At 49.4% G+C, this 121,896-nt stretch overlaps 2 protein-coding genes and 2 long non-coding RNA genes across 14 annotated transcripts; 2 read left to right on the plus strand and 2 right to left on the minus strand.

Moving 5' to 3' along the window:
- Positions 1 to 44,035: 44,035 nt before the first annotated feature.
- Positions 44,036 to 51,989, plus strand: Opn4 (opsin 4). The gene is given in 9 exon segments (XM_028878303.2): positions 44,036 to 45,085; positions 45,944 to 46,089; positions 47,423 to 47,556; positions 47,842 to 48,045; positions 48,563 to 48,734; positions 49,026 to 49,181; positions 50,032 to 50,139; positions 50,829 to 51,009; positions 51,750 to 51,989. Coding segments are annotated over 9 exon segments (1,482 nt in total). The 5' UTR covers positions 44,036 to 44,944.
- On the minus strand, positions 48,266 to 57,319 carry LOC119088549. 2 transcript variants are annotated; one of them, XR_005092217.1, is made up of 5 exons: positions 57,235 to 57,311; positions 55,293 to 55,441; positions 52,334 to 52,411; positions 51,723 to 51,827; positions 48,266 to 50,330 (listed from the first exon to the last, which is right to left on the minus strand). It is a non-coding gene; the product is annotated as an uncharacterized LOC119088549 (long non-coding RNA). The 2 variants fall into 2 exon arrangements; XR_005092218.1 differs by lacking the exon at positions 55,293 to 55,441 and having other exon boundaries at positions 57,235 to 57,319.
- Positions 55,260 to 121,681, plus strand: Ldb3 (LIM domain binding 3). Of its 10 annotated transcripts, XM_028878322.2 has the most exons (16): positions 57,042 to 57,143; positions 57,262 to 57,380; positions 66,645 to 66,796; positions 67,269 to 67,344; positions 73,921 to 73,943; positions 75,029 to 75,232; positions 77,140 to 77,154; positions 79,240 to 79,409; positions 80,144 to 80,180; positions 91,716 to 91,901; positions 94,841 to 94,986; positions 103,552 to 104,044; positions 105,755 to 105,935; positions 106,453 to 106,573; positions 110,852 to 110,967; positions 118,620 to 121,681. In XM_028878322.2, the coding sequence occupies exons 2-16, from the start codon at positions 57,288 to 57,290 to the stop codon at positions 118,707 to 118,709; spliced, it is 2,103 nt and encodes a 700-aa protein (XP_028734155.1). In that variant the 5' UTR covers positions 57,042 to 57,143; positions 57,262 to 57,287; the 3' UTR covers positions 118,710 to 121,681. The 10 variants fall into 10 exon arrangements, with proteins under 10 accessions (XP_037064594.1, XP_028734155.1, XP_028734158.1 ...); XM_028878325.2 differs by lacking the exon at positions 91,716 to 91,901; XM_037208700.1 differs by lacking the exon at positions 77,140 to 77,154.
- Positions 57,387 to 60,883, minus strand: LOC119088550. Its single transcript, XR_005092219.1, has 3 exons — positions 59,940 to 60,883; positions 59,584 to 59,771; positions 57,387 to 59,479 (listed from the first exon to the last, which is right to left on the minus strand). It is a non-coding gene; the product is annotated as an uncharacterized LOC119088550 (long non-coding RNA).
- Positions 121,682 to 121,896: the final 215 nt, after the last annotated feature.

Raw genomic sequence — 121,896 nt, forward strand, 5'->3', positions numbered from 1 at the left:
TTTGTTTTGTTTGTTTGTTTTCGACACAGGGTTTCTCTGTGTAGCTTTGGAGTCTATCCTGGAACTTTGGAGTCTATCCTGGAGCTCACTCTGTAGCCCAGGCTGGCCTGGAACTCACAGAGATGCACCTGGCTCTGCCTCCGGAGTGCTGGGATTAAAGGCGTGTGCCACCACCGCCCGGCTATTTTGTTTCTTTATTGTTGGTTTGTTGTCTTGGTTTTTTGAGACAGGCCTTCCTCTGCAGCATAGGCTGGCCTCAAACTCCCATTCTCCTGCCTCAGTTTCTCAAGTGCTGCACTACCTCTCCCAGCTCTTCATGGTTCTGATTTTCATTTCCTTAATGTTGCAAATTTTTCATTTGCTTATTGGCGATTTGCATGTCTTTGGAGAAATGTCTGTTTGAGCCTTCTGCCTATTTGTAACTTTTAGTCGCCTTATTGTTAGGCTGTAGGAATGCTTGGTAGATTCTAGGAATTCACAGTGTTTAACATGTGATTTGTCACTGTCTTCTCCCATCTGTGGGCTCCCTTCACCATCTTGATGCTGCTGCCTTTGGGTCCTTTGGGGGAAACTGACAAGGGCTAGTGTACTCTTTTGCTTCTTTTTCTTGTTCTTTCGTTGTCTTTACGTCACCCTGGCCTACCCCAAAGTGAGGAAGGTTTCAGTTCATGGTTTCTTCTAGGACTTTTGTAGTTGTAGCTCTTTTTGTTTGTTTGTTTTATTGTTGTTGTTTTTGGATTTTTAGACAAAGTTTTTCCGAGTATCCCTGGCTGTCCTGGAACTTGCTCTGTAGACCAGACTGGCCTTGAACTCAGAGATTACCTGCCTCTGCCTCCAGAGTGCTGAGATCAAAAGCATGGGCCATCACCATCCAGCCTAGTTGCAGCTCTTATGCTTTGAAAAATAATCCAGCTGGAGCTCATTTTTCTGTAGGGCATAAGATAAACATCCTACTGCATTCTCCCATGTGGGTATCCAATTCTCCCCAATACCTGTTGTTTGAAAGATCATCCTATTCCATTGAAGTGTCCTAACATTTAAAAACGGTTGACTTTATCTTATGTGTATGAGTGTTTTGCCTGCATTTATATATGAGCACCACAAACACACCTGGTGTTTATAGTTGCCATGTGGTTGCTGAGATCTGAACTCAGATCCTCTAAAGAGAACAGCAAGTACTCTCAACTGCTAAGATACCTTTCCAGCCACTGTCTTGACATGGTGCCAATATCAACTGACCATAAGTACGAGAGCTTATTCTTGGGCTCTCAAGTCCACTCTTGATCTATGTTTATTCTTTTCCAAAATTAATTATTAATTGTAGCTGGAGGGCTTCTCTCCAGGTTCCCCAAGCCCCGTAGTCCCACAATCCACTTATAAAATAATCACTCAGACGCTTATATCACTTATAAACTGTATGGCCATGGCAGGCTTCCTGCTAACTGTTCTTTTATCTTAAATTAACCCATTTCTATAAATCTATACCTTGCCACGTGGCTGGTGGCTTCCCGGCGTCTTCACATGCTGTTTCTCCTGGCGGTGGCTGCAGTGTCTCTCCCCCAGCCTTCTGCTTCCCAGAATTCTCCTCTCTCCTTGTCCCACCTACCTCCTGCCTGGTCATTGGCCATCAGTGTTTTATTTATATAGAGTGATATCCACAGCAATTAATTAATCGTAGTTTTGGAAAAATACATTTATTTATTTGGTGTGTGTGTGTGACATATAGTTTGTCAGAGGACAATGTATGAGAGTCAGTCTTCTCCTCCCATCATGTGTCAGACCATCTGCCTTGAAGAAAAGAGCCATCATGGAACCATCTATCCAGCTCTTGCTCCCTAACTCTCTTTTCAAATATTTAGTTCTTCATTTTTGTTTTAAGAGATCATCTGCATTTTATTTCTATTGTTTGTTTATTTATTGTCCTGGTCTTGTCAAGTTTAATGGGAAAATTAAAGTCAAAGCAATACCCATGCAAGCTGGAAGTAGCTGTTTGGTGAACAGGGAGCTGACACCAGAGTAGGAAGTCTATAAAATCCCTACATCAAATAAATATGTCATCTTTTCAACCTGTAGTCGTTCCACGCACCCAAGACACGAAGCCCACCCCCATTCCCCTCCGTGTGGTCTGCGGTCTTGCTGTCCTCCCTGCATGCTTTAGCTCACAGGTCTGCCGCAGTTCCTGCTTCTGCTACAATGGCCTTTCATGAGATCTGGTCTTGAGTGACTTCCACCCCCAGATGACGTACTTTGAATCTGTGTCCATCCTAGAGGTTTTCAGAAGAATTTTGTCCTTCTCTCCCTTTATCAGAATGTTCTTTGTCACCGTGTTCCTCGGACTGAGACTCTTGGGAGATTTATCTTTGGACTTTGGTCTTCTTGCCTGTTTGAAGCTGCTGCTTATCATGAAGCTGGCTTTTATTTTGCTATCTGAGTATGCGGTGTCTCCAGTGTGTTCTCTTCCTGGACCAGCACTGGCTTTGCTTCAGCTCCAGCTCCTTGGTTTTCTTTCTCTTGACCTTGACATTGATCTTGAATAATGATGTCTTGAGACTGTAGGAGAAACAGATATATCTTATGTTCTTTTTCCTTTTCTCTATCTAGCAATATCTTCTCTGAGATTAGTTTATCAGTGGCCACTGTGGTCTAGAGTCCCTGCCACTAAGTCAGGGCCTCTAATTGCCACACCCAAAATTCTTCTTTTTTTTTTTTTTTTTAATATCTGTGTATATGTTTGTCTGAGTGTGGGTGAAAGCACCTGAGTACAGGTGTTTGAGAGCTGGCTGAAGAGGGCATTGGGTCCTCTAGAGTTGTATGGGTCACTGTGAGCTGTCTTATTTGGGTGCTGGAAACTGAAGTGGAGTCCTCTGCAGAGCAGTGAGCATTCTTTTGTTGTTTGTTTGTGTGTTGTTGTTGTTGTTTTGAGACAGGGTTTCTCTGTGTGTAGCCCTGGCTATTCTGGAACCTGTTCTGTAGACATAGAGCAAGACATAGAGATCTGCCTGCCTCTAACCCCGACTGATGAGATTAAAGGCGTGTGCTACCACTGCCTGGCTCTGTGAACATTCTTAACCCATGAGCCATCTCTCCAGCCCCAGCATTTTCTTTTGTAATAAACTTAGATGTCTACCTATTAGATCAAAATATTATTTAGCAATTCACTCTCAGACCTTAATAATACTATATTCATTGCATTTGGGATTGTTTAGGCTTCACATAAAGAAAAGAAACCCAGGTTGATCTAGTCCAAGATAAAGTGTAATTAGCCTCTGGACCTGCAACATTCCAACCTTCTCCTTATCACTGCAGCTCTAATGGGTCTATCAGTCTTTGCAGACCCAGCTTCCTTCCAGGAAGTCTCATTCCCATCATCTTACAATCCACTTGGAGTTTTTTGTTTGTTTGTTATTGTTGTTTAGATTTCTTCTCTTATGTGTATGAGTGTTTTGCTTGCACACATGTATATGCATCATGTGTATGTCTCATGCTTGAGGAGGCCCAGAAGAGGGCATCAGATCCAGCAGGTCTCTCCCTGGGGCTGAGCAGGATCAGGTGAGTGTTAATGGCCCAGACCTCCCCTGTCCACCTGAGAGAAGCACACTGAGCTGGGAGTCTTGTCAAAGCAGGAACTTGTTTTATTGCATCAGGAGTGGACTTATATAGGTTGGGGGTGGCGAGGGATGCGGTGAGGATAGCGGGCCAATGAGGTGATGCTATCTCAGCAGTTACTAGGCAGAGGCGATTCTGGGTTGAGCTGGGTCACTCATATGCGGAAGTCATGCCCGAAGACAGGTCTCCAAACTCGAGCTAGGCTCAGGAAGTTATGCTGGGCCTCATGCCCCGGCCTTACGGGGGCCAATACTGCAAAAGCAGCAAGTGCTCTTAATCTCTGAGATTTCTTTCTAGCCTCACTACTTTTAATACCCGTTGAATGTGCAGATATGTCCCTCTCTCCTCTGTTGTTTTGTTGTTTTTGTTGTTATTTTGGTTTGTTTGTTTGGCTTTTTAGAGACAGGGTTTCTCTGTGTAGTCTTGGCTGTCCTAGAACTCACGCTGTAGACCAGACTGGCCTCGAACTAGAGATCCACCTGTCTCTGCCTCCTGAGTGCTAGGATTAAAGGCGTGCATCACTATTGCCTGGCTAATTCTTAATATTGGTAATTAAAAATTTCTCTTTTAAATCTTGATCTGTCCAATGACAATTTTGTCAATTTGATTAATATTTTTTCATGAACTAGGCTTTTAAATTTATTTTTCTTGATATTTGTTTTCTATTTATCGCATTTCCTTTATTCTATTATTTGGGATTCAGTTTTTCTATCTTCTCCAAGTACCTGATTAAATTATCAGTGTTATACCTTTTTATTTTTTAGTATAAAAACTCAGCTCTAATTTTCTGTGTTGGCAAGAATTTACCCTCGTCCCATACGTTTTGATATACTGTAATTTATTTTCAATCTGTTCAGTATATTTTATTATTTTCCGTGTTGTTTATTTCTCATGTCCTCGATTGTTTAGATATGTTGGACAATTAGCAAATATTGAGGTATTTTCTACTTGCATTTCTTTTCTCCCCTTGCATTCATTTATTTCATGTGTCTGTATACACATGCCATGGCCTGTGTGCAGGTCTGAGGATAACTTACAGGAGGTGGGTCTTCCACCATGTGGGTTCCGGGCACAGAACACAGGTTGTCAAGCTTGGTGGCAAATGGCAAATGCCTTTACCTTGTGAGGCATCTCGCCAGTCTCTAGTATATTTCTGATATTAATTTATCATTTAAAGCTGTTTACCTACTAATTCTTAATTGAATTCCAATAACGGACATGGTAGCCTCACTGCTGGATCACTGAGTTCTAGTCACTTTTTACAGACATTTCTCTTGGCTTCATTTTGTATTTACATAATTGTAGTACTTTTAAGATTTATTTATTTATTTTATGTCTGAGTGCTCTATCTGCTTGTACGCCTGCATGCCAGAAGAGAGCATCTGATCGTACTATAGATAATTTTGAGCCACCACGTGGGTGCTGGGACTTGAACTCAGGACCTCTGGAAGAGCAGCCAGTGCTCTTAACCACTGAGCCATCTCTCCAACCCCTTTAGTACTTTTAATATTGTGAAAATTTGTTTATGGCGATATGGCATAAGGCAGCATATTTTTATATTAGCAAAAATTTGTTCCTAATTCAGTGTTATACTTTTTAATTATAAGAACCTCATTATAATAATTTTTAGTAATAAAAGACATTAATATTAGAGGATCTTGGGCTTAGTTATAGTTTTAAATCAGATTTAACGCCTTAATTACTTCTATTGTTATATTCTTCATCGTTTCCCCCTCTTTCTTTTCAATAGTGTGTACATTGTATGTGGTCCTGGGTTACATGAGGCCATTTTCATACAAATATATAATGTGCTTTGAGTGCTTTCCCCCAGATCCCTTACTCTCTCTCCCTTTCCTTCTACCCCATGAGTCCCCTTGGTTCCCCTAGGGTCCTGGGCCTAGGCAGTTTCGTTTCTACTTTCATGTCATATGTATACATACATGATTCTATGTATCTATATAAAATCTGAAAGCCACAAGTAGGAGAAAACGTACTATATTTATTGTTCTCAGGTTGGTTTGATTCACTTAACATGATTATCTCTATTTTACAGTGGCCTATGAATTTCAATTAAATTAAGTTGGCAGTGTTTTCAAGGTTTCTCTGTTCTTACTAATTTTATTTCCACTTGTGTTGGTTACTGAACAAGGCATGTTTATTTCCAGCTACAATGAGGATTTATCTGTTTTCTTAGCTTTTTCATTTTGATAATATTTTGGGAGCTCTGCTCTTTAGGATTTTCATGTTTCTCTGTATGGGTTGACACCTTTGTATGACATTTCATCTAGTCGTACAGTATTTTTTGTTTTATGTTGTCTAATACTATTATAGCTGTTCTAGCTTCCTAATAATTATTGTTTGCATAGTATATATTTTACATTGTTTTTCTTGAAACCTATCTATATTTTTATGTTTAAATAAAATTTTCTGACTTGAGTGGTGAATAATTTGACTAACATGGACCAGACCTTGGTTTTACTCCAACAATCATAAATTAGTGTTTCTTACATATAACATATGGCTTGATATTGCTTTTCTAATCAATCTGGTATCCTCTGCCTCCAATTGCAATGTTTAGACCATTTACATTCATTGTAATAATTGTTATGATTAGATTTAAATCTACTATCTTCTATTTGGTTTCTGTTTCTGTCATCTGTTCTTTCTTCTTTTATTTCTGAGTTTCAGTTACTTTTTGTTTTCTGGGTTTTTTTTTGTTTGTTTGTTTCTTATTAGTTTTTCAAGTCAGGGCTTCTCTGTGTAGCTCTGGCTGTCCTGGAACTCACTCTATAGACCAGGACTGGCCTCAAACTCAGAGATCCACCTACCTCTGTCTCCCCAGTGCTGGAATTAAAGGTGTGCCCTACTACTACCCAGCTGAATTACTTTTTATACTTGATTCTATTTCTTCTGTTGGCTTATTAGTGCTACCTCTCCATCTCATCAGTATTTATGTCTGCTCTAGGGTACTCAGTACATACCTTCAACTTCTCGGTCTACCTTCAAATGATCTCATACCACCTAATGCAAACTATAAGAAATTTTAAATGGCATACACAAATTTTCCTTCTTCTGCACACTTCGCTAGCATTTTCACACATTTTACCTATTATTTCATTATCTCCATCTTTTTTTTTTCAGTTGTAATCCTCATTTCTGCAACTGGTCACATGGCCTTAGATGGTATTTAGAATTACATTTCTCTACTATACATTCTGTATTTCTTTTACCCTCTAAAAGCACATGAGATGGTCATGGTTCTCTTCCTGGAAAAGTGACCCATACCTTCATTGCTGATTGGTCTGTGCCCTTTGCCATCCTTCTTGGATTAGATTGGTGTAGTTTCCTAATGACTTTAATCACAGGGCATGGTAGCACCAAGTATCTCCATCTTTTTTATGTGCCATTCTTTTCTTTCTTTAGATCAAAGTTTCCATGTTCATTTTTTTTCTGTTTGAATCATTCCTTTTGTTAGTTCTTGTTGAATCAGCCAACTCAAGACAAATTTATTTAGTGCCCCTCTATGCAGTGCCTGAAAAATTGTTCTTACTTTAATTTATAAGTGATATTAGAGATATGAGATCCCAGGCAGACAAAATTTTTAGTCTTTTAAAGATGTTTTTTAAATGGCCAAGACTGGTGGTGAATGTCTGTAATCCTACAGCTTTGGAGGTTGAAGCAGGAAGATCATGAGTTTGAGACCATTCAGGACTACAGAATGTGATTCCCTCTCACAAAATGATAAAAAAGAATGGACAGAGGGAGGGAGAGGAACGAGCTCTCTGGTGGACTCTTGCATAGTTTCTGTAAGGAAGAAGTCTTGGTTCTTCTTATCTTGTTCCTTCTTCTCATCTCCAGATGATTGTTAATCCTTTCTTCTAATCACATGTTGGCTTTCAGCAATTTTGTTACTAATGTGTCTTGGTGGTGGTGTGTGGTTCACCTGCTTCATCTTTCTTGAGGCTCCCAGGTCTACAGTCATGCCGTTTTCATGACTTACGAGGCTTTCTTTTCCTCGAGACAAGATCTTCTATAGAAGCATGGAAGCTGAGCCTGAGTTCCAAGTCTAGATTCTCCTGCTTCTGCCTCTTGAGTGCTAGGATTACAGGCAAGTGCCTCCACATCTGGTTTGAAAATACTTTTTTAAAAAAATAACTTATTTATTTTTATTACATGTGCATTCATGTTTTGCCTGAATGCATGTCTGCGTGAAGATGTCAGATCCCCCGAAACAGGAGTTATAGACAGTTGTGAGCTGCCATGTGGGTGCTGGGAATTGAACCCGGGTCCTCTGAAAGAGCAGCCAGTACTCCTAAGTGCTAAGCCATCTCTCCAGCCCCCTGAAAATACTTTTTGAGCCATTATCTCTTCAACTATTTACTATTTATTTATTTATTTATTTATTTACTTACTTATTTGAGGCAGGGTTTCTCTGTGTAGCTTTGGAGCCTGTCCTGGAATTCAACTCACTCTGTAGCTCAGGCTGGCCTTGAACTCACAGAGATCCGCCTGCCTCTGCCTCCTGAGTGCTGGGATTAAAGGTGTGCGCCACCACCAACAGGCTTCTTCAACTACTTTTATGTTGTATGTTTCTCATAGGTTTAGATTTACAGTGATGAACAAGCTAGGTTATTGGCTAGTGTCTCAGAGGTCATTGGAAACTGCTCACCATTTCCAGTCTTTTAAAATTGTGTTTATTTTATTCATATTTCATTTAAAATACTTGAATGTATCTATAAGACTGCTTTAATATTCTTGCCTGTTGATGACCCATCATCTGGCTGGTCCTTTTGCTTTACCCACAGAGAGATCATGTGAGGGCAGCCAGGCCTGGTGGAGCAGGTCGATGAGCCCAGCTACTTTGGAAGCTGAGGCTGGAGGATTTGTGGGGTCAAGGCCTGTTTGAGCTATAAAATGAGTTCAAGGCCAGCCTGGGTGTCTAAATAAAACACAAAAAATGCTGGGGATGAGAGTGCTTGCCTAGTATGTGTGAGACCTTAGTTTGATCCTCAGAACCACAAAGAAAGAAAGGAAAGAAACAAAGAAAAGCAAGCTTGTGAAGACAAGAAACTCTGCGCTCGTCTTTGACAGATTTTAGAGGCAGCAGACAGTTGGGAGCAGAGGCCAGTAGTGCCCTCTAGTGGTTCTGGAATGCTTAGTCCTACTTTAACAAATGTTACAGCTTCTGTGTGGTCTGGACTGTTGGGTTTCCTCAGCCCTAGATAGAGTTCTCTCCCCTTTGTCTACATCAGCGGTTCCCAACCTCCATAATGCTGCGACCCTTTGATACAGTTCCTCGTGTCGTGGTGACCCCCAACCATTAAATTATTTCATTGCTACTTCATAACTGTAAAATTGCTACTGTTACGAATCATAATGTAAATATGTGAGATGTGACCCCTGTGGGGGGACACAGCCCACATGTTGAGAACCACTGGTCGGCATGGAAACGGTTGCAGGTTGTAGGGAAAGCATTGCAGCTTTGGCCAGGTATCAGTGTTTTCCAGTCCCTGGCAGTGGCCAGTGTTTGCAGCTGGGAGCCTGAGGTACCGAAGGCCTTGAGGCCACAGCTGCTGCTTCTACTACAGATGTTGCTGATGCTGTGGCCTCTGCCACCACCGTTACCACTGCTCCCCCAGTGATGCTTCACTCAAGGCTCTGCTTCTGCCACTGTCAAGGTTGCTGGTAATTCTCCGGCTCTGGGATGCTGTGCTTCAGCCTGCCAGCTGCTCGGCCCCCAGTGTCCACTGCCCACTGCCACTTTTTCTTCATGTCAGTAGCTCTGCTCACTCTACTGAAAGCAGGCAAGAAAAGGCCTCTTGAGAGGAGCTTCTCTTTTTTTAAAGTTTATTTTTATTTTATGTGCATTGGTGTTTTCCCAAAGGTGTCCAGTCCCCTGGAACCAGAGCTACAGACAGCTGTGAGCTGTCATGTGGGTGCTGGGAATTGAACCCGGGTCCTCTGGAAGGGCAGTCAGTGACTCTTAACTGTTGAGGCATCTCTCCAGCCTCTGAGAGAAGTTTCTTACTGGACTTAATGTTGCAGCACCAGGGGCTGCAGCACAGCAGAGCGGCTCCTGGTCAGCTCACAAACAGAGCCGGAGCAGCTTGCCTGTGTGGACAGAAGAGATGAGCTTGTGCCAATCACAGGGGCCTTTCATGCAAACGGAGGGCTGGTCCTGTTCAGACCAATCACCGCATTTCCCCTTGTGCACCAGACCCAAGGGCTCCTCTAGTTGGCTCTCAGTGGAAGTGCTCCCCCTCTGGTCCTGATGAAAATGGCTACAGGGAAAGACCATCATTAGCTGCTTAAAATAGTTGTGGCGGGGCCACACCCTTGGGAGAAGAAGCACTCAGCTGTGGTTATCATCTAGCATCCCCAAGATGTCCACCAGTGTTCAACACAGCCAGTGCTGGTATAATGGTGTTTACCTGGCTGTTGGACTAACAGTCCTTTACCCAGGGACAGAAAGGGCGAGGCCACAGCTGCCCCATGCCCAACATCTTTGCTTTTTCACAAGAAAATAAACGCCAGAAGTTCTTAGAATAAGAACTTACCATTGGCAGTGATACTGATTTTAAAAGCTGTTTACATTTTAGTTTGTTTTGTAGATGTGAGTGAGTGTGTGATCCATGGTGTATGTATAGAAATCAGAGGACAACTTGTCTGAGTCAGTTCTCTCCCTCTACTGTGTGGATCTGGGGAATCAAACTTTCCTCCTCGGGCTTGGCAGTACCTGGGAAGCCATCTTGTCAGTCCCTTAAAAGATTTTTAATAAAATGACTCTTTTAACAATGTTCAGCTCTTGCCATGCCCTGCACCCCAGCAAAAGTTGGGTCTCTTCATCTGCCTCGTTTCCATTGTCTGTTTTTATTACTATAAGATGTAGTGTGTGTGTGTGTGTGTGTGTGTGTGTGTGTGTGTGTCTTTCCTTGTCTAGCAATGTTGAGTAAATGCTAGACGTCATCTACTTTTTCATTGTTGAGTAGATACATTTTTGTTTTGTTTTTTGAGACAGGGTTTCTCTGTGTAGCTTTGCTCCTTTCCTAGAACTCACTCTGTAGCCCAGGCTGGCCTCGAACTCACAGAGATCCACCTGGCTCTGCCTCCCGAGTGCTGGGATTAAAGGTGTGTGCCACCACTGCCTGGCAAGTATATACATTTTCAAATCTTTCTTTTTAGAGTCAATTGCCTGCAACTCACTTAGGCCCTTTTAAAGCAGTAACAAAGTGGGTTAAGAAAGGCCTATACAGGACCTCATAAAACTAAAGGCTTCTGCACACTAAAGAAACAATCAACCAGGTGAGGAGGAGTTTCATAGAGTAGGGGAGAGTCTTTGCCAGCTTTACAGCTGACAGAGGGTTAATATCCAAAATATATAAGGAACTCAAAACACAAAGTGTCAAAGTGACCCATTTGAAAAATGGGCCTGGGACCTGAACAGAAAGTTCTCAAAAGAAGAAATAAAAATGGCTTTAAAAAAATATCAAAAAATGTCCATCACCTCTAGGAATTAGGAAAATACAAATCCAAACAATTTCTTACCCCAGTCAGAACAGCCAAAATCAACGAAACAACTGACAATAAGTGCTGGAGAGAGTGTGGGATAAAGAGAACCCCAGTCACAGTTGGGGGGATTACTAACTGGTCCAGCCATCCTGGAGACCAGTGTGGACAACCTTCAAAAGGCTAAAAATAAAACCTACCACGCACCCCAGCTCTACCATTCCTTGGTATATACCCAAAGGACTCAACATCGCACTCTATACAGACTTGCTCAGCATATTCATTGCTTCTTTATATCCAATAGCCAGGAAATGGAAACAACCTAAATGTCCTTCAGCTGAAGAATGGGTAATGAAAATGTGGTACATATACACTACGGAATACTATTAAGCTGTTAAAAATGAAATCATGAAACTTTCAGGTAAGTGGATAGAGTTAGAGAAGATTATGTTGAATGAGGTAGCCTAGTCCCTGAAGGGCAAAGGTCAAATGTCCTATCTCATCTGCGGCTACAAACTCCAAGTCTTCAGATAAAAATCTAGCTCTCACCCATCAATAAAGACAATTCTCTTTGCAACAGATGGAGACCATTGCAGAAGACCACACCAAGAGAGCAAGTGTTCACGTGGTGCCCAGTTCCAACTGATCTGTCTATAACACATGGAAGAGGCAGGTAGGAAGATTGAAAGAGTCATAGAAACAAAATGTCTGCTATGGATTATGGCTCCTCCTAGAAATGTCTGAACAAGGACAACACCAATAGTCATGCTATCATGTTATCATGATGTCATGCTACCATGGAAGGAAGAAATCTATCTCATGGGGCCCTGCCCTGAGATAAAGAACTACAGGCAACTCTGGAATGCTGAGAGCAAGAGAAATAGTATTTCCCAGGAAAGAGCATCCCAACTGGTTATCTAGTACCAAGTGGTCAACTCTGAAATTATATACATACAAGTAACATTATAAGGACTGGGCAGTTTGTATCCACCTATTTAAGAATGTATACACGGTACAGAGTGTGTTCCAGGACAGACTCCAAAGGCTACACAGAGAAACCCTGTCTCAAAAAACAAAAACAAAAACAAAAAATGTATACACCGTGAGACCAAAATGGGCCATCTTAGAAATAAGACCAAAATGCTTTCACCCTAAAATTAAGGCCTAAGATTTCTCCTTTTGGGAATAGGCCATTAGTTACTGAAGCCAGTCAGTTCAGATTCCAGAAACCAGGAAGTATAAAAGTACAGAGTCACAAGGTAATGCCTGCCAGACTATGGAATGTCCTCTCCCTGGTTTCCAGGGTAACTGACCACAGAAATGCCCCCACCTGAGGGCAACCAATGAGAAATGGTGCTGGGCAACCACTCCCTTAGAAGTAATTTCTAGAAGTCCCTAGAAGCGAGCCAATAGAATTGTACCCGTACTAGCACCCCTAAATGATGTAACCTTGTGATTTTTCCCTTTAAAAGCTGAGCTTGCAGATAGGTGGGCACTTCCTCCAGCCTCCACTGCGTTGGATGTATTGGACGAAGTCCCTGCCTAGGCTTGTATATCCAGAATTAAACCTTGCTTTTGCATTCCGGCATGCTTGTCTTTGGTGGTCTCTCTGGGGGTCACGATCTGGGCACAACATACACAAGGAGGGTTGAAAGGAGGAAAGGGAAAAGGGAAAATGATTTAAGTATATTTTAATTTCAATTTTTATTTTAAAGAAAAGCCTATAATCTGGGCATAGTGTAGCCATTTTATTAAGTCAAAGTTATCCAGGGCTTCTAATGAAAGCATCAAGTGATTAATTAGAGCTCCCTATTCTGTTAGAATGCAAACGCATCCAGCTCCGAGGTTGCTCTTTTTTTTTTAAATTTTTATTTATTTATTTATTTTTTTAAATTACACTCATGATATTCATTAATTACACTCATGATATTAATCACATTTGTGGTATTCATAGATTACATTCGCAGTATTCATTCAATTATATATATATATATACATATATATATATACATATATATTTAATTTTAAATGTCGAATGTCATTTATTGAAGGAGGTAGGAGGTCTTAATTACAGGCTTATAGCACAATGGGAGGACCCTGGAGGGCAGAAGTTCGCTACTGATGTTTTACAATCTTGCATCTAAGCTGTTAATGCCCATTATTCAGGATACACAGACAAGGAACTTCCCTTAAGCATTCAGGAGGGTGGAACCTGGCAGGGAATTAGCATAGGGACCGAGATTGCTCTTTACTGATCCTTGTGAATCTTACACTGTAGGTGTGTGCCACCACCGCCCAGCATACATGCACATCTTAATAGTCAGCCAAGACTCTTAGAAATACCTAGGATGACCTCAGGAATTCTTCTTCCAAGCTCTTCTAGTTTGACTTCTGTTGCTGTGATTAAAAAAGATGAAACACCAAACCCACAAACTTGACCAAAAGCAACTTAGGGAGGGAGGGAGGGAAGGGTTGCTTTGGTTTACACTTCCACCTCACAGTCTGTCTTTGAGGGACGTTTTCACAGGAACTTAAACAGGAACTCAAAGCAGAAACTGTGGAAGAATGCTGCTTGCTAGCTCATTCTCCAGATCTCTCAGGCTTCTGTTCAGCTAGCTTCCTCATAGAACCTAGGACCACCTGCCCAGGGAATGGTTCCGCCCACAGTGGAAATTTGAAGTGATGATTGATTGGAGTTGGCTCATATGCTAGTTACCAGAATATACCAGAACATTATCCTTTTCTAGCTTAGACTCAGGTCATCTAATGCGGTCATCTTTCCAACATCTTTACCCATCTTTGGATAGGTTCCTTCTTCATGAATTTGGTGCCATAAGGAAAGACTTTCTCATCATCTCTTTTCATTTAAGGGTCTAGCAGTGTAGCCCAGGTTAGCCTCAAACTCACAGTCTTCCTACATCTGCCTCTAAAGTGGTGGGATTGCAGATGTGAGCTACAGGTTTCTCACCATGTTCTATCAATATCATAGTTTTGGTTTGCTGCAGAAAAGGTCATCTAATACTCAGCAAGTTATTTGCAATCAATTTGTGTGTTTGTGTTTGTATGTGTGTGTGAGTGTAGGTGTGTGTGTGTGTGCTAATGCACAACAACTCTTGGGGAATCAGTTCTCTCCTTCTGCCTTGTTTTTGAAGCAGTCTCTCTTACTTCAACTGCTGCACTGTCTATATGAAACTGTTGGTCAAGTTTCCTGTTTCCACTTTTCATCTATCTGTAGGAGTGCTGGGATTATAGGTGGGATACACATTATTATTATTATTGGTGGTGGTTTGAAAAAAATGGCCCCCAAAGGGAGTAGCACTATTAGGAGTTGTCACCATGGGGGTGGGCTTTGAAGTCTCTTTTGCTCAAGCTTCCCTTAGTGTGACAGTCAGTGGACTTCCTGTTGCCTCCAGGATGTAGCACTCTAGCTCTAGTACCACATCTGCCTGCTTAGCATCATGATCATAATGGACTGAGCCTCCGAAACTGTAAATGAGCCACCTCAATTAAATGTTTTCCTTATAAGAGTTGCTGTGGTCATGGTGTCTCCTCACATCAATAAAAACCTTAATTAAGACATTATTATTATTAGCCGGGCAGTGGTGGCACACGCCTTTAATCCCAGCACTTGGGAGGCAGAGGCAGGCTGATCTCTGTGAGTTCAAGGCCAGCTTGGGCTACAGAGTGAGCTCCAGGAAAGACGCAGAGCTACACAGAGAAACCCTGTCTTGAGAAAAAAAAAAGACATTATTATTATTATTATTATTATTATTATTAATTTAATGTGAGTTCTGGGATTTAAACCCAGGTCATCAGCTCGTTTAACAAGTGCTTTTACCCACGGAACCATCTCACCAGCTTTATAATCAAGTTTTGTATACCTCATCTTATTTAAAATATCAGTTAAATTCACCATTTTATGTCACTAAAGATATTAATTGCTTTTCCTCCTGGGGAGTCTTACAGCAATGCTGTTCCCACTGAGAAAGACAATGACCTATTAGCATAGGAGTTAAATGGAAAGCTTGTCTGAAGCTTGTAAAACGAGACTTGGATTAACTGTAGACAGAGCTGGAATTGCTTCTGACAAGGTCTGTTGGGGTCCAGCCCCTCGATAGCTCTCTCCCAGGGTCCATGGAAGAATCTACAAACAGCTGATATTCTAATTTGCTGCAGGATGGTCTGTATGCTGTGAATGTGTTGCTCTGATTGGTTGATAAATAAAAAGCTGATTGGCCAGTAGCCAGGCAGGACATATAGGTGGGACAAGGAGAGAGGAGAATTCTGGGAAGAGGAAGGCTGAGTCAGGGGAGATGCCAGCCTGCAGTCCAGGGAGCAGCATGTAATGGCACACATGTAAAGCCATGGAACACTTGGCAGCATATAGATTAACAGAAGTGGGCTGAGTTTAAGTGTAAGAACTAGTCAGTGGTAGGCCTGAGCTAATGGCCAAGCAGTTTAATTAATATAAGCTTCTGAGTGATTATTTTATAAGTGGCTGTGGGGTCCGTGGGGCTGGGCAGGACCAGAGAAAACTTCAGCTACACTAATCTTTGACGATATTAAATGAATCTACGTACATGAAACTTTGTAGTTCATTCACTTTATTTTCCTGAGTCAGTTCTCTCTCTCCACTGCTTCTTTTCTGCTCTCTTACTTAGCTCCTTTCTTGCCTGATTCTCTCTGCATCTTGCTGCTGTTCCCTCTAAGTGCTATCTTGATTCCTTCGTCTTAGTTCTGGCCCATCTTGGTCTTTCTCTGCCTAGTTCTTCCCCGTCAGGCTCTTCCTCATCTCCCATCTTGTCCTTCCAGTTCTCCAATCTAGTTCCCAAGTCTCTGATGTTTACAGTTATATACCCATGCAGTAGCAATGCTCTGGCTAAGGCAAGGTCACCAGGCTTGAGTTCCCTCAGGTCATAAAGGCGGGTAAGAGTTTTCCTCAGGCACTGACTGTCAGGCTTTCTTTTACAACCTAAAAGGGGAGTGGTTCAGGAAGGAGGTCAACTAAGAGCTAAAATCAGTTAATATATCAGACAAAAGGGAATTTATGTGCTCAAAATATATTCCTAGAAGTGATTAGGTGAAATGTTACAAGTTTTTCATAAATGTGCTCAAACTACAATCTTACAGGTGGTTAGGTAAAAGAGTCTATAAGTCACTAAAATAAAATTGCCTCTATTTTCCTATGTCACCTTTTTCTGGCAGGGTGGGAGAACTCTGCTCAGAGCTAGGAAACCAGCTTCATAGCTTCACTGCACCTAATATGCAAAAAGCCCTTTTTTTCTGAGTCAATTGCCGGAGGGGGGAATCTGGGGATGCCACTAAGGCTGTGTAAGAAAGGAGGGTCTGAGCTTAATTTGCACAAGAAGCAAAGCTATGTACCTAATGTGAGCCTCATCTCTGTCTCCATATGGGTGTTTACCTTAATTCAGGGGCCTCAGGAGCCTAGCAGGAGGTGGTCTTGACCATCTATTCTGTCTGCTGCTTGTCCTTGGATGCTTTGTTTGGACCTGGCCCTGGGTTTGGATGCTTGCTAAAGGGGATAGTTGCAGAAGGCAGACATCTAATTTAAATGCTAAAAATGGAGCAGAAGCCTTGAGGCACCAAATACCTTAAATGTATATGCCCAAGGAATGATCCATCCACCCTGTTAGAAGTTCTTGGGGAAGCTATGAGAGCACACAAGAAATTCATAGCAGGAAACAGCTGATCTATTAAAAGCCAAATAACACCAAGTACTCCTTGAGACTTGGCTTTCCTCTGGAAGAATTCCTTGATACTTCCAGGTACAGCTTTACCATATTCAGCTGAATTCCTTCTTCCTTCCTGTGGCCTGCAGCCTATTTCCTGACTTGGCTGCATGTGCAGGGGCCCTCAGCCTCCTTGCTCCGTGTTCAGGTATAGCTCCTTCTTAACTTGGAGGCTAATTGCTGTGGGATGGTCTGTATGTCAAATTGCTCTGATTGGTCAATAAATAAAACACTGATTGGCCAGTGGCTAGGCAGGAAGTATAGGCAGGAGTAACAGAGAGGAGAAAAGAAAGAACAGGAAGGCAGAAGGAGTCACTGCCAGCCGCCACCAGGACAAGAAGTATGTGAAGACGCTGGTAAGCCACGAGCCATGTGGCAAGGTAAAGATTTATGGAAATGGATTAATTTAAGCTATAAGAACAGTTAGCAAGAAGCCTGCCACGGCCATACAGTTTGTAAGCAACATAAGTCTCTGTGTTTACTTGGTCGGGTCTGAGCGGCTGTGGGACTGGTGGGTGATAGAGATTTGTCCTGACTGTGGGCAAGGCAGGAAAACTCTAGCTACACTTAATTACATAGAATCTGCCTGCAGAGGGTTGTAGCCAAAGCTTGTGTCAAGTGCATGCCTTGATCTGATTACTGTATCCCTCTTTATTTTTTTATTTTATTTTTTGTTTTTTTCAAGACAGGGTTTCTCTGTGTAGTTTTGGTGCCTGTCCTGGATCTCACTCTGTAGACCAGGCTGTCCTCGAACTCACAGAGATTTGCCTGGCTCTTCCTCCCGAGTGCTGGGGTTAAAGGCGTGCGCCGCCGCCGCCGCCGCCGCCGCCGCCACCACTACCACTACCACCACCACCACCCAGCCTGTATCCCTCTTTAATTCCTCCCTTTCAGTTTTTCTTTTCTCTTTTCTTTTCCTTTCCTTTCTTTCCTTTTCTTTGGTTTTTTTTTTTTTTTTTTTTTTTTTGTTTGCTTGTTTGTTTTTCAGGATAGGGTTTCTCTGTGTAGCCCTGGCTATTCTGGAACTCACTCTGTAGACCAGGCTGGCCTAGATTCATGGAGATCCTGCCTGCCTCCCAAGTACTGGGATTAAAGGCTTGTACCACCAAGTCCCAGATTCTCCCCGTGCTGGCCTGGCTGCCCTGGAATTCACTCTGCAGACCAGACCATAAGGAAATCCACCTGCCTCTGCCTCCCAAATGTGGGGTTCTCAAACATGTGTCACCAAAATAGATGTGTTTTTTCAAAATGAATTGTTTTGGAGCAAACAGAGGCAAAAACAGAGATAGACAGGAGTGTAAGCGGCTTTGTCTCCCTTAAATCCCTCCAGTCCCCGCGCACCCCCCCTTATCATGTTTCCTGCTGTTTCACACTGAAATAAGTAAATAAAAGCATCTCAGAAAACAAACAAACAAAAAATCAAAACAAAAGCATCACCGGACCCTGCAACAACCGTTTGATGTGTAATACAATAAATGGAAAACCTGGGCTCCCCAGCAGGGGTGAGCAAAGCTAGTTCTGAGGCTGGACACTGGGAAGGGGTACATTAGGAGCCCCCTATCCCTGTGAAGCACCAGGCCTAGGAGTTCCCAGCCTGAGATCCCCAGAGTCACAGGTCACAGGCACTTGACGGCAGGAAAGGCCGAGGATCTGCTTGAGGTGCCACACTCTGACATGGGGTGACAGGCAGTCCCTGTGACGGCGACAGGGGCATGGAGTCCGGCGTCCCCTGGGCGCTCACCAACCATGTCGAGCAGCTTTGGAGGAGCCTGTCTCACACCTCAGCCACTCGAGGAAAATTGCCACAGGTTCAGCGTGGATAACACAGTGAGACCTTGTCTCCAACAAAAGCAACAAAACCCAAAAGCTTAGCCACTTCATCTCCATTTGAGTTTTGATCCTCCAAAATGACTTTAGTTAAAACATTTGAATATGAGTTTCAACCCCATGACAGTTAAGTTCTAAAGAGAGGATGTGAAAACATGGACTTTACAAATTTTTATTCATTTGCTTTTTTTTTTTTTTTTTTTTTTTTTTTTTTTGAGACAGAATCTTGTTCTATCATCCTGACTGGCCTAATACCAACAAAGGTGACCTCAAACTTGCAATAATCCTCCAGGATGTTCGTGTTAGAAGCACATGCCACTGTACCCTGATGAAAATCTAAATTTGTCCTTGAATGAAAAAATAAATAAAAAGGAAAAGAAAAAGATACATGGCTTCTCCTAGGTATGATAGAGGAGAAATTTTATTGTAGATTTGTGGGAGAGTATAGCCAGAGTCAGCCACATCTGGGAAAGTCCAGAGTGGACATGATCCTGAGCTGGGCCCTGTGGGGAGGGGGGAAGAGAGGAGGTGGGAAGCAGAACCAGGTTCAGCAGCCAGAAGGTCCAAATGTCCAAAGGAACAGGTAACCAAAAATGTCTGGGAAGAGCTTCCCAGCCCCATTGGCTGGCGAGTTCAGGGCAGTGGGCCGGGTATGCCAGCCAGGAGGGCCCTGTAACAGGTAGGGACTGAGGGATGCTGGGAGAACCTGGCAGCCATGTGTTCTTTGATGTGTTCAATAGACACCGCAGCTGTTTGATCCAGGGTTGAAACCTTACAGCCCCCTCTTTAAGTATTTAGTGAAAATGTATCTACTGAGTATTAAACTGTCTATACTGCAAAGCTGGGTCCTCGTATTTATTGATGCTGTGGAAAATGACCGGCTTCCAAGGACAAAGACATGCTGGCCTCTTATGGTGCCTTCCTTGCTGAAGTTAGCAGAGGAGAATCCCATCCTACGCTATTCCCACCTCCTACAACCCACCAGGAAGGACCCTTTCTACAGATGTCGTCACTGAGCCCCGAGAGCTCCTGGGTCAAGGTCAAGTGCAGGCTGGAAACCTGGGTCATGAGGTCCAGCCCCACCCTGTGAGGACAGAAGGCCACTTTCTTTCCTTTCCCAGGAATAAGAGGGGCTAAGTGGAACAATTAATGTTATTCAGAATGTTCTAGTTGTCCCGAAACCAGGAGCGTAGATAAGTGCTGTACGGGAGCAAAAGGCACCCCGAGTGGTGTGATGAGGCCCTAGACAGAGTGGCCCACTTTATGCCGCCTGTGTCAGGACACCGACAGGGGCCACCAGCCCTCAGCGACCTAGAGTTGCCCCTCCTTGGAACGCTACAAGACTTCCCTGGAGCTCACTCCCAACCCCTCCTCCCAAGGCGCCTGCTCAAAGGGCCCTGGGTGAGAAGCACCCCCCGAGATGTGCCGTCCTAGAATGGGCTACAGCCGAATCAAACGCTGGCCCCTCCCCTGGGCCCTTCAGATGGAACCCGCCGCTCCTTGTTCTTCTGCTGAAGCAAGTAATTATGTCTATTATTGGAGCAAGTAATTTGTTATCTAAGCATTTGTTCCACTGTGGGCTCCCGGAGGGCAGGAACTAGTTCTTATTTTTAAATTTTTGCTTCAAAATATTTATTTTATTTTTAACTTTATGTTTTATTTAAAAAGTGTTTTTAATTGAAATAGAATTACACACCCTTCCCCCTTTCTTCTCTCCAGCCCCTCCCAGCTACCCTCCCTCGAATCCCTTCCCATGACCCCCCCCCCACTCTGAAGTTGCCAGCCTCTTTTTCTTTGATTATATTTGTTACATGCCGTTACTATGTCTTGTACCTGTCTGTAGTAACTCTAGCGCAGAAGCAGCAGGTTTAGAGCCCTCTGCCCAGCTCCCCTGGTTTGAGGTCCCCTTCCTGAGGTGCTGCAGTGCCACCCAGTGGCAGCCTGGTTGTAGTGCGGCTGCCTCTGCAGCATCCTTAAAAAAAATCGGGGTTCGCCGGGCGGTGGTGGCGCACGCCTTTAATCCCAGCACTCGGGAGGCAGAGCCAGGCGGATCTCTGTGAGTTCGAGGCCAGCCTGGGCTACCAAGTGAGCTCCAGGAAAGGCGCAAAGATACACAGAGAAACCCTGTCTCGAAAAGAAAAAACGAAAAAAATAGGGGTTCCCCTAGAGACAGGCCCCACTCCCACACCCTTCACACCTGACACTCACTCCTCAGCCAAGGCCAACATGAACATGAAGTGGCAGAGAGGTGGGCTTGTGTCTTTTGACAGTTTGGAGTTATAGTGAGCTAGCTGCCCATGAAAGGCTCCCTGTCCTCTATTTCCCTGTTTCTAGTCTGTCAAAATCAACTTCTGGGGCTCAGGATGTAACTCAGTCAGTAGAGTGCTTGCCTAGTATTCATAAAAGCCTGGGTTTGACCCCCAGCACTGCATACAATCGGGCGTGGTGGTGCACACCTGTTATCTCAGCCCTCGGGAGGTAAATACAACAGAGAAAAGAGGTCGTCTGGAAATGGAACATTTGAGATGTTGGGTAGACTTCCCCAGAGAGGAGAATTGAAATCTACTTTTGCTCCTGTGGTAGATTAGGGCAAATCCATCCCAGTGACTATGGAGGCAAACTTGGATCTGAACCCGCCCTCCAACAGGGACATTCAAAACATCTAGACAGACGCCCAATAGGGGCCATCAGGGCAGAAAAACACAGTTATTATCTGTTAACCAGTTCTTGAAGCCGTCTTACTGGAAGCTGGTAGATCCCTCTCTCCTGGATCTGCCAGTTTGCCTCTGAAGAATCTGGGCTTGTGGGCAGGAGACACAGCCACTACAGCTGTCCCTTCGATACACTGCCTCCTCTCTTGGTGCTGAGTGTCCTGTCTTACTGGTGACTTGAACCTCCCCCAGATTCCATTCTTTTGTATTTACCCTTTGTATCATATTTTGGGGTGTGCATGTGTGTGTGTGTGTCATGCATATGTGTCATGGTGTGAAGGACGGAGTACAGCTTTGGGGGAGTCAGTACTCTCTTTCATGTGGGTCCCATCCAGAGAAGAGGTTTAGCAAGGCCATGTGTGTTTTGCCTGGAGGCTTGGGGGTGGGAAGGGATGCCCCAGGTCTCTTCTCTGCCTTTCCCACCACTGCGGCTACCCAGGCTGCACTTTTCAGAGCTGTGTGTAGTCCTCGCTGGGTGGACTCAGACTCTTCCATAGGTGGGATGCTCCTTGGGTGGAACTCTCCAGGATCCACCCCTTGACCATGAAGCAGATGGGCTCTGGCTGGTAGAGCTAAGACATGATGTACCCAAGGCTGGGAGCTGTGTGGCAAGAGAAAGGAGCTTCATGTACACCGGGCAGATAATGTAATACTGCCAACTCCCAGTGCTCCAAATCCTCAAAGGAATTCTTGGCTTCCGCACGCCTGTGTTGACGTAGTTGAGGAGTGGAGGGTGTCCAGAGAAATGCTGCTTACTGGCTTGTTTTCTTGTAGCTTTGCTTAACTTGCTTTCTTATATCACCCTGGACAATTGGCTGGACCCTCCCACATCAATCATCAATCAAGACATTCATACACATAAAAAAAATTGAGACCTCCCAGGGGGCTGGAGAGATGGCTCAGTGGTTACAGAGGTCCTGAGTTTAATTCCCAGCAACCACATGGTGGCTCCCAACCATCTGTAATGAGATCTGGTGCCCTCTTCTGGCATGCAGGCAGAACACTGTATACAAAAGAAATCTTTAAAAAAGAGAGAGAGAGAGACCTCCCGGGTAGTCTCAATACAATTACTTCATCACCCACAGAGTGGCACTGGGCAAACCTCCCTCCCTGTCTTCTCAGAGTCTGTCTCTGCTTTGGTCCCTGACTGCTGACCAGCCTGTGACACACCTAGCTCCATCCATCCTAGTCTCGGAGGATTGCTTCTCATGCTCCTCATCCCAGACTCAGTATCATATTGTGTAGAAGGCGGAGCTGATAGCAAAGGTCCCTAGAGGTGCTGGTGAGATGACGCCACAGTAAAGATGCTGGCTGCTCTGGCAAACCACTCGTCCCTGTGGGACTGGGGTGGGGACTTCATGCCTGTGTACCGGACGAGATCCCAGTCCTCAGGCAATGTGGAGGTACCTGTGAGCATGCGCACACTCGGGGTGCCTGGCCCCACTGGGACAGGAGCAAACATGGGGTTCAGGTTCCCATCACCTTGCAGCACTGTCTACAGCCCCCCCTTTCCCAGGAATGTGCAGGTGTGCTGGTCACCTCCCCCATCGATGCCAGGAACCCTTCTCTTTTCTGCTGGGTGTGCTCCAGGCTTCCTCAGTGGGTGGCTGTAGAAGGGAGACCTGGTCTGTTCCCAGTGGACATGGTTCTGCTTAGAGTTGCTATACTCAGAAGGAACTTGAGTGGTGCGGACGCATACACACACACACACACACACACACACACACACACACACACACACACACACGGCCTCCGCTGCCATGGTTCTGTGCACTCCTAGACACTGCTCCTGAGGGAGCGGGAGCAGAGCACTTTGCTGCTTGGCCAGAAAGATGCCCTGGGGTATTAAGGGCCTCTTTGGAATGTAGTGTGATGGCAACAATGGAGACAGCCTTCACTGCTGCTACCTCACAGTTCAGAAATGCGCCGTGAGTCCTGGTGCATGCCTACGCTCAGGAGCAGAAGGCAGGACTCCTGGGGTTCAAGGCCATGCGCTACATAGAAAGAAACCTTGTCTCAAGAAATTTAGAAGTATCAGCACATTAAAGGCATATCCAAAACTACGGGGCTTTTTGGCTGTTATATGACTCTTCTAAGGAGATATGAACACGTGTCAGTTTGCCCCAGATGGGCGACCAACGCCAAGCCAAAGAACGTTGCCCCCAAATCCAACTTGTTGAGCAGGTGAGTTAATTACAGTCTGTGAACCGACATTCCCAGAGCGCATGGGGGTGGGGGTGGGGGTGTGGGGATGGGGGCATGGGGGGTGTCACATCTGCATTAAAGATTTGCAAAACTGATTAGAACTTTGTGATGTGGAGAGTTGGAATGTTGCAGATGCAGATGCAGAGCCAAATGTCTTGGGCTACTTCAGTGCCCTTCGTAGGCACCCATCCCCCACCTTTGTCTGGCATCTTTGCATCTTTGCGACTGTCACATGAAGCCTTTTTAAAAAGGATTAGCTTTATCGATCACTAGTTTCCACCAATCCCAAGCTAACAGTGTCCTCAGACAGTACTTGGAGCCCAGAGCAGAAACTCCCACTCTCCACCTGCTTGTCTACTTTTCCTACCACTGGATACAACACCTTGATTTATGATTTCCTTTGGTCTATAGCCACAAAAATTTCACGAAACTGTTACATATTGTGTTTATTTGTTTGTGGTTTGTTGTTTTCCAAGACAGGGTTTCTCTGTGTAGTCTTGGCTATCCTGGAACTTGCCCTGTAGACTAGGCTGGCCTCGAACTCACAGAGATCGGCCTCCCAAGCACTGGGATTAAAGGTGTGCACCACCACTGCCCAATATACTACCTTTTTTTAAAGCTTTTATGTTTTTGAAAGCTTTGCTAATAGTTGGATTGAACTAACTGGCTTTTTTGTTTGGTTGGTTAGGTTTTTTTTTGTGTGTGATACATATTGTGTAAGAAACAAAATAAAGTGGTTCATCTTCAGACAAAAGTACTTTAAATTAACTTGGTCCAGATACAGATGACTGGAAAACACTGGACCCTGCTAGTATAGCAGCCCCCACCCAGACTAGAAGGTTAGAGCAGAAAACTGTTAACCAGCATGCTTTCCTTGGGACCTGAGGACCTGACAAAGCTCATGCACTGAAAAGCTTGAAAATAAGCAGGACATAGAAGAGACAATGTAGATGAATTTCTAAATGGTCTTATTAAATAAAAAACACGGAGCCAAATACAAGGGATCAGGAAAATAGGGAAAGCAACTAGCCAATCTTACCTCACCAACTCTGCAGCTTCCAAAAATGCTGTGACTTCCTGTGTACCCATGTGTACCTATATGCCTTGCTGTTCTGCCATCTGATTTGCTCTCTCCACTCAGCTACATCACTTCCTCTTTCTGCCCAGCTCTGACACTTCCTGTCTGTCTGTACAGACCTCCAGACCTCCATGGTTAACTAGTGTTAGAATTTTAAGGAGTGTGCCACCACACCTGGCTCTGTTTCCAGTATGGCTTTGAACACACAGAGATCCTGCCTGCCAAGTGATAGGATTAAGGGCGTGTGCTACTGCTACCCGACTTCTGTGTTTACTTTGAATGGCTGGCCTTTTTCCTCTGATCTCCAGGCAAGCTTTATTTATTAAAGCACAAATAAAATATCACCACAAGACAAACCCACGAATTGTTTTTGCTGAGAAATAGATAGCCATAAGCGGCAGATGACGTGTAAGTGTGTACCCGCTAAGTGCTCAGCTCATGTGGGAAGGCAGGAAGGGACCTGCACACAGTTATAAAAACCGTTTTGTGTGCTCACTTGGCACACCTGAGGTTCGTCTGAGATCACACCAGACTCCACAAGGTTGTAAAACAAAATGGCCTCTCTTCCTTGATGCTCTGAGTCTTCGGCATTCCTCATTAGAAAGTGGGGTCTCATTCTTCACACATCAAACACAGTACCTAGGGTAACCCAACTCTGTGTTCCTGGGGACATTGTCACCCACTTTGGGCTCCAGAACAAACTCTTATTCCCTCTGAGGTGAGAGCTGTGATTTGAGGTTGACAGATTACTTGTTGGGGGTGGGGTGGTATTTGCAGGTGTGTGGGTGACCCAAAGACAGCTGTATCTTTGAAAATGTTTACCCCATCTTGGGTGGAACCTTATAGGAGCTGCACCATGGCACCCAAATTCAGTTAACTTTCCACTTCCTGTGTACTCTAGCGCCCCCCAAAATCATGAACAGCTGAGAGGCGGGAAGGAGTTATGGTTAGAACATCAAGCGAGTGCCCTCCGACTCTCCTCTACCTCCTTCTGCTGGTGTGTGTTAATGTCCTAGATGCAGATATCACTGTACTATTCTGTTTATTTCATCGCCATGACCACCAGGTCCAAGCCACGGTGGCTGATGGTCGGGCTGGAAGGAAATCACTTTAATATCCACAGAGTTAAATATTAGACACTGAATTAGTTTCCTGACAGGGGAAAGGTGGTGCGCTCACATGTGTAATTTGAAGAGACTTTGAGAAAGAGACTGTTGGCAAAACTGAGGCCTGGGGTTAAGGCAGCCAGTAGGGCTCCTTACAGAGCACTGCTTCCCTGATGGGGCAGGTCTGGGAGAAAGCTAGGCAGTGGCCATCAGCAGAGCTGTGTGGAGAGAGAAGCAGTGGCAGCTGATTAAAGAACACAGCCAGATCAAGCGGGGCCGGGGGGAGGGGGGAGGGGGAGGGAGGGGGGAGGGGAGGGAGGGAGATAGTCCCCATCCTTGCTCCCCTCCACTCATCTCTTGTGGTCCTTCCCACTGGCCAAACCCATCAGGAGCCCCCTGATGCAATCTACAGCATGTTCCCAGAGGCAAATGAAAGTGATTTATACAGATGAGTGGCTGAAATAAATAAGTTATTTATTTATTATTTAATATATTATTTCTTTACCCCTAAAGAGTTATAGTCATATCTGCGGGATCTAGGGCTTCTCCCCAGTATGAGCTCATTTGCTCCTGGGTCACTGAGGTCAGATTCCAAGAATACTGACCTTGGAAATGAGTTTATAGACAGGTACCCCATCAAGAGCCCATTTAACAGGTGTATGCACACAACAGGACAGCCCTGGTCATACTTAAGTGACCTTTAGACTCATCGTAGCTCAGGATTCAGCCCCTATGCATTTTTCTTTCCCAATGGGGTAAGGCACTCTTGTAACTGATCCGAAGCTGGGAATGTGTTGTTCCGAGTCGCCACATGTGTGTCTAAGGGCAGAGACTCAGTTTCCACATCAGTATCTGACCTCTCATTCCTACCAGGGAGCCTGGGGTTCCTGAAGAAGCGCTTGAGAGAAGAATGGAGGAGGGTGCATGATTGGCCTTGAGAAGGAAAGGAGAATTGAAGACTGACTCAGTTTCTCAGTCTCAGCTCCGCAAGAACAGACAGTAGTGACAAGGGAATCCCTCGGAATCAGGGTAGGCTCCGAGAACAGGATCTCCGGCAGGATCAGGCAAGGTGCTCCGGTCACAACTCAGAGTCTGATCTATTGGGATATGATTCAGCTAGCGGGCTGTCTGTGATTGGCTGGAAGCTGTGATTGGCTGGCAGTCAGCTACTTACCACAAAAGTAACAATGGTCTCTATTTGAACTTTCAATGTCAACTGGGATCCCAAAATATTAAATGAAAAATGCCCCCAATTAGAAAATTCATATGTATTTTAAATTTTTAATGTTTTGTAGTGTGAGGTATAAATTCATACAGCTCCCCACCCCTCATGATGAGTCTACAGTCTACCACTGAGCTAAATACCCAGCCAAATGATAAATTTTAAAATACTTTTATTATGTGTGGTTACAATTTTTCAAATTTATTATTGGCTATTATTAATCTCTCACTGTGCTTAATGTAAATTAAATTTTATCATGGGTACGTGTAGGAAAAACCAGCATACCCAGTGCAATCAGTGGGTTCAGGCATTCATGGAACGTCTTGAAACACAGGTCCCTCAGATAAGGGGGACCATCACACTCCTAAATCAGACGTTCAGTTAGCTCAGATACTAAGGTTGCAGCTTCTTCTTCTTCTTCTTCTTCTTCTTCTTCTTCTTCTTCTTCTTCTTCTTCTTCTTCTTCTTCTTCTTCTTCTTCTTCTTCCTTCTTCTTCTTCTTCTTCTTCTTCTTCTTCTTCTTCTTCTTCTTCTTCTTCTTCTTCTTCCTCTTCTTCTTCTCCTCCTCCTCCTTCTCCTTCTCCTTCTCCTTCTTCTTCTTCTTTTCAAGACAGGGTTTCTCTGTGTAGTTTTGGTGCCTGTCCTGGATCTCACTCTGTAGATCAGGCTGGCCTCGAACTCACAGAGATCCGCTTGGCTTTGCCTCTTGAGTGCTGGGATTAAAGGTGTGTGCAACCACCTGGCCAGGTTGCAGCTTCTTCTGACTCGGAGCAGAGTGAGGGTCCACCAGGGAAGAGGGATGGGCTCCCTCCTGTATCTCAAGAAAGATCCCAGGGTTAGGTCAGACAGGCATCTTGTACCTGGCAGCAAGATGGAGGGACAAAGAGACAGGTGCCCCCCTGACTAGGAGAGAATGAGTGGGATGGCTACCCGGACATCTGAAACTCCTAATGTGTCAGGACAGATGGAAGCCAATGTAGCTGGTGCTGCCAGACAGTGAGACAATCAGCTCTGAAGGAAAGTGTCTCTGTCTTGGAAGGAATGGAGCCACAAAAATAAAAAAATATTAAACGACCCACGACAATAGTAAAACCTAGAGCATAAACTTCAAGAGACTCTTCTGAGCCAGTGAACTCATGCAGAAGGCAGGGTGAGAGAAACCCTGGGTGACAGAGCGGATCGGTGTGGTGACAGACAGGTGACACATGAACTGGAACTCTTTTTTGTGTTTGTCTTTGGTTTCTGTTTGCTTTGTTTTACGACAGGGTTTCTCTATGTAGCTTTGAAACTCTGGAGACTAGACTGGCCTTGGCTTTTCCCCGAGGCTGCCTCTCCAGAGCTGGGGTTACAGGCAGGTCTGCACCCCTCCTGAAGTGGGATGAGGCTCAGTTGGTGGAATGCTTGTCTAGCATACACAAAGCCCTGGGTTTGAGCCCCAGCACCCCATACGCCACACTGACGAACGCCTGTAATTCCAACACTAAGGAAGCAAGAGACTTAGAAGTTCAAAGTCGTGCTTGGCTATACAGCAAGTTCAAGGCCAGCCTGAACTTCTTGAGAACCTGTCTCCAAAACAGCAAATGCTTATTAAATGGGACCATTCATAATGATGTATGGCAGTGGTTCTCAACCTTCCTAATGCTTCGATAACTCATGTGGTGGTGACCCCCAATGATAAATTATTTTTGTTGCTTACTTCACACTATAATTTGGCACAGTTACAAACCATAATGTAAACATCTGATACACAGGATATCTGATCTGCACCCCCCCACCCCCGTGAAAAGGTTGTTTGCTCACCAAAGGGGTCATGACCCACAGGTTGAGAATCACTCGTGTGTGTGTGTGTGTGTGTGTGTGTGTGTGTGTGTGTGTGTGTGTGTGTGTGAAAAGAGACCAGTAAAGACAGTGCAGGTGCAGTGTCCTGGGACTAAACACCCAGGAGCTGAAAGCACACCTGGGCCTGGAAGAGCAGGCATCAGAGAAAACCAAGTATCACCATGAATGAATCTCCCCAGGAGGGAAAGCAGCAACCTTAGTAACCTGGCAAGGAGAGAGGGAAGGAAGGAAGGGGGACCAGAGTTCAAGGCCAGCCTGACCTACACAGGGAGACTCTGTGTCAAACAACAACCATAACAATTTAATCTAAATTATAATATTTCACGCCATTCAGAAAGTATAAGAAATTTACATTTTGGGGTCCATAAAAAGTTTGATTAGATTGCAGCCATATCATATTGTGTCATCTGTTGCTGCTTTTAGGTTCTAAGAGCATAGTTTATCCCATAAAACCTGAAATGTTTATTAGTGAAATAGTAACAGTGAATGTGTGGTCTTGGATCTAGACTGAATGGTTCAGTGGTTAAGAGCATGCATTGTTCGGGTACAGGTCCTGCATTTGGTTTTCAGCAACCACAGCTAACTGTAAATCCAGCTGCAGAGTATTCAACACCTTCTTCTGGCCTCCAAGGGCACCTGCAGTGCACACACACACACACACACACACACACACACACAGAGTTTTGTGTTGTTTTGTTTAAGTGGCTCATGGCTCATCCACTTTCCAGGAAGGACCTGGTGTCATGAGCAAGGGAGCAGAGGACAGAGAGAGTGAGGCGGAGTGTATACACCCTCTCCCTCCCTTTGTCCTTTCCTCCTTGCTTGCGAGGTTCTACAGTTGCTGCTCCCCCCAGGAAGACCCTCTTTTTACAGCTGTGATACCCAGGTTTCTCTGACCCCTGCCCTTTCAGGTCCTGGAGTGACTTTGGTCACAATGGTTGAGGTACTACTGTACCTCAAGGAGCTGTATTGTGCTTTCTATACAACCCACATATATTATTCAAAACTTTAGACAAGATGTTCTCAGCCTGGGGGTCGCGACCCCTGGAGGTAAGAAGCCCTTTCACAGAATTGTCTGAGATCATCAGAAAACACAGATATTTACATTACAATTCATAACAGCAGCAAAATTACCGTTAAGAAGTAGCAACAAAAATAAGTTTATGGTTGGGGTCACCACAACCTGAGGAGCTGTACTAAAGGGTTGCAGCACTAGGGAGGTTGATAACCACTGCTCTAGACAGTTCCATGCAAGTTAGCAGAGTACCATGTCAGGCACGGGGGCCTCTGCTTCTCTGTCTTAGGTGCATGCCTGTGGACACGCCTCTAGCGTCCCCATCCATTCTGCAGGCCCTTCAGAGGACCCCCGTAGCCACAGCAGGACCACTCACCATCTCTATTGGTTTTCCTGCTCCCACTTCCCACTCTTGCCTCTCCCTCACTTCTGCATTCCAGTGACATCCCTAAGTAAACTTCATGCAACCAGAGTTCTTCTCAGGGAGCTCCAATAAGAGAAGAGCATCGCTCTCCTCTATAGTGATATTTTATTTGTACTAAAATGTTATTTGTATGTTAATAAATAAAGTTGCCCGGGGGTCAGAGCTATTAGCAAGCCATAGGAAAGCTGGGCGGTGGTGGTGCACACCTTTAATCCCAGCACTTGGTAGGCAGAGCTACAAAAGTCTCTGTGTGTTCAGGGATACAGCCAGCATTGGAGACACACGCCTTTAATCTCAATACCAACCATAGAAGACCTGGAGGTCTGTACAGACAGGCAGTGATGAGGCGGTCATGAGGTTGGGTTTACAGCCAATGAGAAGGCAGAACAGAAAGTCTTTATAAAGACTTTAACATAGGAAGTAGCTCTCTTTCGGAGAGGTAGGACCACCGTAGGAGGAAGGGTAAGGTTTTAACTTTTAGCTCTGACCTCTTAGCTTTCTTCTTTGCATTGGTTCTGTGTTTCTTATTTAATAAGACGGTTGGTTACATCTACACTCCTCAGCTTGTTTGAGATTTGAGACAGTTTTACTCAGTCCAGGCTGGCCTTGAACTTGCTGTGTATGACCTTAGAATACTGATACATGTGCCTCCACTTCCCAAGTGTTTGTATTGCAGGCCTGAGCTCAAGGAGGCAGCTCAGTGGTAAAGTGCTTGTCTAGCATGTGTACCCGGGGTTCGATTCCTAGCGCCCCTGAATGAATTCTAGACACACATAGACTTTCTATTTATGATTTTGTTATGGAGCATTTAATTACTTTGTAATCACAAGACACTGCTTTTCCAGTCTGTTGAGATCTATTTTGCAGCCCAGAAAATGACCTTTATGCCCTTGAAAAAAATTTACAAAATTTGCAATTGTGGGACTGGAGAGATGGATGGCTCAGTGGTTAAGAGCACTGACTGCTCTTCCAGAGGTCCTGGGTTCAATTCCTAGCAACTACGTGGTGGTTCACAGCCACCCATAATGAGATCAGGTGCCCTCTTCTAGCCTGCAGGCAGACATACAGACAGAATGCTGTATACATAATAAATAAATCTTTTTAAAAAATTGCAGTTGTTAGGTACAATGCCTTATTTAATATGTATTTTACTGATGTAATTGTGGCTGTTTGAAGTAATTAATTTGTAAGTCAACTTATAATGGAATTAAAAAGTACTAGAAGATTAGTTTAAATAAAATATGTTGCTCTCATAAGGTGAGATATCTTACAGCCATAAACAATAAAGAATAAGACCTAAGAGAAGAGACACAGAGAAATAATCACACCACACAGAGAAGTGAAGCTGGCCAATTGCAGTGTGGTTCTGCTTGACTGGAAAATAAGTATTTGTTAGTTCAGTAACAAAAGGTGAATAACAAAATCAAATGCTGGAAATGAAAGCAAATGCCCTGCCTGTTACACTGGAAATGTTACCAATAGAAGCAACACATCACTTGGATTGAAGAGGTCTCTATGAGTACCTGGAACTTGTTGGCCTCTTTCCTGTAGGTATTTTCATTAACGCTTAAGGGTGCTTAACGACCTACCAGAAATGTGGTAAGAGAAAGCAAAGCGATGTGGATCCATTTAAAAAGAAATTAAGTGGTAATTGGAGAGGTGACTCAGTTAAGTGAGCTTGCTGCTCTTCCAGAAGATCCAAGTTCAATTCCCAGTACTAACATCCAATGGATTCACAACTGCTTGTAACTCCAGCTCCAAGGGATCTGGTGCCCTCTTCTGGCCTCTTCGGGTGCCTAAACACTTGGTACTTGAACAGGTACCTGAGCATGTGCGCGTGTACACACACACACACACACACACACACACACACACACACACACGCACCAAAAAAAATAGTAAAATAATTTTTTGGAAGTCAAGTGGTCTGGGCTTGATGGCAGACTCTTTTAATCCCAGCACTGGGGAGGCAGAAGCAGGTGGATCTCTGAGAGTTCTAGGCAGCCTGTCTACAGAGTGAGTCCCAGGACAGCCAGGGCTGTGTAGAGAGATCCTGTCTCAAAACAAAACAAAACAAATGCACATACAAAAGTCAAGTGAACAGATAACTGATTCAAGGTGAGTGGTGGGATTTCCTTCAGAAGAGCTGTGCAACGTGCTACAGGCCAGGTAGTAGAGAAGGCAAGCTCCTCCAGACACTATGATTCGGTGTAACTGAATGGGTGTTGAGTTATAACAATATATACAAATATTGAACAAATGAGAAACACGAGAAAGGAAAAATACCAGCAACAGCCCCATCCCATCCTGCATCTATAGTTACTATCCTGAGATATACAAGTAATTGGATCACTGATGCCAACCATCTGCTCTGTGCTCCCTAAGAGGATTATTCACGTGATCTGAAGCTTCTTCTCAAAGGTACAGTCAGTTCCTTGACCTGCTCTGGTGAGTGGAATGCTACAGGAGCATGCATTTTATACCACAGCGGGGCAGAAAACCTGAGGGGTATTAAGATGTTCCGCTCTCTCTTGCTTGTCCAAGCTAGTTCTGAAATGAAAGAGATAGGCAGCCTCCACCACAGCCATGTGGACACTGCCACACATGTACATGTTTATAAACCACTGTTTGCTACCACAGCAAAGCTGACCATGCACCACTTCTCCAGGACCCAGGAGCATGTCTCCTAGCTGAGCCATCGAAATGACCCTCAGGTTGACACGTGCTCTTTTTTCCTTTCTTACAGCACACCGACGATGTCCATGGCGCACCAAACGCTGGAGACTAATCAGCCACTACCCAGCAAAAAACGCTCATTTGTGAGTGATTGATGACCGAAACTCAAACCCCGCCACAGGGATAGGATAGAGAGTTTCTGGTTCTGAAGGGATTGGCTCTGACTCAGCATACCATGGACGGCTTAGGGCAAGAGCTCAGCAGTGAACTGCTGAAGAGTAAACACCAGCTCCACTGTTTAGATGCCACGTGACTTTAGCCAAGTTACTAAGAGCTATGCAGAGCTATCAATTATCAGAGGAGTCAGACTCTACTCCTTCCAATGAATGCCTCGCTAGGAGATGGTCTTTAAATGACCTCAGTTTAAGCCACAGATGTTGAATATCTTTTGTTTTTATGGGAGGATGTAGTGGTTAGAAAGAACGCATACCTGGGCATGCTGACGCACACCTTTAATCCCAGTACTCAGGAGGCAGAGGCAGGCAGATCTCTGTGAGTTCAAGGCCAGCCTGCTCTATATAGTGAGATCCAGGACAGCCAGATCTACATAGTAAGACCCTGTCTCAAAAGAAAGTAAAAACAACAGCAGCAAAAGAAAAATATAGACATCCTCAAGGACATGCCACATAGCTGATTATCGGCTTCAGCCAATTGTTTCCTCCAGTCCCCCACTCTCTCTCACACACACTTCCTTCCAATCTCATCCCCATCTCCTGTACTGTATTTCTTCAAACTATTAAAGAAAACTCTAGGCATTATATGTCTGTCCAAGAGGTTTGACACACCACCAACCGTACCATTTCCTCATTTTTAAAAAGCAATGGCTCCTTAAAACATCTACTGTTGAGGCAGAGATCAAATTCCCTTGATTGCTCCAAGAAGTCTCTTTGAGTCATTATATAGGTTTTAAGTTTCTTTGAATCTATTAGAATCGCCCTGCTTTGTTAAGAAACCATCCTTTCAGACTCTTTGTCTGTAACCTAGTCCTTTGTGACCATGTGGCAAATGCCAGAGCTGTTTGCTTTTCCCACCCTGTGGCGTGCAGGGCTTTGGGTGCCCCTCAGTGCCACACCAGCCTTGCACCTCCACACAGGGGTCAGCCGGGTCGCCATTTCCACCTACAGTAAGTGCATCGTCTGAAAACTTACTTCCTCAAGAGCTTTAGGACACCGAGCCGGGAAATGGATTTCTCAAGACTGTTTGGTCTTGCGGCCTCAAGAAATGAGGTGGTTTGTTTTGGGGGTTGTTTTTGTTTGAGATCCTAGGGACCTTAGGCTGTCAGGGTCTCACATATGCTAAGCTAAGTGTTCTGTCATTGAGCCACACCCCCAGACTCAAGAAGTCAGGTGTCTAAAATACTCATTGAATGATTCCACAGGAGACTTTAGGGACATTTATGTCCCTCATGCCATATGAGAAGAATTGCTAGCCTGAACATTCAAGTAGAAGAATCGGGTAAACACAGCTCCAATCACCTCAAACCTCAATAGCCAAGGAGTTAAATTCCTTTTCATGTCCTCCTTTGGTCAGGAGGTCCATTCCTCTGGCTTTTGCTTGCTGCCCCCCCACCCCCACTCCCCACCCCCCATCCCCACTCCCAACCCCCTGCGCGCACGTGTACACGCACGCACGGGCACACACACACACACACACACACACACACACACACACACACACACACACCAAGACAGGATTTCTCTGTGTAATCCCGACTGTCCTGGAACTCACTTTGTAGACCAGGTTGCCCTCAAACTCAGAGATCCTCCTGCCTCAGTCTCCTGAGTACTGGGGTTAAAGGTGTGCGCCACCCTCCACCCCTCAGGTAATGGACTTATTCTTTAAGTCAAGAAGCATTCCATCACATGAGGCCATTGATCCCATTTATTTACTCAGAAACTACGCAAATACCTGGATGCATGCTGCCGGTGAGCCTCTTGTCAACCTTGCTTAAAGCTTTGGTTATCACTTGATGGACTATCGCTTGTTACTGTCCGTCATAGTGATATATTGTGCTATGGTTTAGATTTGACTTAATCATGTGTTCAAGGATCCATTGTAATTGAAGGTTTGGTCCTCAACGTGGCTCCCTTGGGAATCACTTTAGGAGGTGGGGCTGATGGGAAGGCCTTAGGTCCCTGGGGAGATGGGATTGTGGTACTCCAGTCTCTGACTTTTTGTTTGGTAGTGTAAGTACTCCCATGCATATGAACCTCCATCACGACGAGATTGCAGCTGGGAGACCCTTTGATAAAGCTCACTAATACAGACCCCTGAGCTTCCTCAGGCATTCATTTCACTGTCGTACGCAAAGGCTGCCTAGGACAGTCTGATTGATGGACCAAGTTAGTGGTCTAGATAGCAAAAAATTATACTTTTTTAAAGACAGGTCTCCATTAGCCTAGGGTAGCTTGAACTCTATACTGATCCTAGGGTAATCTTGAACTTTTGGGTTTTCTGTACTTATTGAGTACTGGTATTATAGGCATATGCCATTATACCCTTTGTGAGTGTTGTTGTTGTTGTTGTGGTGGTGGTGGTGGTGGTGGTGGTAGTGGTAGTGGTGTGTGTGTGTGTGTGTGTGTGTGTGTGTGTGTGTGTGTTGCTGGGGATTGAACCCACGGTATTGGACATGTTAGGCATGCACTCTACCAATTCAGCTACATCCCTAGTCACAAGAGGTTGGTTTTATTTCAGAGGGACAGTCTGCTGCCAGACCCATAGGAAGAAAAGCACCTCTGCAGGTCTCTTGAATGTGGCTTAAAGGATGATGGCTTCGGATCAAGGCCAAGTGTGAGCTCCTTTGAAGCTTTGGAAGGCTATGCAGCAGCTCAGTGACAGTCTTTCCAGAAAGTTGGTACCTTTAAACCTCTCAGTTACTGCTTTTTGGGGGCTAGCTGACAAGAGGAAAAGTCCCTTTCCACAAATCCTAAACCAGATTTCAAGGAGGCGAGACTACAGGGCTGGAGGGATGGATCAGGGAACAAGTTTTCATAGAAACCTTTCATTTCTAAAGGATGTGTTCATCTCTTAGATCGTGAAAACCAAAACTACAAATTCAACTCAGGAGTTCGCCACAACTCCCTACCTTGTCCCAGACTTGAGTACCATTCAGATGACTCACCCCTGCCCTCTGCTGGGGACACAAAGTCCTCTGCTGTACTCATGGATAAGGGTCCCCTGTTCTTCAAGTTGATGTGAAATCTTGGGAGTCCTTGGGGAGCAAATGTGAGGTTTTCGCTAGCAGAACTGTGACTCTTGGAGCTTTTCTAATGACTAGAGAAAAACCAAGGTTCCTAGTGGGGACTGTGGACTTTCAAAGTGAGAAGCGCAGGGGACAGCATGGGCTGTGAGGGTTGCTTTCTGAGGCCTGGTTTCAGGGCACAGCCCTGGGCTTGCATTCCTTGTATCTCTACAGGGAGAGACAGCTACAAGCGTTCACTGTCACACTCTACTTTAGCAGTCATCCTCGGTGTTTTTCTCCAGCGCCATGCTCTGCCTGTCGCGCCCTGTCCCTGAGGTAAGGCACTGTCCCAAGTTCAGGTCACTATCAATCTCTACTTCGGGGGATACCAAACCCTGCACCTCGTTGGTCTTGGGGTGGCCAGAGCCTCCCAAAGATTCCCCACCTACACAGGTTGCTCTGTGGCTCTGCAAGCTCCGAGGAATTAGAGCTGATGCCAGGATGTGGGAAGACGGGCAACAAGCCAGATCCCGGGGCTCAGGGGTGCAGATGAAAGGTCTCGGAGGACCCGACGCGTCCAGGCATCTCCCTAATAGAAGAAGCAGATCTGAGGACCCCCAGGCAGTGGGTGGAGATCTCAGAAGGAGCCGCCTCTATCCCCTGCAATCATGGCTCTGACACCCGCTACTTTATCTTTGGCTCCATAGCTCTGAGCCTTGTCTGTGCCCGCCTTGAGTTCTGAGATGCTCACGGGGAATTTTTCAGGAATGTTTGGTTTTGTTTTCATTTTTTTTTAAACCAGCTCTGTCTATGTAGCTCAGCTAACTTCATATTCCAGGTCCTCCTCCCGCAGGGTTCTGAGTGTTGGCGTTCTATACACCACCACACCCAATTCCAGTAGGGTTTGTTGTTGGCCTTGGTTTTGTTTTGCTTCTAGAGACAGGTCTCCATGCAGTCCATGTCACAGACTCACTATAGCCTGGGCTGCTCTTAGCTCCTGATCTTATTTCCTTGACCTCTTTAGTGCTGGGATCCCAGGCACACTCCACCATCACCACTTCTGGGAGTGCTCTTACATCACTTTGTGTATGTGTGTGTGCCTGCCCATATATGATGTGTCTGTGTATGTGTGGGTGGCATGAGCCGTGGTGCACATGTGGCGGCCAGATGCTTATGTGAAGCCTCAGCTTTCTCCTTCCACCTGGGTGCTAGGGATCAAATTCTGGTCACCAGACTTGTACTGCAACTGTTTACCCACTGGGCCATCTTACTTAGCTCCAGGAGTGTTGTCTGATACATAAATAAAATACACAAGATTACAAAGTGTTGTGGATATTAATTTGTGTTACATTTGTTTATGCTGTGGAACATTTGTTTAATGATACAAAGATGGGTTGCATTCTTTTATGTTGCATTTGTTTAAGTCTGTGAAACTGTGTTACTGTGCCTGCCTGAAACATCTGATTGGTCTAATCAAGAGCTGAACAGCCAATAGCAAGACAGGAGAAAGGATAGGCGGGGCTGGCAGGCAGAGAGAATAAATAGAAGGAGAAATCTGGGAGGAGCAGATTGAGGATTGAGAAAAGAAGGGGCCAGCCACCCAGCCAGACATGGAATAAGAAGGAAAGAAAAATATACAGAAATAAAGGTAAAAGCCCAGAGGCAAAAAGTAGGTGGGGTAATTTATGTTAAGAAAAGCTAGCTAAGGGGCTGGAGAGATGGTTCAGTGGTTAAGAGCACTGCTTGCTCTTCCAGAGGTCCTGAGTTCAATTCCCAGCAACCACATAATGGCTCATAACCATCGGTAATGAGATTCAGATCCGGTGCTCTCTTCTGGCCTGCAGGCACACATGCAGACAGAACACTGTATACACAATAAATAAATTAATCTTTGAGAAAGAGAGAGAGAGAGAGAGAGAGAGAGAGAGAGAGAGAAAGGAAGGAAGGAAGAAAGAAACAAGAAAGACAGAAAAGAGAAAAAAGAAAGAAAGGAAAAAGAAAGAAAGAAGAGCTGGTTAGAACCAAGACAAGCTAAGGCTGGGCATTTATAAACAAGAATAAGCCTCCATGTATTTATTTGGGTGCTGGATGGCAGGCTGCCAAAAGAGCCAAAGAGGAAAAGAGTAAAAACAGCCAACAACTACAACAAAGAACACTGAAATATTGTTACTAAGAGGTCAAATGGTGGATTTGTGCCTGATGATCAACGTGCTTCAACAAAAATGTCGGACCTCATATCTGAGCAGAAGCATAATTTAAGGTAGTGATGCCTGCAGCTTACTCCGGCTCATGATTTCCAGTCATAGCACTCATTACAGTCATGAGTAATATGTAACATGGTGTGGGGTTGTTATCACAGTCACACAGTAAGTACCACAGTGTGGGGTTTGCCCGTGCTCATCATGGAGGGCAAAACCAAACCACCATTAAACTAAAGGTTAATGGGAAGAATAATGTTTATTTTTCTTTTTCTTTGTCTCATCCAAATTCATGGTTGCTGTGGTGGTTTGAAAGGAAAATGGCCCACAAGGGCAGTGTCACTATTAGAGAATGTGACCTTCTTTGAGTGTGTATAGTCTTATTGGAGTAAGTGTGTCAATGTGGAGGAGGGTTTTAAGGTCTCATATATGCTCCAGCGTCACCCTGTGTCTCCGACCACTTTCTGTTGCCTGTGAGTCAAGATGTAAGAACTCTCAGCTCCTTCTCTAGCACCATGTCTGCCTGCTGCCTTGCTTCTGGCCATGATGATAATGGACTAAACCTCTGAACTGTAAGCCAGCCCCAGTTATGTGTTTTCCTTTGTAAGAGTTGTGGTGGAGAGATGACTCAGAGGTTAAGAGCATGAGTTGCTCTTCCAGAGGTCCTGAGTTCAATTCCAGGCAGTTACATGGTGGCTCACAACCATCTGTAATGAGATCTGGTGCCTTCTTCTAGCCTGCAGGCATACATGTAGGCAAAACACTGTATACATAATAAGTAAATAAACCTTAAAAAAGAAAAAAAAAAAAGAGTTGCCATAGTCATGGTGTCTCTTCACAGCAATAAAAACCCTAACTGAGACAGTTGCCATGAGTTCAACCCACACAACCCAGGCTGAGAACCTGGTCCTCTCAGTCTGATCCCTCTGCCTCACAGCCTGTGCCCATCACAGCTCTATTCACCAGACTCCCCTGCCATGCCCTTCAGCTCCTGATACACCAAGTGTCTGGTCTGTCATCAATACCCATTGTCCCCATCTGTCAGGGGCTCAGACAGACCAGGCAGGGGTCTGAATCTAGGCCTTGGCAGCTGCAGAGCAAAGAAAATGGACATTCACTCTCGGCCCCAGCTGCATCAAGGGCAGGGAAAGAGCCAGGAGCCCGGGAATCGGCACTGCATGAGAGGCTGTGATGGGAATCTCCTGTAAGTCGTGGGTGTTGGATGCCTGGCATTGACCTAGAGCAGCAGGAGATGCAAATGGCAGGTAGCCTTTTTTAAAAAAGATTTATTTGTTGTGTAGACAGTGTTCTGTCTGCATGTATACCTGCGTGCCAGAAGAGGGCATCAGATCTCATTACAGATGGCTGTGAGCCACCAAGTGGTTGCTGGAACTTGAACTCAGGACCTCTTGAAGAGTAGCCAGTGCTCTTAACTGCTGAGCCATCTCTCCAGAGATGAGATGCCTGACAGGCAGCGTTTTTAAAAGCTTCCAGTGCCAACTAAACCAGAGTCTCTGATGATGGACTCAGATGCAGACATTTTGAAAAACCCCAGGAAATCACCTGGAGGGTGTGCTGTACAGACTTCGTGATCCTGGGGAACGGCAATATGTTGCCTCATCTCCACAGCCTTACAAAGGTGGAACCTGGACTCTGGGTAAGGCAAGTGTCCAGCACTACCATGTGTTTCTTAAAGCAGTTGGGAGGCCTCGGAGGCAGGTCTCAGTATAGTTCTGCTTTGCTTTTGAAAGGGATATCTTCCAAGAAGTCTGTATATAGGTGATTTCACTGCGTTGCCAGTATCGCACAGCACATTCACAACATGTCACTGGGTGGATAACCTTATGGGGTCACCATTTGTGATGGTCCATGAGCATCACATCACGTGGTACATAGCTCTATGTTCAGCCTGTGGGCAAGGAGCTCAGAGGCGTGTGGTTCTGTGTCACTACGCAGACCTTTGGGGCAGACATCAGCAAAGCTGAAATGCTACAAGGTCACCTGCTTGTGAGGGGCAGAGGGATGGGCTCAAGGTATGTGAAACATGTGATCACGCACATGGCAGGTTTTTCTATGCCCGCACGCCTATCTTATGTGTGCGGTCAGTTTTCAAGTTAAAAGTTTGTTTTGGGTACTTTGCTCACAAGTTTTCTTGACCTTTTGTTTCCTAGTGTCTTGAGGACAGTGCTGGGCTGAGGAGACAAGAAAATCTGCACTGCCTGCAGCTTTGAGGTTTTGCTGTAAAGCTGGCATGTGGACAACCACAGCAAAAGATAAATGCAGCTTCCATGCAGAACCGTCCTAGGGTCGTGCCGAGATCAGCCGGGGCTGGTGGGGTGGAGCCCGAGCGGACCCAGGTACGCAGTTCTGTGGCAGAATACTCCGGCTGAGAATGTCTCTGAGAGTCCCCGTAGATTTCCATCCTGCTTCATCTGTCTTTGATACCTCTGCTCTCTCGGCCGTCAGAAATTACTCTAGACTGTCATACATCAAAATGGGCACGGCACCTTCCTCTTTTTCTCTCCTCACACAGATGCCTTACTCTGTACGAAATGACTTGGATCAGCAGAACTACATTGGGAAAGCACAGTATTTTCCCTCTGTTCCAGTACAGAACCCTAAGTCGTGGATGTCTGTGTAAATCGTAAGCCTCTGCATAGGCCATGGTGCTTTGTGCATGAACAAGGAAGCAGTGAAACCCTAAGGAACGCGTTTCATTTTTTAAATCTGGCAACATGCAATCACTTCCGGTGGGCAGTGGGATGTGAAACACGGGTCACCCCACCCGTATGGCGAGTTTTCTATACCCACATGTCCATCTTGGGTGTGTGGTCAGTTTTCAAGTTAAAAGTTTGAATGAGGGGCTTTACTTTCGCTTCCTTGACTTTGTGATTCCTAATTCCTCTGTCTCACTTTCTCTTACCTGTACTTCCCTATAGAACGCTTGGCTGAGGGAAGAACAGGCTTCTGCTTTCTGGGATATGACGACATCACCCCCTCCCAAATTAGACCCTGAGCTCACCAGGGCAGCTGTTGTGTCTGATGGCAATCTGCACTATTGGAGCTTAATGAATGAATGCCACTCTTGGAATGACATTGGAGTGCCCCAGACTGCACTCACCAGGACAGCACAGATAGACTAAATACTTCCATCATTGGTGGCAGGGCTGAATACCTGGGGCCAGCACTCTGGGCCGGGAATGTGGGCACCATTAGGAAGTGGTGCAGGTGTTCTGTGGGGACAGGAAATGGTCTCACGGGGTATGTAGACTGTCACATTCTCCACGCCTCCTGGGAGTTCCCAGTTTCCTTTACCGGCTTCCTTTGGCTAACGCAGGGTTCTAAAGAAGGGACTCGGAGGAAATGCTGAAGAGTATCATGTAAGGGCGTGGGGTATCATCCAGAGGAGGAGAAATCTAGAGGAAACAAATTAGTTTGGATGTTTCAGGGCATTAACGGGGTCCCGGTCATGCCTCTGGCTCCTTGGGTAGACTAGGCTGGGAATAGCATCCTTAGGCCCAGGTCAGGGAAGGAGGAAGAGATGCACAGGTACCACACACAGCAAAAGGCCGCCGGAGAGGTTTTTGTTTCTAGCCCCTCCCCTGGGCCATGAGGAGAAGGAGGCTCCCATTCTCAAGGGGTTTGCCAGATTCCAGGTAAAGGAAGCCCAGGTGAGCTGTTGGCCAGGGGCCTGTTATGACATTGAATATTCCCTTGGAAACAGCTCTTTGGAATTTCCCAGGAGCCTTTGGGTAACCATATAGGCCATGGGTGGGGAAGCCAATCCCCAGAGGAGGCCCGGAAGGCTTGAAACTGGAATTGCAATACCACTGCCTGGAATGGATTTGAGATGTCTGTGCTGTGGATGCTGTGGCCATAAATGATGGTGGCCAGGGGCCAGGAGCCTCCTACCCTACTGACTTCGCAATCAGATTTTTCTGGTGAGGACTTTCAGGACTTTCTACAAGCATTCTGGGACTTGGACACCCTTAAGCAAAGTCAGCATGGGGCCCTGTGTTACCAGATTGATTATGTTCCCCGAGTGCAGTCTCGCCCCTTCCCTCTGCCCACTGCTGGCCTAACATTAAAATGAACAACACACTCCCGTCTCTGTGGCAGCCTCTCACCCAGCTCTCAACCCTCTGAGGCTTCCCACTTCCCATGCCCCTGGCTGCACCTCTGGGGAGGAGAGGCCTAAAGAGCTTTTCTCACCTCCAGCCAGGCATGCTGTGGAGGCGAGAAGAGCAGACTTCAGGCAGTGCTGTAAGCCCCTGGTCTCCCTTAGTCCAGTGGCTAGGAGTGGGGTGAGGGTGGGATACAAGTGGGATCAGCCACAGATGCTGAAACCGGGGTGAGCAGAAGGGTGGCGCGGGATGAACAGAGACACCACAGAGTCTAGTCAAAGCCAAAAGTTGGCGCCACTGCCCCTCCCCTGGCTCAAACCACCACTTGGAAGGGACCCCTGAGCTGGGGCGAGTGAGGGAATCTAAGAACAAGCTTGCTGCAAGTGAATTGAAGCCCAGTGACCCCCACTGGTTCCAGTTCCAGGTGGATAGTAAGGGTGGGGAGATGAGCCTCCAGATGAGGGGTGGAGGCTAGCCGGCGCCAGTTTGCACCATCCCCCTGCAGCTCAGGGTCACAGGCACCACGTCTTCCCAGCCCTTTAGCAGACTTCCAGGGGAGTGCTGGCACCTACTGAAGCAGGAGGCCGAAGAAGACAGCAGTGGGTTCTCTGCACCCCAACCCCACTCTACAGCACCGTTCCAGCGGCACCCCACACGGGAGCACCTTCCTTCTATGACACCCCCCGGGATTCCTTCCCTCCTGTAGCCCTTCCAGCCCCAGGCAAAGCAGTGCATCCTACCACCGCAAATTACCTGAGTCCCACAGGCTTCAAGTGGCTGGCCCACAGGCCACGCCTTGAAAAGCAGGGGCCAAGGGGACTTTGCGGTTCCTGGTACAGTGCACTATACAGAGGGTCCCAGAAGGAAGCAAAACAAGGCTGCCTGTGGCCCCAGGAGAGAGGGGCCCGATCCAATGGCATCTCTGATGGCCGCTGAAGAGGATGCACAGGTGATTGTGACCATCCCAGGTCCTTGGGAGGGCTTCCTTGATGACGCTGACAATCTGTTTGAGCTGGAATCCAGAGTGGGGGACAGGCAAAGTTTGGGGAGCTGCATGTGAGCAGAGGCTGGTGGCCAGAACTGTATGCTTTCTCAAGGAGGCAGGTTCAATGGCTGCTCTTCCCCCCAGCATAAGACACTGCCTGTGACCCCCACTTTCCACGTGATCAAGCCTCCCTAACCCTTTGCCAGGTTCGGAAGCTAACTTTCAGGAAAGTCCCAAGGTACCGGAAGCTGGTGTTCACAGACACTTCCTTTCTCCTCTGGCAGCCATGATCTGACAGTCTAGTACCTGAGCTTGGCTGCTCAGTGCTCCAAGGTTAGACTGTTGTGGAGCGTCACCGGAAAGGAACAGTAGGAACCAGTGGGTGACTGAGCCCCGACTTGGCTCCATGGTGTAACAGAAGCTTGGCCCATGTACTCAGACATAAGAAGGGGACAGCATATACCTGGTGAGCCTTGGTGGTTTAGTCTCCCCAGTAAAAACCAATTTTTTAAAGGTATTTTTTATTGTGTGTAAGTATGTGTATCTGCATGTGGGTGTCTGCATGAGAGAGGCCAGAAGAGGGAGTCAGAGGCTGGGGTTAGAAACAGGTGCTGGGTTCCAAACTTGGATCCTCTTAAGGACTAACACATGCTCTTAACCCCTGAGCTGTCTCTCCAGCCCCGAATCTACTTTTTTTTTTTTTTCAGACAAGGTATTGATATGTTGCCCAGGTTGGTCTCGAACTGATGAATTAAAGTGATCCTTTTCACTGAGATGGCAGGTACATAGCCCTGCACCTACATAAATACCACTTCTTGTCCCTGAATACCATGTGACACTGGAGAATCTTCCTTCAGGCAGGGCGGTGTGAAGATGCCATGGACTCATGGACCTTACATAGGTTTTCTTCCCCAGTGACCACCATGACTCCCAGAACAACAGGGCCGTTCTTGATGAGTTCTAGGAAGAAAGGGAGTACAAAGGACAAAGCCTCCTGCCCAGTATCCAGGAGCTGAGCATGCCAGTGTCCCTTAAGCATCCACATGCATATATACACACATATTCATGTCACTCCCATCATGTGGGACCCACTTAGGAGACAGCCAGAAGCAGGGAGCCACTGAGCATGTGTAGTCCCCTCCCTACCCAGTACGGCTACTTAAAAGTGTGGAGGAATCCTGCCTGTGTGACACTCATTCCTTTGCGCTTCATCAGACATTGAGCAGTCAGCCCCTGAAGGGCAGCTCCAGGCTGGATCTATGCTGGGCAGGAGAGCGGCAGCGAGCGGACCAGGCAGCGAGCGGGCCAGGCAGCGAGTGGGCCAGACTGCAGTGTTAAGGATTGAGTAGCACTGGAAGTCCGGGGAGAAGTCCCAGAGCGTTCCCTGCCCTTAACTTCTCTGAGCCCAAGCAGGTACCGCTTTGCCTTACAATGGACTCCCCTTCAGGGCCCAGAGCCCCACCAGGCTTAACTCAGGGCCCCAACTTGATGGCCAGCCCTGCCCTACACAGCCATTGGAACAGCACTCAGAACGTCTCTGCAAGAGCCCAGCTTCTACCTGTAAGCCCCACGGTAAGTTTGGGGAGCATGTGTGTACACAGAGACCCAGTCCCCAACCCTGTCTCCTACCCCCACTTTGACAGGGAGATAGAAAGGGTCTGAGCTTAGGTGAAAGACCATGGGCATCACTGAAATTCTCTGGGCTTTCCTTACAAACTGGCTGAAAAAAGAGGGGATAGGTAATGTCTTGATCTGCAGAGGCCACTAGAGGACCAGAAAGGCAGGCCCTGCCCTGCCCTTGGTGACATCTAGTCTTTCCAGACATTGGCTAGATGTCCTGTGGAGGTGTTATAGAGAAAAAGGCATGCCCTGGACTTCTGGATTTGTGCAGGCCAGAGTGGGATGTTGGGCAGGACAAAGAGCAGACCACTCCCTTTTCCTGGGAGACATCCTTCTCATCTTTGTATCCTAACCTCCCAGGGCAATGACCTCTCTGCAGTGACCCCGAGGAACCTTTCTTTCTAATGGAAAGTTTCCTCCCTCCTCTGTCAGTCTTCGATGTCCGTCCTCAGTTACGTTACAGGGGTTGCATGCTCTCCCTTGAGGCTTGCTGTGGGGTATCCATAGATTGGGAGGGCAGTGCCCAGGAGCCGTTTCTACTCAATGTCACTCAAGCTGTCCCTGTTCTGCAGGCACACGCCTGTCCTGCCAGCCTCCAGCAGGTGACTGAGCCGCTCACCTTCCTAAGAGCCCGGCACCTGCACATATATGGGTCTGGGGTTAAAATTCGGAAGACCTGTACTTTTCTCTCCTGTGGCTTGGCCGTAGCTTTTCACCTGTACCTCCGTTTCCCCGCTTGCCTCATTGGGAACTTACTTTTCCTTTCCAGGGACATCTGTAGGTGATGCCCTCCTCTTTCTCCCTCCACAGGTGTCTGGACCTGAGGCTGCTGCCTGGGTCCCCTTCCCCACGGTCAATGTCCCAGACCATGCTCACTATATCCTGGGTACGGTGATCCTGCTGGTGGGGCTTACAGGGATGCTGGGCAACCTGACAGTCATCTACACCTTCTGCAGGTGCCTGGTTGGTGGGGTTGGGTCAAGGACACTGTGCATATCCACCCATGCAGAGAGGGCAGAGTACAAGGGCAAAGTGTCACCCAGTTCTATCCAGGGCACCGTAGAATGGGCAGAGAAGCAAGGACCACACCTTCTATAGTATCAGGTCTAGGCACCAACTTTCAAGCTGATGAAAAGGGAAAAAATGGCCCAGGGAGCCTTGACTAGCACAGGCATGCCCACTGGGCTTCAGGCGTACCCTCCGAGGCAGGCAGGTACTCCGGGACCTTCAGGTCTCTGTTCATTCTACCCTGCTCTCAGCTCACCTCTGGCATCCTCTGCTCCCAGAGGAATCCTTCCTCTACCTTGAAGAGCATCCCTGGACACCAGGACCCTCTAGCTCCCAGCAGCCGGTCCCAGCAGCCACCCTGGCTCCCCTCCCCACCTGCCCTGCCGGCTGGCACAGGCAGGTTGGGAAGTGAGCACAGACTTCAGGCTCCGTCACAGGCCAGTGGAAGGACCGAGGCCGTCATTTGTTCTCCTTGAGCCCATGTCTCTGCTCTGCCACGGGGACTGTGGCTTTCCCATCACTGTACTTCCTCCTGTTTGTGCGCTGATTGGTGACCAAATCCTTTTGTGAGTGAAGGCCTTAGTACCCTCCTCGGGAAACGGGCACCATGATGCCTCCCGTAGGAGCGAATATTCAGATGGATAGTGCTAGAAGAGGGTTGTGAAGATACCTGTCCCACAGTCAGAGTTATAGGTCTTGGGTCCTTTGCCACCTCAAGAGTGAACAGTAAAGAGACGGACTGAGCAGCAGAAGGAGGGAGAGGAGAAAGAAAAAGGAGTCAGGGAAGAAGAGGAGGAGGAGGCCCGAGAAGATAGCAAGAAGGTGTCAGAGCAAGTGGGAGGGGTAGCCAGAGGGACGCCGTTGGGACACTGGGCCAGAGAGGATTGTCCAAGGGGTCAGAGTGAGCCGCACAGAGGGAATAAAATCCAGAGGGGGAGATAAAGAAAGGGGTGTGACCCAGAGCCAGCCTCCTGGCTGCACAGCTGTTTCTGGAGACAGTCTTCCTCCCTTCACTCTGAGGGACTGACCATGGGAGATCCCTTAGCCCATAGCACTGGTGATACCTGCTGGACTGAGAGACATGCCTATGGCCCAGGAGCCCCAGCCTGTGTCTGTTCATGTGTGTGGGGTTTGTGCATGCGCGACATGTTTGTGCGTCCATGTACGTTTAGCATATTAGCATGAATGTATACGTGTATGCATGAATAGCTGAGGGTGAGGGAAGGCTCCCACAGCTCCGGAGGTCCTAGGAAGCATGCCCTGACTTCTCTGACCTCACAGGAACAGAGGCCTGCGGACACCGGCCAACATGTTCATCATCAACCTCGCAGTCAGCGACTTCCTCATGTCATTCACTCAGGCCCCCGTCTTCTTTGCCAGCAGCCTCTACAGGAAGTGGCTCTTTGGGGAGACAGGTAGACACCTGGGGTTCCTCTTTGCTATAGGGAGGAAGGGGTCTTAACAGAGGGATGCCACAGTGGTGGAAGGTAGCCCAGATGAGGTGGCTTGCTCTTGCTGGGCACAGTGGGCAGCACCCTGAACCCCGTGACTGAGTGAGGAGGAAAGATGGGGTTCTGGATCCGAGAGCCCTGCCAGCCCGGCCAGATGTGGCAAGCAACGGGGTGGAGATGGCTTGGTCCTGTATTCCATCCTTTGGGAATTTCTTCCCCGGGGACTTAGGGAAGTGGGTTTACCCACAGGTTGCGAGTTCTATGCCTTCTGTGGGGCTGTCTTCGGCATCACGTCCATGATCACCCTGACCGCCATAGCCCTGGACCGCTATCTGGTGATCACACGTCCACTGGCCACCATCGGGATGGGATCCAAAAGACGGACAGCACTTGTCTTGCTGGGTGTCTGGCTCTATGCTCTGGCGTGGAGTCTGCCACCCTTCTTTGGCTGGAGTAAGTGGGCCGGGGCTATTGGCGGAGGGGTAGATAGGCTGAGAGAGGCGGTTTAAGGGAAGGTTGGCTGGCCGGCTGGCAGAGGGCCTCAGGGATCACCTAAGTCTCAAGTCAGATGGACGTTCAGGGGTACAGCCAGCACTGGGGGGAAGCTCGGGTGCTTTGCCAGGGACTAGAGGATCAGTCAGGGAGCCTGTCACCAAATATGGGGGTTACTGGGTGGGAGCAAGTGAGGCATGTTTAATGCTGAGTTTGTAGCGAGTCAGACCAGCCAGGGGCTGGGCCTGTGAGGCCTCAGCAGGCAGGACAAGCAGCAAGGTTCCCACTAGAGCCAACTCGGGAGTCTCCCTTCACGTCTCTCAACCGTCTCTGGCTTCCTCGGTTCTGGGCAGGGCAGGCTTGCGGCTGAGGCCAGGTTGTGCCCAGGAACCCCAAGCTCGGCGTTTGAGGCCCCTACTGAGCAAGGTGCCTTAAGCAATGACAAGGTGAGGGCTGAGCCCCTGTCCCCGGCTCGCAGGTGCCTACGTGCCCGAGGGGCTGCTGACGTCCTGCTCCTGGGACTACATGACCTTCACGCCCCGGGTGCGCGCCTATACCATGCTGCTCTTCTGCTTCGTCTTCTTCCTCCCCCTGCTCATCATCATCTGCTGCTACGTCTTCATCTTCAGGGCCATCCGAGAGACAGGCCGGTGAGTGTGCTGTGAAGAGGTGACCCAAAGAAGGTGGGGCCCGCCCATCAGAACGTACTCGGATGCAGATAGGTTGAGATCGGTGAACTCGTGTGCTTACGGGGAGAGGTTCCCAGGAAAGTTCCCAGGGACAAGGTCCTCTGAGGAGGGCTGGTAGACTGCACTCCTGGCAGAACCCCTGGAGGGCAGCTGAAGCTCAGAGCTGTCAGGGTGGGAAAGGATGACGCCTCCTATGTGTGCCCAGTGGCTGTGACCCTGGTACTTGCGACAACCCAGATGCAACCTTCCTAGGGCCTGTGAGGACCGCAGTGAGTCCCCTCAACGGCGGCGGCAGTGGCATCGGCTGCAGAGTGAGTGGAAGATGGCCAAGGTCGCACTGATTGTCATCCTCCTCTTCGTGCTCTCCTGGGCTCCCTACTCCACTGTGGCCCTGGTGGCCTTTGCTGGGTGAGCAGGGGCCACAGCACTGGGATAGGGGATTAAGGCACAGATCCAGGCACCCTCTCCCTCCAGCCTGGCCCAAACCAGGCATCCTGGCACCCTCCCCATGTGACAGGCCTCACCCCACAAGGCTTACCCGGTTCCTGGAAGCTTCAGAGATTTACTGGGGAGCCCTGACTACACACAGGCAATCTGGGGACCTTCCATCTCCTTGGGAACGTACAGATATATCGGGGTTCAGGTTCCCTCTCAGCCTGAGCCATAGGCACACAGCCAGGGCTGCTGCTGCTTAAGAATGGATCCCTAAGAGGTTCTCTCTAGTACCTTCTGTGGCTTGAGTCTGGTAACCATGGCACCTTCAGCAGCATGCACATGGACTAGATTTCCAAAGCACTTCTGTGAGAATGAGATTTTGGTACTTTGAACTATTCGGGTGCCAATCTCCTTGAGTAGTAATAATGCAGTCTCCTCCAGGGGCCTACCAGAAGTTTCTCTAGGACTTCCAAGGTGACAGTGTACAAGATGGGGTGAGGGTTTGGTGGCATGGCATGTGGGATCGGAAGACCAGGGACAACTGAGTGACACAGAGAGGTACTGCCAGCCGCACAGGTTCTGAGGGACAGTGGGACCTAGCCACTTCCTCTGCAGGTGTGACATGCCTTCCTCCCAGAACCCCACCCTCAACCATCCTCACTCCGCTTCCTACCCACCTTCAACCAGAATCCTCACTGCTCCTGCCAGTCTCTCGCTAAGGGGCTGGGTTGGCTGTGTCGGTTTAGTTTGGGCCTTGGCAGAGTCGGGCATAGAGACAACTGGGGGTCTGAGGAGGGGGGACCCCACACCTTCTCTATCCTAGGTACTCGCACGTCCTGACGCCCTACATGAGCTCGGTGCCAGCTGTCATCGCCAAGGCTTCTGCCATCCACAACCCCATCATTTACGCCATCACCCACCCCAAGTACAGGTGCGGCCTCCTCCAGGCCTCCAAGCCCACCTCGGGCATGGAGGGCCTAAGCCTGCAGAAGAAGGCAGAGGTTATCTGTCTCCCTCTGATTTCTTGTATGTGTATTAGTTGGGGGGTCACGAGCGTCTTGGTGCAGCCAGCAACACTGGGAAGGGTCTGCAGTTGGCACGCCCCCTCTTCTTTCCCGTATCCTACAAGGGAGGAAGCCAGTCCTAACTACAGAGCTATGTCATAAGGCAGCCAGGGTGGGTAATTAGCAGTACTTCCTGCGCAAAGGCAAGCCCCCAGACTGGCAGCATCCTGAGGTACTGTGGTCAGGTTCAAGCTTTACTGAGAAGAATGAGAGCCAGGCACTGCTGTGGACCCTCAGAGTGGTTTTCAGCTAATCTCCTGGTGCAGACCTCACTCAGTCCAGCCTATAGTACTTAAGTGTGTCCATGGCACCCATTCCCAGAGATGTGGCCCAGGGCAACCACATTAGGACTTGGTTGGACCCACTACCCCAAGGCTCTCCCTTTGTGTTTACCACACCCTGGATCTGTTGTTAATCCCATCAGTCTCTTACCTAGCTGTCTGTCTGTCCCCATTACCAGCATCTGTCTGTTCACCAACTCTAGCCCTGGATCAGTCTGTCCTTCCCTCTTCCCGGTCACGTCCCTTCACTCTAACCAGATCTGTGACTCCTGCAGGGCAGCCATTGCCCAGCACCTGCCCTGTCTCGGGGTCCTTCTTGGAGTGTCGGGCCAGCACAGGCACCCCTCCCTCAGCTACCGCTCTACCCATCGCTCGACACTGAGTAGCCAGTCCTCCGACCTCAGCTGGATCTCTGGACGGAAGCGTCAAGAGTCCCTGGGTTCTGAGAGTGAGGTGGTAAGGATGCCGGGCCCTCATTGGCTGGTACCTCACCTTTCCTTTCCCGGCCAGCCCTCAGGGACCTGGACCTGGTTGTCAAGGCCACATATTAGACTGGGGGACACTTCACCTCTTCTAACCCCCAGTGTGTCACCCTCCGTGACAACCAAGAATACCCAGACAGAGAGGGGTGGGTGGTATGAAGCCACCCAGTAGTAGTCCAGTCTAAACAGGGGCTTTCTAAGTCACCCCTTTCTCCATGGCAAGAGCTGAGCCAGAGTCCTTGTTCCTTAGCACTCAGCCACCACCTTACAGGAGGTGTGAAGAGCTACAAGCTGCAGGAAAGGGTGGGGGGCACTAGCCTGGGATCAGACCTGGCTTCAAGCCTTGGCCCACCACATGCTCACTGTGTGATCTGAGAGCCAGCACGGCTGGACTGCCCAGCTCTCTCCCACCGCTCTATCCTCGAGGCCTTCCATTAAGCTGTAGGGCTTCCTGGGGGTCTCTATACCACTAGCAGAAAATGAGGAGTCTGCCTTCTTTGCTAACCGAGGCCACCTATCTAAATACCCACGTGCTGAAGCAGGCAAACACTGCCAACACGGGTAGTATTTTCCTGGGCTCTGGTGACCACAACTTTGCAAATGATGTCATGGGTCCCCATCACTGAATACCAGTGTGGAGGCTGGGGCGCAGGTGGGGTGGGGTGTGCTGTAAGTTGTTCCTCTCACCTCAAAGTTGCTCTCCCACCTTCCCAGGGATGGACAGACACAGAAGGAACAGCTGCGTGGGGAGCCGCCCCACAAGCAAGTGGACCATCGTCCTGCAGTCAAGACCTGGAAGATAGGGAAGTCAAGGCTCCTTCCAGCCCCCAGGTACAGGAATCCAAGACTCCCAGGGTGCCTGGACCTAGTACCTGCCAATCTGTGAAAGGGTAGGGAGCCAGGCCAAGCAGCCTGAAAGGCAGCCTTGCCGTGTGAACAGACCTCTCAGAATAACCCCTTCCCATACACCCCAGCTTTGCTTTGTCCGCCTGGAGGGCTCTGTGACTCCCAGACTTCCCTAGCAGGGCCCGAGCATGGTCTATGACTGGAGGAGTATGTGCATGTGACTGTGTAACTATGTGTGCATGGAGTGCTGTTGGCATGTGGTGCCATGACAGATGCAGAGTTGTAATTGCATGTGCTCATGAAGATGTGTGGTCTGTGTCAGAGAAGAGCTTGTGCATGTGGGACCCATGTTCCTGGCATATGCTGTCCGTCACTGCGATGCCTCTGTGTCGTCTGGGTGATGGAGTGTAGATGGCACACACCCTTCTGTGTGATTTTGATGCTGGACATACCTGGGCTGGACGCTGCAAGCTGTATCAGTACTCGCCGCCAATGCCCTGAGCTCAAGAGGTTCCCCAGAATACTCGCAGCTATAAAAAGAAGGCCAGCTGTCAGCCCCAGTGCCTATGGAATGTCGATGGTGTTCGAGAAGGCCGTAGTTTGGAACACTGGAAATGCCATGAACACAGGCGCCCTGGCGCCCAGGCAGCCTCCCCTCAGCTGGCAGTTCCCCTGCCCTCCTCTCTCCCACACGCAGTCCCTGTCAGCCGCTGAGTATGATTCTGGGGCTTCCTTAGCCACTCTGGGATCGAGGGCGTGGCCTGTCTTCCGCCCTATGCTGCTTCCCATGCCTGGCGCTGCTCCTGCAGTTGTTGGGGAGCTCCTGTCCCCCCATGTTGTATCCCAGGCGCTACGCACAGCCACCCCTGTGGTGATCAGGGAATGGTTGAAGACGTAATATCTATCCTGGATGGAGGCAGGACCACGGGGCGGGAGGGGGGGGGCTTTTAGCATGGAGGGTCAGCCATCAGCAGTTGACAAACACAAGTGGCAAGCACTGCCATCAAGTCACAAGCACACAAAGAAGCCGGGTGGTGGTGGTGGCGGCGGCGGTGGCGGCGGCGGCGGCGGCGGCGGCGGCGGCAGCGGCGGCGCACGCCTTTGATCCCAGCACTCGGGAGGCAGAGGCAGGTGGAGCTCTGTGAGTTTGAAGCCAGCCTGGGCTACAGAGTGAGATCCAGGACAGGCACCAAAATGACACAGAGAAACCCTGTTATGAAAAAATAAAATCAAAAACCACAGGCACACAGAGGCAACTCCCTGGGCTTCCCTGGGGGAAGGAGTTGAGCTGTCTGTGTGAACATCCTCAGTGATCACAGTTGGGATCAGTCAAAGGAACTTGGTGTCCTGGAACAGTGTGTGTGTGTGTGTGTGTGTGTGTGTGTGTGTGTGTGTGTGTGTGTGTGTGTGTGTGGAGAGAGAGAGAGAGAGAGAGAGAGAGAGAGAGAGAGAGAGAGAGAGGCTGACTTTGAGAGCATGCAATGAGACCCTGGGGATAACATTGGGGATGTAGAAAGGAAGGGGGCAGGTGGTAAAAGTGATGATCTGGGTAGGGTCTCCAGACCCTAGGGAGCAAAGAGACAGAGAGGGGCTTAATCACCCAGCAGTATAGCCAGGCCCTTCTGATGTGACCCCAGGGAGGCTGCGGTGGGTACAGTAAGCCTGTGAGGTGTACTTTCATAGGAGGCCAGTGCTACAGGGCAGGAAAAGGGTGAGTGAGTTAGGGCAGCAGAGATAAAGGGCTGCCGGGCCTCACACACATACAGGATTACAGAAGAAAGATGAACTGGGGTGGGAGCATGGGAGTCTGAGCCTCAGGAGTCCAAGGGCCTGAGGATATCCCAGAGGTTATCCTGAAAACAGCCTAAGGCTTTTATGGCTCCTTGTTTGAGGTGTGATCCTTGAGAAGGTCCACCCCAACCTTGACCACAGCCTGACCCCCCCTTTTTTTATATTTTTAAAGATTTATTTATTTATTATGTATACAGAAGAGGGCACCAGATCTCATTACAGATGGTTGTGAGCCACCATGTGGTTGCTGGGAATTGAACTCAGGACCTCAGGAAAAGCAGTCGGTGCTCTTAACCTCTGAGCCATCTCTCCAGCCCCCCACCCCTTATTTTTGAGACAGGGTTTCTCTGTGTAGCTTTGGTGCCTGTTCTGGATCTCTGTAGACCAGGCTGGCCTGGAACTCACAGGGATCTGCCTGCCTCTGCCTCCGGAGTGCCGGAACTAAAGGCGTGTGCCACCACCGCCCAGCTCAGCCTGGGCCCCTCTACGTAGTTATCGTCACCTGTCAGTGTTCTCAAATGTGAAGAGGCATCAGAAGGCTGCCCCTGTGAGACAATCCCAGAGATGAACAGACGTGTACTGTTTATTTTCAGACCAAGGGACAGCTCCCCAGCCTGGACCTCGGGATGTAGGATGCCCACCAGCCCTCCCTTTCTTCTGCTACTTGTCCAGCCCATCGCCTCCCTATCACATACACAGACCCGGGATTATCTCACAAGCCTGGAACCTGTGCTACACTGGATGCACAGCTCCGGCCCTTCCCACACTGTGAAACTCCTGTCTTGAAGCGGGTCCTCACTACTTAGCTCGGCAGCCACACCCGGGCTCTGCCCGAAGCAGGGACCCAGGCTCTCTCTCCTGCTTCGCTTCCAGCAGCCGCTGCCTCTCCTCAGACACTGTATGTTGCGATTGTCCAGGCGACGATGACAATAGCAATGGCACTGGGGAGACTCATCAGTTATTTACGAGCCAAGCATCTTGGCTAGCCTTTGTGACCAGGCTGCACAGCTCATTGGTTCAGAAAGCTCAGCCCGGTGTCCCCTGTGGCCAGTGGTCACAAGTTGGACACGGACTTTGCTTTGCACACTAGAAATACTCCTTCACCTCTAGCTATCCCCTAGCATTCACACTGTGGCCCACACTCACATGTACACGGGCACTGGCAGGCACTTAGGTACCTAGCTGTATGCACACCAAGCACATGTATGCACACCCTGCCCTTACTCAATGTTTCGTGTCTAAGTTCCTTCCAGATGTGGATCTGACAGGGCACAGAAATACAATAAACAAGGTCTTTTGTGATAAACATGTCTACTGGTGCTTCTGTTGGAGAAGAGACCTGGGCCTTGTCTCCATGTCTCCAGCAACTTCTTTCTCCCTTTCCTAGCGACTCTCACTCCTGAAAATCCATTTCAAACTGTAGGAGAGCAAAACAGAGGAGGGACAAAGGCTGTCCCCCCCACCCCGCCCTGCCCCACCCCGCTCCTCCCCAGGGAGATGTGGAGCTTCGCCCAGCCCATGGGTACCAGCTGCTCTCCAACTGGCTTCGGGTCTCCCAGGGGAGGCAGAGGGAGGCTGGCCTGTCCCTTTAAGAACATCTTCCCACCACCCCTCCCTTACCCAGAAGCAAGTCACCAGGCAGTGCCAGACTCCAGAGAAAGCCTTCAGCTCCAGGTCAGCCTTGCTGGGGCTCCAGGGCCAGGGTCAGCCCTTTCTTTCTGGTTATGCTGTGTGGCTGGATCTTCCCCAGCTGGGACGGACAGAGGGGCCTGGGGGACAAGGCCAGAGCTAGGGATAGATGGGATGGAGTAGAGGAAGGGATGGGATGGAATGGTGTAGAGGATGGGATGGGATGGGATAGGATGGGATGGTGTAGGCGAAGGGATGGGATGGGATGGGATGAGATGGGATGGGATGGGATGGGGCGGGATGGGATGGGGCGGGGTGCTGACCTCCTAGCCCATGCAGGTGGAGTTGCATGGTACAAAGAGGAGGTAGAAAAACAAAGAGAAAGAGGGCAAGTCCCTCCCTGGTTTCCGCCACTTGCTATTTTTGTGACCTCGAGGGAATTATTAAGTGACCCTGCGACATCAGCACTCTTATGCACCCTATGTACGCCGGGCTCAGGGTGTAAGGCTGGAGTTGTGGCAGCTAGGAAATTACTGACATCCAGACCCGCATTGAGTCCCCCAGGTTAGTGTCTTTGAGAAGGCCAGCAAGAAGCCAACCCATCATCCATCTTCCCAGAACCTCGGTTTCCCGAGCTGGGAGCCAGAGTGAACCTCGATCTGTCTCCAGACTACATGAGATCTGAAGTCTTTCTTGGGGGGGAAGGTGGGCTTCTAGGGGTGTCTTAATGAGAGTGCCGTGCTGGCTGAAGGCCCAAAGGGCCAAGGCCCCCACCCAGAGCACACTGTCTCTGGGGTACAGGCTGAGCATGCCACACATGCTTCCCTCCCCTGTCCCTTCTGGCTCTATGTCCTAGCAGCTGAACAAATGGCACTTCTCCCTGCCCCCTGTCATCCTGCGCAAAGGGCATGGAGCCTGGCACGCAGCGCTGGCAGCTGTGGCTTTCCATGCTACTGTCAACTTTTCCAGGGTACAAATGAGATCGGGAGAGCCAGGAATAACTGCCTGGGCCCCAGAGGGTCTGGAGGGGTGGGGCAACCCCAGACCTGGCTTTAGGCCTTTTCCCCAGGGGTCAAGCAGCACCCCCTTCCCCCAGGCCAGGGTTTTGGAAGATATCTGCAGCCACTAGGAGTCATTATCTGACATGAGTCTCATTAAAATGAGTCCAGGCTCCAGTGGGACCCGAGTCCATTCCCTGTGTGACCTTGGAGAATGTTTAACTTCTCTGAACCTCAGCTCTTACAATCCAAGGTGGCAGCCCCTTAGGACCCCAAGGAAGCCGGTGTGAAGGGCCCTTTTCTGAACTTGGCCAAGTTCAAAGTACTACCATTACATGGTCATTTTTATGTCTGGTTCCATAAAAGTGACCCGGAGGCCAATCAGCACTCTTCTGAACTGAAGATTTTTCAGACCTGTGGAGGCCAAGCTAAGTCCAAGGCCCCGCCCGCAGGGCCCCACGATGGACAGGGGGCAAATTGTGGTCCTTCCCAGGAACAACAGAATAGCAAAACTCCTACCCAGAAGAGGATCCAGAGTGGACCCACTGATTAGATAAGGGTGTGTGGGCTCTGCAGAGGGCACAAAGGGGGCCGTCCTCCCTGCCTACCCCTTGGGGATGGGTGTTCTGGGTGCCTGACACCCCTCCCCAGGGACTATATTAACCGTGTGAGTCATGGTGGACTGGCTGGGAGGCCACAGGCAGGCGGGCCCAGTGTAGGGTTACAGTCCATTTATGGGCGCACCAAGGGCCGATATCAGTGTCGATGGCATTCGCTCTCAGCTATTCTTAGGAGCCTCCCAGGAGCTCTGCACAGCCTGGCCAGGCAACAAGGGACAGAGCAGGCAAGGCCAGGGGTCGGGGTTCTGGGGCCGGGAACAGAGCTAGGAACAGAGATAGGGGCTGGAAAGACAGGGCGCTTGAGTGTCCTCTTACCTGACTCTTCATACTATTTGTCTGCAGAGAAGGCCGCCGCTGTCAGCACCAGTATGTCCTACAGTGTGACTCTGACAGGGCCCGGGCCCTGGGGCTTCCGTCTGCAGGGAGGCAAGGACTTCAATATGCCCCTCACTATCTCCCGGGTAAGTGCACATTGCCCACAGCCTTATTCCCAAAGGGGCAGGGCATTCTTGGAGGAGGGCATGCTCATGTCCATCTGCCTGTCAGTCAGTCAGTCTGTCTTCCCCAGGGCTCTTGGAAAGCAGAGCTTGCCCTATTCCTGGTCTGGAGTCTAGGACTGGACTGGTCTGATCTTGGCCACAGCTGAATTTGCTCCCCCACCCCAGGTTGTTCCTCGGACTTTGCCCACCTAAGCAAGACGTCATGGGCAAATAGTTGGCATTTTGAGCAGAGGAGAAAATGCTGAGTTTGCAGGGTGGGTAGGCGTGTGGGCAGAGAGCGTGGGGCCTCCCTAAGCCCTTCACTAGCAGGGCAGGCTTGGGGTACTCCCAAGCTTGGAGTCCCTCCCTAAAAGCAGGTAGTTGCATAGGAAAGAGCATTCCCAGCATAAGGAAGGCAGGTACCAGGCAGGTGAGTGGACAGACTGTCACCCCGCTGCCTTGCTGTCATGACATAAGTCCAGGCTAGACTAGTTGCTGGTCCCTAGTGTCCCCAGACCACCACACCAACCCCTCCTGTCCCTGCCGTAGTGGGCCTGGCAGGAACCTCACACCACCTGCCTCTTCCTCATTTGAGGCCAGGGATGCCTGTCTCACACCTTCGCCCTGCTAGGCTGGGGCAATGGCCCCTGGGTCTTGTAGTATATGGTGAGAAACAGCTCTGCCCATTGGAAATGGCACTGAACCTAAGGTGTTATGAGGGTAGTTCCCATTGGTGGGAGAAACTGAGGCCCAGAGATAACAAGTAAACATGCTTGAAAGGAAGAGAGGAGGGTCTTTATCGCTATAGTCCCAGCACCTGGGCCATGCCTGTTGCTATCGGCTCAGTACTTGTTAGATAAGGCACCCTACAAGTAAGTGCTGCTAGATCTGGGACAGAAGGCCCCATGGCTTAGGGTACTGAGAAGCACACAGAGAACAAGTATAACCTGCTTGGTGGCTGAGCCCCTGGCAGGACTGATCTGGGCTGGCTTAAGGGGCAAGGTTAGACTCCAGGATGTCACTGTGGAGTTGGAGGGTGGAATCAGGTATATTGGATGGCTCTTTCTTCCACAGAGTGCCAGAGACTTGCCTCAGACCTGGGGCTAGCACTCAGGGTTAGTTGGGAAGCCTGGAGGCGCTTGATGGAGGGGTAGGGCCCAGTACTTCCACTGAAGCGATCTTGTTCCTTAGACTACCTTTAAGCTGGGCACTTAGAGTGGCCTTTGGGGAAGGACGTTGTCCTCACCTCTCAGCTGTATATCTGAAGTCTCTGCCCTCCAGACCTACTGCCCTGAAAACCACAGGGCCCCTATTAAGAGGACACCCTAAACCATGTACATTCTGCTTGACGATGTGGTGACATGTGGGCATGTGAGTCCAGTGGCTACCCCAGCCCAGGCTCTGCACAATCCCCACCCCCATGGCTACGAGTTTCCTCCCTGTATAAGATGGGTTCTCTTGAATCATCCTCCTGTACCCTCCGGCCTCCAGTGCCTAGGATTGAGCCCACCGTCCCCAAGGCTCATTGCTGGTGTGCCCTGCTCCGTCTGATGGGAACAAATTCATCTCCAGGATCAGTGACACCCAGAAAAGCCAATGACCTCACTCAGGACCTATGCACCACCTGGCCCCGGATGGCCAGGGCTTAAATGACAGCACAGAGGCTTTAAGCTAGACAGCAGGAAGAACATCCTCATTCAAAGAGGGGGTAGTTGGGGTGTGCTGGAAGCTAAAGCTAGGGAGACATTTCAAAATAGAAGCCAGGGCATTGGGAGATGGGCTCTTTTCTGATACATACCTCAAATCACCTGGAGCAGGGTGGCCCGAGCAATGGTCTTGTCAGGTCTTGCAGTCTCCTGGAAAATGCAACTAGTGGGCCACAGATACAGTGGGCTTTGGCACCCCTGGCTTGGGCATGTCAGGCCCAGTGCCGATGGAAAGACAGACTCCGTGAACACTAGGCCTGTGGCATTTGCTGCCGAGGCTTACAAGTACCTTCTGGACCAGAAACAGTCTACTCACAGAGACACAGTGTCATGACGCCATCCATCTTCAGCAGTCCCCTGCTTCAGGCACAGTCACTGCAATTGTGAGGGGTGGTCAGGCAGGAAGTCTGGGGTTACCAACTTGGAGCCCAGCAAACTAAGGCTTGCACGGCATAGAGATGCCCCTGGGTAGCACTCACATGTCCTGGCACAGCTTAACTCCCAAGCCTGGTCCTTTGCCTGTCAGTCTCTAGGCCCTGGTGGAAGCTGGCCTCTCTCAAAAGCAGGTATGTGTTCCGCCCAGGAAGAGCAGCTGCCGCCTGCATGCTGGGTGATAGCTTGGCTATCGCCTTGCGCACACCCTCCACACAGGCACTATGGCGTCAACCTGAGCAGAAGACCCCCCCAAGACCCTCATTCAGTGAGCTTAAGCCTGGGACTCTGCAGAGGTGGGGTTCAGGAGGGACGCTCTAGGGTGGAGCGCAAATGCCTTTATTTATCCTGGACAGGTGCAGAGGCCTGCAACCTGAGCTGGCCTCTCCCCCACCCCCCCTACCTTAGCCAGTTCTCCACGAAGCAGAGTTGAGGAAGCAGATCAACAGGTCCAGCCCTCACCGGGCCCCTGCCTCTGGCCAGATGCTGGAGCTGGGTGTGGGGCCTTGCCCCCTCATGGCTGGGGCACCCTCCGCCTTAGGAAAGAAGCAAGTGTCTTTGTTCCATTCTAGCACAGGCTGAATTGTCTCACCTGTGAAATGGGAGAGTTCGGTCCACACTTGGGAGAGTGCAAGTGTGGAAAGGAGGCTGGCTGTGAGGCTAGTGTGCAAACGGGCTGTGGGCTGGGTCAGGCCCGCCTCCTTATTAGAAGGCCTTTGCTCTCAGGACCTCCATCCTACCTGGCAGGCTTGCCTGGGCCACAGTCCAGAGGGCTTCCGCCTCCCTCGGGCTTCAGTTTCAGCATTATTGAACTCTCCTAGCTGAGATGGGGACGCTGGGAGCAGAGAACCCTTGGGAAGAGAAGGGAGGACAGTGTGAAACTATTCTGGGGGGTGGCTGTGCTGGCAATTCCTGGAATTTCCAGGCCCCTGGAGCGAAGCATCTTGAGCTGTTCTCGGCAGCGCCTAGCAGTGCTGACAGGCCGTGCTGTTTATAGCTCTGTTGAAGGTCAGGCAACCATCTATCTAGCTGGAAGATAAGGAACAGTCCTAGCTGGAGACTGCATTCTTAGAGGTGCATCTCTCCAGGTCCTCCTGTGACTCAGACTCACCTCTGACCCCTTGAAGGCCCTGAAGGAAGCAGACCAGAGGCCCACTAGGTCCTAGCAGGGGGTCCTTGTAGGTCCCCGAATCAGAACACAAGCCAAGGGCAACTCTACAGGCAGACAGGAATCGGGGCAGATGCTGTGGGGAGACGGGAGACTGTGGGGACAGCAGATATGAGGAGAACAGAGGCACCAGGGACAGGAGGAAATCCCCCGATTGTGAAGGCCCTCAGGTCCTTACCTCCAGGCTTCCCAGTCCCAAACATGGCTTCTCCACTCTGCTGGAGCCAGGGTCCTGCTTTCGTGGGAACCACCCTTGGAAGCATGAAGCCCTTTTTTCCAGGGCCAAGTACACACAAGAATACCGGGCAATTTGTTAGAGAAACAGAGAGGAACAGTGTCAGAACCTGGAGAAACAGAGGAAGACCTGCAAACACACACACACACACACACACACACACACACAGAGAGAGAGAGAGAGAGAGAGAGAGAGAGAGAGAGAGAGAGAGAGAGAGCATTAGTATGTGTGGACAATTAGTTGCCAAGGCCAGGTGTTGGAGTGTGAGAGATGGGATATGGAGGAGTGGGGGGGACCTGTGGTCACTTCTTGAGGGAACTCTGAGAGCACAGAAGGGAGAGAGGTGAAGCGGGAGCTATTTGGACAAGCCAAGCAGGGCATAGGAGAGCCTGGCTTACTTATCCGGCAGAGATGGAATAGAGGTTGAGACCACTGGGAGACAGAAGTTCTCAGACAAAAGCCGAGGACTGGGTCAAGGCCCCAGGAGAAGCCCGATGGGGAGAGAGCCAGGCTGGCACGTGGTAATTTAATCCCACAGGGTTTAAATGCACTTAGGACTTTAGGGGAAATCCCTGCCAGGCTTCAAAGAAGGGCCTGGGAAGGTTTCGCTCCTTCTAGGCCTGTTACCTGCCCTTAGCCAGCTCCACCCCACCTGACAAGTCACACGGAGAAGGAAGGCAGGGCCTATGTGCTTCTGAATATGGGGAGGGATGCTAAACATGCCTGTAGAGTCCAGGTGCCCCAGAGAGGCTGCGGCTGTCCTCCCTGCTTCAGGGAGCCAGCGGGTCAGGAGGTCGTGGCGTGGGAGCTTTGAACCGCTGCATGGCACCTCGTTTCCCTGAGACCCTGGACAGAATCCCTGCTAGTCCACCACACCCTTCTAGGAATAGTAGGCTTGCTCGGGACTGGCCGCTGGGGGCTGACCCCTTGCCTTCCACCTTCTGTCTGCTCTGTCTTGTTTCTCATGGAACCCTGGGGTACAGCCATGCCGATCACATACCTGCTGCACCCCAGTGCAGTCCTTGACTTCTCTGGAGCTTCTAGGGAGAAGGAGGTTGGAGTCAGAACTTAAGCTCCCTTGGATTAGAGATTCCATCAAAACCGTCTCAGCTTTGCAGCATCCTTATGTCATAGCCTGTTTAACAATGTAGTCCTCACACCAGGCCCGAGAGGAAGGCCTTGCCCTGTGCTCTGGGCACTCACCGGAATGTGTGAAGTCAACCAAAGCAGGCTTAAGTTGACCCATTCCATTGTCCACATGCTTTCCTTTGTCACCTTCCTCCTAGGCATGACAGTGGCCATGACATCAGCTACCCTTGGGCTGCCTCCGGAGAGTGGGTTGTGCCTTGAAAATCAGATGTGTCCTCTTGGCCACCATGGCATTTATTCCTCTGTTGTCCTTGCCCGGCTGACACGTATGGGGTCTACAAGAGGGGCGCTCTGGGCACAAGGTGGGCAGGGTTTAGGAAGACGCCTGGGACTTCAAAGGCTGGTGACAACAGTCTTGTTGTGTCACCCACAGGGTGGAGGACAGTGCTTCTGGGACCAGCGATGTGGGGTTTCTTAGGGTCACGGCGCAGCAAGCAGGGCCCGAGTGGCTAGTCTTGGCCCAGTTTGTCCTTGGTGTCCCACCCTGAGGCCCCTCTAGGCTCTGCTTCGTGTTCAGATCAACACTGAAAAGTGACTGTCAGCTTGAAACATTTGAAACATTAGGTAGGAATGAAACACCCAGAGAGAATTTTAAATGCTCAAAAGATATAGAAAGACTTTTTAAAAAACAAGTGTCTCCAAGAACGTGTGAGCTTTGAGTCTTTTCTGAGACAAAGTCAACAGAGAAAGGAAGGTGTAAAGTTAGAGAAGGAACGCATGAACTTTTTTCATGAGCCCTGGGCTCTAGGCAAGGGTCCAACAGTGCCAGTCCCCTCCCCCAGCCAGCCAAGGCTGCTCCTGTGATGGAGGAAGGGATCTGATGGTCCTTGGCTGTCTTTAGCATCCCTGCCTCCATCTGGCCTCCTTCTCTAAGGACACTTGAGCAGAAAAGAAGGACATCTCCCCATATGTGAATATCTCACCCCTGCTTGAGGGACACTGAGCCCTGCTTAGGGCAGCCAAGGGCCAGGCCAGCTGAGCCCTGATGGGCAGACACAGATGCAGGGAGATTGACGCCAGGAACAGGGGGATCCAGCCTGGTGGCTCCCTCTGGAATGTTTGGCGACTGACCAGGCCCCTGGAGGAAGGATTACCCCAGCCCACACATGCCTGGATATCAGACAGGGCCAGGCACAGGGAAGAATAAGTACAAGTTGGCCACGCTCTAGGGAGAAATATGTCACCAGGCAGCTCTAAAGACATGGCATTCCTGATGGCCTGCAGCTGGCACCGGCTGACCGGGCCCGGCCTCCTTTGGATGTCATCCTGATGCCCTTGCTTACACTGGCATCATGATCTGAACACTCTCGTCCTGCCCGGCGGTGTCTCTTCTGGCTTTGGAGCCCCACCCTTCCCCCAAACTATTTGCTGCAAGGAGCAATTCCTTCTCCACGGATAGTGAGGAGCATCGGGGGTATCGTCCTGTAGGGATGTTCTGCTATGGAGAGCATTTTAAGGGATGGCATACCACAGGGCAGCTTTGCTATGAGATAGCTTTCCCTAGGAACGTCCTGCCACAGGGTAGCCAGTTGTGGGGCCTGGGCAGTCCGCTAGGACAGCGTGGTGCTGGAAACTTTATTCCGGGTGTTTTCCTCTGCCTTCGAAGTGCTTCTAAAGTAAGATGGCTTGGTGGATGGAGAGTCGTGAAAGTGAAGTGTGATAAGGTGGAAGAGTCGGGTGCTATGGTTGGACAGTGATGATGAGAACTGGGTGTTCATGTTTTTCAGCTTAAAGATTACTGTAGTAAGTTGTTAGAGATAGCACAGCCCTGCGCCGAAAGGCAGGAGGCCAGGTGTACTTTCTGCATAGCAGCAAGAGGCCTCTGGCCTAGGAAAGCATCTTGTTTTTTCCTCGTGTGTGTGTGTGTGTGTGTGTGTGTGTGTGTGTGTGTGTGTGTGTGTGTATGTGTGTGTGTGTGTGTGTGTGTGTGTGTGTGTGTGTGTGTGCGTATGAAAAGATAACTTTGGGTATTGTACCTCCGAAGTCATTCACCTTGTTTTTAGAAACAGGGTCTCTCATTGACCTGGGACTCGCCTATTCAGGAAGGCTGGCTGGCCGGCAAGCCCTAGGAATCCATCCGTCTCTGCCTTCCCAGCCCTGGAATTATAAGTATATGCCTACACCTGTTTTTCAGTTGTGTGCCAGGGCTCGAACCCGGGTCCTCCCACTTGCACAGCAAACACTTAGTGACTGAGCCATCTCTCCAGCCTCTGTCAGTATTTTTCACCTCTGCATTCAAGACAGCAACACACTTCTCTTACCATGGGCTCCCTGTGGTGGCGGGCTAGGGGATAATGATGGTATTAAGGGATAATGATGGTTCTATGATGCCCCTCTGGCATCTGGAGAGTAAGCTTTGCAGATCAGGTGTGTTTTCTTGGCCATGGACGCTTTCATTTACTGTTCTTTGCCTGGCCATTTGGGGTCCAGAAGAGGAATGTTCTGGGTACAAGTGGGCAGTGTTTGAGAAGACACCTGGAGTGGGGTGTGACGCCTTTAATCCCAGCACTCGGGAGGCAGAGGCAGGTGGATCTCCATGAGTTCGAGGCCAGCCCGGTCTACAGCATGAGTTCCAGGATAGTCAAGGCTACACAAAGAAACTTTATCTTGGGGGAAAAAAAAAAAAAAAAGAAGAAGATACCTGGGACCGCAAAGGCTGGTGACAGCAGTTGGCAATTGGTCTTGTCATCACCCACAGGGTGTAGGACCAGCTCTGGGACCAGTGATAAAGTTACAACAAAATCCTTCATTCTCTGGGCACAATGACTGCAGGGCACCTTGATGTGTGTATAATTCCCTTTAAGGAACGTGGAAGGAGGCTTCCATCCATGCCTAGAGCTTGACCAGAGGCCACACAGGCTTGGTGCATGGAACATAAAACTGTCCCCAGGTCATCTGTGATGGTCTTTCAGGATGGTCCCCAGACCTTAACCAAAATCCAGCTTCTGACAGCATCAGTGACTAGTCTTATTCCCGCAGCACAGCCAGGAAGGTGGGTAGGATGTGGCCAGAGACGCCAAGAGAACTTGGGCAGGTAAGGGGACAAAGCTAAGCGGCAGCCTTCAGCCATCTGGCAGTGGGGGAGGGGGGCTCAGAGCCTCCTCTTTCCCGTGATGTCATTGAGGATAAGGCCCGTGTCACATTCCATGTGGTATCACAGAGGGACTGCCTACTGTCACAGGGTCAGCTCCTAAAACACTTCTACACATATGTACCACACACTAACGGGCTGTCCCCACCCCCCACCCACACCCCCGCTTGTCCCCTCAGTCAGTAACCATTCCATGAAACCACTCTAAATGATGTCACCAGACCTTCCGGAAGTTTGCATCTCAGAAGATATCACTGTGGGTAGGGTCACCACAGCACTCCAAGTACTGCTCCTAAGGGGCGGCTATGCAAAATCTGGTATTGTGTATGATGTCATTGAAAGTTCAGTGTGAGCCACCACGGCTTCCCATGTAACAGTGGGTGTAGCTTTCCCAACACCCCATGCGGTGTTTCCAGAGTGAAGTCTCAGTGGCATTTCGTGCAGTCAAAGATGGAGCCTCCAGACATTATTTTTGGTGTCAGTGGGTCACAGGAATGAGGAACTAGCTTCATGATTATACTTTTCCTTTCATAGGTATGTGGGTAGCCAGAGAGGCTTTAGCCTACCTCACGTCACAGCCTGCCTTGTTCTCACCCAAGCAGGGCTGATGGCACTGATAGTTTTCTGTGTACCTGTCCTCGGTAGCGTGGAGCACCTGGTGCTTGGATGCTTCTGTGAGGGGACAATTATGCTGCCCTTTGGCTTGGCAATGCCTGGAATGACTGGGGACAGGAAGGTGCTAAGTCTCACCCTCATTTCTGGGACTGGAAAGTACTCTATGGCGTTGCAGGGTGTGGGTGGTAATAGGTTAATTGGTGCAATATATAGCCCCCAAATGTCAATGGCCTAGCACAGTGGGAGTTTATTCCTCATTTAAGGAGCCTGACATACCACGCCTGCTCCAGGTAGTAACTCTGGGATCCAGGCCCTTTCCAGTAATCATTTTTGGCTATCCTTCTCTTGAACATGTGCATTTAGTCAGTCAACAAGCAACGTGCAGGATTCTAGTGGTGGTTGCTGAGGAAAGACCTGGCAATGGTGTGTGATACGTCCATCAGCATTCCCTGGCCAAAGCTGGTCCTTTGATGGCTGTCAAAAAGTCCTAGGAAGCTAGACGGTGGTAGCACACGCCTTTAATTTCAGCACTCAGGAGGTAGAGGCAGGTGGATCTCTGTGAGTTCGAAGCCAGCCTGGTCTACAGATCAACTTCCAAGACAGCCAGGGCTGTTACACAGAGATCCCCTGTCTGAAAAAACTAGAGAGAGAGAGAGAGAGAGAGAGAGAGAGAGAGAGAGAGAGAGAGAGAGAGAGAGAAAGCCCTAGGAAGTGGTAGCCGAGTGAGGAAGAGGAAACAGGCTTGGTGAGCAGCCAGTGCCAGCCATTGGGAATGAACAGCGTAATGGGCATCTGCTGGGTACTACAGGCGATCCTTTCCTGACTCATCCTTTCTCTGCTATCTAATCAGATCACTCCAGGCAGCAAGGCAGCCCAGTCCCAGCTCAGCCAAGGAGACCTTGTGGTGGCCATTGATGGGGTCAACACGGACACCATGACCCACCTGGAGGCCCAGAACAAGATCAAGTCTGCCAGCTACAACCTGAGCCTTACCCTGCAGAAGTAGGTGGAAGCCCTCCAGAGAAGGGGACACAGGTTTGGTGTAGGCACGCGATGGGGACAAAAGAGAGGTCATCCTCAGCATTTGTGTGGGTCCGGCCCTGTGCTACAGAAGTGTACAGGAGGGATGAGCTGAAATTCTGGTCAAGCTACCATTGCCTTGCTTTACGGCAGTGGCTTAGGCCGAGGGCGTGGCCACAGTGCCACAGGTATATGGAGGGCTGGACCTGGAGGCCCTGCTTCCTCTTTCCTCAGGCAGCCCTGCCCTCACCCCACGCAGAAGAGGCCCATGAGTGCTGATGAGAAAACCCCGGGGTTATGACTCCTTCTCCTGGTCAAGCCCAGGCCTCCCTTAGGAGACCTAGCGCATGGGTTGATGTGCACGTGGGCCCTGTGACTCCACTGTCCATCTCTCGGTCTCCCCTGCTGGCCAGGAGCGAGTGTCCTCACTGGCTCTTGTTTCTGGCTTCTCCAGGTCCAAGCGTCCCCTTGCCATCTCCACAGCAGCGCCCCCTATCCAGTCCCCACTGCCAGTGATCCCCCACCAGAAGGTAGGTGCTGACCAGCCACGGTTCCTGGAGTGTAACCCTGCCTGACTCTCATGAGAAGTGTTTGAGTGCCCTTACCTAAGACACATCCAGTTGTGGGGATACCTCCCTGGGCCCAAGCCACCATCCCAGGTCCAGCAGCTGTTCTGAGAAGAACCCAGTTTGGAAAGCAGTGTGCTGGGAAGAGGGACAGCCATTCTAGTCAAACAGGAACCAGGCATCTGTCTAGAGGGCTCTGACCCTCATCATCTGGGAACACAGAGACTAGAGTTGCTGGGAAAGGCCCCAGCTTGAGTCAGTCACCCCAGGAGGCACCCCCAAGGTGTGAAGGGACCTCACTGGCCCTCAGGGTTTTTCCTCCACACAGATGCTTCCAGTTTCTAAGTGTCTACCCATCTCTCACAGCTACAGACCCCTCTGTCCATTAGGAAGGCTAGTTATAGTCCTAGAGGCTAGCCCAGGAGTGGAGGGGCAGCTGAGCCCTGGCCCCAAATCTCACCACTAGAGCCAGAATCCTTCCCAAATCTTCTCTAAGCTGTGGGCCCAAGGGCCTAACTTACACTTGGGAAGGCTGGCCCAAGGGCCTAACCTAAGCCTGGGAAGGCTGGCCCAAGGGCCTAACCTAAGCCTGGGAAGGCTGGTCCAAGGGCCTAACTTACACTTGGGAAGGCCTACCCACAGCTCCCTTACCCATTCTCACACTACAACTGTAGACTGACTCCAGTCTGTCCATTGGGGAGACTGGACAGCAGGCGAGACGGGAAGAAAAGGCTCACAGTGGTGGGAGTGGGGGGGGGGTCATGGATTGGGGAACTGGACAGAGGGCTGCTGGGAGAAATTGCCAAGGTAGGCAGAGATGGCCAAACAGCCAGCTGCTTCCTTAGGTTGCCCTCTGTACCTCCACCCCAAATGTCAGCCAGCCCTGGTTATGAAGGGTCCTCTCCAGGTTGGGCCAGTGAATCGGGAGGCTTGTTTGCACTCCCAGGGTACCCATTCAAAGGGAAAAGAGGCCCCTAGACGACGGGACAGTGGTACCGCACTCTCCCCTGAGCCCCACACCCTCCTTCTTAGTCCTTGGGGGCAGGCTTGGCTTTCTGGGAGGAGCTTGGCATTCTGTCCAGGCGGATGCCAGCCTCTGGACCAGGAACCACAGGCTTCCCTCTGCCGCTCCTTCCTTCCCCGTGGCCCATCTGGGTGCTTCGTGCAGCAGGCTGCAGGCTGTGGGTGGTGGGCCACAGGTGCTCACACTAACATGTCTGTTTCAGGTCCACACGGAAGCACAGCCGTGTGTGGCCCTCTAACCACTGTCTTCTCTCTCCTCTGCATGGTGCTGCCCTATGCCAGGACCCTGCTCTGGACACGAACGGCAGCCTGGTGACTCCCAGCCCCAGCCCTGAGGCGAGGGCCAGCCCAGGCACCCTGGAGTTCGGGGACACCTTTAGCTCCTCCTTCTCCCAGACCTCTGTCTGCACCCCACACATGGAGGCCCTGGAGCCTGTCCTTCCTCAGGGCAGCCCAGTGGCCAAGGCCAGCCCAGAGGGTGTACAGGGCACAGTCAGCCCCAAAGTTCTGCCAGGCCCCAGCCAACCGAGACAATATAACAACCCCATTGGCCTGTACTCAGCAGAGACCCTGAGGGAGATGGCTCAGATGTATCAGATGGGCCTCCGAGGGAAGGCCTCAGGTGCCGGACTCCTAGGAGGGTAGGTAAAGGGCATCCTGCCATCTGGTCTAGAGGCACCTGGGTCATCAGTGCTCACTACAACAGCCTGGTCAGGTGGTCAGGGGGAGGAAGAGGTCTCAGCACAGCCAGCCCTGAGCCCATGAGGTAGTGCCAGCCGAGAGCAACACCAGCCGGGATCCCGCTGACGTTTGCTGTCAGCCATGCATATCATTGCTTTGTACAACCACTCTGGAGTGACATGTCAGCTTTTTTCAGAAATTGAAACTGAGGCTCAGAAAAGGTTAAGCTGAGGTCCAGATGTCCAGCTACTACATGACTGAGCTAAGCCTGCATACAGGAGACTCTGACCCCCCAAATCTTTACTCCAGGTCACAGTCCATCCCATGAGATGACACTGCCCACTGCCTTTGGGAACTAAAGTTCTAAAAGAAAGACAGGTCCCCACATCCCTGGGGTCCCTACAGCAAGAACAGGGAAGAAAGTAAATTCTCAGCTGGACGGTGGTGGCTCACACCTTTAACCCCAGCACTCAGGAGGCAGAGGTAGGCAGATCCCTGAATTAGAGGCCAGCCTGGTCTACAGAGTGAGTTCCAGGACAGCCAGGGCTACACAGAGAGACCTTGTCTCAAAACAAAAACAAAAAAAGCGAAAGAAAGAAAGAAAGTTCTCTAATGATGAGAGTGCTCTAGGAAGGCTACCCAAAGGAGGACGCGCAGGAAGTACCCAAAGAGAGCCTGGGCAATGGTATGAGAGGAGGCGGTTTGCAGGACTGACCCAGGCTGGGTGGACAGCAAGGACGCAGAACTCCAAGGAGAGAGGGTCTGTGGAAAACAACAACCCTCCTCTGGCCCCCCAGTCTGGCCAGTGAGACTCCTTGGGAGCAGGGATTGAAGACACATGGAGCTAGGTTACCAAAAGCAGAGAAAGGAGGGATCCGCATATGAGCATGTATCTATCGGCTGCCAGGTCTCCCCTCTGGTCTCATGGTGACTCTGCTACTGCCCTGTGCCATGGGCGTGCTTATCTCTAGGTGCCAAAGGCACCGCTGGCTGAGTCGAGGCATGGTAGCCCAGTGTCTCAGTGAGAGGAGCCACGTGGTTGTCTTCAGGTTACTGCGAGGAGAAAGAGAATGGTACCTGTCACACACTCACGACACATACTCATTGATTGCCTGGACTCTCCCAGCTGAGAGTCGAGTGAGCGTCAACACAGGAACCCCATCAGTGGCCCCAGCCACATCCTGGGCTCTTCTGTGTCCACTAGACCAGAGCTCTCTGATTTCTCAATTTCCCCAGCTCCTCTGGAATCTGAGCAAGGCCAGCCTCTAGCACATCATGACTTCCCCAAGCCAAGGTTTTCCCAGTAAGGAAGCAGAAAATTTTAGGAATGACAGGATCAAGATGGCCTCCTTTTTCTGCCTCTGATGGGTAGGTCTTTCTGGTCCCTTCTGGACCCTCCCCAGGCAAAAAAGTTGCCTTCTGGTTGACTGGGAATCCTGAGAGCCCACTCACAGTGATGACAATGTCTTCCTGGCTAAGCTCTGACTCTGAGCTAGGAACTGGCTCTTTTTTATTAATTAATTTACTTTATGTGTACGGGTGTTTTGCTGGCATGCATATCTAAGAGACTGTCTGATCCCCTAGACTGGAGTTTCAGACAGTTGTGAGCTGCCATGTGGGTGCTGGGAATCAAACCCAGCTCCTTTGGAAGAGCAGTCAGTGCTCTTAACTGCTGAGCCATCTCTCCAGCCCCATAGGAACTGGCTTCGTCATTATCTTCCGAGGTGGGCTTGATGTCCTTCATCTTAACAAGTCAGATATAGTGTGAAATTGACCCCAGCTCATACAGCTAGTAAGAGGCAGACAGAAGAACTAGCACTCGATCTGCCCGATTCCATCTTGATTTGAGATGGAACAGGGAAGCTAGGAGGTCAGGAGCCCTGTTCCTACCGCCACCACCGCCTCCCACCCCCGCCCCCTCGGCCAGACTCCTGGGTGCCAGTCCTTTGGTGCAGATGATGTCCAGAATCTACTTAGCAAATGCAAGAAATTCTCACTTGATGATCAGAGAAGTGGGATCCAACAGTGTCTTCAGGGGGAAGGTGGACCAGAGGAGGAAGTGAGGTCGGTGCTTTGTTCAAAGTAAGAGCTGATGTGGTCAGTGTCAACAGCTGTAGGCGGAGAGGGGTGGTACCTCGGCTGGCCTGAGGCCCTGATTTGCTAAGTGTCTCACAGCAACAGAGCTGGCAGTTCACCGTGCCCATCTAGTGTGTACATCACTGTGCCCCTCTAGTGTGTACATCACCGTGCCCCTCTAGTGTGTACATCACCGTGTCCCTCTAGTGCGTACATCCCATGCTGAGGGCTTAGACTCGAGGAACAGTGACTGGCAGGACCCATCTGCAAGGTGGAAACCCTCACTTCAGTCTTTTTTATTTTTTTAATTTTTATTTTATTTTTACACGTGGGGGTGTTTTGTCTGCATGTATGTCTGGGCACCACCAGAAGAAGGTATCAGATCCCCTAGAACTGGAGTTACAGATGGTTGTGAACTGCCATGTGGGTGCTGGGAATTAAATTCCGGTCCTCTGGAAGAGCAGCCGATGCTCTTTTTTTTTTTTTTTTTTTTTTTTTAAGATTTATTTATTTGTTTGTTTGTTTATTATGTATACTGTGTTCTGCCTGCATGTGTGCCTGCAGGCCAGAAGATGGTTGTGAGCCACCATGTGGTTGCTGGGAATTGAACTCAGAACCTTTGGAAGAGCAGTCAGTGCTCTTAACCTCTGAGCCATCTCTCCAGCCCTTTCTCTGATTTTTTTCAAGGCAGGGTTTCTCCCTTTAGTGTAGTTTTGGTGCCTGTCCTGGATCTCACTCTGTAGACCAGGCTGGCCTCGAACTCACAGAGATCCTCCTGCCTCTGCCTCCCGAGTGCTGGGATCAAAAGCGTGTGCCACTGCCGCCCAGCGCCGCCGATGCTCTTAACCATGGATCCGTCTTCTCCAGTTTCCCCACTTCCTTCTTATGAATAGAATGGAGATGGAGGGCCGGGCGGTGGTGGCGCACGCCTTTAATCCCAGCACTCGGGAGGCAGAGCCAGGCGGATCTCGGTGAGTTCGAGGCCAGCCTGGGCTACCAAGTGAGCTCCAGGAAAGGCGCAAAGCTACACAGAGAAACCCTGTCTCAAAAAAAAAACCAAAAAAAAAAAAAAAAAAAAAAAAAAAAAAAAAAAAAAAAAAAAAAAGAATGGAGATGGAGGAACGTGCCCAGAGTTACAATGTTGAGAAGAGTCAAGGTTAGGGACTGACCTCTGTTCTGACATGCTCCAAAAGGAAGCCCCTTCCTTCCTTCCTCTCCTCTGAGAAACCTGTGGCTTGATTCTTGGCAACTGGATCTCTGGGGAGACGTGGAGGGAACCAGTGGAGATCAAGGACAGAAAGGCCTGAACAACCTGCAGGCTCCACCCCTCACCTTCCGTGGCCCCACGAGCAAGCGCCCTGAGCAGCCACTGCATCCCTGCCTGGTGCCTCCTCCTGAGCTCTGAGGCCTAGCTCCTCTCTGAACTGTGTGTGCTGTGGGCATCCAAGCCTTGGGGTGGGGCAAGAACTTAGCAGGGGACGTTAGTGTCAAAGGAGTTGGCTGCTGCACAGCGCAGAGGCAGCCCCCACCCAGCCAGGTCCACACTGCCCTCTGCAGGGGACACTGGGCTGCCTGGTCATCACCGGAGCTGACTCTGCAGCTGTCAGCACTAGCCAAACATGGAGAAGAAATGCCAAAGCCAAGCTGGCCTTTTCCTAATATAGATCCACTTGTGGCTATTTCCAGCATGGGACAACAGGAGGAATTTTATCAGCTCTGAGACAGTGGGGGACCTGGGCCTGCGCAGACACACCACAGGCTCTCTGGGGTTGGGAGTTTTCGGCTTCCTAGCACCCTGGTGGTGGGGTGACCAGGTCCAGGCTAACTGGGGCTAAGCTTCCCTCTTCCAGAGTTTGTAGTGGACAGATGTAGGAAAGCAGGCTATTTGGAGACGTCCATTTCCCTCCATGTGCTCTCATCTTGAGTGCTAGACAGGGCCACAGGGTCTGCCACCACAGGCATTCTACATTTAGAGAAGCATCAGACAGATAATGCTTCCCCAAAGAAATTCGTATTCCAAGAGGCTCATTGTCCTCTCAGGGTGAGGATATGCCAGGGGGCCCCTGCTGGGGGCTTTCCTAAGCAAGCCTTGGACATGCACTCCTCCTGGGCCTCCTCCTGCCTCACTGATGGCCCACAAGGCCTTTGGAATGGTCACCGGGGACTGTGTCAACTCCCTGCTCCGGGAGGAGTGACCAGGGCTGTTGGCCTGTCCTGTGGGAGAGAGAGTAGGGCCCAGGGTCCATGGATAATCCTGCTGCCCACAGAACAGCACTGCAATGCCTCCTTGGGCCATGAATGCCTAAGCTGTCCCCACGAACAGGTCTACGCTGCGGCTTTTTGCAGTTGGGGGATCTAGCCAGAAGGAACCCGGGGCCGCAGTCCTTCTTGAAGCAGCCACCGGGCTGTAGCTCAGCTTTCTCTCCAGGGTCTACAGCCAGGGTCTACCTATGTGATCCATGTACCTCTACAGGAGTTCTTGAGACAGGCATGAAATCTCTTCCCCCTGGCAAAGCTGGGAGTGCTGGCGTCCACCACAGAGGGAGTCCTGGCACCTCCCACCCAAACCAATGGTTCCAGAGAGCCTGATTCCCGGTTCTGCGCTCTCGCCTCCCTTGATTCTTACTTCTTGCAGACTGAGGTTTTGCCAGTGCGGCCTCCTTCGTGGCCAGTCTGAAGACGGCCCCCCGCATTCGCACTCCCCCAGTAGAAGCCTCTCTCTGACTTCTCTGTCTTCTTTGCTCTTTCCTCTCCTTCTAGGTGGTAGCCAATTCTCCAGCCAAGTTAGTATCCAAGGACAGCATGTGTGTGTCCCCGTGTGCCCTTCCAGCATGCACCTGCCATATGTTGGGTGTGGATGGCGTGTGCCTGTCGGCATGTGTGCATAGGTGCATGTGTGAGTGGGGGTGCATTGTGCCCTGGGTGAGCCTGCACCGGTGTTTGCTGGAGTCTGGAGGGAAGCCATCGCAAGGGATGGGTGTCTATGGGATGGTCTCAATTTTCCTCCCAATTTCCCACTCCAGCAGCTTGCAGGTTAATTCAGGTGTGTGTGGGGGGGGGGCTGTGCTGCACTGTCACTGGCCTGCGTGGGTCTGGAGACTTTTCTGTCCCAGTGGGACCCCTGAGAAGGACTACATGTGATTTTATCTCTGCTTGGGCATGCACCTACCTGTTGAAGGGAAGAACCTGGATGGGTAGAGGCTGGCAAGTTACAGCATGCTGGACAAGGGGGGCCTGGGCAGCCTGAGCCATCCTCCAAGGAATAAGCTCACACACCGAAGGATCTGGAAGAAGAGTCCCAGGCCACAGAGGAATGACTGGCAGGATAAGCCCCTTCACGGAGGAACTTTGCTCAGAACCTCAGCGTCTCCGAGTGCGCCCAGTGTGACTGCTTTTCGCCTTTGGAACGTTCTAGAATCTGCTTGTGCTGCTGCCTCTTCTGTCACATGGCCCAGCTTCTGTCCTCTTCCCAAGTCCCACTCCCCTGAACCCTCTTGTGTCTGCTTCTCCATGCTGCGGTGTGCCATGGGAGTGGGCACCATACCTGGTGCCCCTGCTGACCCTAAGAGGGAGTTCAGGCTGAAGTGGAGCCTGAAAGGGAGCTGGGAGAGTTGATTCAGGTGGGCATGAAAGATCTTCTGCACAGGGTCTCGGGAGAGGCCAAGAATTTTCCTGGCCACACCCAGACAGCCCATGGTGGGGGAACTTGGGTAACTTATTTGAGCCAAGACCTCAGCTTTGGGAGAGCTCTCTCCACATTCCCACCAGCCTCCCTGGCCTTGATTTCCCATGTAACCATCACCTGTTGCCCTCTCTCCTCCCTTCCCTCCTCCACCCCTCCCCTACCTTTCCTGCCCGCCCTCCTCAGCGCCGACTACCAGGAACGCTTCAACCCCAGCGTCCTGAAGGACTCAGCCCTGTCCACCCACAAGCCCATTGAGGTGAAGGGTCTGGGCGGCAAGGCTACCATCATCCACGCACAGTACAACACCCCAATCAGCATGTACTCGCAGGATGCCATCATGGATGCCATCGCTGGGCAGGCCCAGGCCCAGGGCAGTGACTTCAGTGGGTAAGCGCCTACCAGCATCACATGCCTACGGAGGCTGCCAAGCACTCACGGGACCAGCTCTCTTCTCTCACCTAGCACCTCCTGGGTTCAGGCCCGTGGAGGAGGTGGGCCAGCCTTCACCAGGGACTTTCAGAATGTGTTGCCCTCTCTCTCTTCAGAGCCGGCCCTGCGTTCAGCTGTAGAAGTGGCAAAACGCAGAATGCTGTGTTTCCTCGAAGGGGTTGTGAGACCCTGTGTGTCCCAGGCTTCATGAGAGGGGCTGGTTGGAGATTTCTGCGGTGCTTTTAAAGAGCACCGGGGACTCCCCGGGCCTCTTGTAACTAAAGCCATGCTGGGCGAGTGGAGGACATTGTCCTGTTCTTCTAGCAATGAGCGTCAGTCCAGCACTTGGTGGGTTTGGTATTGGAAGAGGCCTTGGGTGCCATTGGCAGTCAACCTCATGATGGGCACTTCTCTCCTCCTCTTTGCCCCAGGAAGCCTGGCTTCAGAGCTGTGGGGTTTAAAATGTCCTTGGTTCCTGGGCTTGGTCTACTCGCTTGGTTGGGGAACTTGAGGGTGGACTAGGGACAGAGCTGGTAGAAACTCAGAGGATGCTGGTACTATTCAAGTGTTAACAGGGCCATTATCTCTTCTGTCTTCTCCTCCCTCATTTCTGTCTGTCTTTGTCTCTTTGTTCCTCTGTGTACCTCTCTTCTCCTCTCTGTATCTGTCTCTTTTCTCAGTCTTCCTCTCTATTGTTTCTTGTTTTGATCTGTCTCTCTCATTTGTTTTCTTACACACACACACATGCACACATGCATGCACACACATGCACACATGCATGCACACACACACACACACACACACACAAGTGGGGGGCCTGAAGGAGGAAGGCCATTACTTTTTTTCTGCTGGGGAATGTCACAGTGCAGAGCTTACCTCTAGGCAAAGGCAATGTATTATCCCTAGATCAGAGATTCCCAGCAACTCAGGAGAAAAAGTCTAAGGAGATATTAAACTTTTTTTCTGAAACTATAAAAGCCGATACTGTAAGAGGGACACAGAAATGTACCAGGCAGTTCCTCCAGGACAAGGACAAACACTTGTGGCCATTTGGTATACACGCAGAGGCCTGAGGATAAGGCACCCGGCTACATGTCCTGAGCTCCATTTTTGGAGAGTCTGACCTCGTCTCAAAGAGGTACTACTTCCCATCGACCACCAGGGGGCAGAGGTTGTCCATTTTGCAGCCACTAGTCCGAAACCTGCAGCGTTCATGATTGCAGGCAGCTCTTGCAGACATCTGGACTGTGTGATTTACTTAAACTTCATTCAAAGAAAAAAAAAAATGACCATGCAACTTTTAAAAACAGCCATTAGCTCATGTATACCCAGAAAAACAAATCTGCCTGAGTAAGCCCAAAAGTTACCATTTGTCACATGGTCCTTGGTGTCACTAAGGGAAAGTCAACTGGGAAATGATGGACGAACTGCTCATCACACTTCACTTTCTGCACACTGGGAAAACTATTATTTGATTTTGTTGCGGGGCACCTGTGGTTTGGAGACTACGGTGCTCTGTCGATTAACCTAGCTGTCTCTCACTGTTCCCTTCCCTCCCCTGCCTCTTGTCTTGCTAGCGTGCCTGGAAAGGATCAACCTTTCCCCTTCCTTTTAGCTCAAGCGCGCTGAGCTGCCGCTGCTATGGTACAGTGAGGAATCCTCCTGACCATAACGTGTTCCGTTTCTGCTGTCAATTTCCACGGTTCCTTCCTCACTGACAGTTTTCTTTTTCTCTCTCTTCTTCCTTCACCCACCCCACTGCCCTAACTCATTTCTGGTCCTAACCCCGCTCTCTTGCGTGCGCTGCCCCTCTGCTATCCCATGATGGATGCGCACTCGCGGCTGGGTTTCCTTCTGCTTGGCAGGGCGTCGCCGCTGGCGTAAGTAGACCCGCAGTGTCTGTCCGGTCATCTGTCTAGTTGTTGCAGGATGGTGTGTGGGCTTGGTGGGATGTGTCTGAGGACAAGTGGTCAGCCCGTGCACCCTGGCCACCTTTTTCCTCACACTCACCTCGCAGCCACACGGCATCCCCTGCAGCCTCCACAGGCAGATGCTTGTCTTTTGAAGTCCACCCATGTCGATGTGGCTATGGAAATCTAGTGGTGGTATTCACAGTGCTCCCATCCCAGCCTGAGGCTTCATTCCTGCCTTCTCCTTGCCAGGCTTTGGTGAGGTTTTCCCAGCCTTTCCTAGCTTCCTGGGACATGGCGCACTTGGGGGTCAGAATGCACACCGGGCTGTTATTCAGTGCCAGAATGTTACAAAGTCATAGGCTGCTCTTTTAGAAAGCCCAGAGCCCACAAGAACCAAAGAGATCTGGTTGTGCCCAAAGACCTCAGGAACCCTTACAATCTTTCCTGTATGAGAAACAGCTTTCTGCGCGAAGAACAGTCTTTCCTTCGGTTCTCGGGCAGCTGTAAGCCTCTCCCTGGATGGACCCCAGAGGAATCTGGGTGGCCCACAACCGATCTCCATCACAATCTGACAGTCCCTGGCTCTCTAGGCTAGAGAGAAAGTCTTTGGGAAGGAACAGGGCTGCTCGCCCTCCATCCTTTTACTCTGCACTCTTATAACTCACCCTGAGCCGAGCCTAAGGACCAATCCTGGTCTATCCAGCTCCTCGCAGAGATGTGTGGACTAGGGAAATGCTGTCCCAGCTAGCCAGTCGCCACTGGGGCAGATGGAGCCAGGCAGGAGGGTGCGAGCTAGGGCATGCCTCAGTGGTCAAAGCATCTGAGTTGTGAAGTCCCTGGTAGGCAGACGTGGTCTTTGAGCTTCCTGACCATAAAACACCTGACAGAAAGGACACAGGGCAAACCAGGAACGGTGGTACATAATCTCAGTACTCAGGGGGATGGGGCAAGGGTGGCTACATAGCAAGACTCTGCTTCCAAAGAAATAAAGAAATAAAGGTGAAGTAAAAACTAACCACAACAGAAGGGAACAAAAAGGACATTGGGCTGGGGGCTGGGCCACCTAAGTTATCATCCAGTGGCGCCCCTGTCCACTATAGCCTGGCACTAGTCAGCTGACCTCTCTGGACCTCAGTTTCAACATCTGTTAGCGGAAAGGGCTAGCTGGCAGGTGGTTACTGCCATAGGCCTGGCCTGAGCACCTCTGACATCTGAGAGGGTTTCTGGGCATCACAAATCCACTCCAGGCAGCTGGAAATTCCAGCACCTGAGGGGCCCTGGGATCCCTGCTGGCTTTGATCTGGAGTTGAAAAATTCATTCAGCTAAGAACTTTGAGCACCTATTATACGTCAGACCCCGGGAGCTCAGGGACCAGGTTCCCCTCAAAAGACTGCCGCTTTGGGGCCAAGACCATGCCTGCAGCCGCATTCCTAAACCCTACCTCCACCTGCAGCTCTAACTCCCAGTGTCCGTGCCGATCATGCCAGTGCTGAGCAAAATGTCCCGCCTTGTTTCTCCTCACACTTGGTAGCCAGGCTGTCTCCCGCAGCTGAGTCCGGAAGCCCCAGGAAGCCCCAGGCATCTTGCGGCAGCTCCCTGTCTGGATCTGTGGGTGCGGGGAGGCCATGGGATGCGTCCTGAGCAGGTCCCTCAGGCAGGCTGTTCTCACCCTGCCCCATGCAGAGCTGGCTCTCAGGGAAAGCTAAAAATCACTTCAAGGGGAACTACCTTCTCCTTTCCTAAAGGGACTCTGGCCTGTGGGGTGGGAACTTGTTCAGGCCAGGATTAGCACTGGGGTGGGGCCAGCAGGAAGGATAGAAACCTCACGGGCAAGAAGAGCCACTGCCCCACGGGGCCTCCCCTGACCTCTGAGCTCCGGAGAGCCGAGACCCCAGGCTTCTCAGCTCTTCTGATAATAGTGGGTGAAAACAGTGGGTCCCGCTGTGGGGAGGGCGGGATGCAGTGGGAGAACAAGGCGGTGGTCGGGCGGGGGGGGGCAGGGGGTCTGAGTTCCAGCCTGGCCTCCGCCCACACCCCTTCCTGCCCTCCAGGAGCCTCCCAGTGAAAGACTTAGCCGTGGACAGCGCCTCTCCGGTGTACCAGGCCGTGATCAAAAACCAAAGCAAGCCGGAAGACGAGGCTGACGAGTGGGCCCGCCGCTCCTCCAACCTGCAGTCCCGCTCCTTCCGCATCCTGGCCCAGATGACAGGGACGGAATACAGTGAGTGCAAGCGTTGACGTGGGAGGGGGGGGGGGTGAGACGGGGTGGGCCCGGCTCCTGCACAGTGTAAAGGGCGGGGGGCGGTGAGACGGGGTGGGCCCGGCTCCTGCACAGTGTAAAGCGAGGGGGGGGGGTGAGACGGGGTGGGCCCGGCTCCTGCACAGTGTAAAGCGAGGGGGGGGGGGGAGACGGGGTGGGCCCGGCTCCCGCACAGTCGTAAAGCGAGGGGGGGGGTGAGACGGGGTGGGCCCGGCTCCTGCACAGTGTAAAGCGAGGGGGGGGGTGAGACGGGGTGGGCCCGGCTCCCGCACAGTCGTAAAGCCTATGGGAGCGGAGGAGTCAAGCCACCTGCCTTCGATGGTTAACTAACACTGATAGAGTTGGCAGCTGGGAGAGAGCCTCTGAGTCCCTAGGCGGGCCTTCCACGTTAACCGCTAACTCCAAACGTGAGCAGAAGCCTTGCCGTACAGTTTCCCGCAAGGTGATGGCTCACGACTGGGAGAAGAGGACCTGAGGTCCTTCTGGGGCCACCCCCTCTCCAATGCATCGCGTCCTCTCAACTCCCCATGGCAGAGGCCTGGCACGCACACTCTCATTGCCACCCCTGACAAGATGGTGTCGGAAGTGTTCAGGGCCTGGCTGATTCCTGGGGGACTGAACTGTCCTCAGAGCTCTAGTGGACTCTCTTCCTATGTTCAGTGTGAATCCTCCTGACCAACTTCTTTCTCCCACAGTGCAAGACCCTGACGAAGAGGCTCTGCGAAGATCGAGGTAGGTGCCTAGACTTGGGTTCCACGCCTTGTCTTCTAACCTCATCCCTCCCCGGGGAGCCCCCGGGCCACATGACTCACAGAAAGAACCTTTCGTGTTTATGTATTCGAAAAGCTCAGCCCTTAAAGGGTTTCGGCAGACGCGGGCTTCGGTGGCTTTCCCAGTGAGGTAGATTCAAGAGTGGGGAATCTCCGCTCCCCTGGCTCCCTTCCTGGGCAGGGGCAGGGCTGCTTTGGCCTTCACTGGGCTTTGGAGAAATGAGGGCATCTCTCCCTGTGAGGGCAGTGAGCCAACGCCTCGCCTGCACACTCATCTTTGGGCTTGTCCCCTTGTGAGTCTGAAGGCTTGGCACTGTGAGCAGGCACTCAGAGGGCCAGGCTAGGCGTGAAGACCCGACCCCTAGATTCACCGGCCCATGCACACGAGGCACCAGTTCTAGAAATTGCTCCAAGTGTAACAGCTGCTTCAGGGAACTACAAGCCCTTGGCACCAGGAGGGGCTTGTATAGGGCTAGGCATCTCAGGGCATGGTCTCCTGGGCAGTGGCAAGTCTGGGACCACCCCCACTTGCCTACTGCCTGTGCCCTGTTAGGAGCTGTAGCCCTGGGCATGAGTGGGGGCATGGCTGGCTTGAAACCCACTGGAACCTGTCAGGGCCTTCCATGGTGAGGCATGGGGCCTGTGTGATTATCTGTCTACTTCTGGTAGTGAGTGTGTCTTCTGCATGTTCTTCTTGGACGGTCTGTCTGGGGCCAGGGGGTCATGTGATGGCCTCTCTGGGAGGGTCTGGGACTCAAAGGCATGTTCCACCCTCAGCCAAGCTTTCTGTATTCGCTAACCACACACGGTGGCCACAGAACTCGAGAAGAGTAGGGTTCTGGGGCCAGCTGGGACTCCATGTGCATTTGATTGTTGAACTTGTGTTTTTGCCAAGCCAAGCTGCTCCCACTTTCTGGCTGGGAGTGGGCTCCTCCCAGCCCTGTGAAGGGTGGCATGTAGTCCCGGAAATGCGCTTAACCTCTTCGCTCCTTTGTGCGCGAACAGTACCAAGGACAATGCTGCTGCATTTAGCTCCGATGTGGAGAGTCAGCTGTCTCGTGAGGCTGAGCTCTCGGCTCTCCGCTCCTCCTGCGCTCCGCGGGCCCTCCATGCTCTTTCTGTGTTTTCCTCACCCTCTTCATGGACGCCACCCACACAGCTGTCCCAGGGGTAATGCAGACTTTCCCCAAGACTCACTAGAGGGGTCTTTATGCCACCTCCCTGACAGTCAACAGCTTACACCCCAAGCCCTTTCCATCAGGAAGTCAACTGGAGGCCTTTTTCTCCCCTCTACAAGACACAGCATCCTTCCTTCATGGCCTCCGTCACCTCTTCTGGTCACTTCGTGCTCTTCTTCTGTCCAATATGCATACTAGTCACGCTAAGCGTATGCCCTGGTGTGAGCCCATCTGTTTCCTGTTCCCCTGGAACATTAGCAGGCACTGCCATAGGGTTCCACAGAAGAAAATCCAACAAGAGGTCCCAAGGAGAGGCTTCAGCCTGCTTCTTGACTTAGGCCCAGGCCGTCCCTCCCAGGATTCCAGGTCCTTCAGGTGGAGACTCTGAGGTTCCAGCAGACTCCCCCCACCCCCAGGACCAGAGGGTGCAAGCCTCTTGATTCTGTCTCTTTTCCTGACTTTAGCTTGTTGAGAGTTGTCCTCATGGACAGAGTCTTTCATGTCCCCAAATCCCAGCAGCCCAGGGCTCTGGGGCAGAGGCTGTGCATGCCCTCGTTCCGTTCAAGTGCCAAGTCAAGTCTGCAGCCACTGGGGCCCTAGGCACACTCACTCAAGTGGCCATGTGAGCAGAAGAAAGCATGTTTGTCCTCATGTGCTGCCTTGGGACTGCTCAGGGGACCCGCTCCTCGGTGGTCAGAGCCACACCCTGACTCCAGAGTTGGAGGCTGAGCCCCGGGACTTGCTGATCCATCCTGTGGGCTGATGACAGCTACCACCCTGCTCGTTTCTCCTCCCACATTGGCCCCTAGTGTTCTGGCACACTGGCAAGTCTGAAAGCCACAGCTGGAGACGCTGGGACGTCCCAGCACCGCAGTCTGAGCAGGCCCGGGAGGCCTCCTTCCTTCCTGTCTCTTGCTCTCCCTGTCTCTGTGCATTCCTCTTCTTGTCTTCGCTTTGGCTAGCCAGGAACTCCCCCACTGTACCAAACAGAGTAGGTTCTCGAGATTCACAGAGGTTCTAGAAATGCCCTTCACTTTGTCATTGAACACTGGTGTCAAACTGTCGTTGAGCCTCGGTGGACTTTGTTTAAACTGGAAATTCACCGGCAACTGGCCCTGTCTCATTTTGCACCTCCAAAGTCTCTATGAGACGACTGTGAGTGCAGGCAGGGCTGTGTGGGCCTTGCCACAAGGTCTTCGCCTGTACTTCTTTCATCCATTCACCCTGGTCCTTCGAGGGGCAGGTGTGTGGCCGGGGAAAAGGCTCCCCACTTAGATGGTGGTTTTGCTGTTGAACTTGTGTGTGGCTTTGGATTACTCATGTGGACATCTGAGTCTCTTGGTACAGTGCAAAGGTTGAATCAGACCAGTGTATTACAACTATGTTAGCAACTAGTGGCCGCCACCTTTGTGTGACAACCTTATAGAGTTCCAGTGTGCTGGATTCAAGGAGTAGGGTGAAAGCATGCCAGGTCATGCAGACGGGAAACGACCTCTGTGAACATGGCAATGTGGGGATGCAAGGACCATGCCCTGGTGATCGTGACCGTGTGTAACTGTAAGACCAGCTGTGCCCCAGGTCAGTCTCTCTGGTTCGTGCATGCTGGCAACTCATTGTTTAAATTGGGCGTTTCATTTTGAGGCAATTGCCAATTTACTTGCAGTTGTAAGAAATGACAGAGATGCTGGGCATTGGTGGCACATGCCTTGAATCCCAGTGCTCAGGAGGCAGAGGCTGGTGGATCTCTGAGTTCAACACCACCCTGGTCTATAGATTGAATTCTAGGACAGCCAGGATTACACAGAGAAAACAAAAAACAAAATGTAAACAACAAGAGAGAGAGAGAGAATGGAGAGAGAGAGAGAGAGAGAGAGAGAGAGAGAGAGAGAGAGAGAGAACAAACAGAGAGACTCTTGTGCCTTTTCCCCACTTCCATTTCCACTGGCAAAGTCTTAGCACAATGTCACACTGGTAATGATGACATCACTTCAACCACAAACACAGACTGTCTCACACCTAAGACTGTTTCACATGTCTCCATACAGTCACACACACACCCTGCCCACCCCCTTACCAGTGACCAGCAATGAACCAAATAGTATAGGACCATTTTAGGGTTGGCTTTTTCTATCCACAAAATTCCTTTGGACTTTATCTAAGTTGTTAAATGAATCAGTACAAAATTACACACACACACACACACACACACACACACACACACACTTTATCTAAGTTGTTGAATGAATCAGTACAAATTCACACACACACACACACACACACACACACACACACACACACACACACACTGATTCCAAAATCCTAAGTGCCCCAAACCCAAAACTTTTCTGAGCACCATGAACACCAAAGGTGGAAAATTTTACCTTTGACCTTATGTCAATGATGCTAGGCCAGGCAGTGGTGATGCGTGCTTTTAATCCCAGCACTTGGGAAGCAGAGGCAAGCAGATCTCTGTGAGTTCAAGGCTAGCCTGGTCCAGACCAGAGAATTCCAGACCAGCTACATAGCAAGACCTTGTCCCAAAAAGAAAAAGAGAAACAATAGACTCGGGTGCCAGGCTGGGGTGTAGCTCAGTAGCAGGGGGCTTGCCTATATGCATGAGACCCCGGGTTCAATCTCCGGGACTGGAGCCGTGGGAGGAGCAAAACACAGGTCTCATAAAAATATTACATTTGAGTTGGGTGTAGCAAGTGTATATGCGATATACATGAATTTTATATTGGGTCCCCAAGATATCTCATTATATATGTGCAAATATCCCCAAACGATCCGAAATCCAAAACAGTTCTGTCCCATGCATTTTGGATCAAGGTTATTCAGCCTGTGGTTTATTTGTTCCTTTTTACTGTTAAGTAGTATCCCGTGATGTGGATACAGCAGTTAGATTTTGATTTTTGTTTTTACTTAGTTAACTATTCACAGTTCTACCTCTGGGCGACAATGCCAGCATTACTTTTTAAAAACTGTGTCTCGGTTCAGGTTGAGGGCACTACGTTTGTGGTTAGATGTGGTCCCTGCCACCTCTGCTATGGAGGTGTTCGAGGCCCTTCTGTAGGGAGGGTTAGCATCCCGGCATCACTGGCCGGCCTCTCCCTGCTCTTCCCTTTCTGCGTTCTGGCCACTGGGGGCCTGCACCGCACCTTCACCTGGCCAGCTGTGGGTCGGGCCTCCCAGAGGCCCCACTGACAGGAAGTAGTAAGTCCAGCCCCTTTGTTTCTGAGACAGTGAGTATGTGTGTGTGCTTGTGAGCTGGGGTAGGCCTGGGCTGTTCTCAGGCCTGGGCCCGCAGGAGCCCAGGGTAGCATGTGAAGGCTTCTCTCTGGAGATGGTGAAGGTGAGGAATGCCAGGCAGTACAGGGAGGTGACAGGTCTACCCACAGTCCTCATCATAGAAGTTAAGTGTTCCTTCTTCTTGGTGCCCAGCTAGAGGACAGAGACTGTTCCGGGCCTGCCTGCCTGGTTGGTTCAGTTCCAAGAGCCCACAGCCAAAGCAGCTCTGCCCAGCCCTAGCCACATGGGCCAGGGAGCCCGCCTCCCTTTGCCCATTCTGCCCATTGGCCCACTAACCAGGCCCCTATTCTCCCTCCAAGCAAGGCAGGGACTTCAGTCCCTCCATTTTGTCCCAGAACTCTAGTCTTGCCCCATCCAGCCCAAGCCTGCCCTCTGGAGAGTAAGTACCCTAAGGATGGCACCGCCCATCCCCACCCCTCCTGCTATCCCAGCTTCAGGCAGGGAAATGGTGGACATGTCCCCTAACCCCTCTCTTTCTCCCTTTCTTTCTCTTTCTGTTTCTCTGTCTCTGTTTCTGTCTCTCTCTCTGTCTCTGTCTCTGTGCCACAGGGAAAGGTTTGAAACGGAACGTAACAGCCCACGTTTTGCCAAATTGCGCAACTGGCACCACGGCCTTTCAGCCCAAATCCTTAATGTTAAAAGCTAAAAGGCTGCCTGGATTCCCCTGACCCATGGCAGGCTGGACCCCCACTCCCCTCCCACACAGATCTGGCATGTGAGCCCCATGGTGATGCTTGATAATGAACGACCGTGCGGGGGGCACCTCTGGTAGCTTACGGTAGTACTTCTGCTCTCCGCCTATCCCAGAGCTGACAGCTGGGGGCCAGGGCCACGCACTCAGCCCCTCCTTCCTACCTCTCCAATCCCCACCCCAGTGTGACCACCCCAGCTCCCACAAGCAGAGCCTCTGAACACCCCTGTGTAAATCCTTAGCTGTAGTCCAGAGGGGACACAACAGGGTTTGCTGGCCTAACGCAGTATGAAAATGTACTGGCCACTGCTCATGCGCCCACCCCACTCAGCACCTGGCCTTATACTCACCTGGAACACGTTGCCTGCAGATCAGGGTCCTGAGTGGGCACCCTCTTCTCTGTACCTGTGTGCTGGCTTCATAGTTCTTTCTCATGTACATATAAGCATGCTTGTTTTGAAATAAAGAGGATCTGAAATGAACAAACCAAGCCCCAATCATGCTGTGCCTGCGTGTATGCCTGCACCCCACCTTGGGAGGGCCTTCAAGGACAGTGTCTGGGACAGAGAGGATAGGTATGGCCAACAGAGAGGCAGGGACAGTGTCCAGCAGGTGAGGCCCCATGCAGCTCTGCTCACCCTGCTTCCCTACGCCCCAGGCTAAGGGCCCAGGATGAGGGATCCACACGGGATAGTCTGTCTGCCTCTCCCCAGCAATGTGGATGGGGGCTGCCCCAGGACTGTGGCTTCTCCTCTACGCCCAGCTATGACTGAGAGGTGGCGCCATCTTCTCTCACCGTCAGGAAATATGCTAAAAGCCTCTCACCCGGGCCATCCTTATGCCCAGCATCATCTGAGAAGTGCTCCAACAGGCACACCTAGACAATGGGACCATTTACAGGACAGCCCAGGGGATGGAGGTGGGGGTCGGGGACAGGGAGATGGAAGGGCCTAGCAGAGTCTTGGTGACAGGAGTGTGGGGGGCGGCCTCCAGCTGGCTCCTGTTCTGGGCCCCACCTGTGGCCTTGTGCTACTCTGGAGCACTTAGCCAAGCTGATCAGAGCAGCCTGACTGAAGAGTTCTAGCCCCCACCAGCAGGGTTACTGTTTCAAAGCCAACACTCCACCCACCTGCCCTACAAGCACCCTGGTTCCTCGCTCCACGGAATCATAGGCTGAGGACATAAGGACGATGGCATTTGGAAAATGAAGGAGGTACAGAGGACCAACTCTGAGGATGCCCTACCTCCCCTGAGGCTGGATGGCTGGAACCCCTGCTCCCACCCTGCTGTCTGAAAACACCCTTTCTTTCTGGTGAGCTCATCTGGAATGGCCAGCCGGGGAAGCTGCTCACTCCTACCCACCCCTGAGATGCTCTCTCTAATCTCTCTACCAGCCTGTTCCTCCTTCGCCTCCTACCCCTTCCTTCTTCTAACAGCTTGAAGCCAGGGCCAGGGCAAGTCCAAACAATCGTCATCCTGGCTGGGGGATACACCCGGGGGAGGACAAGAGACGTCTACCTTCATCTAGGCAAGCTGGAACTCACCCGTATTTGGACTGATGACTTGTGAGGTCCCAGAGTAGGTTGCAGGGTAGGAGGCGGCTAGACACAGAGGTAGTAGTGGTCCCAGACAGTGGGTATCCTGTGGGTGGGAAAGGACCTGAGGAGATCACTCCAAGTCGTTGGACCCTAAACCTCTGTCACCAGTCCCGAGACTGTTAGTACTCTCTTGGAGCCCATTAGTTAAAGCACTAAAATGTTTGCTTTCTAGCAGCCTGGTGCCTCTCAGCTCCTCCAGGCCACCGTGAGCAGCACCTTGTATGGCTCCAGGCCGAGGGCGTACATAAAATCCTCAAAGTAAATAGTGTTTCCCTCACTTAGCACCCTACATCTATGAGTGAGGTTCCTGGGTACCAAGAATGCTAACAGACTCGGAAAGGGACTGTGTAACTGTAACCACAATACAAGGTTGATATTGTGGACTCCAGAGGGAGGAGCCCCTCTAACTGGAGGATAAGGCTTCCTGGAAGAAGAGGTTAGTGTTCTTGGTCTTGAGGGATGGGGTATGTTTAGACAGGGCCGCTGGCCATCTAATCTGAGGGCACAGACATGGTGAGTCAAAGAACAGAATGGAAGATCCCAGAATAATCATTTTGACCAGGATGAATGGCCGCAGAGAAGGTCATGAAGAGCTGGGATCCAGATGTAGAGTTCCAGGCTATGGGATCTGGAATATATTTTGAGGGCAACATGGAATGGGCAAAGTTTGCAGGATTCTATTCCCACTGCAGCTGATAGGCAACATTCCCAAAGCCCAGGGTGTAATGGGGGCCCTGGCCTCGTTACAAAGTGGCATTAGCTGAACTGCCCTGAGCTATAGTCACCAAAATGAAAGATAGAATATCCACTAGGTGGATGGCAGCATGAACAGTTTTATGACCAACACCTGAGTGATGTTCTCTCATCATCCAATCAACAGAAATTGTCATACTTCACTGTCGTAGCTAACATAGGCAACATGAACACCCTAATCATGGCGAATCCTCTTCCACACCACCAGGACCAATCATAGTATCCCCGTTACCAACAGTTACAACCTGAGTCCAGTGACCACAAATCCCCAGACATGACACCTCCGCTATCAGCCCCCTCTGTTGCAGACATACCACAGCCACCAACCACAACGTCAACAGAACTCCAATTCGCCCCACAGAGTGAAGGCATGGGGCCACCTTGATACCTCCCAGATCGAAAGGGGGACCACAGCTGCACAATGCTGTCTGGCCACACTCTCTCTTAAGCAGATCTGAATCTAGTTTGCTTGGGTTTTATTTTTAACTGGGTGTTTAAATTAAATTATGGATTTGGAGGTAGAGTGTGTGCTTAGCACATATATAAGGCCCTGAGTTCTATCCCCAACACCAAACATTTTTCATGAAAAATGAAAAAAAGAATCTGAGTGTATGACAAGTCAGGAAGCAGCTGTGGAATTGTAGGCCAGGCCGGGGCGATCTTGTGAGCACTCTCTTTAGGACTAAGGTCGAGGCTATGTAAATTCTCTGTAATGCTTGCTTGCTGGTGCCTGCTTTTTGGAATTTCTGGAGACTCGTGGAACCTCGTGCAGAAACTGACGTGGAACAAGAACCCAAGATCCTTCAGGATGTACTTTGATGTCTCTTCTCCCTTCTCTAGACCCTGGTGACTGCTTGGTGTCTGGAAAGAGTGTGATCCTAGATAGGATGCACTCAGCAAGAACAGAGTAGCAGGCACATGTGCGTGCCCATGCATCTCTGATGGTAACCTTTGTCCTAGCTCTGTGGTCAATGGTGAACTTTTCTGGGGCCTACTCCAACTTCATTGCCTGAAATCCAGGCTTCATTTGGAACTATTGCTAGGGAAAGCTGCAGATATGCTGGGCTGTAGCACACTGGGACAAAGGGGACAGACAGCCAATGTCTTCTTCGCATAGCCCAGACATTTTCCATCACTCCCACCCTGGTCAGGGTCTTCAGTTTCCAGTGGTCCACTGGAAATGTGGGACGGAACCAGGGAGGGGCACGACGGTCTATGTCACCCTGAGCCTTCCCATACTTGGCCACCCTGTGAGGAGGCCTCCAACAGCCAGCTTAGGAGCGTTCGAGATCTACCGTTTCTCTGGGATAGCTATGTAATCAGCATGGATTTCAGGAGCAAAGGTGTTTCACAGAGGATGGGCAAGTGGCCTCATAGAAGTGTCAAGGACAGCACTGTCCAAGGCCTCCTCTCTGACAACTAAACCATGACAGTCTTGGGCAGGACGTAGCTAACACAGGCCCATTTGAATTCACTCTTCACTATGGGATAGCCAGCCCACGACTTCACTGCTTCTCCAGCTCTAACCCTTCTGTTCTGTTTTGTACCTGTTTCCTTTCCAACTGAATGGAGGTCATTTAGGAGATGCTTGGGTAAGCGGCTTGTGGCTTCCTGGCATTCCTATCTGGGACAGACAGAGATATCTCACAATTTGCTCCTCCATGTGTGGTCCATAGACCAACAGCATCAGCATTACCAGGGAACTTGCTGGAAATCAGTCTCAACCCCACTCCAAACTCAACAAACTAGAAGCTGCTGTGTGATTTTTTCTGCTGGTTTTGTTTTAAGACAGGGTCTCACGATAGAGTCCAGATTGTCCTGGAACTCGCTGTGTGTTGCCCAGGCTGGCCTCAAACTCACAAAGCCAGCCAAATGCTGGGATAACTGGTGTGTACCACCAGTTTACCTAGCTGTGTGATGTTTCACCGGAGAGGCAGTGTCTCTCAACCCCAGGTCCCTGGTCTCCAGATGAGACCTATAAGACGAATCATCCAGGGAGGGGGGAGGGAAAAAGGGGAGAACGGGCTGACTTGGCACTGTGGAGCACATGGAAGAGGGAAGTGCTGAGATGTTACTTGGGTCCAGCAAGGATTTGCCTTTGAACAGAGACAGATCACCTTGGCTGACCACAAGAAGAGGTCTCTTTCTTCCTCTGTGAAATACTGGTTAAGGCTGCAAGTCAAACTGACCCTCAGTCATTTTGTTCCCATGGGTAAGTTCCAGAACCTTGGGTAGATGAATTCTGTTTCCATTTCCTCACTTATTAAATAGGGTTGATTAGCCGCCATCAGAGGGCTGTTGTGAGATCTTAAAGAATAATGGTGGAAACACAGTATAACGTGAGCAAATAGATGGCCTGGTTCTGGGGGAGCTATTACAACTTGTAGGAGTTTCGTATCTTCTATTGCTATTGGTACAAAGAGAAATGTCAGTCAAAGATCTAAGAATGAGCTGGGTATGGTGGTTCCTTCCTGTGGTCCCAATTAACAGGGAAGCTGAAGCAGGAGAATTACTTGAATACAGGTGTTAGAGCAGTTGAGGGGGGGGGAGGAGAGGAGAGAGGGGGGAGGAGGGGGGAGAAAGAGGAAAGGACAAGACAGGATGTGTGTCTCTCTGTTTTCTCACGGTTTGTGTGGGAGGGCCGGAACTGTAGATTGTAGTGAGTGCTTGTTGGGGAAGGGGTATACATGCACAATTCTATGCATGTCTGGAAGCCAGAGGTCAATGTCAAGTGTCTTCCTCAGCTGCTGTCTACTTTAGTTTTTGAGACAGGGTCTCCCACTGAACCTGAAGATCAGCTGGCTAGCAAGCCCCAGAGATCCTCTTCTCTTGTTTTTCCTGTGCTAGAATTTCAGGCTGCTGCATCTGGCTTTTTACGTTTCTTATGTGGGTGCTAGGCATCTGAATTCAAGTCCTCACACTTAAGCAGTGAGCATTTTACTGACCAAGACATCTCCCCAGCCCTATGGCTGAGTTTTTATTCCCTGTCCCATTCCCAGGGAGCAGAACTAATCCTCTCAATCCAAACTCTGACTGATCTGTCTTCTTAGAAGACTTTTGGGACAGTCTGGGCTCTCAGAATACCCAGGCATTCAGGTGGAGGCATGTGGGCATCTGGTCTACCTGCTAGCAAAGGCTAGTACTGGGTATGTCCATCCTACCTGATTACACTGCTCTACACAGGCAGAGAGGCTGCTTCTCAGTAGAAAGAGCCTCCAGCTCTATATGTGCTTAGAGCCGAGTTCACGTCACTCTTGAATGGGTAGCACACCCAGATACCTGGTGACGCGAGGCTCTATCAGCTCAGTAGGGTCTACCTGTGCCCTCCCTATAGGTCCTGCCACTCCTCAGAGTATGTCACGAAACGGGGCACAATTTCTGTATCCCTGAATGGTTCTTGACCACATTACCTCTTCTGGTCCATGTACCCTTGGTCTGTTTTCCATGGTAGCTTCTGTCTGTCCAACTTCCGTCAGATGTACCGTCAGTGCCCTGGGCTAAAGCCCACCCTCTTGTGGCCCTAGAGCCTAGGACTTTTAAACTCAGATATCTTTTTGAGGGAAAGGGGGCTCCTTTCCCAGATGTAATTTACGCTCCCGACTGAATGTGCAAGCATGAGGGAGAAGGCAAAGGCAAACTGGACAGGAAGGGACCGGGTTGATAACTACATGTGTTTCCCCACTGCATTGAGGTTCACTGGGAAAGAAAAACCAGGAAGTACTGAAAGACTGAGGGGTAAACATCCCTCCAAGATCATGTTGCCAGGCCCCTCCCTGAAGTCTGCTCATGCCCTGCTGGGATTCCAGAGGAGCTCTTCCCCAGCACCTTAGGATGTTCCCTCACACACCCCTGCATCCTGCTCCATATGCAGAACAGATGGTACTTTCCATTCACCCCACACCATGGAGAGGGCCTCCCCAGACCTGGGGCCCACATGACCTGTTGTCTTTTTGATCCCACCCCATCAGCACCCCTATTGAGCATGCTCCAGTGTGCACCAGCCAGGCCTCTACCCCGCTGCTGCCTGCTTCTGCCCAGCTGCCTGCTGCTGCCTCTCCCATTGCGGCCTCGCCAACCCTGGCCACAGCTGCTGCTGCCCATGCTGCTACTGCCTCTGCTGCAGGTCCTGCCTCAAGCCCTGTGGAGAGTCCGAGGTAACTGGTGGTCCACAGATGCCAGACCTAACACTGGGAAAAGGAGGCAAGAAAGGACCCACTGCAAGCCTCTTTGTGGGCAGCTAAGTCCAAATAGTTAGGTCCCTGATGTTTTCCGAAGAAGCCAAGGCTGCTACTACTTGGTGAGGAGTGTGAAGGGGAAGTCAGGATGCATTTTGTGGGGTACACCAGCCATGATTAATGAGAGTTTTGTTATTGCTCTGCAGCCCCCTCCACCCTCCACCGGCCAGGGGAACATCCCTGGTGATAGACACACACACACACACACACACACACACACACACACACACACACACACATGTGAACATGAGCAACACATCACACATAGCAAAGGAACACTATGCAGTCTTTGTTCTTAGAACACAGAAAAGGAAGATGACAGTCATCCACATGGGCTGGAAGAAATCAAGGCAGGCTCCTGGGAGGTGGGAACGTTGAACTAGTCAGGTCAGACAGCTTAGCTGCTAACTTGCCCACCTCCTCATCCTTTTCTTCTCTTGGTGTAGAAACAGTCTAACTTCAGATGTCCCCATCGTACTCGGATTTCAATCCCCCACTCTGTGCAGAGCTTTACTATTTGAAACCTTGAGAAAGTGATTTAACCTCTGAACCTCAGTTTCCTCATCAGCTATGATGTCTAAGGATGCACATGTATATTGAGGTCATTATTGGAAAGACTCGTCCATAAAGCACCTAGCACACACGAAACAGTTAAAATAAGTACTTTAAATTCCGGTGTCTCAGCCTATCTTCCTGGGTACCGACCAAAACAGAGGCCAAAGGAAGGGGGCATGCAGGGAGGAGGAAGAGGGGGGCTGGGTGGGTCACTCAAGAGCGGGCTTGGCCCAGTTGTGTTTTGCAGGCTTCCAGGAACTGCTCAGCTGTTGTCGGGCGGGGACCCAGACTCCCCAGCACCCAGGGAAAACATGACTCTTTGGGTCATGGTGTATAGGGTCATAGTGCAGCCTGAGGCAGCTTCCCAGCATCCCATGTGGTGGCAAGCCCAGCCTTTCTCCAGCCCAGTTCAGTCACTGGGGGCGAGCCTGGTCCTGGCTGCCAGAGTGCTTCTGTCCCATTTGCCTAGGACAGGCTCAAGCAGACTGCCTCCACTCCTCCTCTGCAGACCCTCCTCTCATTAGGGCCTTGCTTCCTTCACAGAGCAGGAGCTCTGATGCAAGATGAGAAATGTCCCTGTTGTGGAGAGGTGGGGGAAGCCTTCCAACGTGCACAGGGAAAGAGAAGTCCTGGGTGCCGAAGCCCACGAGTAGTCTAGCCCCAACCCTAACTCTCACTGAAGGGCAAACTCCAGCTCCATGCTCCAGGCCTCCATGTCTGGGCTGCTCACTCACTGCTGATGGCCTTAGGAGACCCCCATGAGGGTGAATTCTTTCTTTTCATGACCTTACCAAGAGGGCAGAGGAGGATTCCACAGGGCACTGGGCTATACTGGGAGGGGTCAGGGAGTGTGCTCTGAGCACAGATGCCTCCCTTCCTTACACATGGGCTCAAAAAGAGCTGGAGCTAGAGGTGCTCATTGGATGTACACCTTGGCCCTTCACCAGATGTCTTCGGCTTCTGCTTCCTTTCCCCATGCCAATCCAGGATGCAGGCAAGGTATTCCCCAGTGGTGGGAAAGTCTGGCCCTGACCCACTGGCCTGTAGCTTCATCCAGCCACACAGAAGCTGGGCACCCTTTGCATACTGTGTCCTCCTTTCCACCAGTGTGCTTACTCCTCTGCCCTTAGCTCAGGGATCTAGCCACAGAAGGGCAGAGGAAGCCTTAACTATAAATGTGGTGGGAAGGGAAAGGAAGGATGCATAGCCCCCCAGGGCTGGGATGCTGCTCTGAAGATTACTTTACCTCTGCCTGGGACAGTATCCAGACTTCCTTGGGTCCACTCAGGTTATCAGTGGCAGATTGTTATGCCAGGGCCAACCCTTCCAGAGACCAGGACAAGAAGGCAATCCTTCATTCCACAGCTTGCCCCAGCAGGTCTAGTAGGCTCATAGGGAAGAGATGGGAGAGACACAGGATGCCAAAGGTTGGGGTGTATTTCTAAGGTTCATTTCTCTAGCATCTCACCAATGGCCCATTTGCTGGGTGTGGTCAAGGTCCTCTTTAGGATACAGAACATGTAAAGAGGGAAAGATATTCATCTGTTTGAAAAGAAGAAAACGGTTTCACAAACAAGTAAGGCTGGAAAACACTGCATCAGGCAGGATTAAGCTTCTGGATGCTGGGAGTTCCTGGAGCCTTCAGCTCCCCCAAGAGAGAGGCCAGGTTCAGCAGGCTCCTGAGGGCAAAGAACTGGGACACTTTGTACATCTCCTTGCTACCATTCCCCCTGAGCCACATGTGGGAAAAGGCTGCTTGCTCTAGAATCTTGACAGCTGAGCCAATGGGAGGAAGCGATTGTCTAAGAAGTAGAGTGGTTGGCTGAGGAGCTGCTGGGCCTCCTCACTTCTTCCCATGAACAATGACAGAACATTTTTTTCCCCTCAAAAAATGTGAGACTACTGCTTCCTCCAGCAGCAACATAAAAGAATAAGATAAGGAGACCAGGTGGCCAGGGCGTCCCAGAAAGGGGAGTAGCTGTGACCATCCGCATCTCCCTGCTCTCCTCCCTTCTCCCTCTGCCTAGGTCCACAGTCCTCTGACTACAAATCCCTCTGTGGAATTTCCATGTGCTCTGCCTGGCTGGCACCTTCCCTCTCTCTTTTCCGAGGTGTCAGCGCTAGCCACAGGGAGTAGCTTCATCCCCTCTAAGACCCTTTGGCTTCTTCGTAGACTCTGGAAACGATCCAATGGGTGTTTCTGTCATGGTCCTGCCTAGAGATCAGATAGCAAACCTGCCATGGCTTTGGGTACCGGAGACCAATGGACGGTTCTTCTTCTAACTCTTCTGTCTTGGTTCCAGGCCACAGGCCTCTGCCTACAGCCCCGCGGCAGCCTCTTCTCCAGCACCCTCTGCCGACACCAGCTACAGTGAGGGTCCAGCTGCCCCTGCACCCAAGCCCCGAGTCGTAACCACTGCCAGCATCCGGCCTTCTGTTTACCAGCCAGGTGAGAGCCAGAGGGAGGTGGGGGCAGGGCCGCAAAGGGTCATCTGCTCCACACCAAGACCCAGAAGTCAAGGGGACTCAGTTCTCCCTGCCCGCCCCTGCTTGCAGGGTAGAATCCTAGGGAGACCTTGAGCCCGAGTTTGACCTTGGAAGCAGGTGGGCTGTACCAGGCGGGGATGGAGCCATCTAGCTCTTAGGAAAGGGATGTTTCCAGACTAAGTTGAGAGAAAAGAGGGCTGGGCATTGGAGAGCGGGATGGCCGAAGTCAAAAGCTGTTTCTCTGAGAATCTGGATCAGCCTCAAACTGGAAGACAAGAAACTAACAAAAAAGCCCCAGGCTTTCGGCCAGGTTACTGTGTCACTTTGTCCTTTGAGCAAGCTGCTCAACCAGTCTGGTTTCCTCGGGTGACACAGGACATAGCAGTGGGGGGTCTCCTCACAGTGGGCCCCAGGCAGAACTCCTTGGTTGTCGTCCTGTCTCTGCGGCCCCTCCAGTCAGTGCCCAGGGGTTTCCTCCAGGGCTGAGAGGTAGCCTGTTTCCTAATCTCCTAGGCAGAATGGGCCTTCTTCCTCAGAGCCCAAGGTAGGTCTCAGGCTGGTGCGAGGCACACTTTCCTGTCAGCCATTGCTCCAAGAACCCGAGAATGCTCTAGCAGGGTTTTTGTTTTTGTTTTGTTTTTGTTTGTTTGTTTGTTTCAGGTTCTCCCTGATTTTTTTTTCCCCCATGTGCTCTGGCTCTGCCTATAGGAAGGCCCTTGACATCCAAGCCCTGCATCTAGTCACTGTCTTCCGGTTCTGATCCTGAACTTTAGGAGGCCAGGGCTGTGACAGACTTTCTCTTTTGTATATGCCTGACTTGAGCTTGCCATGAGGAGACATCCAACAAAGGCGTAGAAAAATGGACAGGGGCTAGAGGTGTCAACTTGGTGGTAGAGTGTGTGCCTAGCACATGTGAGGCCCCTGGGTTCAGTCCCTAGCCACACACACACACACACACACACACACACACACACACACACACACAGGCACGCATGCACTCGTGACAGACAGGTAGGCAGGCAGGCAAGCAGGCTGAACACATCATAGAGCGACAGAGAGACCATGAACTTGCATTCTGTACTCTGGCAGTTGTGCACACACAGGGAATGAGTCTTAAGTATTCTTATAATGATCATTTGGTGTACATTTCACCGGTTGACAAAATAGGATTTTAGGTGGGCACATTATTTCCACTTAATCACTATACCTTCATAGCCAGGCAGTGGTGGCGCATGCCTTTAATTTCAGCACTCAGGAGGCAGAGACAGGCAGATCTCTGTGAGTTCAAGGCCAGCCTGGTCTACAGAGCGTGTTCCAGGGCAACCAAGGTTACACAGACAGACCCTGTCTTGAAAAACCAAAAAAAAAAAGAATGAAACATTATACCTTCAACATGTAGTTATTGTTATCTTGAGTTTATAGAAAGCAACAATAATTTTCCATTTACTATCATAATACAAATGTCTTTCTCTCCTCAAAATTATTATACACATATAATTTGTTTTGCTTTTGAGACAGGGTCTCTCTATGTAGCCAGTTCCGGCTGGCTGTCCTGGAACTAGCCCTGTAGACCAAGGGGGCCTTAAACTCAGATATCCACCTGCCTCTGCCTTCCAAGTACTGGGTTTAAAGGCATGCACCACCACCGCCCAGCACACATAAAAATTTTAATAGACTTTTTGTGTGCCTGTTTGTTGGCAGGGCGGCTCATGTAGCCCAGGCTGGCTGTTGATCCTCCTGCCTGGACCTCCCAAGTACTGGGATTGTAAACATGTGCCACCACACCCAGTTTAACAGACTTTTAAAGGAACAGTTTTCAGTTCACAGCAAAACTGAACAAAAGGTGTCATTTTCCAAACGTCCCGTTCCCTCGCCCATGCATACAACCGGCCTTTTCCAACGCACATGCCAGTAATTCACGGTAAGCTGAGGGGGTAGGCTACAGACGTGTTTAAGATAGGTATGGGTCATTTCAAGGGAGAAGGAAGAGAGGCTTGTGTTCCACGAGTGTGAACTGGCCAAGCAGCCTTCGGGTAAAGAACAGCACGTCCAAAGTCTAGCCTCCAGAGTGTATCCTGTTAAGATGTGAGTGAGACCCTAGGAAGCTTCCCTCTGGGGGCCTTGCTTGGGGGAGCACACACTTGCTGAGAGGCGACAGAATCTGCTGTATAAAGAGAACTGAATGTGGACAGGACGCATTTCAGCTTGAGAGGAACACCCGGCCTGCCATAAGTAACAGGCAAACCGCCTCACCTCTGAGACCTGAACTTTCTCATTTGAGTAAGACGGGGGGCTCTCTGCAGATGAAGCCACTTCTTGGCCAAGGAAAGGAAGTTCTAAAGTCAAAACTTCACAGGCCGAAGTGGCATTTTGGAAGGGGATCGGTACAAATCTATGTAGGAGACAGAAAAAACGCCCCGGTGCAGACTGGAAACACAGGACGAAGTTTGCAGAAGGAGGATGGAGTAGTGTCAGGTGCAGGTGAGGCCTTGTGACTGCACAAGGAAGCCCTTTCCTGGCAGCACCGCCAGGCGCTTCCGGCACCTTCCCTGACCTGTCCTCTCCAGGCCCGCCAGGGGGCGGCCCGGCTTTCCAGTAGCTTCTCCGGCTCCAGCCGGCCGAGGCGGGCCAGACGTGCCGGAGCCCAGGCCTCTTGGCGGTTCCCAGGCGGAGCAGACGTTAACTCATTCCTGCCTGGAGCGGAGGAGAGGCCTGCCTCCACCCTTCCTTCTCGGGGCTCCGGGGGCGGCTGACAGTCTGCCAGGCCGGGGGAGGGAGGCAGTGCGGGTCCGCACCCCGCTCCGCCGCTGCTGGGCTTCGGGGACCAGGGCACCGGCGAGCACTAGCAGTCCGCTCAAGGCCAGTCCCCGGCCGCAGCTTCCGGCTGGCGCAGGCAGGGTGGCGTTCGCCCTGGGATCTTATCTCTGGCGCCGGGGCTGGGCGTCCGCTCCCCAGAACACCTGGGGCCCGGGCCTGCTTGACCAGTGGGCGGAGGACACTGTGGGCCCGGGGACGGCCACGTTGGCCCGCGGGCCGGGCGGCGACCGACCGGGGCGCTCGCTGAGGACCTAGCCCGGGCCGGAGTGACTCAGATCACCTTGTTTAATTACACAGTCCCGGGGCCGCCGAGTGCGATAGGAGCCTTTTGAACGTGCCAATTAGAGATGAAATATCACCTTCTAATTTGAACCGGCTTAATTCCGTCACGTAGAAATAGCAACAGCCCGGGGCTCCTAGATGGGATGTCAGGTCTTTTCCGGCATTTGGGGGGATGGAGGGGCGAGGCAGGCAAGAGCTGTAGGGAGAGGGGACCATGCTTTCTGCACCCCTCTTCCCAGGGATCTGCTAGAGGAACCGCTCCAAGTGGAAAGTCCTCCTCCGGCCGGCCGCTGTCGCCCCAGTGGGAAGGAGGTGGCTAAACCCGGTCCGGATTCCAGCCTTCCTCTCTGAGGCCTTGTGTTGGGGTTTGGAAAACGCTGGAGGTTCAGGGAGTCGAAAGGCTTTGGATGGGAGGAAGAGGTCGTCCGCCCTGCAGAGGGAGTGGTTGGAGCAGGAGACAGTAAGGTGGGCGAAGGCCCGGCTGACTTGGAACCGGCATGCTGAAGCCTGTTTCCGCCTTCAGAGTGGTGTAGAGAGATCTGGAGCCCAGAGGGGTGCGTTCAGGTAGGAAACTTGCAAGCTGGCTGACCTTGAGTGGCCGCTTAAGCTCTCCAAGTTGTCTGTAAAGTTGACTCGCAAGTATTCTGCCTTCTTGTAGACTGTTAACACAAAATTCTGTGAGGAAGCCAACAGCACTTGCCAGCCACTGTTTCATCGAGGGCTGCCATCCAAGAGGAACCCATTTTTACAGTTTTAAAAAGTAAAAGAAAGCGGGGTGAAATTGATTTAAATACTTTCATTTAGCTCAGCATATGACATTTTCAGGGAATTTTTGTTTGTTTGTTTGTTTGTTTGTTTTGAGACAGGGTTTCTCTGTGTAACCGGGATTGTCCTGGAACTCGCTCTGTAAACCAGGCTGGCCTTGAACTCCTCCTGCCTCTGCCTCCCTGGTTCTGAGATTAAAGGTGTGTGCCATCACACCAGGAGATTATATATATATATATATATATATATATATATATATATATGCACACACACACATATATTTCATTTTATGTGCATAGGTATTCTGCCTGCATGTGAGGGTGTTGGATCACCTGGAACTGGAATTATAGACAGTTGTGAGCTGCCTAGTGGGTGCTGGGAATTGAACCCGGGTCCTCCAGAAGAGCAGCCAGTGCTCTTAACCACTGAGCCATACCTCCAGATCCATATCTCCAGCTTTCTCACTCCCTTTTAATTGTATGTATGTGTGTGTCTGTGTGTGGGTATGTGCCCTTGAGTGCAGCTGCCCACACACAGGCCTGAAGAGGGTGTGGAATCCCCTGAAGCCTGAGTATAAAGTTAAGGGCTCTGAGACACGTACTCGGGAGGCAGAGGCAGGTGAATCTCTGTGAGTTCGAGACCAGTCTGGTCTATAAAGTGAGTTCCAGGACAGCCTGAGTCATTACACAGAAAAGCCCTGGAGAGAGAGAGAGAGAGAGAGAGAGAGAGAGAGAGAGAGAGAGAGAGAGAGAGAGAGAGAGAAATAGAGAGAGAGAGAGAGAGAGAGAGAGCGCTAGCTGTGAGACATGAGTGTTAGGAACCCAACTCCTGTCTCCCATGAGAGTAGTACATGCTCTTAACCACTGGGCATCTTTCCAGATGCAGCTCAGTATATTAAAAATGTTTTATAGCCGGGTGGTGGTGGCACACGCCTTTAATCCCAGCACTTGGGAGGCAGAGGCAGGCAGATCTTTGTGAGTTCGAGGCCAGCCTGGGCTACCAAGTAAGCTCCAGGAAAGGCGCAAATCTACACAGAGAAACCCTGTCTCCAAAAACCAAAACCAAAACAAAACAAAGAAATGTTTTAGAGCCAGATACTGTACTGGTATATGCTAGCTATTTGGGAAGTTGAGGCAGGAAGGTCACTTAGGTCAGTCTGGGTAACACCAAGACCTGGCTCAAACAATAAACAAACAAGGGGCTGAAGAGGTGGACCAGTGGTCAAGAGCACTAGCTGCTCTTCTATAGGACCCACAACCATCTGTTACTCCAGTTCCAGAGAATCTGCACCCTCTTTTGGCTTCCCCAGGTACCAGGCATGTGAGTGGTACAGAGACATACATGCAAGCATACATCTGAGCACATTCAATAAAGAAATAAACAGTTTTTAACATATAATCAATATAAGATAATTATTACTAAGACAATTTATATTCTTTTGTTAAGTCTTCAAATGTTTACACTTAATAGCACATCTTAATTTATACTAAGCATTTCAGGTGCTTAGAGACCACATAAGGCCATGGTTTGGACATCACAGGGCTTTTGCTCATAATCCCTTTTAGAGTCAGGTGTCAGGGCCCAAGGCTGTAATCCAGCACTCAAGAGGCCGAGGCACAAGGATCACTGAACTTTTTTTGTTTTATTTATTTATTATGTATTCAGGCCAGAAGAGGGCATCAGACCTCATTACAGATGGTTGTGAGTCACTGTGTGGTTGCTGGGAATTGAACTCAGGACCTCAAGAATGGCAGCCAGTACTCTTAACCACTGAGGCATCTCTCCAGCCCCTAGATCACTGAACTTTTGAGGCTAGCCTGGAATACATAGTAAGCTCCAGGCCAGCCTGGGCTATATGTAAAAAACAACAACAACAAAAAAAAAAGGTTTTGCCAGATGTGATGGTACTTGTCTTTAGTCCCAGCACTGGGGAGGCAGAGGCAGGTGGATCTTTGAGTTCGAGGCCAGCCTGGTTGATAGAGCAAGTTTCAGGACAGCCAGAGCTACACAGAGAAACCCTGTCTCAAACAAACATATAAAAAACAAGCGAAAACTACCACTCGCAATCACTTTTAGCAGAGGACTGTGGTTTATAAAACAAGGAAGAAGGAAAAGAAGGATAGAAAAAAATGAAATGAAAAGCAAAGAGAAAGGAAGACATAACTTACAGAGAATCCCAAAGTGTACAAAAGAGGGCTGAAGCTGCTTTGAAGTTCTGTGGGATCCCCGCTCTCTTTCTCTAAAGTGGCCCTTGCCCCTCCCATCTTGAGACCCCCTGGACCCGAGGAAGCAAGGTAAAACTGTTGAAGTGGGTGGATCACCTTGAGCTTGGGACTTACAGCTTTACAAAGTGCTGTCACTCCTGCAGGTTCCCACCACACCCCGGGAGGTAGGCAGGGCATCCTTCATTCCAACCCGGAAAATAGGTTCAATTCCCAGCAATCCGACTTCAGAGAATCACACCCCCTCCCCATGCCGTCCTCCAGTACACCTGCTCGGGGCTTGCCACATGACCATGGGAGGCCTTGAGATGAGCTGATAGAACATTCCAACCCTGAAACCCAGATGCTACTGTCCCTGCCATCTTCACCCTCAATCACTCTCTCTCTCTCTCTCTCTCTCTCTCTCTCTCTCTCTCTCTCTCTCCACACACACACACACACACACACACACACACACACACACACACTGTATCAGGTACTTAATTAAGCACTATGTTTCTTACATTCCTCAATCCTTACAGTTATTCCAATACCATTTTTAGATGAAGAAACAGGCTCAGAAAGGTTAATGAATTTATTTACTCAAGGATGCACGGCCAGAAAGTCTTAGGAGAGTGTGAAACCAGGGCTCTCCTGAGGGAGAAGTCTAGGTAGGGAGCCCAGAGTCTCAAAAATGCCAGGCAGGTGCTCTAAGCACTGAGTCCCAAGCCTCAGATTAGGGCTTCTGATGCCTGTGCTTCCTTCCAGAGCACAGGGTCTCCTCTGGGTGTTAAAAGTGACTTCTCCGTGATGTTGTACACCAATGGAAGTTGGATTTGTGTTCTTTAGAGAGGCAGCCTGGAGTTTAGGAAGGTTTACAATCTTGCTCTGCCGCTTCCCCCGAGCTCTCAAGCCCTCGAGTGTAAAAGGGAATAATGCCGAATCTGACTCAGTTGACCGACCTGCTATGTGCCTCACCCATAAGGGAGGAGGAAGACTCCAGCTGGAGAATCCACCTTTGGGAGCCAGTATCACTCTAGGGCAGGGCTGTGCAGGGTTTAGCAAGGGGATACATAGGTGCTCTGCATTTCCCAGTTCTGAAGTACCAGTCATCTGGGAATAATAGGCATCGAGTTGGAGCCACCCAAGATAGCTCAGGGCACCCGATGGGAAAAAGAGACCAGACAGGTCACGGTTCTGAGACCAGCTGTGATCCAGAGAGAACTGCTTCAGTACAATCCATCTCACCCCTTGGATGTGGGCAGGGAGGCTACCAGGAAATGCTCCCTGGTGGGTAAGATAGTGCTCTGCCCAGAAGAATAGACTGGGAGCAGAGGTGAGGCTTTCTAGAACCATCTTTGCTATAGTCAAAGAACTGGCTGACCAGGTGCTCAGGACACACAGCTACATCTCTTCAGCTGTCTCTGCAGTGGGGTTCTCTACAGCGCAATCTTGGGTTGTGAGAGCCCTGGCAGAGTGTTAGCAACTGCTATGCCCTTTCTGTGTGATGAACTCAGTTTCTCCACTCTCGGAGGAGGCAAGCAGGAGGTTTCAGTGGGAGTGCAATCCATTCTTGTCCCTCATGGTAATCTCTAGGGGGTCATGTGCACTCTCAGTCTGCACAGGGTGATGTCGGCGAGCAGAAGGGAGCAGGGACCTGGCAGGGCCAGCCAAAGACCAACTGAGCAGCTAGCCCTGGGCTGCATGGTGTTCACACCTCTGCCCAGGTTCACTGAGTGACTAGGATAGGTGGGAACCTATCAAATCAAGACAGATTTCTTCCCAGCACAAATCAAGTCAAACCTTATTTTCAAGACAGCGATAGTAGATGAACTTGAAACATGAACCTGAGAACCCAGCTTCCTGGACATCTGCTCTGTCTTGAAGACTAGACTAGTTACAAGTAGAGCAAACACATTCTGATTGGGATATCTGGGAGTCAGATCACCATCCAGGGCCCCACTGAAACATCCTCCACTCCAGGCTGAGTTGACCGGCTCTTACCCACTTCCTGTCCAGACACTCCCTAATCTTGCTCCCCATCTTTTATAGGACCAGGGTAGCCAAAGCTTGGCAGAACCCCACCCTGAACAGCCATAATATTTACAGCTACATTCCTCCTGGGGCCTGTGCAAGGCTCCCCAGGGCTCTGCTGCCACCCTTGTTTATCCAGGCTCTTGCTGAGAGTGAAAATCTGGTTCACTGAGAAGTTCAGGCATGTGGATCTGTAGTTTAGTGGTAGTGCATTTGCTTAGTGTACTTGAGTTCCTGGATTCCTTCCACCACACACACACACACACACACACACACACACACACACACACACACACGAACACCTACCTCTCCTTTAACAATTACACTGTTCCAATATTAAGCTCATCTTTTATGGTTCTCTGGCTGGGGCAACAGATGAGGGAGAAAGAATTCCTAACGCGTATTCTTTGGGTGTTTTTGGCTTACAGTGCCTGCATCTACCTACAGCCCGTCCCCAGGAGCCAATTACAGTCCCACTCCCTATACCCCCTCCCCTGCTCCTGCTTATACCCCCTCCCCTGCACCTACCTATACCCCCTCCCCTGCTCCTGCTTATACCCCCTCCCCTGCACCTACCTATACCCCCTCCCCTGCTCCCACCTATTCCCCTTCCCCTGCACCAGCTTATACCCCCTCCCCTGCTCCAAACTATAACCCCACACCATCAGCAGTCCACGGTGGGGGCCCTGCTGAGGCTGCCAGCCGCCCACCCTGGGTGACCGATGACAACTTCTCTCAGAAGTTTGCTCCTGGAAAGAGCACCACCTCTGTCAGCAAGCAGACCCTGCCCCGGGGGGCTCCAGCCTACAACCCAACAGGTCCACAGGTGACCCCTCTCACCAGGGGCACCTTCCAGAGAGCTGAGCGCTTCCCAGCCAGCAGCCGGGCTCCCCTCTGTGGGCACTGCAACAATGTCATCAGGTACGGGCTTTGGGAGGGCAGATAGAGGCAAAAGGCCGGCTCCACAGGGCAGCCTCGGGTCTCTCAGGCTCATTTCTATTAGCTTTAGCTTCCATGCCTGTGTGACACCCACATCCCTGGGGAGTTGGGAGGATTCCATGAGGTAAGTGGGTGAAGCTCCCAGCTTGGTGCCCGGTGCCAGGAGCTCCCCCTTGGGCTAAGGCTGGGTTCTGGGAATCTCCAGCCTTGCTGTCAGTAGGTTTATTGAGCACGTTGCAAGCTGGATGACAGTGCTGGTTTTGACCCAGCTTTCCTATTGAGTTGCTTCTGGATCTTTCTACAGACAGTCCCATGCCTCTTTAAGGCTCTGATAGACACTTCACTGAAATTAAAGCAAGTAATTTTCTTTAGAAGTCATGAGTTCGAGGCCAGCCTGGTCTACAAAGTGAGTTCCAGAATGGCCAGAGATACGCAGAGAAACCCTGTCTTGGAATATATATATATATGAAGTCAGGGGTCTCAGGCCATGCTTACTAAATGAGGTTTGTCTGAGTATATGCATGGTATGTGCTTCCATATGTGAAAAGCATACTCTTTAAAAAACAAGCAGGAAAACCAAAAAAAAAAAAAAAAAAAAAAAGCCGGGCGGTGGTGGTGCACGCCTTTAATCCCAGCACTTGGGAGGCAGAGCCAGGCGGATCTCCGTGAGTTCGAGGCCAACCTGGGCTACCAAGTGAGTCCCAGGAAAGGCGCAAAGCTACACAGAGAAACCCTGTCTCGAAAAACCAAAAAAAAAAAAAAAAAAAAAAAAAAAAAAACAAGCAGGAGCCAGGCATGGTGGTACACACCTTTGGTCCCCAGCACTAGGGAGGCAGAAACAGGCATATCTCTGTAAGTTCAAAGCTAGGCTCTTCTAAAAGCTAGTTCCAGGCTAGCCAGGGCTAGAAAGTGAGATCCTCTCAAAAACAAAACAACAACAAAAAAGAAAAACAAAACAAAACAACAACAAAAAAGAAAAACAAACAAGCAGAGAACTAGAAAACACGGAACTAAAAAAATCAGACCGTGAAGTTTTCTGGCACTTCTGATGCTCTGAACACTAATCTGAAACGGAAGCATCGTGTGTGTGCAGTCTGCTGCTTCCTGGCTCCAGGACCTTGAATGAGTTCCTGGGCCTTCCTGGGCCTCTGTTTCTTTACTGATTCTCAGGCAATAGTTCCTCCCTCATAGAACTGTTACAAATGTAAGACTGTTCTGGAAGAGCACCGAGCACTCAGTAGTTAATAAAGGCTGGCCCCCGTCATCACTGCTCACAGAATAACCTGTGATGAACTGAATCCTGGGACGTGTTTGCTCCGTCCTCTGTGGCAGATACTGAATTGCGTCCAGGTTCTGTTGGTTAGGTGTCAGATTGTTAGTCCTTTATGACAGTCTCCTGTGTGGTCCTGGCTAGCCTGGAACTTACTGTGTAGACTAGACTGGCCTTGAACTCTTAGCTGCCTGCCAAGTGCTGGTGTGCACCCCCATGCCCATCTTCCGGTTCTGTTTGTTGTTACTGATATGACAATGGACGTCTTTCTGCGTGGAGCTTTCTCAGAATTACATGTTATTTCGTTAGAAGGACCCTCAAAGTGGGCATCACTAGGTAAACGTGTGAAGATTGTTGGGGTTCTTAAAAGATCTGGTCCTAATTTCTGGGGCTCACTTTTGTGCTGTTCTCTGCCATGCCAGGGGCCCTTTCCTGGTAGCCATGGGTCGCTCTTGGCATCCAGAAGAGTTCAACTGTGCCTACTGCAAGAACTCCCTGGCAGATGTGTGCTTTGTGGAGGAGCAGAACAATGTTTACTGTGAACGGTGCTACGAGCAGTTTTTTGCCCCACTCTGTGCCAAGTGCAACACCAAGATCATGGGGGTAAGTGGGCAGCACCCCTCTCTTTCGACCCTTGTCTTTTCTTCACCTGGACCGACTTCCTCCCTTCCCGTAAGATTTTTGGGGTCCCGCTAGAAACCCTATCAACAAGTTGCTGGTAACAGAGAAGGCAACTCCGTTTCCATCCTAGAATGGAATCAGTTTCCCCTAACTACTGAGCCAGGGAACTAGTTAGCTGGGGCAAGCAATGGTATACACATATGCCACCAGCTTCGAACGGTGCTGGCGCTCTGCAAAGCAAGCCCTTGCTTCACAGCCTGGCCACTGCTCATCCACCTGTGGCCCTCACTCCCAGTGCCCTTTGGGCAAAGTGGCCCTGATAAGCAGGACCTCCCTTCTCCACCCTCCCCTGCCTTCCCCAGCACCTGCTTTGTGAGCCCTCCTGCCCTGTTCCCTAGGCTACTTGGACAGCAGCCAGGCCTGATTCAGAAGCCAAGCCTAGCTCCCTTTCCCCTGGGATATTTTCTGTCCTGAATGTGGATTTTTTTTTCCCCTCCAGGAAGTGATGCACGCTCTGAGACAGACGTGGCATACCACCTGCTTCATCTGTGCAGCCTGCAAGAAACCTTTTGGAAACAGCCTCTTCCACATGGAGGATGGAGAGCCGTACTGTGAGAAAGGTAAGCATGTGAGATGTGGTACAGAGAGGATGCAATGGGATACCATGCTGGAAGACCCTGCACCATCTCCCATCTGGGTTGACAGGCAGGCATAGAAAACTAAGTCCTACCTGTGTCCACTCACATCCTACTGTCGGGGAAAGCAGGGGTTTTGTGCATTTTGTTGCATGTGCGGTACTGAGAATCAAACCAAGGGCTTCACACAAGCTCCTGATTTTGTTTTTAATGGCTGAATCATGCTATTATACATTAGCTGAACTAATTCCCCTGCTCATTTGGTTTCAGCTTTTGGGGAAAAGCAGTCAGAGTTACAATGTACTTTATACACCAGTCTCTGCTCCCTTCCTGTTTCTAATATTTGAGTCACACATTTGTTCCCTAACTACTTGAGAAATCTTTCAAGCTATATTGACTTGGAAACTTGGGTCTACTCTGAAAAGGACCTTTGCTCTAGATGTCATCTTAGGAGTCTACTCTGAAAAGGACCTTGGTTCTAGATGTCATCTTAGGGGTCTAGTCTGAAGAAGGGGGGCCTTGGCTCTAGACCGCATCCTAGATTCAATTCCTGGCTCTACCCTGAGATGGCTTTGTAACCTTGAGTAAAGCTGCTAAACTTCCCGGAGATTGTAAACACCTGCCTTGTGGAGTTGCTATGAGGATGGAAGCAGGGAGGGCCGAGGCGTGGAATGGAGAGTGCTCTTTCCTCCCTGCCTGTGGTGCTTTTCAGGCTTCCTTCCATCTCTCTGTACCTCAAAGTGTAACGTGTTTGTGTAACATGTGGGGAATTGTGGTAATTTCAGGAGTCACAGGCATCCTGGCTGGCGGGCTCTTCAGCCCCTCCCTCCTTCCTTCACAGCCTGCTTCTTTCAGAAAGGGTTTTGAGTCAGGGTTCAATAAGGGCAACACAGACTTGGAGGCTGAACAGCAGCACCAGAAAATCAGATGAGAAAGAACAAGAGGCTGATTATTAGTGATAGTCTCCCTTTATAGAGTAAATGAAAATGCCAATATTTTTAAAAATATTAGTCATATCTGTGCTATCAATTTTTAAAGCAAAGCCTCCAGATTACACAAAATCAAGTTTAAAATAGAAAAATCAATCAGTAAGCAAGACTAAAATTTCCAGAAGTAGATTCAAGCTGTTTTAAGAACGAATTTAAGAAAAAAAAAAAAAAAAAAAGCGAGGGGAGGAATTACTATTTAATAAGGCTAATTGAAGCATTTTTGTTTCTTCTGTTCATCTTTTAACCATAGAACATATATTGAATGTATAATCTATATCCGTTTCTGTGAGAGCTCTGTCCTCAAAAACCTTAAGCAGGGACCAGCAAAATGGTTCAGGGTGTAAAGGTGCTTGCCAGGAAAGCTTGGCTGCCAAAATGTGGTTCCTGTAATCCACATAAAGTAGAAGGGGAGAGCCAAGCCCATAAGTTGTCCTCTGACCTGCACACAAACTCCATGGCACAGTCATACACACTAATAATAGTAATAGGAAACTTTAAACAATCTTGGGCTAGAGACTCAGTGATTAAGAGCACTGGCTGCTCTTCCAGAGGTCCTGAGTTCAATTCCCAGCACCCACATGGCTGCTCACAACTCTCTATGGGATCCAATCCCTTCTTCCAGTGTGCAGATGTACATGCAAACAAAATATCAGTATACATAAAATAAATAAATAGTAAAAGGAATCTTAAGTGAAACCATTAATGTGGAGTGTACTGGCATGGACATTCAAGAATGATGGATGGATGAATGATGGATGGGTTCTCTTTCCCCTTTAACCATTTATGAAGAGTTCTAAAATAAGAGCCAACAGTTAATGTTTACGCCAAATACTTCATGCATTTCTTACCTGGTCAATAGTGATAAGTCCCCCGAGTTTGGTGCTGTAGTTATATAGATAGGAAGGCTGCAGTTCTAAGAAGCTGCCCCAGGTTTAAAGAATTCCTTAATGGAGCTGGACTTTGAACTAGCCTTTTCTTTCTTCACACTCCATGTTTGTAAGCTTGATGGCATCCTGCCTCTCAGTGTGTGGTCTGAGACGATGAATAGACATACTGTCCACAGGAGGTGAACAGAACACAGCCAGCTGTGGTAGAGCAGTGGAGAGACAAGGACATCTGGGGAGCTGGGGAACGCAGAGAGGAACGAAGTCTTCAAAGGGATGGAACTCTTCTAGAAAAATCGAGAAAATGTCTATAGTCGTATAGTAGAATGTGCTCTGAGAAAGGAGCACAGACATGATGAGGCCTCAGGTGTGGGACTCTGGTCTTTATTTGAGTCTCAATTTCTTCATCCGCAAAACGAGACCAAAATTTAAAAAGAAAAAAAGTCCGTCTGTGTGAGACATTGTGAAGATCAGATTTGTTCACTCGTTGACTAACCCACTTGTTGGCCACAATGTGGAAAATTCACTATTTAGTGATTTACACCCCTACTTTGAGTACTGGCCACCAACTAGCTGTTATGTTGAAAGGACAAACAAAAGTAAGGCGTGATTCTTGATGCTAAAGTTCTTGTAAGGAATGTCACCTGCCTTAGTCCATCATGTTCTAGTGTAACCAAATGTCTGAGGCAGGGGGATTTACAATAAACAGAAATGTATTTGGCTCACGCTTCTGAAGGCTGGGAAGTCCATGGTCACACCTGCTAAGGGTTGTCTTACATCTGCGGAAGGTGTGTGGGGCAAAAGAGAGAGAAAAAATGGGCAATGGGAGGCAGGCTCATTTTATAAGAATCCCACTCCTTCTTTACTTAGACCCTCAATAATAACATTAATTCATTCAAGAAATAGAGGCCGTATGACTTAAATGCCTCCAGTTGGCTCTGCCTCCCAACACTATTGCAGTAAGGAGTAGGCTTCCAACGTGTGAACCTGGGGACACATTCACATCACAGCACTGTCGTTAGGAAAGTAGTCAGTATAGTTTATGAAGAGCATTTTGTAGTATTATCTCCCTTGTTGGGGGAGGAGCAGGAGGACAAGTCAAGTAGCTCAAATAGGGTTTGTAGTAGTTAAAATTTGTTGTCACCATGAATGCTCAGTGACAGAAGAATGGTCAAGCAAAAGCCATTCTAAAATTACTGAAGAGTCTCAAAGACGGGCTGCAGAGATGGCTCATGCTTAAGAGGACATATAGTTCTTACGGAGACCCCAAGTTCACTTCCCAGCACCCATGTCAGAGAGCATACAGTTGTCTGGAACTCCAGTTCTTGGGGACCCAACACCTTCTTTTTGGCTTCCATGGGTATCTGCACTCATGTTCATATAATATCCCCCATACACACACACATATACACATAATTAATAATAAAAAATAGCCGGGCAGTGGTGGCACACACCTTTAATCCCAGCACTAGGGAGGCAGAGGCTGGCAGAACTCTGTGAGTTTGAGGCCAGTCTGGTCTACAGAGTGAGTTCCAGGAAAGGCTCCAAAGCTACACAGAGAAACCTGTCTCGAATAACCAAAAATAAATAAATAATAAAAATCTAAAAAACCCCTTAAAGAGTTTGGGCCTGGAGAGGGAGCTCAGCAGTTGGGAGCACAAACTGGCCAGGTTGTGGTGACATGTGCCTTTAATCCCAGCACTTGGGAGGCAGAGGCAGGTGGGTCTTTGAGTTCAAGGCCAGCCTGGTCTAGTACAGAGCGAGTTCCAGGCCATCCAGGGCTACACAGAGAAACTCTGTCTTGAAAACAAAACAAAACAAAAAGATGGGAGAAAAAAAGAGCACATACTGCTCAGAGCACCCAAGTTCTGTTCCCAGCACCCACATAATGTGCTTTAACAGCCTACAAACTCCAGCTCTGTGGGATCCAACAATGTTTTCCAGCTTCTGTAGATACCTGGGCTCATGTATACACACAAAACTAAAAATAAAATCTGAAAGAAAAAAAAAAGACCCTCATTCTTCCAAAATAAGCCTAGTGAATGGGCAATAAAGAATACTTTTTAAATTCCTGTTTGGGGATTGACTTCTTTGGGCTACCAGAGGAGACAGAGATAAAAGAAACAATCACCCCCAAGGAAGTTCATGACGATACCAGAAAGAATTTTCAGATCAAGCTAGCACAAGGTGGTAATTAAGTCCAAGTCTAAGCCAATACAACATTGGTATAAATTCCCAAAAAAGTAAAAACAAAATCAATCACATAATGAGTATTTTGTTTGAGATGACAAAGCTCACTCCCCCAGCCCACTGATGTGGGGGCTGTCCCGGTCTTGAGTCTATGTAGCCGATTGCTCTTTTTGCCTGCCTCACTTTAACTTTGATTTCAGACTACATCAATCTGTTCAGCACCAAGTGTCACGGATGTGATTTTCCTGTGGAAGCTGGCGACAAGTTTATTGAAGCCCTGGGCCACACCTGGCATGACACCTGCTTCATCTGTGCGGTACGTTTCTAGCCGAGAGTTCCAGCTGTCCGAGCAGGATGATAGAAGGGACAAAGCGCAGCCTGGTTGGCCAACCCCTTGACATACAAGGATACAACCGTGGCACTCTGGTACCTTACTGGCTCTTAAAGTTTGCCAATGCCATGTCTTGATATGTCACGGGTGAAGGAAGCAGTAGTCCCAACGATTATTTACAGACCGATAGCAGCCAAGTAGCCTAGGATTTGGAGAACCAGAATGTTGTCTTACCTGCAATAGGTGAGGGCAGCAAACGATGACCTAGAGAAGCAGGTGGCTTCTCCGGACACATGCTGCGTTGGTTAGGAAGTGGGGTGAAGGCTTTACCATGAACCCCAGTCCCTGGCTTATTGACTAGGCCTCTGAAAGGCTGAGATAAGGTTTCTCTTGGTAGAGCCTTTAGAAAGCAGAATGAGTATCACTTTCCTTTCCTAAGTGGTCCTGTGCTGGATGTACAGCGGCCAGCAGATGAGCCTGAGATTAACTATTAACTGTGTGTAGTTAGCTGAATCAGCAGGGCATCTGCCTGGGAGACTGGCCTTCCCTTTAGAGGGCTTTCAGCTGAGATGAGATTGTGAAACGGTGTTACCACTATCCAGACTCGAGTTAGAAACAGGAAATACTCATTCCCTAATAAATCTCTGTAATGTCAGTCTAACTAGTTTAACTTTATATAGGAAAATGAACTATTAGTATTTTAAGAACCAGAGTTACTCAAGGTGAATTTGGGGTATGTATGACATAATCATGCTGTTTAGGGGCTGGGGATATAGCTCAGTTGATCGAGTGTTTAACCTAACATGCATGAGGCCCGGGGCTCAATCTCAAGCATCATATAAACCAACTGGCAGAATATACATATAATCTTAGCACTTGGGAGATGGAGGCAGGAGGGTCAGAAGTTCAAGGTTATCTTCAGTTACACAGTAAACTTTTTTGTTTTGTTTTGCTTTTCGAGACAGGGTTTCTTTGTGTAACAGTCCTGGCTGTCCTGAAACTCACTTTGTAGACCAGGCTGGCCTTGAACCAGGCTGGCCTTGAACTCACAGAGATCTGCCCGTCTCTGCCTCCCAAGTGCTGGGATCAAAGGTGCACGCCACCATCACCTGGCAACACAGTAAACTTAAGGCCATTTTGGATATAGAAAGCCCTGTCTATAAATAGATAGTAGATGATAGATAGATAGATAGATAGACAGACAGATGAGAAATATCTGTTTAAGTCTAAATAATCTTTTAGGAATTTAGCATGGAGGACAATCCTAGTAATCAAGTTCACTGCCATATGTTTTGAGTTCTGTACTTTACTCTTTTGTCCCCACTCTTTGTGGGGTACATTGTGTTCACATAATTTCCTAAGGTATAATAAGGTTATTATACCAGGCACAGCAGAAATATATCCTCTCATAGTTCAGCAGAACAGAAATCAACACTCAAAGTGCTGATAGTCACATTCTCTCTCCTCTGGTTGCTAACCATCTTTCTTTCCCTGGTTAGTTGTATCGTTCTAGTCTTTGCTTTCATTCTCTCTCTCTCTCTCTCTCTCTCTCTCTCTCTCTCTCTCTCTCTCTCTCTCTCTCTCTCTGTGTGTGTGTGTGTGTGTGTGTGTGTGTGTGTGTGTGTGTGTGTGTTAGGTATCTCAGGCCAAGGCTGACCTTGAACTCTATAGCTGAGGAGGACCTTGAATGTCATTGTTGATTTTTCACAGGGTCTCACTATGTAGCTCTGGCTGTCCTGGATCTCACTATGTAGACTAGGCTGGCCTTGAACTCACAGAGATCTGCCTTCCTCTGCCTCTCAAGTGCTGGAATTAAGCCTCGTGACCTTGAGCTTCTGATGTTCCTGTCTCTACCTCCCAAGTTGTATCTATATTTTCTCATGGTTTCTCCTTTGTGTATATATCTGTCTCCACAAGCATCTCTTCTCTTACAAGGCAACAAGTCATATTGGAGCAAAGAGCAAAGGCTACCTTCCTCCAGTATGACCTCCCCTCAGCCTTGAGACAGGGTTTCTCTGTGTAGCTCTGGCTGTCTTGGAACTTGCTCTGTAGACCAGGCTGGCCCTGAACTCAGAGATCCACCTGCCTCTGCCTCCCGAGTGCTGGGATCTCAGTATATGGATTTTAAGGCACACAATTCAAATCCTTACCACTCCTAACATTCTTTGAACAGATTCTTTAGTTGTTTTTAAAAATTCCTTAAATATGTCAGGGCTTCTCCCCCAAAGGGGACATCGTGTAACTACCTGCCTGGAGAATGGTCTCCCACATGGCTGGGGCTCAGCCAGATAGAGCATAGAAGCCTTGACTCTTTTAAGCTGCAGCATGCTTGACTGACTACAAGACTGGATACCCAGTGTCTAGGAGGATCCAAGAGACCCGGAGAAGGTCCAGGAAGAGGCACAGAGGCTGAAGAGAGAGGGTGGGCTGTGCTGCATGCAGAGGGGATCCTGGCAGGCGTCATCGAGGGGCTGCTCCCTGGAGTCTGCTGTGCTGGATTCATAGAAGTTCTAGAATAGAAGCAGAAAGAAGTAAGGTTTGGGGTAGAACAAAGTTCTGAGAATTTAAACCAGCCGAGGGCGAGAGACCCATAGCAATGCCTAGATGATTTGCCAAGAGAAACTGGGCAGATCTTATCCTTGGAAAGTGACATGGGATAAGAGTCTTCCTCTTGAGCCAGCCCATGTGACACTCACTGCCCTGTGGGGACACTGAAGTAGAACACGGTTCGAGTGTTCGGGAAGAAATCTTTAGGTTAGAAAACTTTGAGGGCTATCTCTGCCTCCCTCCCTCCCTCCCTCCCTCCCTCCCTTCCTCCCTCCCTCCCTCAGTGCTAAGAGTTGACCCTGAGCTCTGTATGTGTCAGACAAATGATCTGCCATTTACTAAATCCCCAAATCAGACTTTCCCCCTCCTTCTCTTCATCCTCCTCTTCCTCTTCCTCTTTCTCCTCCTCCTCCTCTTCCTCCTTCTCAAGAGTCTTCTATCATTTTACATTACCCAATCACTTCCTTGTTTGTGTGTCTACTCTGCAGGCCAGGATAGGCCTAAGTTCCCGACAGCCTCTGGAGTTCTGGATGTGCAAGTGTGCACCATCAAGCCTGGCTCTAAATCCCCTTGTTGTTTGTAGTAAGGTCTCACTACATAGCTTTGGCTGAACTTGAAGTAATTCTCCTGTCTCAGCCTCTCAAGTGATAGGATTACAAGTTTGTGCTGCAATGCCCAGCTTCCAAATCTTTTTGGTTTTTTTGAGAGAGGGTTTCTCAGTGTAGTTTTGGTGCCTGTCTTGGATCTTGCTCTGTAGACCAGGCTGGCCTCGAACTCACAGAGATCCGCCTGGCTCTGCCTCCTGAGTGCTGGGGATTAAAGGCGTGCACCACCACCTGGCTCCAAATCATTTTTAATGAGCATATGTTTTCATCTGACTTTTTTTAACCTTCACACACAACAATGATAATTAAAAAACAAAACAAATCAACCAGCCAGCCAACCAAACCAAACAATAAGAAAGATTCAGACCAGCTCTTTTATGGTTGTACTGTTTCTTCATCAGCTAAATCAGGGGGTATAGAACATTGTTAATTTTTTTTTTTTTTTTTGAGACAAAGTCTTATGTAGCTCAGGCTGGTCTCTTGAACTCAGTATTTAGCCAAAGATCACACAGGGCTTCTAGTGGCCCATGGATGCCAATAAATTGAAATAAACTGGAAAATTACCCACTTCCCAGACTCTACCTCCCAAGGCAGGGCTGGAACTATAGGTGTGCACTATCCAGCTCCTGTTCAGTCACATGTATGTATGTATGTGCATGTATTCATACATATAAAACATATATGTATGTATATGCACATAAAATATATATCTATATACACACATATATGTGTATATATGTGTATATGTGTGATTTTTACCATTTTAAGTTTATATTTATGCCTCTGTGTGTGTATGCCTGTGTGTGTGTGTGTGTGTGTGTGTGTGTGTGTGACTGCTGTATCTGCAGAGGCAAAAGAAGGAGTCAGAGCTTCTTGAGCTTGAGTTATAGGTGGTTGTGAGCTGCCTGATGTGGGTGCTAGAAACCGAACTCTGGTTCTCTGCAAGAGCAGGGAGTGCTCTTAACTGATGAGCCATCTCTCTATCTCCCACATTTTCTTTTTTAAACTTTATTATTGTGAAGGCATATTTTTAAAAAATGTTAAACTGTATTAGCATTGTGTTAAGTATCTGTGTATGAATGATGTATGTGAGTAGGCGCTCTGGTGCCACGGCCTGAGCGTGGAAGTCAGTTCCTGGGACCAGTTCTCACCTTCCGCCGTCACGTGGGTTCCAGGGACTGAACTCAGACGGTCAGGCTAGCACAGCAAGCACTTTACCTGCTGCGTCGTCCCACTGGCCCTGGAGACATTCTTTAGAGGAATTCAGCTTGCCAAATCGTCCTGGAATTTGGGGAGTAGGAGTATCCCGAAGCAAGTCTCCATCTGTCTTCATGGAATCTAGAATCTCAACAGGAAAATGAGCTAACAGTTATGAGCAATTTGGGAATGCAACAAGCCAGCAACTTCCCAAGTCCAAAGTATAGCAAATAAAGGCTACAAAGCTAAGGTGGGGGTGAGCTTCCGACACATGGGTCCTTAGGAGACACACCACCTCCAAATCTGGCTGCATTCAGCATCACTCTATCTACCTGGTGTGTTCCCAGGTAATTTTCAGTCTGTTGGCTTCCACGAAAATCTAGAAGCCCCAGATAATCCAAGTATAAGTTCCCCAACTGGGCCATGTCCCTTTCCAGCCTTTGTTGAATGGATAAAATGGAGAGAGTGAGCCGAGCAACAGCAGCAAGCAGGCATTCATCGCTCTCCTCTGACTGTGACCAGCTGCTTCCAGCCCCCGCTGCCTTGACTTCCCCACCATGCTCAACTCAGGGGGAAATTATCTCCACCCCTGTGGATACCTGTTTATGAGGACTCGTCTTAGTTTCTTTCCTGTTGCTGTGATAAAATACTCCGATAAAGCAACTCAGTAGAGAAAAGGTTTTATCTTATCTCATGATACAGTCCATCATGGTGAGGAAGTCAAGGCCGCGGGTGCTGGACGCAGCTGGTCACAGTCAGAGGAGAGTGAAGAATGCATGCTTGCTGCTGTTGCTTGGCTCACTCTCTCCATTTTATCCGCTCCAAGACACCCTGCCTAGGGAATGGTTTCACCCACAATTGAAATAGGTCTTCCCACATCACTTAATGTAATCAAGACAATCCCTCACAGGTGATACTGGATTCTGTCACATTAACAACAGGATTATTTTGAGGTCAGGATGTAGATGTAGCCTCTAATTCTGTTCCCTGGTAGGGATGCTCAGTGCCCTCTGTACTGGAGCCCATCCCAGCCAGAGTGACTTCCAAGCCGACTCTTGCCCACTTGGGGTCTGGCCCACATACGGGTAACCCAACACATCAGACACCCTCTGTGCCAAGCCAGGAGCTCAGAACCATTTCAAATGGTTCTATTTTGCTGCGGAATTCAAGAACAAGGACCATGGAACTGGGTTCTTACAGCCCTGGACATGATTCCCAGCTGTACTACATCTGTGACTTGAGCAAAATATTTGGGCTCTCTGAGTCCCAGTGTTTGAATTGTGAAATTGAGAAAAGGCAGATGAAGTTTTTGTGAGACTTAAATGAGACCATCCTACAGTGACCTCAGCAAGGATGAATTAGGTTCCCTCCATTACAGGATGTCTCCAGATCCAAACTACTTTCATATATATTTATCATGGGGATAAAGAGCTTTGGTTTTTCTCTGTTTTTTTTTTTTAACATATAATATTTTCCCGAATACACTTTTCTGTGTGTGATTGATCTTTTCCCCCATGGTTGCATCCCATTGGAAGCTGTATCACAAAAATGTATACAGTTACCTTCCTTCTGAAAGAAACTGCATTAATATGCCCCTAGTAGTACACAAGTAAGGCCTCATTCCCATTGGGCACTACTGATTTTTTTAGTTGGGTACTTTCTTTTCCCTTAATTTTTTGGTTACTCTCATGAAATATTATGGGTGACAAGACATTGAGGGTTTTGTCTTATCTACTTTGTTATGTGAGTAGGTATAGTATCTCTGAGAGATCTTTATTTCCCTTCTTAATTATTTAGTGAGAATAATTTTTGATGTTTTCTTAGTTTACTAATATAATATACTTAAATGTTAATCGCCAGGCGGTGGTGGCACACGCCCGTAATCCCAGCACTCAGGAGGCAGAGGTAGGCAGATCTCTGTGAGTTGGAGGCCAGCTTGGTCTACAGAGCTAGTCCAGGACAGGCTCCAAAGCTACAGAGAAACCCTGTCTCGAAAAACCAAAAAAAAAAAAAAAAAAAAAAGTTAGTCCTTTCTGTGGAGATTGACTTAACTTCCACATATACTTTGGATAGTGCTGCAACCTTGCATGGCTTAAGAGATTGTCCTAACGGGGGCAACAAGAAAAGAAGAAAGAGGAAACACGTGAACGGAAAAGTTAGGATTGGGTGCATCATGTTCTCTGATGGAGTGGCACCAGCAGCAGCTTGGAAACTGAGTTTATTTCATACATCTGAATTGAGGAGGCCAGCTTATTATATAGAGCTAAACTGGGAGGCAGGTTTAGCTAATATCTATAGGGGAGCAGTCTCAGGCTGTAAACATCCAGGAGAAGGAAGCTGTGGTACACATTTCCTCCACATGGTCAATGTCGTAGGGTTTCTATTGCTGTGAAGAGACACCATGATCATAGCCACTCTTATACAAGAAAACATTGGGTGACTTACAGTTCAGAGGTTTAGTCTGTTATCATCACAGCAGGAAGCATGGCTGCACACAGGCAGACACAGTGCTGGAGAGGTAGCTGAGAGTTCTACATCTGGATCAGCAGGTAGCAGGAAGAGAGAGTGAGCCACTGGGCCTGGCTTGAGCATCTGAAACCTCAAAGCCCACCTGCAGTGACACACTTCCTCCAACAAGACCACACCCACTCCATCAAGCCCACACCTCCTAATAATATCACTCCCTATGGGCCTGAGGGCTATTTTCATTCAAACCACCACAGTCAACATCTGCACACAGACCAGGGGACTGCTTTGTCATTTCCCTGTGCCTGATCAGGGAAGTCTTTACTATTCCTATTGGTCTGAGGCATTGGGGTCCTTTACTCTGCTCATGTCAACAATATACATTCAGTCAGGACTTCATCTGCTCCCCACAGCATAGCATGAATTAGACTTTTTTTTAAAAATCACATGTATTCTCTATTCCACTAGATTAAATTTATTTGAGTCTATGCTTTTCAAAAGTGTTTATCTTACATTGGTATTTATTTATATGTTTTATAGACTGAGTTTCAAGCAGTTAAAATGACCTTGAGCTTTTTGATCCTTCTACTACCACCTCCCTAGCATTAGGATTACAGGCACGCTCATCAGGCCTGGTTTATGTGGTTCTGAGGACCTCACTATACAGCCAAGTTTAGTCTTTGAACTCAAGACCCTTCTGCATCAGCCTCCCAAGTGCTGGGATTAGGAGCATGTCTGCCATGTTGTGCTAGTCTGAAATCTTCTGCTCATGTCTTCCACTGTGCAAGGTCCCATCTCACACCACTCTGTTTTTCTGCCCAGGTCTGCCATGTGAATCTGGAGGGTCAGCCATTCTACTCCAAGAAAGACAAACCACTGTGCAAGAAGCATGCACATGCCATCAACGTGTAGGGGCCCAGAGTGGCTGGTGCGGGCCAGGCCTGGGCTGCTCCTGCTACCGACAATGAAGGAGTCAAAGAAGCTGATGTTTCTTCTCGGGGGAGAGGGGGGAGGGGGAGAGGAATGATTGAGCCTTTTGAAGTCTAATTTTAGTCTTTTCTTGTACACACAGATTGTGTATTTGCGTAGTTCAGACTAGAAGCCAAAAGAAGATTCTAAACCCAGCTAGTAATTAATCCATGGCTGGAACCGCACTTCAGACTTTTGGGAAAGGATTCCAAGAAATCAAAAATGAAAAACAAAAAGCAATGTTCAAAAATGATGCACCTCCCTGGCCATCACTGTCACCAGTGTAGGGACAGAGCTCAGGGTAGTTATGGAGAATCCAAAGCACGCAGCAGAGTTCTGGAGAGCTCCTTGGCAAACATAATGATGTGCCAAACAGTATTTGCTGTGGGGTTATTTTTAGAGCCAGCACTGAGAGCTCCTAAGCTAAGACCCATTGGGCCTTCCTCACCAAAAAAGGAAGAGCTGTTCCATCAGCATCTCAGGGCTTCCTCTGCACACTGGACTTCAGATGTAGAACAAATGTGAAACCTGTAAGGGGAGCCCAGACATCTGAAGTGATGTCCGGCCACCACTGGGCAAATGGAGAGGCTCCAGAAAGGTCTTTGGCTCATGCCATAGACAACTGAGAAAAGATGAGCTCTCTCTGCATCTCCCCCTTTCAGCCTGAAACCTCCAATGTCCCCGGAAGGCTTTGCTCCTTTTTGAATTGTCATGGGAAAGTGGGGTTCTCCAGTTTTGCTTTACAATGTGTCAGGAGAGGTTTGCAAAGGACTCTGGGTCAGGCTTAACCTTTGTTTTGCTTGAAGAAGGTCCTGAGCATGACTGTTCTGTGCATGTATTTCACCCCACCCATGACTGCTCACGTTGTGGGTAGGGATGGAATACATTTTCCTCATCTCCACCCTCAAACAGACCAGATCTTCCTCATCCCCACCCTCAGACAGGCTCAGTGGAAAGAAAAGAGAGATGGCCTCAAACACGGGGTAGCGGAACAGGCTCTCAGGCCCACCTGTGCATGGGGAGAGGAACTCGCTCCCTGCCAAATCAGCACGGGCTGCAGGATGCCCACCTTCAGGGCTGCACCTGCTCTTTGCTTGCTCCTTTAAATGCAGCACACCAACTATGTAATCATGCTGACTGCTGCAAGGAGCGGGAAAGATACGTTTGCCATTTGGGACAATAGTTTGAAAATAGCTGAGTGGATTTAGAATATTTATTGAAATAGACCTGGACTTCAGAGTCCTTTATAGATAAACGGGGTTAGGTAGAGGTAAAGAAAAGTGGCTTCCTTTCTGGGTTTGGAAATGGTACGGTCACTTTCCTTTCTAGGAAGTGCTGTTAGGAAGGATGTACATTGGAAATGGCATTGAAACAGGGTGTGTGTGTGTGTGTGTGTGTGTGTATGTGTGTGTGTGTGTGTGTATGGTATGTGTGTTTCTCACCGGAGCACAGTATTTAGGCACTCTACGGACTCATTGCCCTCTCTCTTTGCTCCTGTTTTGGATTTTTCTCTTTGCACATTTGAAAGGCTATTGAGGAATGCATTCAACCTCTTTCTTTTGAGAACTAAGGCTTCCGGGAGACTGTCATCTCCCAGTTAGACAGAGCTTGGCAGGAAGCCCATGGTTTTTCCAAGCATGGAATCCCCAGTCCCCACCAAGCAGCACGGGGAAGGTCCGAACTGTGCTCCTACCACACAGCCCTTCTTTACTTTTGATGCAAAGCTCCAGACTGAGTAAATCCTGCTGGGACAGCCTGGAGATTTGTTCAGAGATACAGAACAGCACCTTATGCGGTCTCTTATTTTTGGAAAGTTCAAATATATAGGGATAAGGAGTTTGCTGACTAAACAAAGGTTCTAAGCAGTTGATTTTTTTGAAAAAGTATCTATTTAATGATCAAGAGCTGGTCTTGAAGAAGGGAAATAAAAATCCCTACCATTATGTTTCCCAAATTTCTTTTTAAAGATTTTTATACATATGCACAGACACCACTCCTGTATAATTTATCATTTTCTGTAGGATCTTTAAGAAAAAAAAGCAAAATATCCCAAAGGAAAGCATCACTCTCATTCTATATTAAATAGTTGTTTTTTAAATAGTTAACAGTTCATGTATATTCTTGAAGGACTCTTATTTTTAAAAAACAAAACATTTTAGGGATTAGGTAAATCCAGTGGCACGGAATGTTCCTAGTGTTCAGGATGCTCCAGCTTTGGTCCCCAGCACTGCCAAAAACCAGTTTAAAGGTGGCGGGAAAGGGAGCTAGTTTCAAGAATGCACACAGGGTGAGTCTGCGTAGTGTTGAGATGAAGGCTGTGTGACGTCCAGGTTACTCTCCTGGCTTTCCTGTGACGGGCAGCAGTTTTCACTAGTTGGCAGGAGGAGCACAGTTGTCTTGTCCTCCAAGGTTGGCGTTAATCTAGTGTGCCGATGAATGCTCACCTCTTAGGTTGGCATTGATCTAGTGTGCCTATGAGCACTCACCTCTTAGGTTGGCATTGATCTAGTGTGCCGATGAGCGCTCACCTCTGGCGCAGAATGACCTGTACTGGCAGTGTTTGTACCACCAACCTGGTCTTTGTAATGTGAACTTCAGCCCGAGTGATCTTGTTTTGGGTCTTTTTCCTTTCTTTTTGGTAAGTTTTCTGAAGTGGACTATAATATATGTTAGAGGTGTGCACAAAACTATTTTGCATGTTTTTTATTTTTCTTTTTTCTTCTTGTTTTTCTTTCTTTTCTTTTCTTCTTTTTTTGTTCCACGTAGATTCTTTTTAGCAAAATAAAATTCAGAAAAAGATGTACAAGTGCTGATTTTTATTCTGTGTAAAGTTCTTTCATGTGTCATAAAAAAATAGTTGACATCTAGATGGCCACAAATAAAAATATGAGGCAAAGTGCCCAGTGAATAAGAAACATTGTTTCCTGGGTCTGTTGCACAACAGCAACTGAGTCATTTTATTTAAGCAAAGTTGTATGAATAACACAAATGTTTTATATAGAAAAGGAATTCATAAGGCAAAGAGCAGGCTTCGCCTCTATTTTTGGAGAGGTGCTTTTAGTTACATGGTGGCCCAATATTTTGTATGTATTTCTCACGATACAGCCTCCGCCTCTGGCACTACAGACAC

The sequence above is a fragment of the Peromyscus leucopus genome, chromosome 9 (assembly GCF_004664715.2).
Source record: "Peromyscus leucopus breed LL Stock chromosome 9, UCI_PerLeu_2.1, whole genome shotgun sequence".
Lineage (NCBI taxonomy): Eukaryota > Metazoa > Chordata > Mammalia > Rodentia > Cricetidae > Peromyscus > Peromyscus leucopus.

Coding starts and splice junctions, on each gene's coding strand:
- Ldb3 (XM_037208699.1), top strand. CDS start 57,288: ATGTCCTACAGTGTGACTCTGACAGGGCCCGGGCCCTGGGGCTTCCGT. Junction 91,902..94,840: donor AGCCCTGTGGAGAGTCCGAG/GTAACTGGTGGT, acceptor TCTTGGTTCCAG/GCCACAGGCCTCTGCCTACA. Junction 105,936..106,452: donor GCAACACCAAGATCATGGGG/GTAAGTGGGCAG, acceptor TTTCCCCTCCAG/GAAGTGATGCACGCTCTGAG.